This window comes from Lynx canadensis, chromosome A2 (genome assembly GCF_007474595.2).
Source record: "Lynx canadensis isolate LIC74 chromosome A2, mLynCan4.pri.v2, whole genome shotgun sequence".
Classification (NCBI taxonomy): domain Eukaryota; kingdom Metazoa; phylum Chordata; class Mammalia; order Carnivora; family Felidae; genus Lynx; species Lynx canadensis.
In genome coordinates, this window is record NC_044304.2 from 157,146,319 (window position 1) to 157,290,497 (window position 144,179).

Genomic DNA, 144,179 nt, shown 5'->3' on the forward strand with positions numbered 1-144,179 from the left:
AAAAAAAGCAGCTCCTGACCTCAGGAGCCTGTCTGATACAGCTAGGCGCTGTTTTTCCCCTTTGTACATAAACCATTCCATGGAACATCCACGTCAAACAAGATCACTCTGAGATCATGATAAGGCAACAAGAGCAAGATCTCTGGGCAACCACAAAATACCAAATATCCGTCTCTCTTACCTAAAATGAGGACCTGCTACTTTTTCAGAGACCAGTTCTGGCTCTATGGCCACTTTAGGCATCCCTTTACCAATAGATGAGATTTCCTGAGACAATCATAGAATTGCCCCTGCGTCTTGACAGCATCCAATCCAGAACGAAGCCTTGCTTCCTTAGACCCTCCCCAAAATGATTCACCCAAAGCCAAATTCTCTAGTCATTTCTTTTAAACACCTTTTACTGAGATGCCCAGTTCCCTGCAGTGTGTGCTTTTCCCTAGCCGCAGTGAGTTACCCAGCTTGTTCAGCTAGAGGGGTGCTCCTGGTGGTCTTTGGCTGGAGGGTGTCAATACCATCATCTGTTAGACCTGAGGATATTCACCCCTCCCCATCCCATCCATCCCACTAAATTCTCTTCTTCATCCAGTACCAGAGACTCTGTAGGTGTTATCCAAAGGTCACTCTGACACTACTGATGTGAGTCACTGTTCGCCTTTTTATAGTTTAATCTCCATTTCCTACGAGGATTTGAGATTTGTCTGCTCTAGATTTTGACTGTTACCAATGGACCAGCTCACAGTGCCAAATGTCTTGTGAATAAGTATCAGAAACCTTGATTACGACTTACTGTTGCTTCCTTTGTGTGGCCCCCAAGCTGCTCTGACAGTAAGAACCACAGGAGAAACTTAAAAAATAAAACAAAAAATTGGAGTTGGCATCTCCCACTCGTTACTACAAGGAGAGCTCATGACCTTTTCCAGGTACTTGGCTCTTACTTAAAGCAAACACTTCACAGATAACAGGACTTGGCATAGGTATAGCCAGTTATATATACTTGGGCCCAGAATTACAGGTTGTGTTGGGGAATGGGGGGGATGTCTCGGTCTGTGGGGCCTCTCCTAGACTCCTTGATTTGGTTGTCTTTATGTTTTACATTTGATCATTTTGCCCTCCTGGCTCCCACCCTCAACATTCTCCCACCCACCCACCTGTACTATCTCTGAACTCAAATTATGCTAAATAATTTTGGCAGTCTGTGACAGTGAATTTTATGCCAAATTTAAGGCAGTTCATGCAAAGAAATTTTTAGTACCCACACGTACATATTTCTTAATTATGTATATTTGAGTTCCTTTATAGTTCAGATGAACAGAAGTAACATTTTAATGACCTTCATGTACACATACTTGTGTTAACATAGTCCTTGGCTCCTGATAACTGTCATCACTGATCAATGCTTATTTTGTTTCTAATTTACTCATTTATTCTATTTTTTTCCTAATATAATGAACACCTATAAAACTAAGCACCCAGCATGAGAACATTGCCAATAACAGTGTACACAACCTTTCCTCTCAAAGAAATGCTTCTTTATAGCATTCAAATGTGTAAGAATCCAAATGAATCAGTAGCATTTCTATAGCTCTCTTGAATTAGATGTGGAGTGTGTGTGTGTGTGTGTGTGTGTGTGTAGTTAGAAGATGCTTGAAAAGTAGAGGATCACCCCCCCCCCCACACACACACACACCTTCTCTACCACACTTCTGACTCTAATGATGAGGGTCAAAGAAAGAAATCCTTTTCAAAATAGAAGCTAAGTAGGGGTCCAAAAGCATTGAAGGAATAAAGAACCTAGAAGTGATGTCATCTTGAAAGAAGGCATAGAATGTGTTACTTTTGCCAGCAAAACCAGTCAACATCTAATGCCATATCTACTTATCTAGTGGCTTGCTAGCATATACCTTAGGTGAGGTTGCGACTCACCAATGTGAGGACATTGGTTTAGGGACTAAATATAGCAGCCTAATGTGTAAGGCCAATATATATGGCTGTAAGGCCAATGTTCCTTAGAGAGCTCCACCTGGCCTTGGGAGTTGGACAACAGAAGAAAGTAAACTAGTGGGGAAGGAAGAGCCACCAAGAGATGAGGAATAGCAAAACACAAGAAATTTGGGAGCCTGAAGATTTCTCCTACATAGTTGACTGCCTCTCCAAAATACGGGGGTGGGAGGCAGAGGGAGAATTGGAGAAAACAGATTATGATGTTCAAGCAAAGTGGCAAAGAACATAACAAGGAGACTGACAGATGGATAGAAATCTTCTGACATGACCTGGTCTCATCTAAGACTAAAACTTACCCAAATCGTCAAATGAATAGGAATGCAGGAAGACTTACAGCCCCATTATGATCTTGAAATGTTCCCTGGAATAGAATAGGGACAAATATCATGCCTTCTTGGGAAAGAACACTGGTTGGCAATCTTCATGCAACACCTGTTGAGTGTTCCTTCACTCAATGAATATTAAAAATCTGCTAGAGAGTAAGCTTAATCTCAGTTACATGGTGAGATCAGGGACAAGCTTTGTTTTTTGTGGAACACCTGCAGAAACAAGGGAAGGTGAAGTGTGAATAATTGGAAGAGATTTAGTGTGGCCGGACCTAGAGAGTAATGGGAAGAACAGGGAACCTGGATACACTGGGTGGATCCAAATATCTGAGGGCCTCATAAGCCATTGTAAGGGTTTGGTTTGGAGCATATCTTAGTCAATATGAAGTCACTGGAGAATTTTTATTTGAGTTTATTAAAAATTTTTCAAAGTAATACATGCACAAGGTAAAAAATTAAATAGTACAGAAGGACTTAAAATGAAAAACACGGTTTCCCACCCCACCCTCTTTAACCCTAGCCCCGTTCCCTAGAGGCAATGCATTTAACATTTTCTATTTTTAGATCTTCTGTTAACTAACTTGCTAACATTAAATAATATGTCTGAACAATAATTCTTGACTTATTAACTTTAGACAATCTTTAATAATTCCCCATTACAAAAGATAAGGATTTAACTTACACTATCCCCACCTTTCCTTTGCCTGTCCTTTCCCAAGCTTTCGATAGATAATGCCATTTTTAAGACTTCTGTTGATTTCATTTATAACTTTGGACAGTATACTGCCCTCTAGTTCTTGTTCCATTAACTGCAGACTTCATCTTCTCATTCTCGCTGTGAATGCAGAAGTGCCCATCTCTTCCTTCCACCCCTCCTCCCCCAACCAATTCTCAACCTCTTTCTGTTCTCTTGTTTCTTAGCTTGTCAGGATTCGTTATATTCCATTTCAGTTCTGAATAAAAAATTAAGCTTCTCATGTTTTGTCTCTAGGCTGATCAGAACACTGAATACCAACAGACAGCATCTACATTATTTTGTCTAGGTAAATAGTGTTTACTGAGAGCCGAGTAGATGCGAGGGCATTTTTTTGCCATTCAAAACCCAGTGTTCATGATTCCTATGCCACTTGTAAGGAAAGGTACCTACCGCCAATGTCAAATTGCATCTCTTCGTACATTCCACGAGTTTTTGTTTCACAGTTGGACCTGAATGTCTCGACATACTTCCGTTTTCTTTTTGCCGACTGAAGCATGTATGTCTTCCATATTTTCAAACATTCCAGCTTCTCAATGATACGATCTGTGGAACAGAATGTATATTCTTCCCAAAGAGCCTGAGACTGTGTGCTCTCATCTGAAATGGGTCTGCTAGAGTGAGGCATCCTGCTGGGACAGCTGTCACTCTAGAGTGACACATCTTGCTGGACTGTCACTCTAGAGTGAGACATCCTGTTGGACAACTGTCACTCTAGAGGGAGACATCCTAGGTGAGGTCCATTGTTTCCTGGATTCCATTTCTTCTTCTTTCCTGGTCTTCTTCCTCATTTTCTTGGAGAACTTCCTCAAGGTACTTTCTTAGTAAGGGTGCAAAGTAGGTAGACTTTCTGAAAACTTGCCTGTCAGAAAATGTCTTTATTTTGACGTCACTCTTGACAGTTTGGCTTGCTAGGTTATCCGGGATCCAAATATTTTCCATAAGGGAAGAAACTGCTCCATTGGCTTCCAGCACTCAGTGTTGCTGATGAAAAATCTGCTGCCAGTCTATTTCTCATCCCTTTTTAGTTGAGCTAATTATGATGACTTTGTTTTCTCTTTGGGCACTTGTAATATCTTCCCTCTTTCCTTAATATTCCAAAATTTCACAAGATCGTGTCTAGATATAGGTGGTATCAGGGTCCCTCCATCTGGAGACTTAGTTCTTTCTGTTCTTCAATTTTTAAAAAACTTCTTCACCTAGATTTTGTATGTTCTCTTTTCCAAAATGCTTTTCTAAGCATTTCCTAATGCTTAGATATTGATTGACTAGATCTCTTTCCTTCATTTTTTTCTACTGCTTCTTTTTGTTGTGTATCTAGGGAGTTGCCCTCAACTTTATTTTCCAGCCTGTCTACTGAATATTTTGGGTAGTTTTATTTCATTTTCAAAGGGCTCTTTTTATTCAGTTTTTCTTTCCTTTGTAGCCTTCTGTTTTCATGTTCACTTTGTTCACCATGTTCACTTTGTTTCCTCTAGAGTTGGTTGTATTTTTCAAGTCTCCCAATTCTAACTGGTTATTTTTCTTACATGCTTCTCCCCTGGTCCTCCCCCTCCACCTCCTAATGCCCAAACTACTGGGCTGACCGTTTGCATTTAAGAATCAATATAACTGTTAACTTCTATAGGAATTGGCGTGGGTATCCTCTGCCATTGTATGGCTGGGTCTGTTTCTCTAGTTAAGCCTCTTCTGGAACTAGAAGCACTTGGGCATTTGCAGAGGGATTTTGACAGAGAATTAGCTGATAGGCTGGGGGGGGGGGTCACTTATTTCCAAAAAAGAGAAATCTTATTCTGGGGCACCAACTTCTACCTCTCCTCAGGCAGCTTAATCAACTTCTGTACAAACAACAACAACAACAAGAACAACAGATTTTTAATGGGTACCAATCGCAATACTGCCTGTGTTCTGCACAATGGTTGGGGTAGGATAGGACGGGGTTCAGATTTACAATGGGTATAAGGTATAACTCTATAGACTCTTCAGGTGCTCATGTTTCTTTGGGATTAGGTTGTTCAGATCAGCTTCTATTCTGTCTGAAAGACACCTTCACTCTTTCATTCATTATCATGCTTCATCCACCTTCTCTCTTCCAGAAATGTGTTGAGATCTTCTTCAGTTATAATCAAATCTGTTCCGTTTTCTTTGCTGAGATGTGTCAATTCTCTTTTGCATTTCTTGACTTCAATTTCAGTGGGGCCTGGGGAGGGAGGGGAAGTAAACTTATATGCTTAGTTCATCATCTTAAATTCAAAGTCCCACTGGAAGCTTTTAGACACAAGAGTGACATCAATAGCTTTATATATTTAAGAGGTCCCCGGGGCCGCAATGCTAAAAATGAACTAAAGAGGGCCAGAATGCATACAAATATTATTCTAGAGGACTAAGAATCTGATTTCCTCACTGAGAACATGCAATGTCTGAGACTTCTGGGAGTCAGGCACTTTACCAAAATAACCCATCATTCAAAACCCAGTAAGCTACTAGAATGCGTTCATGGTGCCCTAGAGATAATGCGTGAAACCTGAATAAACTGAACCTGAAAGACCCACACTGTCTTTGGGAAACACTTTAGGAGCCTACCGTAGATTCTTCCTTTGAACTGGCATTTGGGGTAAACAAAGGGACTTTCTGTTCTGATAAAATTGGATGGGGGGTGAGCACAGGCAGCCAAAAAGCTGGCAAGAAGGACATAAAGGTCCTTCTGTTTGCTGGCTGGTTTCATTTACTCACTGATTTGCTTATTCAAAGCACTTTCGTTACTAACACCCATTCGGTAATCAGAGGGCCCTGGTTCGAATCCCAGGTCTACCACCTGTTAGCAATGTAGCCTCAGGCACTTTACTTGATCTCCATAAAATTCAGCTCACTTATTCCTGAAATGGGAGCGATACATTTCCACTTCATCAGATTATTGTGACGATTAATCTATATTAAAAACAAAAAACAAGTATGTTATTTGGCACACACTCAAAAACCCTCTAATTGGCAGGATTTTTTCAAATGTTGAATGAACGTCCAACCTCTGCGTTTAAAGCATCTAGAGGAAGACATTCATGAAATAGAGGAAAATAATTCTAGGACTGAGAAATGACATAATAAAGGAATCCACAGAAGAATACTCTGTGGGTCCAATCTTGTTGCCTATGCCTCCACTCAGTTCCTAACAAAGCGAATAAAATAGTGTATTAAAACAACTAAATGAATAGAAGTGATCTAAAGGAAACTGGCTGGGTGTACGAATTAATTAATCCCAGAGCCTCAACTCTAGTTAAAATTACACAGAAAATGGGAGGTTGTGAATAAGATCAGAAGAAAACTTAAGAAAGTCTTTGCATTGTAATTAAATGAAATTTGGGTCAGTCATATCCAGTTAGCTGGTTCTGAAGTAAAGATTTCTCTGTGTGTGTGGACTTCATTTGCCAAACTGGTAAGGAACTCTGGGCAGCGATAGGAATCTGTGCCACTCTGGAAATATAGACACCATCACTAAGCCGGGTGCCCATTGTTTGCTAGACAAACACCCTCATGGATTTGTTCTAGTTTTTCAAGTGACTTCCACTCTTGATCTAATCAAGGAAGGGCTTTTACCTGAAAGGTAGGACTGAATGAAGAGACCAAACCCCAAGTAGCTATTAAAACCCCACTGTGGATTTAGAGCCTGTGGATCCTGTAGATGCTAAAGCAAGATTCCACAATGCTTTCAGAGGCTGGTGTATAAAGTGTAGGATGGGATGGGATAGATCACACTGCCATCTGTAAATGCCATCTAAAAGGGCGGTCTAGCTCTACAATGATACCGAATTCATTAGACAGTAACAACAGAAGCTGACACTTTCTCAGTACCTGCCAACTGCCTGGTACTGTCCCAATTCCTTTTAGAGGTGCTAAAATTTAATCCTCACAATAATTCTATGAAATAGATCCCATTTTATAAGCAGTTTGCCCAGAGTCACGTGACTAACAGGTGGAAGAACCAGGCTTTGGATGCAAGGAGTCTGCTGTGAGAGATGACGGTCTTAACCTCCAGGCTGTGGCGAGAAAAGAGGACGAACTAAGCTCACTACTCCGTGGGCCAGCAGAACGCGGAGCAGTCTCTGAGACGTGCAAGTACTGTATTCGCAGGCCTCTTCAGAGCTATTTGTCTGAGTTTTCATGACCACCCTGTGAGGCAGGGATTTTTGTCCTCACCTCACACTCGTAGAGCTACAGTGACTTTCCCAAGAGCTAACCCCAGCTATGGGCTCTTTCTGGTACACTAGATCGCGTCTCACGCTCTTGGAAAACGACCTAAGACACAGAATATCAAGGAACTGTCTGGTTATCCTGGTAAATTTGTGCTGCAGTAGATTCTAGGGTCAGGTTTTTGGAGCAGCTGGTCAAAACATACAAGACCAGAGAGTCCTCAGGATGTCAGAATGAGGACCACCCCCTAAGGGCCATGGCCCCCAATGGTGAGCCAAGGGCTGGCATGAAGGCAGAGTGTCAAAGCTCTCAGAACCAGGCCAGTATAGGGCCAGGAGGGAATCTGACAGCTGAGAGCAGAGGAACGAGACTCACAAACAGAAGGCCTTGCTCCTGAGAAATTAGGATTCCCCTTTTTGCTGTGTTCTTAACCCACTTTCTAGGGATGGAGCCAGGCAGTCAGGTACAGGGGCAGGGAGCTGAGAGGGCAAGGCTAGGACCCTAAGAGACAGAGGTCGAGGACTGAATCCCCATCTCTGCCTACCTCCCCAAACCTCTCTACCTGCCACCTCGCTGGGCACTCCTTACATCTGTGTGAGGAGGTATAATTTCATAATATTTTCCTTCCATTCAGGCAGATAGGCCAGGCTGGTAGCCACTTCCTTCTGGATAGGCCAGGCCCAGGCCTCAAAGAACGGAGCCAGATTCTTCTGCACTTGGTGGGAGAACATCTTCACCCACAGATTCATTTTGTCAACATTGTCTGTGGGCAAGTTGGTCTGGTTTCTGTACTCAGTGAAGAGACGGATGAACGGCTCCCACCCAAAGGCCTCCTGTAGCTGGGAAGAGAAAGCAGCAGCAAGGTGAGACATTTAATCCACGGAAAGAAGGCCCAGCAGACACTACAGTAAATTAATGTATTTAACCTCTGAAACACAAGTTTCATCTCTGTCACTGACCCTGTCTCCCATTGTGGCTGCTGGCCTCATGGGCCATCCTTGATCTTATCTTCGGAAGGGCCTCTGAGCTAGCACGGTGCTCAGCACCGAGCAGACACTCAATAAATGATGGCTGTGGTAATAACTGTAAAGGTTATTATCAGTATTTACCACCAGTATCGTTATTCATGTAGCTCACTAGATCGTGAAAGCGACCACAGGATATCGCACGAGGATTCAAAACAGGCTGACGTGAAAAAATCCTTGTATCTTCAACAGTTGCAAAGTTAAACCCCGATAGTTGGGGAACCTCCACCCTTACCCTGACATTAGCCTGCATCGGCCACAGGCCTATGTCAATCTGCAAGGCTAGGAACATGGCCTTTAGGGAAAAGAAGGTGAGTCCTATAGACACAGAAGATTATGTACAGTCTAGGTGGCTAGAATTAAGTTACGTAAGACATAGTTTTAGGAAAAGGCAGCTGTCCTGAGGCCATTGGCAATAGCCCACGTGAGGCTGGGTTATGGCGCTTTACAGTTGGGACGGACATTAGCCATTCTCTGGAACAGCGTCAGCTGGATTTCACACATGAGCACCTTTTGTCCCTGGGGTGAAAGCGGCCCAACGACAAGGTTAAGGTCTGCAGGCACTTTCACTGTTGTTCTCAGGGCAGCGGATTCGAACAGAGGAAGAACCAGAATAGAGTGTGCCTGGCTGGAGACCGAGTTCCAGAATCCCAGGTGGTGAGACGCTGCCCGGTGAGCTGGGAGCTGCCGCAGCGACCACGGGGAGGGAACTGGCATGTTGAACAGTAGTTCAAAGGCAGGGGCAACCTCGTGTCCAGGCCAGTGAGGAATCTGGACTGCCTAAGAGGGAGAAACTGAGGCAGGGAGAAGATCTGCCTCCTGTAAGGAAACAACAGGTCCCATCCCATATCTTGTGTATGGGGGGCAGGGCGGGGGGGGTGGTGTTTGGTTTTAGAGGGCTATTCTGTGGCACGGCTTGGCTTCAGTCTCAGGTATGTCTGGGTTTAAAGCCAGAGATGATAACTGTATTTAAGTACTCTTTTCGCCTCTACCAAGTTTAAGCTTTCGTGGTGCTTTCTATCCACTCTACTGAACCTCCTCAGAATCATGGTGTGAGGGTGGGGCTGAGGCAGTCATGTCCACTGGGAGGCTTCATCAAATAGCACTGTCACACTTGGGCTCCGTCAGGTCTCCTGGGTGACTAGAACGTCACCAAACAAGGTTGCGCTGCCGGTCCCCTGAGTGGGAGGTTCCCATCCCCCTCCACTGCTGCCCAGTACCTGGAGATATGTTTCCAGGGCGGTCCACGCATTCCAGTTTTTCACATTGGGACCCTTGCCCAGGTAGATTCGGACCCTCTTCTCCCGAACCGGAGGCCACAGAGCAATATTGGCGCGGCCTCGAGGGATGCCCAGGACCGTCTCGTGCACATAAACACACCACAGGTTGCAGGTGGCCTCCGTGGTGTGCGGGGGGAACTCCCACTCCTGCCGTTGCTGGTTACGGCCGAGCTCGTGGACGGGGCCCCACAGCCCCTTGGTTCTGATGAGCTTCTCATTGATGAGCTCCTGCACAGACTCCAGATGGCACATGATGGGGTACCCTGCGTGCATCCAGCCTGGGCCGCAGGAGGGAGGAAGAGGGGTTAGGATGCTCCCCACGCATCTGTACCAGGACTCCCAGAAACCGTAATGCTCAGAAGGACGATCCACACAAGACCCACCTGGGCTTCCCCCCTCCTCTCATGGTGGATGGGTGCCCCCACCCCTCTCCCACCCGAGAGGGTGTGGCTGCAGGACTGATGCACGTTACAGACAGCCCTTCGTGTTCCTCTTCAATTTCTATTTTTGTGAGAGTGTCCTGTCCATGTGAACCTGTCTCATTATACCCTTCTCTCAAAACTGAAAAACTCCTGATGGTGGTTTCCCCTTCTCAATATTTAGATGTGGAGTTGCCCACATTGACACTACTTTATAGGGATCATCTCCGGAGGGGCAAGAAAACTGGGGTCCAGAGAAATTCCCATCGTTCTTTAATGTCCACACCCCCCCTGGTTTTCTAGGCTTCTTGACCCCCTGGCACAGATCTCTTCATTCAGTGTCTTCTCAAAGTTGTTCAGTTCCTTCTCCCAACAACTGTGACCTAGGTCCAGACCCTCTGCCACTTTTAGTTTCTCCTTGACATTCCCTGCTGGGGCTGCTGTGAAAGCCTGGCACTATTCTCTGAATGGTTCCCGCTGTTGAAGACCTCTCTTGACATGCTGACTTCGACTGTTACATACTTTTATGTTTTACTTTATTTTTATTTTTGAGAGAGGAAGAGAGAGAGTGGGAGAGTGGGAGTGGGGCAGAGAGAGAGAGAGAGAGAGAGAGAGAGAGAATCCCAAGTGGGCTCCGGGCTGGGAATGAAAAGCCTCATGGGGGCTCGAACTCATGAACTGTGAGATCATGACCTGAGCTGAAGTCTGACGCTTAACCAATGGAGCCACCCAAGCGCCTGTCAACTGTTACATATTTTAATGTGCTGCTCATATAGTTCTGTAGCCTGCTTTTCTTGTGTCACATAATCCCATCATATTTCTTTCTGCCATCAAAATATCACTTTAAATATCTTCCTCAATGACTATTGAAGGTACACACCATATATCACTTAACCATTCCATACTTTTGGACATTTAGGTAGTTTCCCATTTTTTGTTGGGGGATATGTCTGTGTCTATTTTTCTTAGATCCATTTTCCCCCTTTTCATCTAGATGGCAAGACTTACATCTTATATGTCTTGCGAGAAAAACATTTTTAACCTGCTGGCCACCCAGTGGATAGCTGTTGGAAAAAAAAAAAAAAGGAGAGGGCCCGAGGGGAGCACGCACAGAGGGCTGGTTCGCCCAGGGCACCCACCAACTGAGATCTGCACGTCGGCGACGATCCTCTGGGGCAGACGCAAAGGGAAGGGCTCGGCCCCCAGCCGCGCCACAGCCTGCATCACCTCATCCCAGAGGCGAAGCAATGGCTCAGGGTTCTCCAGGGTACGGAGATTGGCGGTTGGCACGGTCAGGATGATGTTGTCCGTAGCCAGCTCTCCCCAGGGACCTGGATTCTCCTGGATACGCCTCTTCCACTCCTCCTGCGAGGTCTCCCCTGGGAAGAGAGGCCGTGGGGCTTGAAACTCACTTTCCCAAATCCCTTAACGTGAAAAGATACAACCTGAGCCCAGGCGGAGAACAGCAAGGTCATGAACAACCACATCCCCTCTCTCTCCTTCTGTGAAGTCCCTCCCCATGAATGTGGTTTGGTCCTTCTCTCCTTCCCTCTACCAACCCACGTGTCTCTCTTCCTACACCGAACAACCCCAGACGACCCATTCCTGCAGGCATGCACCCCACGGCTTCCACTCACCTAACTTGTAGTACGGGGCATGCACAGCCCCCTTCACAGTGATGGGCACGGAGCCCAGTTTGCTGCTCTGAGGCACGATGATGTAGAGGAGGCCGCCCCAGAGGCAGGTGATGGACTTTGTGGGCTTGTCCAAGCAGCACCGGTTGATCACGAGCGGGCCTCGGAACAGCTTGCTGGCTCTGGTCAGGTCATCCGTGTGGCAGCCAATCTGTATCTGGAGCAGAAGATCCCCCCCGCCCAGAGTCACTTCGGGGAGTGTGCAGGTGGAAAGGGAAGGCTCCCAGGAGGTAGGGACAGTCAGGATCACTGGGCCATGACCCCATGCAAGCCCACTTTTTCCACCATTCGTGAACCATGTGTGCCAAACCCATGCAATTCCATCATTCCTCAGGGCCGCGTGGACTGAACCGCGTGTAATGTCCTCCCAGGGACGCTGAAGTGAGGGGCACCGGGTGGAACCCACACGCTAATGCTGAGGAGGGCCGACTCCCGGGCCCCTGGGTGTCTCTGAAACCCACAGGATACTGGGTTGCCTATTTCACTGTGGCCATTCTGGCATTGGTAATAGGGCAGAGGGGATCTTGCGGACTCCTGCGTTTTGTTGACTAGAGAGGAGGCCCGGTGAAGGGCAGGGTGACCGGCTGATGGCCTGGAGGATGGACTCAGTTCCTCCTGTTCTCCAGGGCCCCCCTCCTGGGCCAGTGGAGCAGTCCCTGTACTTCGCAGAGCCCTGGGATGGTTCTCCCAGGCTGATGCTAGAGAGTTCCAGGAGAGGTACAGGCACAGAACAGACCCTACCTGTCACAACTCTCAAGGGGGCTGAGCAGGATGGCTACTTAATTTGTGATATGTGTGTGTGACAGTGGCAGAGCTGAAGGTGGAACAGGGAAGCAGGAACAGTCTTTGGTGTCACAGGGAAGAGGCAGAAAGACCTTGGGCTCCAGTGGGAGGTTAGATGGGCATGGAAAGGGAACTGAGGTTGACTGCACATTGCTGCATGCCGGGGTCCCTCCATGTGGTGCCTTATTTTATTTTACTTTAATGGAAACATTTTATTTTTTAAGTTATTATTATTATTATTTTTAAGTAGGCTCTGTGCCCAATGTGGGGCTTGAACTCACGACTCTGAGATTGAGAGTCGCTTGCGTACCGAGTGAGCCAGCCAGGCACTCCTGTTTGCTGCCCTTCTTATTCCCCACTGCAGGACATGAGTGAAAGGCACAGAACTTGAGAGCTAGCAGTTGGTGAGCTTTGAGTCCTGGGCTCCGCAATGCATCAGATCTACTGATCGACCCAAGTATAGTTGACACACAGTGTCACATTAGTTCCAGGTGTACTAGATTGATATTTTCAATCCACCTGCCCCCTCAGTTGTCTTACCCTTAAAATGGGGTAAGTCCTTGCCTCACATGGCCAGTAGGGTTTTTAACTGGCAACCAGGACAGCAAGGACCTCTGGCTTCTGCATCACACGGGAGATGGGGCCCGGCCTTACCTTCAGATCAGCAGAGGCAGCAGCTTCAGGCAGCGAGACCTCTATGATCTGCCTTCCAGGAATGTAGAGCCCGGTGCTCATCCAGCAGTATCTGGTGCCTGCCGACGCACAGAAGGGCAGACTTTATCCCTCCTCCGTGACGCCATCTCCGTCCAGCACATCCACAGCCCCTTGGGGAGCTCCGCCCGCCTCCCTCCCTTCATGCCGCCCTGATTCAGGTGCTTAAATGTCACTTAAATCCCCAACCCCCATCTCCTGGAAAGTGCACGGCCAAGGGTGGCGATGGCCTTCTGAGGCCATCGGCCCCGTCCCCACGGCCCCCATGCTGAGTTCTCCTTCTCCCTGCCCCCATTCCTTACCTGGATTGTTGCAGTTGACATCAACGGTGATAGGAGATTCCGAGGGGCGCAGATAGGGGCTGCTGTACATGTCTTCGATTTCTGGCACTAACAGAGAGAGGTCGCTTCCCGAGTGGGCCAGACCAGTGGCCAGGGAGAGCATAGCACCCCTGCAGCAATCATTGATAACGGGGTTCTCTCGCGTTGCTACCGGGAGCCGATAGCGACTCAGCAGTTTCCTCAGGAGCCGGTGCACAGACATATAGGCAGGGATTTCCTCTGCGGGGATCTGGAGGAAAGCAGCCCCGTCCGGCCCCAGCTTTGCCAGCCAGCCCTTCTCCACATTCCCTCTCTTCCGGCCCATTATGACCTGGAACTCAGCCAGAGTGGAGCGGAAGTGATAGGTCCTGATCCCTGCTTTAGGAGTACGGAAGGGCCCCGGATTGAGGCTCTGGCTTGTGATGCTGATGCCAAAGGGGTTGAGGAGGAGGTTTCCTGGGAACCGCGCCAAAGGGGACACTCCAGGGTTCTTGAAGGCCCACCACCAGGCTTGGGCTCCAACGAACAGTCCCCCGCCCTCTGCTACGAACTCCTGCAGCTCTTTGACCCCCACATCGCTCACGGGTTCAAAGCAATAGACACTCGCGTCGCTGGTCAGATGGGGCTCGATGCTGGTGTCTATGCCCCCCACTGCGAGCAGGCCGCTCAGTGTCCTCAGTTCTGTCTGCACCACGATCTTGCCTCTGCGGCCCCCGTCCAGCCAGCGCACGGCATTGAGCAGAAAGGGGCCCAGTTTGCCAACGGTGAATAATACCTTGTGGCCGGTCACGACCACCCGGCCCCGGCCGTAGCGGGCAGCCGCTATGACACAGCCATGGTAGGAGTCTAACCCCAGGGGAAAGGCCAGAGCCCCGTGCACCAGCAGCTGGGATGGGAAGCAGTCTGAGTTGCTGATGTCCAGCTCTGAAATCCCGTGCAGGAGCTCGTCTCTGTCCTCGGAGAGGTCATCCTCACAGCTGCAAAGACACACAAGTGTTCTCCATTCAAGGAGCAGCCACAGAAAGCCCCGGGGACAGCACCCAGCATACAGCAGGCAGCAGCTTTCCTAATATGACCACTTTTGTCTCTCACAGGGCAGCTGGGAGAACAAGGTGGGCATATCTGACCTCCCTGGGTACGGAGGCTGGTCAGAGGGAAGACAGGGGGACGTTGATTCTGGTCTGCTCATTCTTGGAAGACACACTCTCCAAAGCAGGGGCGCCTGGGTGGCTCTGTCGGTTAAGGGCCCTACTCTTGATTTCAGCTCCGGTCGTGATCTCCCGGTTGATGGGATCAAGCCCCACGTTGGGCTCTGCACTAAGAGCTCAGAGCTTGCTTGGGATTCTCTCTCTGACCTCTCTCTCTGTACTCCCCCCCCCCCACTTGCAAGTGTGTGCTGTCTCTCTTTCTCTCTCTCTCTCTCTCTCTCTCTCTCTCTCTCTCTCTCTCTCTCAAAATAAATAAATAAACAGGGGCTCCTGGGTGGCTCAGTCAGTTAAGCGTCCAACTTCGGCTCAGGTCACGATCTCGCAGTCAGTGAGTTCGAGTCCCGCATCAGGCTCTGTGCTGACAGCTCAGAGCCTGGGGCTTGCTTCAGGTTCTGTGTCTCCCTCTCTCTCTGCTCCTCCCCCACTCATGCTCTGTCTCTTTCTGTCTCTCAAAGATGAATAAATGCAACACAAATTTATTTAAAAAAAAAAAACCCCAAATTCTCCAAAGGAAATCTCAAAGGAAGGCTTGCTGTGTTTACCTAATATTATATCTTAAATATTCCAGATTTAAGTGTTTATTTCAGCCTTTTGCACATTATATAAATAACTGAATGGTGAATCATGTTTTCATTCTCATAAAGAACCTTATTTATAAGTTCTGTGCAGCCAATTTTCTGCAAATAAAGTCAATGGAGAGCTGACTTGGTGGCACCAGTATTATCTCAAAAGGTGGGGCAGGGGAGCTGAGTGGCTTCAACTCTAGTGAGACCCTCCTGGTAACTTGAACCTAAAAGGATTGACTGCTGACACCCAGCACTCCACGCACTCATTGCCGGCTCGCTGGAGTGACATCCACACTGTAAGGTCTTTCTCAGCACCATCTGTACCCGTCTCTGGGTAACGGACCCCTATCACCTCAGGACACCTGTAACCCCAAAACAGGAGATGCAGCCCTGGCCACCTAGTGGGATCCTCAGGGGGTAAGAGGTGGAGTGACCTCCATAAGTTCGAGATCCCAGAACTGGCTGTGCCACTTTTGTAAAGATGTGGTAACTGCAGAAGGCAGCTGCCAGGATACAATGGAAAACAGGAACCAGGCGGACAGCAGAGCTGAGTCGTGTCCTCTGGATGGGAGGACTCCAGTTAACCGACGGGGAGACTGCGGTGCTCTCAGTGGGCACGAGCCTCTCCTGGAAACAAGGTATCACCCTAGTGACTCTCCAGCTCCTTCAGGTAGTAACCTCCGAAGTTATTCAGCTCGCTGTTCCTGCTCTGATTCTCAGTTTACCCAGCCACCTTGTGATTATCATCTTGCTTCTGATTCTGACGATCACCTGCCCCAACAGGCCAGGCCACGCAGAATGTTCTAGTTTTGTGACATGTCTATTTCTCAAGCAATATCTTGGACAGTCTGTCTTTAATTTGGTGATTCTAAAATTAAAAATATTAATTTAAAAAAATTTTTATGACTTTATACCTGCATATAAAATTAAATGCAAAATGTGTTTAAATTCTTATAAGAAGCAGTTTTGTGTATAAATTTCACGCAGTTGTTTTACAGGTGAAATCAGTGAAGAGGTAGGTCACTGTGTTTTATTTATTTTATTTTTTTTAAGTTTATTTATTTATTTTGAGAAAGACAAAAACTAGACAAGTAGGGGAGGGGCAGAGAGAGAGGGAGACAGAGAATCCCAAACAGGCTCCACTGCCAGCACAGAGCCCGACACGGGACTTGAACCCAAGAAACTGTGAGATCGTGACCTGAGCCAAACCCAAGAGTCAGACGCTTAACTGACTGAGCCACCCAGGCACCCCTGTGTTTTAGATAAATACACTGGCATCAAGGTTTATACACTATTTGGACAAGGGGGGTGATACTGAATGTGCAAACTTGAGGTCCAGACACTGAGTCGCTAGAACCTCATCTAGACAATGAGCCTGGGTGAGGTCTTGCTCATGCTAAGCTGGGGGGCACCCTCAGAGTGTCTTTTATATCTAATAGCCATGACTTCTATGCAGGGGGAGAAAAATTTTTCTTTCATAAACTGAAAAAAATCTGAACTGGATTTTTATTTCTCTTTCCCATTCTCTTCTGAAATGAAACATTAAGTTTTAAAATCAGAATAAATCCATGATAGCACTGGGTTTGGAGAAGGGCACAATCAATAAACTGGGCCAGTGAGAAATTTATAGAAAATGGAAATCAAATGGAATCAGACTGATCAGAAACCCTTGAAAACAGAAGAATCTGTAACTGCATCTATGTGAAAGAAAAAGACCAAGAAAACAGGAAGAGTAGGGATTATCATTTGTCCTGAGAAAATACACCTCAGTAACCAGTAATGACCAATCTAGAATTTCAATGCCACTTAATATTTAAATAAACAAGAATCACTGAATATGCGATGAAAAGTAACACCGTGAAAGAGAAGCACGAAACTAACCAGAGAAAACCAACACTCTAGTAACAGTGATAAATGAAGAAGAAAGTCCTACATAAATATTGTAGATTATTGGAGTTTTGAGATGACATACTTTGTCTCCAAAAAAAAAAAAAAAAAAAAAAAAAAAAGAACAGGCTGCTATAATAAGTTACTCATTAGAATAAAAGTATAATTGCCAGGGAATCTCAATTTTAATACATGGCAGAAAGTAAATCTTGATGGGGATGAACACTATGAATAAGTCAACAGGGAAACTGAGTCAAGTGATCGTTCCAGAGGGCAGTGCTGAAAGGCACAATGCTAAACAGAAAAAAGAGAATGAAGGACAAAGGAGAAGATCTAGCAAGCGGGAGTTAAGAAAGCAAAGAAAGAGAAAAAAAGTAGCAAGAAACCTACAATTACATGCAATTTCCTTGCACTGAAAAACCGATTTCAGTTCTCAGAAAGACAGGACTACCCGAATGCAAAGCAGGGTAAATGAGAAGTTCAGGATCCAGCTGGTTACTGACAAGCTAATGAACTTCAAACATGAAGAAAAAGCCTTGAAGGCCGCCAGAAAGAAAACAAAGCCAAAGAGAACAAATTACCTACAAAGAAGTGAAACAAGTTCCCTAAAAACAAAGTATTTGAGGGCAGTGAAGGCACTCTGTATGGCACACACAGCCGCCTAAAACTCTTCGTTGGCACGTGGAAATACTGACACCACATCAAGGGTTTAGAAAATGTACCACTCATGAAAGTTTTCCCCAAAATGTACCTAAGGTTACCCTGTAGGTCTAGAAAAAGAAAAACAAGTACAACAGACAAACAGATTGGCTTCACGAAACAGTGGCGGGCACGAATACCAGTGTAATTTATAAGTAATGCTGAGAAAGGTCTTCTGATACTTGCTACAGTTGCTAAGAAAGAATCCCGAATTAGCAGGACCATGACGTTAAACTAAACTGAGGCAAAACCAAACTGGAACCAAGGTGCCGCTGTTTTGGGAGGTAGAGGGTGAGCGTGCAAAAGTGCGAGAAAGAGACAAATGGCGTTCTTAATTTGGAGATGTAGATTATAAAAACTAGTTAATTCGCAACTCAGATCTAAAAATATAAAGCTTACTAAAACAATAAGGGCAACACAGTAAATATGGCTATTAGTGTATAATAAAGGTGGCATCTTGTATTACTGGGAAAAGATACTTTCATAAATATAATTTCAAATAACCTATATTATAAATTATATAATAACTTAAATATTTATGTAATAATATATAATGCATAATATTATATAATGTATTATATAATAAAATGTAAATAATAAATATATTATAAATTATAAATATACTTTCATAAATGTTGGGATGACTGGATAGGCATTTGGGAAAAGATAAAATGGATACCCTCTGTCACACAACACACAAGACAAGATTCCAAATGCATCCGAGCAGTAAATTTTAAAAGGGAAACCACCCAAGTACTGGAAGAAACCAAGAGTGAAATCTCATAATCTAGGTGTGAGGAAAGGCTTCCTAACTATGACCCCAAATCAAATGTGCTAAGAGAAAAGATTGATAAAATTAGCTACATATGCATTTTTGAATGGCAGAAATACTAAGTACATTCAAAAAACAAACATGCTGTAATCACAGATAAAAGATGAATATTTCTTTTTTTTTTCTAATTTTTAATTTTTTTTTCAACGTTTATTTTTATTTTTGGGACAGAGAGACAGAGCATGAACGGGGGAGGGGCAGAGAGAGAGGGAGACACAGAATCGGAAACAGGCTCCAGGCTCTGAGCCATCAGCCCAGAGCCTGACGCGGGGCTCGAACTCACGGACCGCGAGATCGTGACCTGGCTGAAGTCGGACGCTTAACCGACTGTGCCACCCAGGCGCCCCAAAAGATGAATATTTCTAATCTGTGAAGAACTCTTAAAATGAGAACACGAAAAACATATCTGAAAATGGGCAAAACATGTAAAAGGACAGTTTGCAACCAAAAAAACCTAAATGACCCTTAACACACACTGATTTACTTCTAGAAAAAAGAATGAAGGGGTGCCTGGGTGGCTCAGTCAGTTAAGTGTCCGACTCTTAGATTTGGCTCAAATCATGACCTCATGGTCCCTGGGTTCAAGCCCCTCTTTGGGCTCTGTGCTGACAGTGCAGAGCCTACTTGGGATTCTCTCTCTCTTTCCATCTCTCTGCCCCTCCCCTGCTCATGCTCTCTCTCCCTCTCTCTAAAAATAAATAAACTTAAAACAGAAAAAAGAATACAAGTTACAACTATATTGGAATATCATTTCCCAGCTATCAGGCTAACAAAGCTTCAGAAGTCTGATAACTATTCTGTTAGAATTGTGTGGGGGAAACAGGCATCGTCTCTCCACTGCTGGTGAGAATGCTAAGTGGTACAACCCAACATGGAGATGAACTTGGCAATTTCTAACAAAAGTATACATACATTTATCCTTGGACCTAGCAATTTTATCTCTAGAAAGTTAGCCAAAAGGCACAATTTCAATAAAATGAAAACACTTGAAACAAAGTTATCCATTGCAACTTTATGATAGCAAAAACATGAAAGCAACACAAATGCCCGTACATTAGAGGTTGGTTGAATCAACTATGGTATACTCATAGAAACAAACAGAATGCCACTATGGAAAAAAAAATAAGGGAGATTTCTAAATATTGTCAAAGCATAATTATCAAGATATATTCATTGAAAAAAGCAAGGTGTAAAAGAGTATTCATAGCATGCTTCCTTTAATTTGTGAAATACTGGGCACAATATGTATCCACACACACACTGTTGTAAAAAGAAACAGGAAGGAATAATCAAGAAACTAATGAAATTGGTTATCATACAGGGGTGAGAACAGATTACAAACAGAGGGAAAGAGAATGAGAAGGTTTTTTCTTTTTTTCCAGGCTTTAACATGCCAATTAAAAAAAAAACTACGCTTTATTTTTTTTAAGTAGGCTCCATGCTCAATATGGGCTTGAACTTATGACCCTGACATCGAGAGTCTCAAGCTGTACTGACTGAGCCAGCCAAAGGCCCCTAAGAGTACTTTTAGGCTCACAGCACTATTGAGGGGAGAGCACACAGAAGTCCCACATAATACCCCCCCCCCCCCAACACACACACACACACACACACACACACACACACACACACATGCATAGCCTCCCGTTACCAACATCCCCATCAGGGTAGTACATCTGTTACACTCAAACCTACATTAGCACATTATTATCACCCAAAGCCCATGGTTCTCATTAGGGTTCACTCTTGTTGTACATCCTGTGGGTTTGGACAAAGGTATAATGACATGTATCCCTAATTATGGTATCATCAAGTATTTTCACTGCCCCCAAAATACTCTGTGTCCTGCCTATTCATCCTCTCATCTTGCCCCTGGCATCCACAGATCTTTTTACTGTCTCCAGCGTTTTTCCTTTTCCAGATGTCATCCAGTCGCAATCATACATTAATCATGCATTTAAATTTCCTCCATGTCTGTTCATGGCTTATTAGCTCATTTATTTTTAGCACTGAATAATACCCCACTTCTGAATGTACCACAATTTACTTACTTATTCACCCCCTGAAGAACATCTTGGTTGCTTCTACATTTGGCAATTATGAACACAGCTGCTACTAATATCCACTTGCATGTTTTTGTGTGGATATAACTCCTTTGGGTAGACAGCAAGGAGTGTGATTGCAAGATCATATGGTAAGAGTAGTTTAGTCTGTAAGAAACTGTGAAACTGTCTTCGAAGGTGGCTGTACCATGTTGCATTCCCATCAGCAGTGAACGAGAGTTCCTGTTGCTCCACATGCTCATCAGCATTTGGTGGTGTCAATGTCTTGGATTTTCAGTGTAGTGACAGCTCATTGTTTTACTTTGCATTTCCCCGATGATATGTGATATGAAGTGTCTTTTTTTTTTTAATTTTTTTTCAACGTTTATTTATTTTTGGGACAGAGAGAGACAGAGCATGAACGGGGGAGGGGCAGAGAGAGAGGGAGACACAGAATCGGAAACAGGCTCCAGGCTCTGAGCCATCAGCCCAGAGCCTGACGCGGGGCTCGAACTCACGGACCGCGAGATCGTGACCTGGCTGAAGTCGGACGCTTAACCGACTGCGCCACCCAGGTGCCCCTGAAGTGTCTTTTTATAGGATTATCTTACATCTGTACATCTTATTGTGAGGTGTCTATTAAGGTCATTGGACCATTTTATTATATTGTTTTCTTATTGTTATTTTAAGAGCTCATTATATATTTTGGATGATAATGCTTTATATGATGTGCCTTTTGCAGATATATGTTCCCAGTCTGTGGCCTGTCTTATCATTCTCTTGACATTGACTTTTGCAGAGAAGAAGTTTTCAATTTTAATGAAGCCCAGCCTACCCATGATCATGTTCATGTTTCCTTGGTATTATAGCTAAAAAGTCATAGCCATAGTCAAGATCATCTAGGATTATTTCCTATGTTATCTACTAGGAGTTTTACAGTTCTGTGTTTTACCTTCAGGTCTGTGATCTGTTTTGAGTTATTTTATGAAAGCTATAAGGTCTGTGCCTAGGTTTCATTTTTTTGCCTGTGGATGTGCAGTTCCAGCATCATTTTTGAAGACTTTCTTTGCTCCACTGTATGGCCTTTGTTCCTCTATCAAAGATCAGATGACCAGATTTATGTGGGTCTCTTTCTGGGCTCTCTATTCCATTCAGTTTGTCTGTTCTTTCACGAATACCACACTCTTTTCTCTTTTGATTACTGTGAGTCTCAAGTATAGTGAGTCCCACTTTGTTCTCCTTTGATATTGTGTTGAATATGCCAACTTTGAAAAAATCAACCTCGCAGACATGTGTTAAAATCCATCCATTTAAAGTGTACATCTTGATGAGATTTTGTTACATTTATACACTGGTATAATCACAATAAAAATACATAACATTTCCATCACCACATAAAGCTATCTTTTGCCCTATTTTGGTCACTTCAGTCCCCGGGCAACCACTGACATGCTGGCTTTCAGTGTAGATTAGGTCTGCCTTTTCTGAAACTTCATATAAATGGAATCACAAAGTAGATACTCTTGCATTTGGCTTCTTCCACTTAGAGTACATTTTTGAGAGCCACCTATATTATTAAGCCTGTCAGTAATCTATCCCCCCCCTTTTTTTTAACTGCTGAGTAGTATGTCCCTGGGTGGATATGTCACATTTTGTTTATCTGTTCATCTGTTGATGAACATTTGGGTAGCTTCCAGTTTGGGGCTTGCTGCCATGAACAATGATGTGCAGAATTTTTGTGTGGACGTGTTTTCCGTTCTTCTGGATAAATACTTAGGAATGAGATGTCTGAGTGGTATGGGAAGAGTAGGTTTAAGTTGATAAGAAATTGCCAAACTGTTTTCCAACTGTACATTCCCAACAGTAATGTATGAGAGCTCCAGTCGCTCCACATTATTACCAACACTTCTTGTCAGTCTTTTTAGGAGCAGTTCTAGTGGGGTGTATGGTATCTAATTGTGACATTAATTTGCATTTCTCTGATCACTAACAATACTGAGAATCTTTTCATGGGCTTACTGGCCTTTCATAGCTTATCTTCCATGAAGTATGTTGAAATACTTTGTCCTTTTATTTTTTTTATTGGATCGTTTGTCTTCTTATTGAGATGTAAGAGTTCTCTATGTATCCTGAATGCAAATCCATTGTCAGATACAAATACAGCAAATAATTTTTCTAGTCTATAGCCTGCCTTTTTGTTTTCTTTCTCCCTTTTTTTTTCTTTCTTTCTCTTTCTTTCTTTCTTTCTTTCTTTCTTTCTTTCTTTCTTTCTTTTTCTCTTTCCTTTTTGTTTTCTTAATATTATCTACTGAACTTCAGAAGTTATTAAAATTTTATGAAGCTCAATTTATCAATCATTTCCTCTTATGGCTCATGTACTTTTTGTGTCCTATCTAGTCCATCTTTGCCTAACCCAGGGTCACAGATAATCTCTCCTGTGCATTCATTTAGAAGTTTTTGACATAAAAAAGGAAAAAGAAAAAAGAAAAGGAAGGGAGGGAGGGAGGGAGGGAGGAAGGAAGGAAGGAAGGAAGGAAGGAAGGAAGGAAGGAAGGAAAAGAAAAGATGGTTTTGAATCTTAGCCTCGGCTTTTAGGGCCAGATCTTTTTAGTTATTTGTTTTGTATGGAGCAGGATAAATGTCAGGACTCACCTTTTCTCCATAAGGGTATCCATTTACTCCAGAATCGTATGTTGAAAAGATTGAGCATGGATCTGTGAGCCTATTTCTGAACCACGTGTAGTCATTTCACTGATCTGTATGGCTGTCCTTATGCCAGCACCACAGTATCTTGATTACTTTAGCTTTCTAGTAAGTCTTGAACTTAGGTTGTATTAGTTCCTTTCATTTGCATTAATTTTAGAGTCCATTTGAACTTTGGTTGGGATTGCATTGAATCTTTATGTCATTTGGGGGAAAACTGACATCTTAAAATTACTGAGTGTTCTGATTCATCAATCTGGTGTATTTCTCTCTTTAGGCTTTATTTAATTTCAGTGATGTTTTATACTTTCAGGATATAGGTCTTATAACATTTTGTTAACTTTATTCATTAGTATTTCATGATTTGGGGTCCTATCTTTATTGGATTATTTTAAATTTCAATTGTCAATTTTTGGCTGCTAGTATATAAGAATGTAATTGATTTTTATTGACCTTGTATCTTGCAACCTTACTAACTTCAATTATTATAGTGCTTTTTTTGTAGTTTTAAAGAGTGTTTTTTTACATAGATCTCATGTTTTCTGCTAATAAACATAGGTTTACTTCTTAATTTTTCATCTCTGCGCCTTCTTTTACTGGCCTTGCTGAACTGGCTATGATCGTTAGTGCAGTGTTGAATAAAAGCAGTGACAGCAGATATCCTTCCTTGCCTTGTTTTCAATTTTAGGGTATTTCCCTATTAAGCACATTCTTAGCTATAGCTTTTTCAAAGATGATTCTCACAATGTTGGAGAAGTTCCTTTTTATTTCTAGTTGGCTAAAATATTGTCATGATTTGGTACTGAATTTTGTCAAATGCTTTTGTGTGTGTGTGTGTGTGTGTGTGTGTGTGTGTGTGTACACATGTGTACTGAATTATATGGTTTTCTCATTCATTTTGCTCATATGGTGAATTACTGGGGTGCTCAGATGGCTCAGTCGGTTACGTGTCCAACTTCCGCTCAGGTCATGATCTCACGGTTCGTGGGTTCAAGGCCCACATCCGGCTCCGTGCTGACAGCTCAGCCTGCTTCGGATTCTGTGTCTCTCTCTTTCTCTCTCTGCCCTTCCCCTGCTCATGCTTGGTCTCTCTCTGTTTCCAAAGTAAGTAAACATTAAAAAAAAAGTATGATGAATTACTTCCATGGTAGAGTGTTAAACCAGCCATGCATTCCCAGGATAAGCCATACTTGGTCACGATGTAGTATCCTTCTTATATATTACTTTTATTCTTTTTACAATATTTTATTAAGAATTTTTGCATCTGCATGAGGGACATTGTTCTGTAGTTTTCTTGTGATGTCTTTCTCCGGTTTTGGTATCAGAGAAATACTAGTTAATAAATTAAGTTGCAGAAAGTTTCCTCCTCTTCTACTTTCTTGAAGAGTTTATGTAGGGTTAGTATCTTTTGTTCTTTGAATGTTTGATAAAATTCATCAGTGAAGCTATCTCCTTATTGGTTTTTTTTTTTGCATTGTTGTTTATTTTAAATAAAATTTTTATTTTAAAATAAAAAACCATAAAAGTTGCAAATAGTACCAAGTTCCAATATACCCTTCACTCAGTTTTCCAAATGTTAACATGTTACACAGTTATGGTACGTTTGCCAAAACTAGTAAGTTAAAATTAGTAAAATGCTCTTAACTCCAGACTTTACACAAATTTCACCTTTTCCCACTGATATTTTCTAGGATCCAATCCAGGATACCATATTGCATTTAGTATCGGGATGTTTTAAATTAGAATTCAACTCCTTTAACATACATTTTCTGTTTCTTCTTGTGTCAATTCTAGCAGTTTGTCTCTCTGTGGAAAGCTGTCAAATGCATTGACATACAGTTGTAATATTCCCTTATATCTTAATGTCTGTAGGATCTATATTAATCATCTGTATTCCATCCCTGGAATTTATCATTTGTATTCCTCTCTTGTTTTTGTGATCAATGTATCTAGAGATTTATCACTTTATTTTTTTCCAACTAACCAACTTCTGTTTTTACTGATTTTCCCTATTGTTTTTCTACTTCCTGTTTCATTGATTTCTGCTCTCATCTTTATTATCTTCTTATTCCTTCCACATATTTTGGGTCAGGTTTTTCTTTTTTCTTTTCTTTTCTTTTTTTTTTTTTAGCTTCTTGATGTGGAAATTCAGGCCACTGAATTTAAGCCTTTCATTTTTTCTAATAAAAGCATTTAAAAGTATGCCTTTCTTTCTCTGCACTACTTTAACTACATTACACAAATTTTGGCATGTTGTGTTTTCATTTTTATTCAGTTCAAAACATTTCCTAATTTCCTTGGCAGTTTCTTTTTTGACTTGTAGGATATTCATGTATTTTTTAACTTACAAATAGTTAGATATTCCAGATATGTTTATCCCACTGATTTCTAGTGCAGTACCACTGTGATCAGAACATACTATGTATAGAGGCGCCTGGTGGCTGTTAAGAGTCTGACACTTGATTTCAGCTCAGGACATGATCTCATGGAGGTTAATCAAGCCCTACATTTGTCAGGCTCCGCACCTGGCATAGAGCCTGCTTAAGGTCGTCTCTCTCTGCCCCTCCCCCACTCGTGCATGCTCTCTCTCTCTCAAAATAAATAAGTAAACTTAAAAAAAAAATAAAGAAGTGTACTTTGCTGTTACAACCATGTCAGTACTTAATACATTCAAAAAATAAAATTAAATAAGCAAATATAGGCAAAAACCCACATTAAATAAAAGTAGGACCAAATGAAAACAAACAATCCAAGTACCTTCTGAACACAGTACTCGGACATTCTACGCTCAGTGAAGTATATTCTGAGTATAAAAATAAATACAAAGAAATCTTTAAAACTTACTATTTATGCCCTTGGCTATACTGTGGGAATAGTAATCATGAAATTATTTTGTGCGCACTGTAGGACTGAGCTAATGAGTAAATACTGAAGTTGTGGAAACCAGTATTCGCATTATGGGAGATGGAAGATACAAACAGGGAATCTTCCCTGTGGTTTTGGATTAAAACTGGGGGTATCAGTTTGAACTTATGATTATGAGATCAGTATTTCCTGGCTGTCTTCTGAGGAGCCCAGGAATGAGGACAGTCCAACAGCAGTGAGTACACCGTGATGACCATAGTTTCTTTTTTTTTTTAATTTTTTTTTTTTCAACGTTTATTTATTTTGGGACAGAGAGAGACAGAGCATGAACGGGGGAGGGACAGAGAGAGAGGGAAACACAGAATCGGAAACAGGCTCCAGGCTCTGAGCCATCAGCCCAGAGCCTGACGCGGGGCTCGAACTCACGGACCGCGAGATCGTGACCTGGCTGAAGTCGGACGCTTAACCGACTGCGCCACCCAGGCGCCCCATGACCATAATTTCTAAATACCATTCACCACCAAAAGGAACTAAGAATTCTTGAAGAAATGGCTGAATCTGGTTTTGGACTAGAAAAGGACAACATGAACCTGCAACGTCTTGTTGTACCAGACACTGAGTAAATACAAGAAAACTGATGGGGCGTGTCAAATGATTTAGGAGTCAGCTTAATAGGGCTTTGCACTTGCCAAATTTGAGACAGTATGACCTTCCAAAAACACGCACTATAAATGATTTATATTTGATTTTTTTTTTAAAAGTGTCCATGTGTGGGGCGCCTAGGTGGCTCAGTTGGTTAAGCATCTGACTCCTGGTCTCCGCCGAGGTCATGATCTCATGGTTCATGAGTTCCAGCCCCACATCCGGCTCTGCACTGTCAGCACAGAGCCTACGTGGAGTTCTCTCTCTCCCTCTCTCTCCCCCCCCCCCCCCGCTCGCACTCTCTCTCTCTCTCTCAAAATAAATAAACTTAAAAAAAAATAAAAGGGTCCATGAGTACAGAGTGATACTCAAGCAAAATTTTAAAACCACCACAAAATCAACAACAAATGTTGTAGGGGTAGGGAGGGATCCCAACCAATTCTGGCAGAAATCTACAAGTAAACCTACACTCAGCTAGAAGGTCAGGTTGCTACAGGTGCTCAGAAGAGAGACATCCATGTCAGAATGGGAGAGGGTGGGAGAGGTTTTCTGGAAGAGGTGATGTTTGACATGAATCTTTAAGAAAGGGGCAGGAAGTACCCGTGTGCAGTAGAAGTAATCACTTTTGTAAATATTGACCCGGGCACAGATCATCAACTAGTGCTAAAACCACTGGGTGGAAGGTTGCTGGTGAACAGGACATTAATACTCTCACATTGTCACACCATAGGTTAAACTGGTTAAAAGGGGGGAAAGGCACTATTACACTAGGAAAATCTGGCAAACTCCAATTTAAATAGCCAATTCTGTCCTCACCAGTAACAATAAAACTGATGTCATATGCCTCCCAGTTTGATACCTTGTAACGAGCCCAATGTCACCTATGTAGTATTCTTGCCAAAAAATGTTTGGACTGAGTATAATCATGAGAAAATAATTAGACAAATCCAAACTGAGGGGCATTCCACAAAATGGCTGGGCTAGATGCTTCAAAAACACCAGTGTCCTGAAAGATAAGAAAAGCTGGCAAATGTTTTGGTTGGATCCTATATTAAAAAAAAATCTAAAAAAGATGTTGTTGGGGTAATTGCAGACATTTGAACATGGATATTAAATAATAGTGTTGTATCAATGGCACCATTTGGTTTTTTTTTTTTAGATCATTGTATTATGGTTATACTGGAAAATGCCCTTGTCTCTAGGAGATATATACTGAAGTATTTAGATGTGATGTGTTACTCCGTCTATAGGTTTCTCTCGAATGGTTAGGCAAAGTAATCTGTTTCTGTGTGTTTATACAGTATATGTGACAAAATCTAGTCACTGACATATCTAGGTGAAGGGTATGGTTATCATTACATTATTCTTGCAATGTTCCCATAAGTGTGGAAAATTTTTACATAAAGATGTGGGAAAAAATTAAGGATAGCTACAAGAATAGAAAAATCCTGTGTAATTTCCAAATAGTGAGAAGAGAAAAAGAAACTCAACCAATGGAGCAAAAGGCTGTAAAGGAAAATTTTAAAAGAAGCAATGAGAAAGTGTAACAAAATATTGAGCAAGATTATAGTATCTAGAACATCAATTTTTTGATTATATAAATGGATTATTTACCTTGTAAACCGCAGAGGCACTATGATTAGGTTAAAAAATCAGATTTACACTAAGAGACAAACCTTTTAGAAAAAAACATAGAAAGAGTAACAAAACAAAAAGAGAAGCAAAACAAAAAAAATAGGAATAGTAACTACATACTAGACAAAATAGAATTCAAGGTGAAAAACACCAGTTGCTAGAAAGGGTACATTCTGACAAAACGTACACACCATGAAAAAAACTCAGGAGTTTTCAGGATACCAAAATATAGCTTTAAAATATGGGAAATAAAAGCCAAGTTCAGTTTTAAAATCTCAGTGGGAGTTTGGAACAGTTGTCTTAGAGATCTCTTTTAGATCAAGTATGCAAAAATTAAGTAATTTATGGAGAATATGAATAAACCTGTTTCTCTAAGGGATAAATTTAGACATGTGTACGTAAGAGAGAGTACTTACAGAATGCTCTCAAAAAACGATATTGTTACTGATATTTTGCTAGGTCAGAAAAAGTAATGCTATTTAAAATATGTGATAACAGTAGTGTGGTTATATTTAAAGATCAGTCCTTGTCTTTTAGAGATACACTATTTTATGGACAGAATGATGCAATGTCAGAGACTTGCTCAAAACTGGAAGAGAGAGGAAAGGGGTAGGAAGGTGGTGAGTGGAGACAGTTAGCTGGTAGTTGAGAATTGCACTGGCTGGGTGACGGATACGTGTTTGTTCACTGCTCTTATTTCTATTTCTATGAATATATACGTTTGAAGATTTCCAAAATAAGAAATTTCTAAAAGGAAACTGCCAAGCACTTAAAATGAATAAGTGTATATCCAACCTGTGTGGCTTTCAGTAAAAGGATATTCATTATATCTATATTTACAGGAGAAGAATTAGAAAGTAACTTTACTGTGTGCTAACAGGCGTATAGTTAAATGACTCATGGAACAATCCAACGCAAAACGCTATTCAGCCATTCTGAAGGATGATGCACATTATCAGAAAGATGCACGTGGAAAATGTTCAAGATAATTAAGTGGAAAACCACATTGCAGGTTTCTCTGTCTCTGTCTCTGTCTCTCTGTTCCCCCAGCTCTTCCACACCGTCCTCCCACACAAATGGGGGAAAAGTCAGAAAAAAGATAGAGTCCAAACTCTGGAGGAATAAATCAGCAGGGGCAGAGGGACAGGCAGAGATGAAGATCTTTCCCTTTTTACTTTGCCTACTTCTGGATTATTTCTGTTATTTTCCAGCAAGCATGTATTTTGAAACTGGAAGAAAATGTTCATAAAAAGGGAAAGCAGGGGTGCCTGGGTGGGTCAGTCGGTTGAGCGGCCGACTTCAGCTCAGGTCATGATCTCGCGGTCCGTGAGTTCGAGCCCCGCATCGGGCTCTGTGCTGACAGCTCAGAGCCTGGAGCCTGTTTCAGATTCTGTCTCCCTCTCTCTGACCCTCCCCCGTTCATGCTCTGTCTCTCTCTGTCTCAAAAATAAATAAACATTAAAAAAAAAAAAGGGAAAGCAATCTAAATTGTGATTTAGCAATTCCTCTTTTTTTTATTTAAAAATTTTTTAAATGTTTATTTAGTTTTGAGAGAGAGACAGAGTATGAGTGGGGGAGGGACAGAGAGAGGGAGACACAGAATGCGAAGCAGGCTCCAGGCTCTGAGCTGTCAGCACAGAGCCCGACGCGGGGCTCAAACTCACGGACCGCAAGATCATGACCTGAGCAGAAGTCAGAAGCTCAACCGAGCCCCCAGGAGCCCCTAGCAATTACTCTTCTAACGTGGCCTGTCTTTCCACTTGGATTCGCTCTCTGAAATGTCTTGTTTATTTTTTGAGAGCCAGTTTATGCCATTTTAGCCTACATAACTAAGCATGCCGTGAGGACAGAGTAGGAGTTAGGTGAGGCTATTTACCCCCACCACGCCCCGCCATGATCCTGACATAAAATTCTATAGTTAGCATTCTGAATATTCCTAACATGTAACAAGCAATGACCTCCAACGATTTGTGGATCCTTGTTATAAGTAAGCTTATTAATTAATATCTGCATAAGGTTCGTCAATTCAGGTTTCACAGGGCCAAGGAATTTGGAGTATGCAGACATTGGAGAGCACGACCGTTGGTATAACATTCTTTTCTATGCATCTCTGATGACTGAATATATATGGGGATCACCGTAGACAGAAAACCAGTCTCAATGGAGTAATAGCTAAAAGGAGGACAAGGATGTTCTACTCCAGCACTTTCCATTTAGAGGGAAGAAGAGGTGAAACTGCATGCCAAGCATGTCTTGCTGCATATACTGGCAGGAAGATCACAGGTTTCAAGGTTCCAGTGAAACTCAGTATCACAGCCCTCTTCCTAACACAGTTATTTGTTTTTTGTAAATTCTTCCAGGTCTTGTTACTGAAGGTTTCTGTTTTTAATTACTAGATCTTTGGAAATCATTGTCTTGACATACAAAATACTCCCTGGGATATAGAATATATTCAGTAAATTGCTGGCTATAAAATGAACGAACAACATTCCTTAATAGAACTCTGTAATAGAAGCCTGAGATTTTGGTAAAAGTGAGATAAGGGACTTCTTATCCAAAAGAGGGACTAGACAAACTATTCTGGTTTGTCTCCCTAACCTCCTCCTCTCCTAAACCTCCCTAGATTCATCATCTAATGATGCATTTAATTTACATCACATCTCTTATTGGCGGAGCCAATTCGGTCCCTAGTACCTGTTGTATTAAATGTATAAAGAGGATAAAATGTGGCAATTGATTATGATGATGCAGCTTCAGTTTGGTAGAGGAAGTAGGTGGAAACATGAGTAAAAATGCCAATATTTGCGGTGCCTGGGTAGCTCAGTCGGTTAAGCGTCCAACTCTTGATCTCAGCGCAGGTCATGGTCTCAAGGTTGGTGGGATGGAGCCTCGTGTCAGGCTCTGTGCTGACCACCTGGAGCCTGCTTGGGATTCTCTCTCTCCCTCTCTCTCTGCCCCTCTCCTCTTGCATGCGAACATATGCACATGCTCTCTCTCTCTCTCTCTCAAAATAAATAAATAATTTCCTAAAAGGCCGATACTTTACACAACTCGGAGAACACACATGACCTGGGGTAAAGCAGCATAATGATGGATGCTAGGTAATCATCAGTGGTTGGGGATGATATTCATGGCATCCTACAACTTACATACCATAGTGTGGAGGCTGGATGTCAGAATAATTAAAGTGCCTTAGGTATTTGAGCATGTTTTCTTCATTCATTTAATCCTCACAACCACCCTGAAAGGTAGTCATTGTTAATCCCACTTTGAAGATGAGGCTTAGAGAGGGTGGCTCCAACACCAGGTTATAGCACATGCACCAGACAGAGCTTGGGAACTTACTGAAGTCTGCCTACTCTAAAATCTGGGCCTTTTCCAGGTTATATGAATACTGAGTCCTGCAATGGGACCAGGTAGTTTATGACAATGGACCCAGTGTTTTTCAAATGAAATAATAGAAGGTGAGGCTTCTTTTGCACATAAAGTGCAGTGCCACTGGCCTCAGAGCCAAGGCACAATTGAGGCACTGAATGAAGCTGGTAGGAGAGTAGAAATCGCTCAGGGAACAGCCTACATGTGGCTTGGTCTTACGGGGCACGTGGAGGCTAGTGTTTTTCTTAAAATAAAATTTTTTTTTAATGTTTATTCATTTCTGAGAGAGAGAGAACACAAACGGGAGAGGAGCAGAGACAGAGAATGGAGACACAGAATCCAAAGCACACTCCAGGCTCTGAGCTGTCAGCACAGAGCCCGACGTGGGGCTTGAACTCACAAACCATGAGATGGTGACCTGAGCCGAAGTTGGAAGCTTAACCGACTGAACCACCCAGGCGGCCCATGGAGGCTAGTGTTCTAAATGCAGATGATGACGCTTTGCTTTCCGGGCAGGAAACCAGGGCAGTGACTAGGAGGCTCATGTCCTGACAACTGTGGGTATTCTCACCCGGCTAAAAGTAGATCATCTGGTTTTATTACTTAGGGATATTATTTTTCTGATCATAAATTAGACTCTTCCTCTGATAAAAATGTGATTCATCTTGATAACAACCTGCGGACAGTTTACTCTTTTAGAAGGCTAAGAGGATCCCAGGATCGTATGTAGAATTTAATTTAGTAAGAAATATGCAAGTAATAAGATTAAGGTTAGCTTAATTCACGCTCTTATGTTTAAATGAGGGTTTAAAAATAAATAAGATACTTTGGCAGAGTAACTAAATCCATAGGGGCTTTCCATCTGAACCTCACTCAGCCGGTGATGGAAATAATCTCCCTTGAATTCTAATAGAATCATCTTGGTGTCTTGTATTGTCTAATACTTCTAAAATGTTTTGAAGATATTCTCTGCAGTACTACCTATAAGAACAAGAGTAGAGAAAGATCCAGATGCTCAACAGCAGGCAAATGATTAAATAAATATGGTGTATGCACTGCATTCTCATGAAGTGAATCAAATATAACTTTAAAGACTATATGGAATGAAAAATATTCGTGAGTAGAATTCAAACTAGCATGTATACTAAGAGGACAATGATGTAAAATTATGGATGAATGGGGAAAAATATATGAAGATGAAAAGAGTTGTATTGTGAGTTTATGACATTACTTTTTAAAATGAAAATTTGGGGCGCCTGCGTGGCTCAGTCGGTTAAGCATCTAACTCTTAATTTTGGCTCAGGTCATGATCTCCTGGTTTGTGAGATCAAGCCCTGCACTGGGCTCCACAATGACAGCGGGGAGCTTGCTTGGGATTCTCTGTCTCCCTCTCTCTCTTCCCCTCCCTTGCTCATGCACGTGCTGTATCTCTTTCAAAATAAATCAATACACGTAAAAAAAAATTTTTTAAATAAAATGAAAATTAAAAAAATAATAGATCCCACAATATTGAAAAAGTGGTTTAAAAGACCATCCATGAAGAAGAAACATAATTCAAAAGTATTGGCAATTGGCAATACACACACACACACACACACACACACACACACACACACATTTATATGTATATCAGAGATGTCAAAAAAATTGAACTAAGAGACTTAAATTCGGTTTTATGTTTTTTGTTTATGTCATAGAATGGTGCATTGATAGATGTGGAAGATCTTTAACAGGACTTCTAAATTATTTTTCTTGTCTTTAATGTTCTTGTATGTGAAGTGATATTATGGCCTTCTCCTTTGATAATATTTTCTACACATAGTTATATTTTTTGAACAGAAGTGGGAACATACTGAACAACAGGTTAGTATCCTACTTTATTTCATTTCATAGTACCCCCTGAGAGGTTTTTTCCATGCCCTTTTCCCCATGCCTAAAACTATATTCTTGGAAGTAGTTTTAATGGTTGGTTAATAATTCTATAATTTATTTAGCTATACTACTCTTCCTTATTACAAATAGTGCTGCATTGCATATCCTTGGACATGAATCTGATTGTCTCTGATTATTTTTTTTAAAGTCCTATTAAAAAATCTATTTTTTCTCCTGAAACCAATACCACACTGTATGTTAACTAACTTAAATTTATTTTATTGTATTTTTTTATATTTATTTTGAGAGAGAGAGAGAGATAAAGAGAGAGAGATCATGAACGGGGGAGCAGGGGGCAGAGAGAGAGACAGAGATAAGCACAAGCAGGCTCCACACTGTCAGCGCAGAGCCCAGTGCAGGGCTTGAACCCACAAACTGTGAGATCATGACCAGAGCTGAAATCAATAGTCAAATGTTCAATGGGCTGAGCCACCCAGGCACCCATTAACTAACTTGAATTTAAATTAAAAAATAAAAATAAATAAAAATAAAAATGCTAGTTTTAAAGGTTTATTAAGGTCTAATTTACATAAAGTAAAATTCACTCAATTTAGGTTTATAATTAAAAAAATTTTTTAATGTTTATTTTTGAGAGAGAGAGACAGAGAGGGAGAGAACGAGCAAGGGAGGGGCAGAGACAGAGGGAGACAGAATCTGAAGCAGACTCCAGGCTCTGAGCTGTCAGCACAGAGCCTGATGCGGGGATGGAACTCACGAACTGCGAGATCATGACCTGAGCCTAAGTTGGATGCTCAACTGACTGAGCCACCCAGGGGCCCCAGATTTAGGTTTATAATTAATGAATGTGGATAAATATATAGTTTAGCAACCGCAACAACATCAGGTGGGAGAAATATCCCTCAACGTCTACTTTTCAGCCTTGGCTACAAGAGAGTGAATATTAAAACTATGGGGAGAGGAGGAGAGGGTTCTTGTTTTCTCTTTTCCCATACTAATCTCAACGTATGCATTTAATCAGTATTTCACGCCTCTCTCTCTCTCCCTCACACACACACATGCTCAGCTCAGGAAAATCAGTATTGCCATTTTCAATCCATCTACACGTCTAAAATGACCCACTTAACATATGAGCAATGCTTTGCTATAGCTACCTGTAGAAGTAAAGACAGTCAATGATTGTGATGCCGTCTCACCTAGTTAACAACCAAAACTAAAAACCCACAATCTCCACAACAGAGTCTGCATACTTGCCTTATTAACTCTGATTTTCCCTCAAGCATCAGTCTTCCAGTTGATTTTACACGTGTGCATACACATATATGAGTGCACACACACACACAACCGAGCTCCACCCGCAATTGAGAATCACTGATGATGAGAAATGATTTAGGTAGAGCCAAAGAAAAAAGAAGTATGGTTTTGATAGAGAAAAACATCTGTGAAGGCAAGTAAGGGGGGTTAGGTAGTTAAGAAAGAGAATTATGGCCAAGCCTTCCCTCCCTATTCCTTAGGATGAAGGTCATCGGTAAACTGAAATTTGATCAGTTTGATCAATCACTATGCCCCAGAATAACCGTGTCTTTCCTCCTTGCACATATGGGGTTTTGTTTCAAATGTTCCATGCCAAGGAGAGGCCACAGCCCATGATCTGTATGTCTGTTCTAACCCTGCTGTGCCTTCCTCACCCAACCCTACTTTACCATGCTCCTACCAGTCAGAAATACCAGTGCTTTTTGCTCCAAGGATGCTGTGAGTTTTAATGTACAACAGGGTGTGGCCTGGTACACTTCTTCTACTCCTGGAACTACACCCGCCTCTACTCTCCCTCATTCATCCATCCAGTCACCAGCCAACACATGTTTACTGAGCATCTACAAACCTGCTTACGTCCAGCACTGTATGAGATGCTGGAGCATAGTGTGCACAGAACAGCCTGGTTAGTGCTCTTAAAGAACCTTCCATGTAGCCTGTCTCTGTACCCATCATCGGTGTCCCTCATTCTCCATCATCAGGTCTTTTGCCTGCAGACATAAAATCCTCCCCTAACTCTTAGACTTAGCATAAATAACATATTTCAAGCTAGACGTCAGGGAACATCATGGTCACTAAGAAGTTTCTCTGCTCAAAGAGCCAAGTGGTCTGGTCTTGGGAGGCAACAGCAATGGTCTGGTCTGAGTGCCTGGTCTGAGAAGGCAGGAACCCTCCTGTGCCTCAGGGTATTTTTAAAATCTGGTTGATTTAGGGTGAATCAATGCCTAAGTGCCAAGTTCTCTTCTGTTAGCCTGGGAGCAACCTAAAGACAAGAACCATGTCTGTTTTTGAACCTGCAACCAAATCCCCACCGGGGTAAATGCACTTACCTAACTAAGACTGGGATCTTGGGCATCTTCTTGGAGACTTTAAAGAAACTTGTGTCCCCTTTGTTGTCAGTGAAGTACACGCCGGCCACACTGGTCACGAGGTTGCCAGGGAACGTGAAAAGCACCCTTTCGTCATCGCCCTGGTTGGCCCAGTCCCAGGCCTGGCCTCCAATGAGCAAGCCCCCTCCACGTTTCATAAACTTGACCAACTTTTCTGTCATGGTTTCATTGTAGGCATCAATGCAGTAAACCCCCAGGGAGTCTTTCACTTCGGGCTCAATCTTCGCCTCTACCCCAGAACCCTCAAGGATTTTGGCCAGGGGTGCCAGGGACGGGTGTATGCCAATGGGAGCCCCAGGGGAAGAACAAAGCCAACCCACTGCATTGAGAAGAAAGGGAGTGAGCTGGGCTTCTACCAAGTAGTCCTCGTGGGACACCACCACCAGGCGGCCTCGGCCATAGGAGGAGGCAGCAATGAGGACCTGGCCCATGTCATTCACCATGACCGGAAAGGAGGCCTCTCCAATGAGAAGCAGTTCACATGGGATGGCATCTTCGGGGACATCCCAGCTGGTCACTCCATTCATAAGGGCCTCAAAGGCAGCAGAGGGAGTCGCCATGGCTGGATCGGCTTCTGTAGAGAGAAAATCAAAGACTCAGTTTGGGGAAGGACAGATAAACAAATAAATAAACAAGCCAAACAGTTCACTGCTCCCCCAGCTGGGGCAATTCTTCTGTCTATGCAGACGAGACTGACTCTATGACATGACTCAGGGACTCACCAAGGGGGGTCAAGGTATCCAATCCAGGAGAATGCATCGCACCCTGACCAGTCCTCCTAAACTCCTGTGGTTAAACTAAAAGAGCCCGGCACTTTTCTACCGCAGAAGGAAACAAACAGAAATGAAGGCAGAATTGTGTCCCCAAAGAGATACATTCAAGTCCTAACTCCCGGTACCTGTGAATGTGACCTTCTTTGGAAATAGGGTCTTTGCAGGTACAATCCAGTTAAGATGAGGCCATACTGGATTTGAGCGGGCCCTAATTCAATGAGTCACGTCCTTTAAGAAGAAATCCGGATGCAGACAAGACACACAGGGGAGAATGCTAAGAGATGGGAGTGATACATCTACACCAAGGGCGGCCAAAGGTTGCTGGTGAGGACTAGAAGCCAAGAGAGGGAGGCGAGGAGCAGATTTTCCTTCAGAACCTGCAGACCGAACCACCGTGCCAGTACCTTGACTTCAAACTTCTGTGCCCCCAGGACCGGGAGAGAATAGATTTCTGCCGTTTGAAGTCCCCCAGTTCATGGGAATGTCTTACAGCAGCCACCGGAAACACACACACTGGTGCAGCATGCTGTCCCCACCCCACTCAGCTCCCACACCGATCTCACTAAGTGCAGCTCGGGGACCCCAGAGTTTCAGTCTGGAAAGCCTGCGTCCTCTGAGAAGTGTCCTTGGTCACAGTCACAGCTGGAGAAGAGGAAAGCGGAAGTCCTCTGTGGCTTGAATCCAGAAGCGGAATGTATGCAACACATTATGAAACGATGGCCGATTCTCACTTGTGCCCAGACACCGTGGAGACGGGTGTGTATATCTGTGGCCGTGGCCTCGCATAAATCTTCTGCTGCTTCCCCGTGAGCTCCCTGCTCGGGATGCACTACAGTCTGACCTCCACTGTGGGCACGGCACTGGAGCGATCCCCTCAAGAGCAGATGTGTTTTCATCATCAGGACACCGAGGGCTTGCCGTTCTCACTGCCCACCCGGTGGCACCGGACAGGGCCGGTCCCCGAGGCTGTCACCACCAGTAACGTTACTGCCTGGGCCAAGCGCAACATCTTCAACCTGCTGACCCATTTACTTTCCAGCCTTCTCTTACCCCTTCTGAAAAGTCCCAGGTTTTTAGTCTTGGGCCTGTAACCTCTTTACTTTCTGTTTCCCTTGTCAGAGAATATTCTCTCTGAAGGCAATATGGCAAAGCGGCTCCAAGCCCGGACTCTGGAGGTAGGCTACCAGGGCTTGAATCTCAGCTGTTCGCTTACTGACTGTGAGATGGGCAGCACATTTCCGTCCTCATTTCCTCATTCATTAAGAAGGGATAAGAGGGGCGCCTGGGTGGCGCAGTCGGTTGGGCGTCCGACTTCAGCCAGGTCACGATCTCGCGGTCTGGGAGTTCGAGCCTCGCGTCAGGCTCTGGGCTGATGGCTCAGAGCCTGGAGCCTGTTTCTGATTCCGTGTCTCCCTCTCTCTCTGCCCCTTCCCTGTTCATGCTCTGTCTCTCTCTCTGTCCCAAAAATAAATAAACGTTAAAAAAAAAAAAAAAAAAAAAAAAAGAAGGGATAAGAGTATCTACCACATCAGGTTGTCCCAAGGATTAAAGGAAGTAACAGGTTAAGTGCCTTTCAATTACTTGTTTCATATATATATATACATATATATATACCTGTATATATACACACTCATATATATATATATATACCTATATATATATATATATACATATATACACTTATATGTGTATATACACACATACACATGTATGTTTGCTTATAATTATTTGGTTAAGGGTAAGCTATTTAACTTGCCAACGTGCATAAGAGAGAATTCTTACAAAGTGAACAACAAGCAAACCTAATGTTAGAATTTACAAATACTGGACTAAGCATTTAATGATTTTTTTTAAGTTTATTTATTTTGAGAGAGAGATGATGGGGGGAGGAGCAGAGACAGAGGGAGAGAGAGACAATTCCAAGCAGGCTCCATGCTGTCAGAGCACAGAGTCCGACGCGGGGCTGGGTCTCACGAACCATGAGATTGTGACGTGCGCCGATGCCAAGGGTCGGATGCGTAACCGACTGGGACACCCAGGTGCCCCTAATGATTCTGATTTTATAGTTTTCACATTTTGGAGCCAATGCTGACACTAAAACTAACAATGACTACATTTGGTTCTCAAATATTTCCACGGGCCTTTGAAAAGGTCCAAGGCACAGACAAAAAGGCCCTGGTTCTGAGGTAACGAATAAACCCAAGATCCCTCCTGAAGGAGCACGTTCTACCATTTGCAGAGGCCTCTAAAACTAAAGAAGTACTAAATTTATTCTTTTCCCTTTAAACTAGCTCCTCTTAGGCAAATTATGCGAGCTTAGTGGCCCTAGTTGTTAAGGAGACATCTACCTCAGAGAAGCTTTGAGACCACAGAATCAGCAAGTGATTGGTTGCCAAGGGCTTGTGCCTTCTCCGTTCTTCCTGGTGTCCACAAATAGCCAGGATGGCAAACCACACAGGCACGGTTGTGTCCCTTCTCTCTCCTGTCCCGTATCCAGCTGGTCACAGGCCTGTCAAGGTCATCGTTCATGGTTTCCAACCACACTGCCAGTAACCTACTTCGGGTGCTCGGTAATTCATTCCTCGACTGAAGTGATCCAGTTTCTAAGTCACCAGGGTCTTGATGATCTGGCCTCTGTTCTCCTAAGCCACAAATCACATTAGTTCCCAGAAGAGAACCCCCGCCTGGAGCTTCGCCTTTTCCTACAGGGTTAAATCTGACACCTTTATCCTGGGGTTTAAGGTCTCCGGGGCGGGCTGCTCCTTCCATTTTCCAGCCATGTCTCCGGCCATTCTGCAGTTTCCAGAACACTTGGCATCCCTGGACATACCCTGCTGTCATTTTAGATTCTCTTTCCTTCCTGTTCCCTCTCCCACATCTTTCTATCTGCTGAAATCCTATCCTTTTAAGAGAAGATATTCACAGAAGAGGACATTTAAATGGCCAATTAGTCTATGAAAATATGCTCAATCTCACTTTCAGGCAATTCACGATAGGATGCATGATGCTGCCCACAAGATTGTCAAAAAAGGGAGATGGTGAGGGAGAAAGGGAGGGAGGAGGAGGAGAAGGCGGAAAAGGTGAAGGCAGACAATAATGCCCAATGTCCAAAAGGTTAAGCGGACACTACTGCAATTTGCCGGACGGGCCGAGAAGCTGAGAGCGATCTGACAGATTGCTTTGTCAACAGAGTGGCAGCTCCGTTTCAGAGCCGAGCCTGTCCCCAGACCAGCAATCCCTCTTCTGATTACCCTGCTTACAGAAATAAGAGCAGCATTACAGATATATGTACAAGGATGCTCGCTGCCATACGAAACTATGAATGGAGACGGATAAATGCAAACCTAGGAGATAAATGATGAAGGATGTTTTCTGGAACCATCTGTGACTCTGTGGGTGCAGCTCTCTACCCTAAAGCACACCTATCCCACTTCCACAAACTGTGGCACCCCACAGCCCATTATGGCAACGTAAGACCCCAGGGCGCAGCCCCCAGGCAGCCACCCCACCTGGAAAGAGCCTCCCGTCAGATCCCTCCTCTGGGGGCCCTTGTCGCTGTCAGTGCAGATCCTCCAAAAATGCTCAGAGCAGGGAACTCACATTTTTCTCTCACTAGCTGTTTTTCCAGCTAGTTCATGGGAGAAGAACTATCTGTGGAAAAGTGACAAAGACACAGGCAGATGGCCTCGACACCTGAAAAGGAGGGGACCAGAATAAAGAGGGCTCTTCATGTGGAGTTGCCTCCTTCTACCTGTCTCCTGGGCTGGATTAGTGGCCCGAGGTGAGTGGGGTTTGGTGGGGACACTCAAGCTCACCTCCTCTCCGTCCTGCATCATGAGTGGGGACTTGAGTGCAGCCTCAGCTTTATACCAACACTGTGTGTGTGGCAAGCCAGCTTTTGAGACGGAGAATGTCTGAATAAAGTATGATCATCTATATTGTAGAATATCCCATCACTGTTACAAAGAATGCGTTAAATTTTGCACGTACGTAGAACACCTTAGGTGTGTTTTAAATGAAACTTTCAAATCACTGTACACAGGACACACACCCGTTTTTGTATGAATGAAAATAGTAATCGTTTTAGTAGTAGTAATGACACTACAGTGCTTCCCAGGCTCCAGACGTTACTGGAAGTGCTTTACATCAGTTCCTTGATCCTAACAATACACCTGTGAGGTATGTATTATCACTATCTCCATTTTATAGGTGGTCAAAAACAAAAAATGTGATGGTTAGAGAATGTGTTACTTGCTGAAGTCACACAGGTGTGAGCGGTGGGACCCAGGATTCAAACCTGGGGAATCTTATACTGGAGTCCACACTTGTAAATACCGGAAATAGATAAGCCTCTTAAGTACCAGGATTTTATATACGATAAAAAAAAAATCTATGGAGGCCACATTTCAGCATGCGAACGTTCACTGCATCAGGAAGAGACGAGGCGCACAAGTCTGCATCCTTTGAACTGCTGTGTGTATCACAGTGAAAAATAACACAGATAATAGAACTTCAAGCAAACATTAAATGAATGAGTATACACATCATTGGCCTGCTCAACCGATCATCTCTCACTCATTCTAAAATGTCTTTGTTCATCTCCCAATCGGTTGAGCATTTACCCACCAAGAAATCTGATTTCCTCCTCTGTGGGGGTCCTTGAACTTTGCAGCTGGTTCTGTTCCCACTTTAACCAGTTATATCCAGGACTGCAGCACTTGACTGTTAAACGAAATGCTTCCTGTTTATGCCCAAATCCCTGTTTGCTCTCCTAGCTTGGGGAACGCAGATGGACACGGCCTGGGGGAATCCCTTTTATTTCTCTAAGTTCTTCATCCTCCATTCTCCTTCCATGGCTCCTGCTTTCTCTCCTTTGGGCCAACTCTGGCCTCTGAGCTTGCTGGAACCCAAGGCACCCATAAAGCAGAAAGTACCTCAAGCACAACTTGTAACTCTACAAATCCCTCCCCCTACCACAAAGAGGCCTCATGCTACCTAAATGGTGTTTTCCTGTAAGAGCTGTATTTGGAAGGGAAGGAGGGTAGTGGGCTGGTCTTGGATAATGTGCCACATCCGGCATTATGGTTTGATTTCAAATCCCCAAAGCAGGATACGTGTCTGAAATCAGGGGATATGTTTGATTCTTTGGATTCCCCAGGAGAATGAAGACGTACTCCATGGATGGGTGACTGGGAGATGGATGTGGGTATCAAGGGCAGGCCTAGGATCACTTCTCCAGCAAATAGCTACCTTGGCCTTGATGAATGAATAATACCACAGACATCCAGTCCTATAGGTCTTCCCTTCTCCATGCCATTTTCTTCCACGAGCGCCTGTTTCTTTTTCCCTGTATACATCCAATATCCTTTCCAGTGTCCATCAACTAAACTAGAGTTTGGGTGGGTTCCCCCTTCTTTTGCATTCTGTCCTACGTACTTACAGATCAGTCTTACTTGTTTTTCACTTAAAAATGGTTTCATTGGGGCACCTGAGTGGCTCAGTAGGCTGAGCATTTGACTTCGGCTCAGGTCATGATCTCATGATTCATGAGTTCAAGCCTCACACCTGGAGCCTGCTTCAGATTCTGTGTCTCCCTCCCTCTCTCGCTGCCCCTCCCCCACACTCACTCTCTCTCAAAAAAAAAAAAACATTAAAATTTTTTTAATGGTAAGGAATATGTAATGTGTGTGGAAGGACACAGATGGTAAAACAAGTTAAAAAATTAAACATTCCTACGTAGCTACTACCCAACCTAAAAAACAGACCATTACCAATGTTTTTGAAGGCCTCCTCGTGGCCCTGTCCCATCCCTCCCCCATTCCCTAAAAAGCACGATTCAAAATGCTGTTTTCTGTTCCCCTGTTCCTATCTCACTACATTCCCTTAATTCCTGAGTTCCCCTGGGGCTCTCTTTCCCTCACTCATATTTGCTCAGTTCTCTCACCAGGAAACTCCCAGGAGAAGGCATCACGCAGGAGCCCCGGAGTGGTGACCGGCCTGCCTCCGAGAGCAGAGCGTTCTATCAAAGGGACAACGTGCAAGACAGGTCATTCTCAACCTCAAGGGGTTGTTGATAACCTTCTTCTGGTGTGGGATCCTCTCCGTTAACCTCCAGGCTCCCACCCCAGCCAGACTATCCTACGCAGGCTCAGAACCAGTAGGCAAAGAGCTTGGCGGTGACGTCAAGGGAGGAAGGGAGAGGGGCTGGGATCGGGGGAGGTACACGGGTGGGGGGCGGGGGAGGACAGCATGGGGAGGAGGGGAGCGAAGCGGAAAAGCTCTGCCTGGCAGGGAATGGCTCCAGACCCGCTGGCACGGTTGGGGTGAGGTAGGGGTACACAGACAGACCACTGGCCCTTCCTGCACTTACACGCTCCCGCGCGCGCGTGTACACACACACACACACACACACACACACACACACACACCAGCCTCCAGCGGGCCGGTGAGAGTGGGCAAGGGAGCTCAGTCCCCGCGCCGGTGTTTGCAAAGATCAAAGGGCAGTAAGACAGAAGTGATGCTCTGTCACCAGCCACCTGTGTGACCCCGCGCGAGCCCTGCCTCCTCCCTGGGCTGCGGCATTCTCCTCCGACGCAGCTGCGGACGAGATGCTGTGCTCCCGCTCGGGCCTGCGCGTCTCGACGACACAAAGCACGCAAACACAAACATCAGATGTCAGAGCCCAGAGAGGGGCAGCACTGCGGCAGCGGCGACGCGGCGCCCAGGCCAGAGAACATCACCAGCAGGGGCGCGGACACGGTCAGCGAGAGGCCCGTCCCCGGCCTGGGAGCCCCCCGGCCCCGCGGCGCGCCGCTGCCGCAGGTCCGCCCGCGCCCCCATCGCGCCCCCTCGGCCTCCGGCACCGCCCTCCCCGGAGCCGGGCCGAGGCCACCGCCGGCCGCCCCTCCTGCGCTTTCGCAGAGGGCCACTCACCAGGTCGCCCTGCGACTTCCACGGGGACAGCCGGAGGGGGCAGGGCTGGGCGCAGAGGGGACGCGCGGTGCTGCGGGGAAGGGGCTTCCCTGCGGGCGGCGCCGGGCAGGCTGGCGAGCGGGCACCGGGAGGAGGGGTTCCCGAGGAGTCTCCTCCTCCCCACTTCCTCCCGGGCGCGACCGCCAGCCCGAGGGGCGGCGCTTGGCAGGGGACAGCGCTTCTTTGTGTCGCCGGCCCAGTGGGCTCGGCGCTGCGACGGCCCCCACCCTGGCAGAGTGGACGGGATTAGGGACATAAACTCTACTCGTTACCCAGGGCAAGGCTGAATAAATGATAGGGTATCAGTTCTTAGGAGGAGCTTAGATCTCCATTTGGTTGGGGGGAATGTACTTGACGCACTGCCAAGGGGAAAATAAAAACTGTAGGAAGCTGTTGACAATGCTTTCGTTTTTATAGTAAAAACTAGCCCTTTACGTATTCGTATTGCGGTGGGAGAAGGCCCGCTGCGTCTCTACCTGTTAATACCGTTTGCCCTGAGGAACAGCAGAGGGCAACTTTCCTAGAGCTCTGCATTGTTACATACGTTACTTCTGTAAGTGAAAAATGAGATGATATTGCAGACAGACAATAGGCAGCCAGAGTTTATGCATCTGGGTCCATTTCCGTTCCTATTTCTACCTCGAACTCGCTTCCAGTAACCAGCTGACTGTCGCTCCTCACTTCGTCTGGAGCCTTCACCTCCCTCAGGTGCTAGCTAGTTCCAGCATGTGAAGTGCAGGGTGGCGCAGCGGTTAGAAACTCAAGGCTGTCACCAGATGCCCTGGATTCAGATCGCGGTGCTACACTTGACAGGCTGAGTGGCTTCCCCAGAGTTACTCTGCACTTCAGTTTTACCTGTACACCGGGGATGCTGAAATTAGTACCTATATTACAGATCTCTTACAAGGCTTAAATTAGGTGAGTGAATACTTACAACGTTCTTAGATCAGTAAGACTGTACCAGTGCTTCTTAAGTAAAATAAATATTCCAGTTGTGCTAAGATTCAATTCTTCGTGTTTCAGGAAAATGCATCCAAGTCATGTTTCCTTTCGGCACCTCCCTTCAACCCCCTTTCCAATTTCCTTTCTTCTTTAAATCCTTCCCCAAACCGAATCATATCAGCAAGAGCCAACAGGGGGATGTGGGTAGGTGAGCTCAGTGGCATAAAACATGGAACGCAGGGAGCAGAAACCAAGAGAACCTCAGTTCAGGCTCCTGCCCAGTGAAGGACCACCTGTGTGAAAGTGAGCAGGCAGGCAGATCCTTTACCTCCCACAGGGCTCAGGGCTCCCAGATGACGGAGGAGGAGGGCTGGAAACTTGCCAAGTCCCTTTCCAGTCTGAAATGCCACGCAAGGCAAAACCCCCAAATACTGAGTTTCACGAAAAATGTTAAGGGGCAAAACAAAAACGCACATATTGCTTACATAAAGATAAATACAATAAAAGTACAAAAACATACATGAGAAGGACAGAATATAACTTAACATCTGAGGATGGACACGAGATTTGGTGGAGTAGGGATTTTCACTGTCAGGTTTTGTTTCTTAGAAGGAGGGGACACACACACACACACACACACACACACACACACACACACGGCGGAGTGGGGGAGACCAAGTGCGCTGAAGCGAAGGTAATAAAAAAATGTTCGCATCTGATAATTCTGTTACGTTATTGTCTGTACCTATCTGCAGTTTTGGAACATTTCATTATGAGAAGTGTTTTTAAAAGGCATAAATTCCTGGAGAACAAGAATGAAGCACGAAAGAAATAAGACCCAGAGTGGTAGAAAAGGAGCAGAACCAGACACAGGGATGGAGAGACCGCAGGGAACCCTCTTTGGAAGCCATCCGCCTCCTTAGGCCCAAGCGGTCTCAGGCCCAAAGCCCGACTACCTTCGCAGGCGCCCCCTCCCCCGCGCTCCCCCGGACCCCGGGGCGGGTCCGTCCTTCTCCCCCCCCCCCCCGTCCCCCGCCCCCCTGGGCGTGCGGGCTTGATAGGTGGGCCTGATCGGTGCGCCGGGGGGGGGGGGGGGGGGGGGGGGGGGGGGGGGGGGGGGCTGCCCCGGTTCTACCGGTTCTAGAAACGTCTTTGGACGAGACTCACCCGTTATCCAGCAGTTTGCACACCGGGCTACTTCGGAGGGGGAAGGGACTCCTCTGCAGAGACGCAGAGACGTGACAAGGAGACAGGGCAATCAGCCTGCGGATTTGGTAATTGGTGGAGGTGGGGGCGGGAGGCCTGTGGGGGGAGACTGGCTTCAGTGCGGAGAGGGGCTGGGGGGGGCGTGCATTCCGGGAGCTGATTGGCGGCTGCAGCGGTGGGGGGGGGGCGGAGCCTGGCCGGCCGCCCCCAGACCTCAGAGGCCCTGCTTTGTGTCGGGTTCTGGGAGAGGTTGCAGCCACGAATTCTGGACGGTGTCCCGGCAGGGCTCCGGGAGTGCGGCAGGGCGATTAAAAAAAAAATAATAAATCCGTGGGACTATTTACTAACAAGGGAGGGGTTGGTAAATATAGATTTGTATGTAAGACAAGGATGAGTTAAATCTACATATATGTGCCAGGAGTTGGGCTGTAGCTATATTCATATTTTTAATGAACATTTAACATGGTAGTAAGAATGGAGAGCTTGCATTTTTGTGCGAAAAACTTTTAAAATATATGTGCTTATATAAACACAGGAATTACATGGAAAACACATGAAAATATTAGAATCAGTTCAGACAGTTAAGAGTAGATTACTTTTAAGTATCTTTACTTCACACCCCTCTTTAACATTTCAATGGTGATATGTGTCATTTTGTGATAAAAAAACGATACATTTAATCAACTAAAATAGATAAAAAGATCCTTGCTCAAGTAGCTGGTAGCCTCTATAAATATGATTTCTCCCTGTGTGGGGGATTCTTGAACTTTGTTCTTCGTCCTGTCTCATTTCAGTCGAGAAAGAGTGGGCTATAACAGGTGACTTCTGAGTGGGGACTGGACTATATGGCCCTGTCTTGAGTCCATGTCTGCTCATCTAGCTTGGTGAGCTCAACATGAGAAGCTGGGGGAAAACCACCTGTCCCTTTTATGGCTGCCGGTCCCAAAGACCTGAAAGGTTCCTGTGGCCTCTGCACATTCGCCTGTTTCCTCACCCTTCACCCCTCACTGCGCTGGCCCCTGTTCTCTGGGTGCCTAAGGAGAAGGTGTCCCTGGCCAAACTTCTCAGGAAGCGACCATGAAACAGCTTTCTCCCCTCCTGCAAAGCAGTGTCCAGGCTGGACCTTCCACAGGAATGCGGACTCGGTGGTAAAGGGGATAGATGACCTCATCCTGTATGACTTCACGGTTTCATTACCACTCACCACACTAGAGGAAACGTAAGTCTAGACCTATGTTTTCTTCTTCTTCTTCTTCTTCTTCTTCTTCTTCTTCTTCTTCTTCTTCAGATTCTCCACTTCATGTGGCCATAAACCGGCACTTCCTAATGTCCACTTGACGGATGGATGGACAAGAGACGTGAACGTGAGGTCAGCCTATCATTTTCTTTCTATATCTGCTGAAACTTCAGCTAGTTCTAGCCTCTCTCTCTTTCAGACTGCACATTACTAGCTCGGTTTTAAATCCTATATCCTTCCTTATTTATACTTTCTCTAGCGTTTCTGTTTTTCTTTCCAGTTTCTACCTCGAGTAACAGAAATTGCCAGGAAATCCTGAAAGTACTGAAATAAATTTGGAGATGTTACGTTCTGTAAATACTCGGCTACATTGGGATGAATAAACAATTTGTTAAAAATCCATACTGTAAAATATTATGGAGTTCTAAAAAGGATGAGCTCAAGTTATACCTTGAATGCTCCCAATATATACTTTCAGTGAAAATCTTGTAATGCTCCTTTTGTGTATTTATGTTTATCTAGCAGGAAAAATAAGGACATATTTGGCTACCTCAAGAAGTGGGGCGGGTTGGCCAGTAATTTTTTTCTTTAGACATTTTGTATTTTTAAAATGTTACAAAAATAATTTTGAAAAAAAATAGGACTACTCAGTAATACCACTCTTAGGTATATACATATACCCAAGATGTATATATACATCACCAAAAGACATGCACTAGAATATTCAAAGCAGCACCATCCATAATAATCTAAAACTGGTGGCTAGTCAAATGCTACCCTCCCTGCTTTCTGACCCCTAGTGCTCTCCTGGCATTATCTTCTATTATAAGTGTCTTAAAAATGACCAGCAAATACTGAGGATTTATTTTCAAAAGCTCTTTAAAGGAAATTCTAAAGGATGTATCTCAAGAAGAAATAAAATAATATTACATAAATTATCTAAACTGTAAGACAAAATGGTAAGAGACTTCTAAATCTGGCGTTGAGGGGATACCTTATTTGGAACAATACTTCCACTGAAAATTCACAGCAATAGATGTTGGACAAAATATAGGAAACAATGGAAGACTTTGAAGAGCAAACAACACAGGGAGAACTTGAGAAGCTACAGTCCCAAGGGAAGAAAAACACAGGACATGAGTTCCACATCTGCTGTGGCTTTTCGCTTTAGGACAGTTTCCAGTTCACAATGCATTTCACGAGCTGAAAGTGTCAATCTTACTGGTTCAGGATTCTCAAACCAACTGAACCCAAAGGGCAACATTTCAGACAAGAAGAAGTCCCTGAGAAGTGAATGTAAAAATCTATGTACAAGTTCCCCTTAATTTGTCCCTGGCTGACTGACTTTCAAGCTCTGTGCACACAGGGATAGACCCCCCACCTTCCCCCCCAAAAAAACTTGTTGAAAATAGACGCTAACATGCTAAATAGTTGAGCTATCAATTCAGTAATTGTACTGCTCTGGGAACAAAGCAGTAGAGGACAAGTCCCACAGAAGTAAGTGATTCTTATCAACACTGCTTTCAGTTGAGAAAATCCATGGCGTATCAATAAGAATGACACCTTAGGAGTAAGCATTAAGGGTGGGTAAAGGAAAAACTTCAAATGTACCAGTTTTAAGAAAGCTTAAAACTCAACTTTGATAGTATGAAAGTAATCTTCTGGTACTTTTCTGTTCCCCATCCCCCCAAAAGTCCTCTTTATAATTTTTCATTCATGATGTCCTGCACCCCATCAAAAATTTAGAGGGAGGCTAAAAATCAGAAGACATGGCCAAGAACTCAAAAGAAACAACAAATAATAGAAATAGACTCACAGGTGGCTTGGACATTTGCATTCTTAGGGACTTACTTTAAAACAACTGTGATCCAATGGAGTACTACGTGGCAATGAGAAAGAATGAAATATGGCCTTTTGTAGCAACGTGGATGGAACTGGAGAGTGTGACGCTAAGTGAAATAAGCCATACAGAGAAAGACAGATACCATATGTTTTCACTCTTATGTGGATCCTGAGAAACTTAACAGAAACCCATGAGGGAGGGGAAGGAAAAAAAAAAAAAAGAGGTTAGAGTGGGAGAGAGCCAAAGCATAAGAGACTCTTAAAAACTGAGAACAAACTGAGGGTTGATGGGGGGTTGGAGGGAGGGGAGGGTAGGTGATTGGGCATTGAAAAGGGCATATTTTGGGATGAGCACTGGATGTTGTATGGAAACCAATTTGACAATAAATTTCATATATTAAAAAATAAATAAATAAATAAATAAATAAAATAACTGTGATCAGTATGTTAAAAAATTACAGAAGCCAGGTTGGAGGATTTCAGTATAGAATTAGAACTCATATATAGAAAACTATAAAAGCTCCATCAAAAAGCTGTTAGAACTAATAAATGAATTCAGCATATTCAGTATGGTTTCGGGAAACATAATCAACATATAAAAATTAGTTATGTTTTGGGGCGCCTGGGTGGCGCAGTCGGTTAAGCGTCTGACTTCAGCCAGGTCACGATCTCACGGTCCGTGAGTTCGAGCCCCGCGTCAGGCTCTGGGCTGATGGCTCAGAGCCTGGAGCCTGCTTCCCATTCTGTGTCTCCCTCTCTCTCTGCCCCTCCCCCGTTCATGCTCTGTCTCTCTCTGTCCCAAAAATAAATAAACGTTGAAAAAAAAAAATTAAAAAAAAAAAATTAGTTATGTTTTTCTATACTAACAGTGAAGTACCTGTAAAGGAAAGTAAGAAAACAACCCTATTTACAATAGCATTAAAAACAATAAGATACTTAACCAATTTAACCAAGGAGGTAAAAGATCTGTACACTGATAACTATAAAACGTTGAAGAAAAAAGTTGAAGACACAAATAAATGAAACGATATTCCATGTTCATAGATTGGAAGAATTAAGGTTAAAATGTCCATACCAACCAAAATTATCTATTAATTTAATATAATCCCTATCAAAATTCCAATGGCATTTTTTCACAAAAATAGAAAAAAATTCCAAAATTCGTATGAACCATAAAAGAACTCAAGTTTCTAAAGCCATCTTCAGCAAGAAGAATAAAATTTGAGGCATAAAATGCCCGATTTCAAACTATACTACAAAGCTACAGTAATCAAAATACTATGGTACTTGCATAAAAACATATAGGCCAATGGAAAAAAGTAGAGAGCCCAGAAATAGGCCCATACATTTGTATCCAACTCATTGTCAACAAAAGTACAAAGAACACACAATGGGGAAAGAATAGACTCTTCAATAAATGGTATTGAAATAACTGTATACCCACATGCAAAAAAATGAAATTAGGCTATTATCTCATACCATATACGAAAATCAACTCAAAATGCATTAAAGACTTAAAATTGTAAAGCTACTAGAAGTAAACATAGGGAAGAAGGTTCTTGACATTGATCTGGGCAATACATTTTTATATGACCCCAAAAGGGATCCAGAGCAACAGGCAACAAGAGCAAAAATAAACAAGTGGGACTACTTCAAACTGAAAAGCATCTCCACAGCAAAGGAAACAATCAGCAGAGTGAAGGGACAACTTATGGAATCGGAGAAAATATTTGTAAACCATACATCCCCAACAAGGGGTTAATATCCAAAATATGTAAGGAATTCAAGCCACTAAATAGTAAATGGTCCAATTAAAAAATGAGCACAGGACACAAGTGGACATTTCTCAAAGGAAGACATACAAATGGCCAATAGGTATATGAAAAGGCACACAAGTCCACTAATCATCAGGGAAATACACATCTAAACCATGACATATCACCTCATAACCTGTTAGAAGAGCTACTATCAAAAAGATAAAAAGTGTTGGTGAGGATATGGAGAAAAGGAAAGACTTGTGCGCTGTTGGTGTGAATGCATATTGGTATAGCCATTATGGGAAATAGCATGGATGTTCCTTCTGAAATTAAAAGCAGAACTACCTGCGTGCTTGGATGGCTCAGTCAGTTAAGGGTCCAGCTCTTGATTTTGGCACAGGTCATGATCTCATGGTTGTGAGATTGAGCCCTGCATCAATCAGGCTCTCAGCTGGGCATAGAGCCTGCTTAAAATTATTTCTCTCTCCTTCTCCCTTTGTCCCGCTTCCATGCTCTCTCTCTCTCTCTAAAAAAAAAAAAAATAGAACTACCATATTATCCAGGAATCCAGCTTTTAGGTATATATTCAAAGGAAATGAAATCAATATCTAGAAGTGATATTTGCACGTCCATGTTCACTGCAGCATTATTCGCAGTAACCGAGGTATGGAAAAAACTTAAGTGTCTAGCAAATGAATGAATGGATAAATAAATTGTTGTATGAATATACAGTGGAATTTATTTAGCCATAAAAAAGAAGAAAATCTGCTTCCGATTCTGTGTCTCCCTCTCTCTCTGCCCCTCCCCCGTTCATGCTCTGTCTCTCTCTGTCCCAAAAATAAATAAATGTTCAAAAAAAAAAAATTTAAAAAAAAAAAAAAAGAAAAAAAAAAAAAAAAGGGGCGCCTGGGTGGCGCAGTCGGCTAAGCGTCCGACTTCAGCCAGGTCACGATCTCGCGGTCCGTGAGTTCGAGCCCCGCGTCGGGCTCTGGGCTGATGGCTCAGAGCCTGGAGCTTGCTTCCGATTCTGTGTCTCCCTCTCTCTCTGCCCCTCCCCCGTTCATGCTCTGTCTCTCTCTGTCCCAAAAATAAATAAATGTTGAAAAAAAAAAATTTAAAAAAAAAAAAAAAAAAGAAAAAAAAAAAGAAGAAAATCTGGCCATTTGTGGCAACACGGATGAAACTTGAATGCATTATGTTAAGTTTTGAAATAATTCAAGGCAAATACTGTATGATCTCGTATGTGGAATCTAAAATAGTCGAACTCAGAAGCAGAAAGTAGCATAGTGGTTACTAGAATGTGGGAGGTGGGGGAAATGGGGAGATATATAGGTTAAAGGTTGCAAAGTTTCAGATATGTAAGATAAATAAGTTCTGGAGATCTAATGTATAGTACAGTGTCTATAGTTAATAATATTGTATATATACTTGAAATTTGCTAAAAAAAATAGATCTCAGTTGTTCTCATACACACAAAAAAGGTAAACTATGTGTGGTGATCAGTGTATTAATTAGCATGTGTGGTAATCATTTAATAATTATACATATCACATTGTACATCTTTTATATATGCAAATTTTATCTCTCAGTTCTACCTCAATAAATGTTATGAATTAAATGTATCATACAACTAAGTTATAAAATTTAGGAATTTTGGAGTATTCCTAAAACATTCAAACTAAAATGTTACAACATGTAATTTCCAAATAAGAGGAGCAGTAAAATGGGGACACAAAGGAGTAAAAGAGGGGAGAGGAATAAAAGAGACAAAGCATAAAAAATAATAAGCAAATAAAATTACAGAAATAAATCTATTTGCACTACTAATCACAATAAATATAACTGGAATAAATTATTCAGTGGTAAGTTATAAATTGTCAAACAATTTTATTTTACTTATTTTTTTAAATGTTTATTCATTTTTGAGAGCGAGAACGTGAGCAGGGGAGGGGCAGAGGGAGATGGGGACAGAGGATCTGAAGCAGGCTCTGTGCTGACAGCAGTGGGCCTGATGCAGGGCTTGAACTCATGAACCATGAAATCATGACCTGAGGTGAAGTTGGAAGCTCAACCAACTGAGCCACCCAAATGCCCTGTCAAACAATAATTTTAAAACCCAGCATTTAAAAAATACAAATAAGTTCACGATATATATCCTTGAAACATAGATTCAGAAATATTTAAAGCCACAGGATGAAAGAAAGATAAATCTTCCTTGGAAGTAAACACCAATCAGGGTAAACACTAATCAGAGAAACCTTGATTGATTGATTTAAATCTTTATTTATTTTTGAGACAAAGACAGCGTGTGAGCAGGGGAGGAGCAGAGAGAGAGAGGGAGACACAGAATCTGAACCAGGCTCCAGGCTCTGAGCTGTCAGCACAGAGTCCGATGTGGGGCTCGAACTCACGAACCGTGAGATCATAACCTGAGCCGAAGTCGGACACTCAACCAACTGAGCCACCCAGGCGCCCCAGAGAAATCTTGATTTGATACCTGAGCAAATTAAGAATTTAAAACAAAAAGCATTAATAGGTAGCCACAATATTGAATCCCTACATTATGATAAAATTTTCAATTTACTCCAATTCACTAGTAACATAGCCTCAAAATATATAAAGTAAAAATATACAGATCTATAATGATAAATTTCAAAATCTACCATTAGAGTGAGAGATTTTAACATACGTATTTTTGTAATTGATAATTCAAACAGATAAAAATTGGTAACGATATGGAAGATCTGGATTGCATAATTAATGCACTTGTTTTAAAGGTATATATAGGACATTATATAATTAGAAACTACACATTATTTTCAAGCACACAGATGAAACTCACTGTGTGGTAGGTTATAAAACTAGCTTCAAGAAATCAAAAGCACTTGATATTGTACATTCTCTGACTACATTATGAATTAGGCAACATTTACTGCAAAATAAAGAATCTTCATGTGAATAACTGAAAATTAAAGTACACTGTCCAAAAAATTGCACGGCTTAAATAAGAAACCATAATCAAAATTATAGATACTTAAAGCTACATGATAGCAAAATATTCATATCAAAGCTTGTGAGAGACAGCTAAGCAGTGACAAAATTTTATAGTTTTAAGAGCTTAACAAGCTAAGCATATACCTTAAAAGCTTAGAAAATAAGGGGTTCCTGGATGACTCAGTTGGTTAAGTGACCAACTTTTGATTTTGGCTCTGGTCATGATCTCACTTTTCGTGGGATCACACCCTGTGTAGGGCTCTGTGCTGACAGCATGGAGCCTGCTTGGGATTCTCTCTCTGCCCCTCCCCCAATCACATGCATATTCTCTCTCTCTCAAAAGTAAATAAATAAATATATTTTTTAAAAGCTTAGAAAATAAATAAAAATTCAAAGAATCAAGAAGTACTAATAAAATAATTTATGAAAAAAAACCCCTAAGGGGTGTGTGTGTGTGTGTGTGTGTGTGTGTGTGAGCGTGTGTGTAAGTATGTGAAAGAGCTAATAAAGTAGTCCAAATTCTGACAAAATTAGTCAAAATAAAATGAGAAAATATATACACACATTAATAATGAAAAAATGGGTCAAATAGGTGATGAAACTGTTTAAACAGATAATGAGAGAATATTATAAAACCATTTTATTCTATTAAGTTTGAATAATACACATATGTAATGGTAAAATATCTTAGAAAACAAGTTTAATGAAAATTGATTCCATAAGAAGACCTAAATAATCCTAAAATCCTTAAAGTAACTGAAACAACAAGTTTAATACATTCTGATAAAGTGAACTTCACTCCCTAAAGGTTTTGCTGGTGATTCGAGGAAATACTCAAGGACCAGATAATTACAACCTAGACCAAATTCTTCCAAATTCCACAGAATTCTTCTACAGAATAGAAATAGTGAGAATACTACTCATCTTATTTTATGAGATGATATCAATAACAGATAAAGTTAGAACCAAACAGGATAATTACATGTCAATCTCAATTCACATATACAAATGCAGATATCTAATGCTTATCTTTGTATCTTTACATAAAAGTTATTGCATATTTACCATCGGCCATTTGTTCCAGGAATGCAAAGTTGAATTAATATTAAAGATTGAATACTACACTTCATCATATTAACATATTTAAATGGAAAAAATATATGAGAAAATCAATAGCTCCAGAAGAAGCATTCAATAAAACATCTCCTCATAATAAAAGTGCTTACCAGAAGAAGAATCAAACTTTCTTATGGGACAAGGCAATTGCAAAATAATCATTGCAAATGCAGTATTTAAAGTTGACCTAATGAAATCTTTTCTCTTTATTATGTTAAGGATAAAACAAGATGCCCTTCTCTGCTTTTATTCTTTATACTGGCAATACAGTAAGACAGGAAAAAGAAATTAAAGGTATAAGGATTGGAAAGGAAGGAACAAAACCGTCATTATTTTCAGGTGATATGATTGCCTATGTAGCAAATCTGAAAGACTCTATAGGTAATTTTTGAACTATTAATGGAGTTTATCAAGCTTGATACAGTTAATATATAAAAGGCAAATGAATGATACAGAAGCAGCAATAAGCTACACAATATAAACTTATAAAAGAAAACATTTACAATAGCGGTAAAAATATAATGTACTTAGAAATAAATTTAATAAAAGTAAGCAAAAGGAAAGCAATAAAAATATTACAAAATATTGAAAAACATTAAAGATGAACTAAATAAATAGCATTATATACCAAGTTCATAGATGAAGAGGTGAAACATCTTTTTTTTTACTGCTTATTTATTTTGGGAGACACAGAGAGAGAGAGAGAGAGACAGAGAGAATCCAAGCAGGCTCCATGCTGTCAGCACAGAGCCCACACAGGGCTTGATCTCACCCGCAGGGCTCAATCTCACGAACCGTGAGATCATGACCTGAGCTGAAATCGAGTCAGACGCTTAACCAGCTGAGCCACCCAGGCACCCCAGGCACAAATCTTAAAGAGGCCTTTTCTCCACAGATTGATATATAAAGTTAATGCAATATCAATCAAAATTCTAGTGGGTATGTTTGTTTGCTTGTTTGTTTCTTGTTTTGGAGAACTTGACAAGTTTATTTAAATATTTATATGGAAGGTCAAAGATCCAAGAATTGTTAAAACACTTCTGAAGAAGAATAAAATAAATAGCAGGATCTTTATTACCATATTTCAAGACTTATTCTAAAAATAGAGTAGTGAGGGAAATAGATAACTATAGGATTAGGGAGCTTATAACAAATTCATGCATATATGAAAAACCAAATTTATTCAGATCACTAGTGTTGAGACAATTGATTATCCCTGTGCAATAAACAATATAACAATGAGTTTCCAGGTGGATTAAGACTAATTGCCAAATGCAAAACTATAAATGCTTTTAGAGGTAAATATAGTAAAATTAACGTATTATCTTGAGAAAACAATTTTCTCAAACAAGACAAAGTATAAAAGAAAATCTTGGTAACTTGATATTAAAATTCAAAACTTAGTTCTTTAAGAGCAATGGACATACAGAGAAAGAAAAGCTAAGCACCAAACTGAAAGCAAGTATTTGTGGCATATACAGCTGACAAAGGATTGACTATCCTCCACATTATATAAGGAAAGCATTCCAATGAGTCAATAAGAAAAAGACAAACAACCCACTATGAAAATGAGGAAAAGACAGGAACCAGGATTTCAGAGAGGATGCACAAGAGTTCACAGATATATGAAAAGATGGACACTTCATTAGTTAGAAGAGAAATGCTAATTAAAATCACAATGGAACACTATTTCATGCCCACCAGACTGGTTAAAAATGAAATTTGATAATACCAAGTTATAACAAGTATGTGGAGGAACAGAAACGCTCATCCATTGCTGGAAGGAGTAAAAACTGGCTCAATACTTTGGAAACGGGTTGGAAATAACCTAATGAAGTTGAACATACACCAATCTTATAGCCCAGTAATTCTAGGTATACAATCCAGGGAACCAGAGTGAGCCTGTGCATGAGAAACAGAAGACATGTACATGAGTGTTGAAGAACAACATTATTTGTTAATATCCCCTGTAGTAGGCAGCCTTTATAATGGCCCCCAATGATTCCTGCCTCCTGATATTCATGGTCTTGTGTAAGCCCTTTCCCTGGAGTGTGGGCTGCAAATAGTGACTCACTTCTAATAGAAGATCGCATGTCGCTTTTGAGATTAGGTTACAAAAAGAATCTGGCCTTCGTCTTTCTCTCTCTCTTTCTCTCAGGGAGCCTTTACCCTGGGGGGAGCAAGTTTCCATGTTTTGACTAACTCCTAAATAGAGGCCCATTTGGCAAGGAACTGATGTGTCCAACCCAAGCCAGTGAGGCCAAGAGGCCTGCCAAGAGTCACCTGAGGGAGTTTGAAAGGGGTTCCCCTCTACCCTCAGCCTTCAGATGATTGTAGTCTCGACACCTTGCTTAGAGCCCAGCCCATGAGAGGTACTGAGTCAGAGATTTCCAGATGGATTCCTGACCCACAGAAACCGAGCTAATAGGTTTTTGTTTTGTTTTGTGTTAAGCCAAGTCTTGAGGTAATTTGTTACATAGCACTAGATAGCTAATACCTTTTCCAAACTAGCAACAGCCTAAATGGAGAAGGGATAAACTATAGTATACTCATACCATAAACAATGAAAATGAAGGAACCATCAACAACGGTGAATCTCAAAAACTTGAGTATGTACAGTATACTGCCGTTAATATGAAAATTTAAAAGGGAAAGCAAATATGTACATATATGTTTCTGGAATGCACACACAAATCACAAAGCTATAAAGAAAAGCAAAGAAATAATTAATACAAACTTCAGGAGAGATGTCACCTCTTGGGGGAGGGAGAAGGGGGCTTCTAAGGTACTGCAATATCTTATTTTTTCGATCTAGGTGGTGGTCAGGCATTTTATTCATTATTCTCTAGACCATTCTTTGATGTTTTATAATGCCTCTTAATGATTAAAAAAAATCAAACCAAAGCAAAAAAGAAAGCAAGGTATTGAAATGAAGTCAATGGACAAATAGTTTGGAATATGAAAGGATGGATGGATGGATGGATGGATGGATGGATGGATGGATGGTTGGATGGATGGATGGTTGGATGGATGGATGGGTGGATGGATGGATGGATGGATGGATGGATGGGTGGATGGGTGGATGGATGGTTGGATGGTTGAATGGACGGACAGACGGACGGACGGACGGTTGGACGGATGGATGGACGGATGGACGGATGGATGGACGGATGGATGGATGGTTGGATGGATGGATGGATGGATGGTTGGATGGATGGGTGGATGGGTGGATGGTCTGCTAGATACATTTGGTCCTTTATGTCTAATTTGACTTGCACGTGTTCCAAGAAGTTTCATGATTATGTGATTCATAAATCCTTCCTTTCTATAGGTAAGGCATTCACAGTCCATTGCAGGTTGACTCAGCTCATTCATTGGCCAGCTTGGGCTGTTTCCCTGGGGAACTGTTTATAATCCGGCACTTACTGCTAAGGCCAAAGGCATTCCAGACTAAACGTTCAGCCTGCTTCTCCACACCTACTCTCACCGCCACCCCTCCGGCACCCTGCACCTCCCTCCCACAGAGCTGACACGCTCAGAGCCTTTGGGTGCCTAGAACACTGGAGTAGGTGAGGACATTACCTTTCGAGGGGTGGGGTGGGGTGGGGTGGGGTGGGAGTGTTCCCGTAAAGGCAAGCAACACCCAAATAATTCAAAAGCAAGGCCGCAGGAGATGAGGTAACATCACCTCCAGGGCTCCCTTTTAGCTCAAATCTCCGTAGCTCCTTGCAGAGCACACACACACAAAAGCGCAAGAAAATGGGGAAGGGGAAGTTCGTCCATCGCCTCCTGACAAGCAAGGGTGAAAAACAATGCGGCAAGAAGAAAAGAGAGACGGAGCTGCAGAGACTGCAGAGAAGGATCCGAGAGGTAAACAGCAAGAAGTCCTCTCTATTCGACACGTCTGCCACCCTCCCCTTGGGGCCCCGCAGAGGCCCACACCAGTCCCCATCCTTCCCTACCCCACACCACGCACAGTCTCCCTGGGCATCCCTCTGTCCCCGGTCTCCCCTCCCGGGCCACCGCACTTCAAGCAGTGGCCTGTGTCACTAGCAGGCCTCTTTGGGCCACTCACCGTTTGCCCCGCTCTTCCCTGCGGCGCGGGTTGGGGCAGAGAAGACCTGCTCGCAGGGGGCAGCGTCAGTTCCCTAAGGGAAGGCGCCTCTCAGGTGAGAAGGGACTGGGCGGCCGGCGACGCTGGGGACGTGGAAAGTCGCAGGCAGACCGGGTGGGAGGGGGGAGGCGGGGGGAGTGGGGGCGTCCCGGGAGCTGATTGGTGGCCGCAGCGCTGGGGCGGAGCCTGGCCCGCAGCCCCTGGACCGCAGAGGCCTCGCTTTGTATCAGTTTCTGCAGGAAGATGCGGCCCCAAATCCGGGGCGGAGACCCCAGCACCCGTCCAGAGAGTGCGGCTGGGCAATTTGTGGAAAGATAAATCTGAGAGTATTCATGAACAAGTGAGCAGTTGACATATTATAATATATTTATCTGTAAACAGTGCACACTTATTTCTAAGGACGAATTTAATCTATGGGTCCTAGATACATTTTTTAATTAAAAGCATCAAGTTGCATTAGAATGGAGCATACGATTACAAGAAAATCTTGCATCGCTTATATGAAGGGCGGGGATAAGAGTGAAGAAGTTGGCAATTGATATCTTCATAACCATTGAATTATTTTAAAGTAGCCCATGTTTTGTTTTATAAGTCACATAGTGCTCTTACTGCCACTTAAAGCTGGTGCTTTTCAGGGTTGTTGAAACACATATGATAACGTGTGAGACACGACGTTTTTGTTTTTTTAATGTTTATTCATTTTTGAGAGAGAGGTGGGGAGGGGCAGAGAGAGAGGGAGACACAGAATCCCAAGCAGGCTCCAGGCTCCAAGCTGTCAGCATAGAGCTGTCAGCACAGAGCCCCATGAGGGGCTCAAACTCACCAACCAGGAGATCATGAGCTGAGCTGAAGTCTGAGGCTTAACCCGCTGAGCCACCCAGGCGTCCCTCGAGATATGAGATTCTTAACTGATGGCTGTCTGTACTAGTTCCCGGTCTCTCTCCCCTCCTCTCCAGACCCTCACCCCAGGCTGAACTTTCCTTCCCAGGCCCAATGCGGGTCCTCAAAGAGCATATCGGTGATTTCAGAGGAGGAGGGCCTAGGGGGCTGGCGTGTGGGGAGGCAGCTGTGGGAGGAGAGGAGCTGAGTGGAACAGCCGGGCCCCCCATTGGCAGGGGATTAGCTGGCTGAGGTCCGTGCTGTCTTGGGTGGAGGAGATTTGCAGGCTGCACTTGCCCTGTCTCTTGCCAGCCGCCCCCCCCCCCCCCCCACCAGGAGCAAAGCCTAGAGGGCTGGCCCAGGGATCTCTGCCAGGGGGATTTTGTACTGAAAGCACTGGCCTCAGTGGGTATTGAAATGTCAAGGTCATGCTTTCTTGCTACCTATGCTAACTCTTTCTGCTGTCTGCATTCAGTATTTCTTTTTTTCCATAAAGGAGGTTGGGTGAGATGTTTTCACTCTCAAAGTCTGTGACCAAATGCTCAGGAAAAACAACTGAAAATGGTGGGTTTTGTGAGTGTGTCAGGGGAGAGAGTGGGGGCAGGCAGGCATGTGTCCTGCTGACTCTCAGTGTCTGGGAGGAGGAATATGGCAAGAGAGAAACGCAGCTGCCTTGGCAGAGAGAATGAGTGAGAGACAGAGAAAACTCAACGCCAAAGAAGCCCAGGTCTTTCAGGAACACTCTGTCTGCCTCCACAGAAACCCGCTCCCCAAGCACCCCTCTCAGCTGCACAAACATGCCCCGACATTGGCTTTGCCTTTCACCCTCAGAGGACTTTCTAGTCAGAGACGGCCCCTCTGTGTCTGGGAAGCTGGTTGCTCATTTCTAGAAACCCCTGAGAACTGAACCCCCATGTCTGCCTCCACTCTGTGGCCAGGCCTGGTGGGGCCGTTCTGAGGGAGACGAGGCTTTGGCAGGGAGGCGAGGAGAGAGGACAGGCGGCTTGCAGATTTCCAGAGAGCAGGAGACGGTGGTTGTACCAGTGAACAGAAAGGCTGATCTCTCCTGAGTAAGAGGATTCTTCCTGTCCTTTCTCCCTGGATGTTGAGCCCGTTGGCCTTGGGACTGGAGTTTCACCGGTGAGTCCTCAGTGTGCTGACTGTAGAGTTGGCCTCCACAATCGCCCAAGTCAACTCGATATAAATCTGTGTGTGATGTACTATCCGCACAGATACACCGAGTGTATCTGTCCCGGTAGGTCTGTTCCTCTGGAGAGCGCTGACTGTGGCAGGCCCCTTTCCACACCCCCGTCCCCCCAGGGTTATTCATTTGGAATTTGCTGCTGTTTCAGCTGCTTCCGGTCTCCACTGGGGCTTTGCCTGTGGCCACTACTGACAACTCCCTGGGGCTTTTCTTTATTTACAGAGATGGAGGGTGAACACTGGGTGGGCCTCACTCCCTGAGTGTTTGCCTGAGCCTTTTTTCCTCCTCCATACCCCTAAGAGCTCTATGTTGCATAACGAAGGGACTTGTAGGGTGAGAGGCGGACACTTACCTACACGGAATGTAACTCTTCACTGTATAGTCTGTGATAAAGGCCTCCAGGAAGAGAAATTGGCTACTGGAGGGCCCTTCTGGTTGATTCCTTCTCTCCCCATTTTTTTCCCTCACTTCCTCCTATGTCCCTCCCTGTGGGTTTTAATAGGGACTGAAATTGATTTGTAAAATGGAATTAATACAAACACAAGTACAAAGAAGAACATTTGTAAAGCTTATCTTGGAACATTTTGTATTTAGAAATCAAGTTTGCTCAGAGTCTTAGGAACTTCACTGAGCAATAAATATAATCAAAATAGGAACAGTGGAAGGATGGGGGAGAAATGAGGGAAGACTGGTGGGAAAATTATTGTTATTATTATTTCTAAGTTTACTTACTTACTTTGTGAGAGAGAGCCTGTGTGTGGGAGCACAAGTTGGAGAGGGGCGGGGCAGGGGGGGGCGGCGCAGAGTCCCAGCAGAGCCTGACGTGGGCTCGATCTCACAAGCCTGAGATCATGACCTGAGCTAAAATCAAGAGTCCGAGGCTTAACCAACTGGAGCCACTCAGGCACCCCCATTTTTCTTTTTAAAGAATGGTTAAGTGCTATCTTCTGTTTTTAGGACGACAAATTCCTTATTTTTATGAAAGCAATACAGTTCATCAATAGATGGAAATAAAAGAAAAAAGAAAGAGGATTATACTGCACCTGCTATTTTTAATTTAAAAGGTATTTAACTAGTCCCAGCCGCTTTGGGCTGCTATAACGAAACTTTCGTAGCCAGATGGCTTGAAAACAAATACTTTTCTCACAATTTGCTGGAGTGTCATGTTGTTGTGGTCGTTGTTGTTGTTGTTGTTGTTAATTTATTTAATTTGACAGACAGAGAGAGCATTGAGGGAGCAGAGAGAGGAGAGAGAGAGTCCCAAATGGGCTCTGCACTGTCAGCGTGGAGCCTGATGCAGGGCTCAAACTCACGAACTTGAGCCGATTATCAAGAGTCAGACCCTTAACCAACTAAGCCACCCAGGGCCCCCCTGGTACCTAGCAGTGTCACTTTTAAGTGAACTTGAATTCAACTAAGAAGCCAAAGAATTGCTCAGCTAAATGTGTCTCTACAGCAAGGATGTCTGAAATACTGCAAAGTGTTCTGAACCAAAGTTTTCTGCACTTGAATGGATATGTCTTCTTGGGGTGCAGCACTTTTGAACCCTAGGAAACTGCGAGTGCTAAAGGTTTCTTTGGGCTCTGTGAAGCCTATGTTGGATGTAGAGAGATGATTCTACCTTGAAAGATTTTACTGTCTTTTTCCAGAGCTACGTGCCTCACCAGTCCACTATCTCAGGATTGGCCAATAACAGCAAGAATTCCTAGCATTTTGTCAACTCACCTTCAGTATAATTTCTCAGGCTCTGGGGGAGCTCTTGGCAGAATGAGTAGGGGAGAGTGTTTAAATATCATTCAAAGATGAACCAGAATCGTGTTTTTTGTTTGTTTTTGCAGAGGATTTGGAGCCAAACATCCTGGCCTCAAATATCCATTCTTACATAAGACATCTTTGAAGAGAGCCTCGTACATAGAAGGGCTCAGTAAATGTCATGCATTTTTTAAATTATATTCACGTTTAGGCTTCATGGAATGATGTTGTGCCCCATTCCTTCTTTGCTTTATACTAAGAAATGTATTTTTTATGCTTGTACACCTTTCTTTACCTTAATTTCATTATATATTGATGGAAGGGATTCTGTGACCTAGCCTCCTGCCATCTTTACATGGAATTTCCTGTTTCTGCCTCCTAACAGAAGAAGCATTTAGGCTAACCAGCATGTTCCTGGAAGGATTTTACCTATTTCCCTTTATAGATTTCTCAAATGTTCAGTTTTTACATTGACTTGAAAAAATACCTTGGCCTTTTTTCTCCTGGTCACTGAAATAGATAGCCTCCCCACCCTAAATCTGTGGTCTCTTTCTCTCTCGGTCTGTCTCTCTTTAAATCCCATGTAGGAAATTCAAATAGGGTGGTTTGGAGAAAGAAAAACAAAATACACTAACATCCTTCTAAAAGAAGAAAAATAACCTACTCGAAAGGATCCAGAAACAAGTCTTTACAGATATGACGCGGGCCTGGACACTCTTAGGGGGCACTCATGGACACTTCTTGGCTTACGGATGTTCCTCGGTGACAACACTAACAGAGCCTGGGGGCAAGGGAGCCTCCAAGGCCACCCAATTCTTTCAGCTAGCCTCCTCCTAGGGCCCCAGTCCCTCAGATCCAGGGCCTGGATTTCAGGTGTATAACCCTTGGGCAAGTTGGATTTAGGTTGGCCATTCATGGAGGAAATTCCCATTTCCTGAAGACACTAGGGGGCGGCTCCAACAGACCCAGGGGCAGCAGAAGCCTCCCAACCCATCCACACCTCCTGAGCCAGACAGATGTCGTGCCCTCATCACCACCCCCCCCCCCCCCCCCGCCTTTTTTTTCTTCCAGGGTCTTGCTGCTAGGCTGGAAGTCCTGGAAGAGGCTGGAAGCTGACCAAGGTTCATGCGTTCTGAAAGGCAAGAGACTCCAACTGACCCTTGGGTGTGAGGAAAGTCCCTTTTCTCAACCCACCGCACCCCTTGAGCTAACTGCCAGTTCTGCCCCTAACCCACTAGGACCTCCATCTGACCTGGAAGCCCCCGGGGGGGGGGGGTCTAGCGATGGCCAGGCGATGCTCATAGCAATCTCTCTCTATCTACAAGGTAGATAGGTGGGGTCTGTCCTCACCCTCGGCTACTGCCAAAAAGAAACAAAAACCCACCACCCCTGTTTTATTTGCTGTGGATAGAAAACTACACATCCCCATTAGGTTGGATGCCCATTGGATTGCCGAGAAAGATCCCTCACAGATGGTGCAGGTTCCCAATAGGACTGATGTACTTTCAATGGCAAGTGCAGAGGGGCTGAAGAAGTCAAACGAAAAGCCAGGTATGTAACCACTGTGATTCTGTGAGGTTTTGACTTTAGACACTGATGTAAATCCTATTTATGGCCTGTTTATTTTGTTCACCTAAAATATCATTTTTTTGTCACTACATTTTCCAACTGGCCATTGCTGTTCTGAAGGAATGCTACTGATATTTTGTTTTAAAGAATCTATTGAGATGTTAGCTATTGATTTAAAGTGGAGAGATAATACTTAATCATGTTAAAGAAATATACTTTTATTTCTAGTGTGCCAAAATATATAAAATATGGAGTGAACAAAGCATCTTACTAAATTTCTTCCTTTTTTTTATTGATCCAGGAGATTTTCAGGTTTAACTTCTTACATTCATAGAATATATGCACTTAATTATGGTAAATTATGTTTTCATTAAGTTGTTAAAATTACTAATCCTTCCTTTTTTAGGAGTTTTGATCTATTTTTTTTTTAATGAACTTCATCTAATCAGCAGTTTTAGATTTTTATTCTGTGGAACAGTGGTCAGGAACATATTAGTAAGTGAACTACTTAAATAACTTTAAGAAATGCCATGTTTACATGTTTTTGCAAATTCAAAGTCATGTTAGCGTATTGAAGGCTCTGAGCAATCCTGTAGTAAATAATACTCCTTAAATTTATTTAATGCAACACTATATATTTACTTAAAAATGAAAGGAAACCTTTCCTATTTATTAAAATATCTGGGTCAGACTTCTGTAGAATACCAACTTTGGGACACATTGATCTGTGGGGTTTTTTTTCCTTATACTGACTTTGCCAGGTTTTGTACCATAGCTATATTAGCTTTATAAGATCTAGGCATGGACAGACTTTTGCCAATATTTTCACTTATTTATATTAAAATAACATTTTTATGATGATAAAAGTACTGTATGTTTATTATAAAAAGTGAAGAGAGGCACCTGGGCGGCTTGGTCAGTTGAGTGTTCAACTCTTGTTCTCAGCTCTGGTCAAGATCCCAGGGTTGTGGGATCAAGCCCCATGTCAGGCTCCATGCTAAGGCACTGAGCACAGAGCCTGCTTAAGATTCTCTCTCTCTGTCTGCCCTTCACCCCCACTCTCATGAACATGTTCTGTCTCTCTGAAGTAAATATTTAAAAAAATGAGGAGGGGCTCCTGGGTGGCTCAGTAGGTTAAGTGCCTGACTCTTGATTTCGGCTGAGATCATGATCTTACTGTTCATGAGTCTGAGCCCCTGTTTGGGCTCTGTGCCGACAGTGAGGAGCCTGCTTGGGATTCTCTCTCTACCTCTCTCTTTGCCCCCACTTGTGCTCGCTCACTCTCTCTCTCAAAAATAAGTAAATTAAAAAAGAGAAAATGAGGAAATACCAAAAATAATAGAAAAAAAATCACCTATATATAATCCCAATATTAGAAATAACCCTAGTTAACATTCCAATCGATTATTATACATCTGTATCTATAAAGTATCTATCTATATAGAATCTATATATGTACATATATTTAGGTATTTATAAAATTGGGATTATTTTGTATATTGTATACAATTCCATGTTGTATTCTTTTACCCATGATTTACATCTTGAATGTTTTACCATACATACATACATTTAAACATAGTTTTTTAATGGCTGTATAACAACCCAACTGTTTTACTGAAATTGCATTTGGTCATTTTCCATTTTGGAAATTAAATTGTTCCAGAACTGTGGTAGTCACAATAATTGTGTTAAAAATATCTGCTTTACTTACCTTTTTTTTTTAAATGTTTATTTATTTTGAAAGAGAGAGACAGCGTATGAGTGGGGGAGGGGCAGAGAGAGATGGAGACACAGAATCCCAGCAGGCTCTGGCTCTGAGCTGTCAGCACAGAGCCTGACACAGGGCTCAAACTCATGAACTATGAGATCATGACCTGAGCTGAAGTCAGACGCTCAATCAACTGAGCCACCTAGGCGCCCCTGTATTATTTACCTCTTGATCTGCATTTCTGATTATAAGATGGATTCCTAGAAGGAGAATTGAAACAAGCCAAAAGATTAGCATTTAGAGGGTTTTTGATACATAGTGACAAATTATCCTGTAGAAATGTTTTTATACATTTATACGTCCATCCCTGGATAGGCATGTACCCATCTGAACTTCTGATGCACTCAGTATCTTCTTTTCCAAACATTATGGAGGCTCTCTACATGTTGACTGAAATCCTTTTCAGTACAGATTACAGCATGTGTGAAAGAATGGGTTTTGCTCTCCTTTCTTTCCTTCCTGGAGCCTGATCCATTTAGAGCCTACAATGAGAAAGGGGCATATTTTCAAAATATGAACTAGGGTGTGGGGGAGTTTAGGAAGATTTACCAGCTTAAATTTAGTACCTGCAGTTTATAAGCCCATATATCTTCTAGACAATCCTTGCAGAGGCCAGTCTGGTAAGGACCTTGCCACCTCTCCTTTGCCATCTCATTCCCCCTTCCCAACTCAGCCTCGGAATAAGTAGGGAAGCTGAACGGAGCAAGAAAAATGGCTAGACCAGGCACAGAGCATTTGCCAAAGGGCTGGCAAAGAAAAGGGAGAAGACCCAGGAAGAAAGGTTGCTGCTGGTTGCAGACACATGCTTAGGATAAACGTTGAGAATATAGGACTAAAGCCCTGTGCTCATGGATGGAGTTTGGAAACAGGTAGAATATAAAAAAGAAGCTGCTCCAAAATCTCTGCATGGATTAGAATCTATCACACACACTTGCGATAAGACATGATTGGTCTTTCTCTGGGATTCTGATTGTGTGTCGGATTGGGCAGCATGAAGCCTGCTTTGTTGCTGTGCGTTGCCCTCCAGTGTTTCAATGCCATCAGGTTATAGAACTGAGCCAAGGGCATTGCTTAGCCATGGCTGCTAAACCGTTAGAAAAATAGTTTCAAGAAGCTGAAGTAGACCCTGAGAAAGTGGTAATGGTACCTAAGATGTGTTTTGAGGAGAAAAGAAGATGCTGTGGCCTCATTTCCTTAAAAAAATTTTTTTAATGTTTATTTATTTTTGAGAGAGAGGGACAGAAGGCAAGCAGGGGAGGGGCAGAGAGAGAGGGAGACACAGAACCCAAAGCAGGCTCCAGGCTCTGAACTGTCAGTACAGAGCCCTACATGGGGCTTGAACCCATGAACTGAGAGATCATGACCTGAGCTGAAGTCGGACACATAACCGACTGAGCCACTCAGGTGCCCCATGGTCTCATTTCTAAAAATGAAGCATATGCTTTAAAACTGATGGTTCAATTGCAGAGTCAGGGTTATTCGGTGTTGTGAAAGATGCCAGGTAGCTCATAGCAGGGTGGGGGATGTGTGCTGGTGAGAACAAGTCCATATCAATTAACATATTTGGGGGGGAAAAGTAGATTATTTTTGGAGGACAACATTAGATTGACAGGTGATATGAAAAATCCAAACAGAATGGGACTTTCTGGTTTCATTTCTAGGATCCCGGGCTTTGGGGCTCTGTTGGGAAACAGGACAAGCCACACATCCATGTGGGATCATATTCATGTCTTTCTACCAAGTCCAGAAAGTCACGGGTATTCATATGGTGCAGAAAAGGCAGGGCCGAAGTAGGGAGGAGCTCAAACTATGGAACAGATCCATTAGGAGGCTGAGAGAAAGGACTCTTATGGCAGATGGAATGCAAAGGCGATGGATGAATTGGAAGCTATGAAAGCAGTAACTCAGTGCATTATTGTGTGCTGGTCTTCGAGCCTTTGGAAAGGAAGAGAGGGCTGAGAAAATGCATGCCAGATTTCTGGCTGTCAGGGAATGAGCAAAACATTTCAATTATGTAATGAGGTTACAAAAAGTTTTCTATAAGGCAATAATAAAGACCCTGAAAAAATGGGGCCGGTTCAGCCAAGCACAGGGTAAAGCTTGACTCCTGGCCCTTCTTGTAGAAGCAGCCTGAGAGCCGCCTGGAGCTCTGTTTGCTAGTGTAACTGCAGTGGTGGCAGGGGAAGGCAGGGCCACGAGCATTAGGAGACTCAGGACAGAGCAGCTGAGGCTGCATGCTGGACCCTCGCTGGCGTCTTGGCGGATGACGCACAAAGTGACAGGTTGAACTGACGGTGGCTCTTCTCTTCTAAAGGCAGAGAGCCCTGAGGCGGCAAACCCCACCTTGGCCCCGGGAGGGTGAGGTGGAAAGGATGCCTCAACTTTCATTATTTATGAAAACTCGATGGGCCTGAGATCACAAACTTTACTCTCCTGGAGGGACTTCACTTCCGTGTTGAGGTTAAACAACGTGTCTTAATGGCCAGTTGGATGATTTTGATAGAAACACGTTGGACATTTGAGTCAGAGTCTTGCCCGACTCATTACGGATCCCCCGACCTCCCTGACCTTTGGAAACCACGTGCTCCCCCTGAAGGAGCTGGCAGTGTCCGCTCCAAGGAGTTACACGCGTTACATTTGATTGTCATTGTTTGAGTCTTCTTCAGTCTTTCCTTCACCTTATGACCTTGACACCTTTGACGACTACAGCCAGTGTCTTTGTATATCCTCAATCTGAATTTCTCTTGCTATTTCCTCGTCATTAGTTTTAGGTTATGCATTTGGGCCAGAGTATCACAGAAGTTGACGCTGGGTTCTTCATGCTATCAGATGTCACGTGATTTCCACTTACCCCATTACAAATGATGTTCATGCTCATTACTTGACTAAGGTGATGTCTGCCAAGCAGTTTCTTTAGCAAAAATCTCTCATGTAGCTCCCCTGTAATACAGTCCTCCGATGCTATTTTAATTTAGTGGATTCATTTCACAACCGCATGAACTCACTTTTCCCAAATGTGGTAGCCATGGTATATACCTAAGGCCACTGACCTGGCTTTATCTCTTTTGGCAGCATTCTTGTTTCACATTAGCCTTTTTTCTTTGATTATTTGAAACATCTCTCTTAGCTTTTTAAAAAGGTTTATTTATTTTGAGAGAGAGAGAGAGAGAGAGAGAGAGCGCTCATGCATGAGAGGGGAAGGGGCGAGAGAGAATCCCAAGCAGGCTCCTCCCTGTCAGCACAGAGCCCGATGTGGGGCTCTGACTCAAGAACCGTGAGATCATGACCTGAGCCGAAATCGAGAGTCAGATGCTTAACTGACGGAGCCACCCAGGCGCCCCTCTCTTAGCTGTTTTTGATGGGAGGGTCAGGAGGGGGAGACGGCAAAAGGGGATGGGAGAGGAAGGGCTGTGTCTGCCTCTGCCATCATGAATCAAGGCTGCACCCCAGCCTGGGTGCCGAGTGTGTGAGTGCTGGCTGGTGGATCGCCCTTGCCTGTGCCCCCAACATGTGGAACCGGTGTGAGTGTGCTCAGCTCCAGGGGTCGTGCAATGGAAAGAACAGATGGAAGGTAGAGAACCGGGGATGGGGGGGTGGCGGGGGGGGGGCTGTGCTCTGGGGTTGATTCCTTGTGTGATGCTGAGTAACCCTTGTTCTTCTCTGCACCTCAGTTTTCAGGTCATGGCAATGGAGAGAGTTCCCTTTCCACATAGCTAAAGAAAAAAAGGAATACATCAGGACTGTGAAATTTTGAGATGAGAAAGAAGGCACAACAGTAACACAGGTGGAGTAAAATGGAAACAGATGCTCCTCAAGGAAGCTTTGTCCCCCTCTGGGCTCACAGAGAGTCTTTAGCTCCTGGATGCACCTTCCTATGCCTCACGGGTTCATGAAGATCCACCATTCCAGCTGCTCGCACTGCTTGCGACCTTGCCCGAGAAAAGGTCCTCCCGCCCTCTCATCTGGAACTTGTATATTCCAGAAACTCTTAGAGGTAAAACCCCCCTCATCTGTGCTACTATTTCAGCTCAAAACACGTTTAAAAGGAGGTTATCTCAGAGAAGTGATAAGGAGATAGATAAACATCCTGGAGTTTGTAAGGTAGGAAAAGAGACTGAAAAGGAGAATTATTGTCCATAGAAGCCTCCTTCCTTCCTTCTGGGCCCCACTGGAGGCCCGAGGGGCTGGAGCTTTGTGGTGGAGATGCTCCTGATTCAATAAGATTCATAGATGGCAACTTGTGGGGCTCCCACACTTTGGCAATTCACAGGGCTGGGTGAAAAGAAATGACAAAACCACTTAAAAATCTTTTAGTCTTGATAAATGTGCTTTTTTCCCTTTTCTTTTTTCCTTTTAAAGGATCAAATTCTTTCTTAGCTCTTGGTTCTGACACAGCTTTCTCACTGGAGTGCTATCAGCGACATTTTGCACGATTGGAGGCTGCTAGTTCCAAAAACCTTCTGAAAATTATTGCCAAGGGCCTATCGGGTAGAGGAGCAGAAAGGAGAAGGAAGGAGGTTGTTTTGCATTAAAATAAATAAGCGTCTGAGGGTTATATGTAAGAATCACTAAATTCTATTCCTGAAATTATTATTACACTCTACGTTAACTAACTTGGATTTAAATTTTAAAAAACTAGAAAATTGAGCCCCCCCCCCCCCAAATAAATAAATAGGTTCAATTTGTAAAGCTGAGCTGCCTTCTAGGAATGGAAAGAATGAGTCACGGGCATGGCTTTCCAATGGCATTAGGAGCACAATGCCCTTATATGCCCACGAAACTTCTCTTTCTATTTCAGGTGGGAGGGGCAGGGGGAAAATATTTCCTTTAGGCAAACTACCTAAAACCCACAAACCACATCTGTTCTTTCCAATGAGCTTGTCCAGTGCTAGGCAAGACAAATCAGCTCTCCAGTGGTGGAAGACATCAAGCAGTTTTCAGAGGCTGGCTGGAGAGAGACCACTGGTATCTACAGCCCATAGCAGCTTCGCCAGGCAACCACGTGGTTTACTAGGTTCCGGGGACGTGTTCTCACCTTAGGGCAAACTGGGGGCTCGGCTTAGGGGGCTGGGTTGATATCTTTACATTTCAAGGATTATTTGAAAGCCTCTTTCTTTGGCAAGAGACTCGAAGAATATCTAAAGGACCAAAAAAGCCCCCCAAAAAACAAAAAAACAAAAAACAAAACAAAAGGAAACCCAAACCAAAACAAAAGTGAAAGTCTAAAGTTACATTCTTTTCCATGAGGAATTTAAACATCTAGATAGACAAAAATAAATCTGCCATCAGTACGAGATCCAAAGAAAGCTACTCTGAACACTATTAAATATTATCTTCCTTTTGAAGTTCTTATTTTTAAAAACATACCTGAATATTGTGCTTAATGAATTAATTAAATCATTCAACAGTTTGAAAAACTATTTAGTTTGAAATAGTTATAGATTAACAGGGAGATGTAAAAAAAAAATGAACAGGGGTTTCTTGTGCACCCTTTACCTAGTTTTCCATAATGGTGACATCTTGCGTAATTATAGTGCAATGTCACAGGCAGGAAACAGACATTGGGACAAGTCACAGAGCTGGCTCAGATTTCATCAGTTTTATATGTACTCGTGTGTGTGTGTGTGTGTGTGTGTGTGTAGTTCTATGCTGTTGTATCACATGTGTAGATTTGTGTAAGCACCAATCAAGATACAGAATTGCTCTCCCACCACAAAGCTCCCCTGAGGCTACCCCTTTATAGCCACATGCACCCTAACTGAACGGCATATCCTTATAATTCTGTACACTTTCTTTAAAAAAAAAATTTTTTTTTTTACATTTATCTGTTTTTGAGAGACAGAGCACAAGTGGGGGAGGGGCAGAGAGAGAGGGAGACACAGAATCGGAAGCCGGCCCCAGGCTCTGAGCTGTCAGCACAGAACCTGACGTGGGGCTCAAACTCATGAGCTGTGAGATCATGACCTGAGCTGAAGTCGGACACCTAACCGACTGAGCCACCCAGGTGCCCCAATTCTGTACACTTTCTATGTGCAAGTCCCTGCTCTGGGTACCAGGAATACATCATTGAACAAACACAAGTCCCTGCAGTATTGAGAAGAGACAGGAAAGAAACATCTTTTAAAAATAAACATCTGTGTTAGGTGATGAGTGCAGTTAAGTGAGACCCAAAAGAATAGATACTGAAGATTCCATTTTAATGAATTGCAGGAATAGGAAGACTAATATCTATGGGGATAAAGATCAGAAATTGGCTGTTGTTGTGGGCGTGTATTGGCTACAATGGGGCACGAGGCCCAAATGGAGGGAGAGTATAGGGCATATATGTCAAAACTCACAGCTCTGAACACTCAATTCTATACATTTTATTGTATAAGAGTTATGTCTCAATTAAAAAAAAGTGAGGTAGGGGTGCCTGGGTGGCTCAGTCCATTAAGTGTCTGACTTTGGCTCAGGTCATGATCTCACAATTTGTGGGTTCGAGCCCCTTGTGGGGCTCTGCTCTGACAGTGTAGATCCTGCTTGGGACTCACTCTCTCGCTCTGCCCCTCCCCCACTTTCACTTTCTCTCTCAAAATAAATAAATGAACTTAAAAAAAACAAAAAAGTAATAATATACAGTGACAGAAAGTATTTAGCTAATATTAATTCTCAAGCCACTGAGCATATTCAGTTAAAATGTTCAAGAGAGTCAGTTAAAGGCAAACGACGAGTAGTTTGGTCAATATTTATCTTCTAGATTCCAGAGACTACAACTTTCAAATGTGTCTTCTTTTTGACCATGAAAACCAAGATGATGTAGTTATTGCAATGTAGTACCTAAGCATATGCATATTTATTTATTTATTTTAATTTTTTTTCAACGTTTATTTATTTTTGAGACAGAGAGAGACAGAGCATGAACAGGGGAGGGGCAGAGAGAGAGGGAGACACAGAATCTGAAACAGGCTGCAGGCTCTGAGCGGTCAGCACAGAGCCCTACGCGGGGCTCGAACTCATGGGCCGGGCCCGTGAGATCATGACCTGAGCCGAAGTGGAAGTCAGAGGTTTAACCGACCAAGCCACCCAGGCGCCCCAGCATATGCATATTTAAAGTGATAATTTGGATGACTTAACTCATGAATGGACTTACATTTTGACCTTAATTCTCTTTATAGGATGTTCTTTATTACCACGTTTCTCAAGCTGTGGATTTGACAAGCTGCAGAATTTGAGTTCATTTTATTTTCATTCAGAAAACATAGGCACCTGGTTTTGATATGTATAAAAATCAGCAACATAGAAACAAGCATACCAGGCAAAGTTCAGATGAGACATGAAGGTAAAGAAAGATTTCTTTGGTATTTGGTGGGTCTCCTCACCAGGACAACTGTGATAATTAAGATATTCCTTCTTCCTTTATTTATTCATTCCTTCATCAACTACTCAGTGTGCATTTACGCATCCTATGCATTTTCTAGGAGCTGGTGATAGATCAGTGAGCAAAACAGACTAAAATCTTTTTCCTCGTGGTGATTATACCCTACTGGGAAGATACATAATAAACACAATAATAAGAAAAGGATATATTCATTTTAGGGGTGTTCGAAGATGATTAGTCTATAGGAAAATATAAAATAGGAAGATCAGTTGTGTGGAGGGAAGGAAGGTCTCGGTTGTCCCAGTGAGAATACAGTATTTGGGCAGAACTTTGAAGGAGATGTGGAATGAGCCATATGGGTATTTGGAGAAGAGGGTCTTGCTCCAGAGAGCAGCCCAGACAAAGATCTGAGGTAGAAAAGTGCTGAGCATGGTCAGGGAATAGCAGGAACTGAGAGAGAGAGGGAGATGAGGTCAAGTCATGAGGGTGGCAGTGTGTGTGGACAACCATCCAAGAGAAGAACCAGGAACTCAAAGAATTTGCCGCAGGCTTCAAGTCAATGCACAGTTAAGCAACGTCAGTTTCACCTCCTGGATTTCAGATTCCTTTCCTCGTCTCCATTCCCACTGCCTTGCCCTCCTTCAGCCTGCTGTCGGTTCTCCCCAGGGCGGCCTCACCTCTGACCCGGTTGGCCCCATGTCTATTCCTGTATTCAAGAACCCTTTCCCCACACTGCAGCCAGGCACCTATAATCAGCTCCCTTTTGGTCACGAGAGGCTAAAATTTTTTATGGCCTCTAAGTTTTGATTTTACCCACCTATCCAGGCTCCTCTGGTAGCACACAGCTCTGTGATACCTCCCATCACCGGAGCTGTACAGAGATGCTTCTCTTTCCCAGAAATCAAGGTCTTGTTCACTTCCCCACTCTCCAGGGCACCCTCCCCACATACATCATATTAACTGCTGCCTGTATTTTCTCTATCAGCTCACAGGTCCATTTTTCAGGAAAAACTGACCTGCTGCCCGTGCCATGTATGTGCATTTTCATATTATGGTCATTTTGCTGACTGTAATTGTGCTAGATCATCAACTTAAGGTTTATAGATGCACTTCTGGGAGTTTCTGTTCTTAGAAGATTTGGGGAGCTAAAAGTGAATCTGCTCATTAAAAAATAGTATTTGAGAGGCACGCGGGTGGCCCAGCAGGTCAAGCGTCTGACTTCAGCTCAGGTCATGACCTCACGGGTCATGGATTCCAGCCCCACCTCAGGCTCTGTGCTGACAGCTCAGAGCCTGGAGCCTGCTTTAGATTCTGTGTCTCCCACTGCCCCCCTGCCCTCCCCAACTCGCACTCTGTCTCTGTCTCTGTCTCTATCTCTCTAAAATAAAATTTAAAAAAATATTTTTAAATAGTATTAGAATGTTATGCTAAAATGTTTCGTTTTTGGAGGGATTCAGACTTTTAGACAGATCACTCATGGAAGCACTGTCGTAAAGAATTTGCAGAAGTTGTTGGTTACTGGGGCATCTGGGTGGCTCAGTCAGTTGAGCGTCTGACTTCCGCGCAGGTCATGATCTCATGGTTCGTGAGTTCGAACTCCGCGTTGGCTCTGTGCTGACAGCTCAGGGCCTGGAGCCTGCTTCGGATTCTGTGTCTCCCTCTCTCTGCTTCTCCCCTGCTCACACTCTGTCTCTCTCTCAAAAATAAATAAAGATTAAAAGAAAATTAAAAAAAGAAGTTGTTGGTTACTAATGCCAAAGGTTTTTGAGAAGTATTCTTAGATGCCCATGAACTTTACATCAGGGATAGTCAGAAAACTCCATATGATAAAAGGAAGGGAGTTGCATCTCATTTCTTCAAAAAGGAAATAGAAAACCAAAAGGCTTTACAACTGGACAGAAGTAGTCAGGCTCCTTTCATGATGTGAGGAAGGGCATATGCCTCTACAAACCTAACAGGCTTCCCTCTGGGTTTCTGGTAGGGCAAAAATCCTGAGAGGATTGAGAGAGAAGGAAATAGGAAAGATTTTTCCTGAGAATAAAGGTAGCTAGAAAAGCAAACCAAATACATCTTTTCAATTAGCTCTAAATGCTTAAGCTAGGAAAATTGACCCTGGTGGGGACAGATGGCGGGCTTTGAAAGCTGTCCAGAGAGGCAATTGCTGACAGACAGTTTGAAGTGCTTTTCCTGATTCTCTGTGATGAGTCATCCTTTTATAGGGCAAACCTGTCATCTAGGTGCCAAACAGGTCGCCATAGAGTGAGTTGAGGTTGGTGCCTTGAAGTTTCCAGAGTTAATGTTTGCCACCATTCTTCGGGGGTCTCCTCCCTGTAGTTAGAGTCAGAGCCAAGCTTTCAAAAGAAAAAGCAGATGAACAGACAAAAAAGAAAGCCCATTTTTTCCCCTTCTTCTGTTATGATAGTGAAATAGAAAAGTGGAAAGAAGAAAAAACTCCACTCATTGTACTATTCCTATCATTTACCAAGTTTCTGAATATGATCATACAGTGATTAGTTGCAAGCAGGAGAGGAGAAGTCGTGCTAATGTAAGCAGAAAACACAGGCACTAAATAGCTCACAAAATCTCCGAAATCAGGAGGAGAGTTGACCGCATCATGAAAAATGGTTAAAAAAAATCATTCTGCAGACTGGTCCTTTGCAGACATCCCACGGTCTTTCCTGGACCCAGACAGAGATATCCCTAGTGCGCTGTTAATCACAGCTGATTCTAGAAACTGGATTTGCTTTGCCTCAAGTGCCGGCCTCAGAACATTTAATTCTGGGCAGTTCCTCCCTTTTTTGATTGCAAATCCTTGTCCCAAATCTGGCACGAAAGCACCTGAGTGACAGAGCCTGGGTGTTCTTGCTGCAAGGGATGCTGGGAACATTTTAGCCTCTTTTCAGGGTGGATACCCTACACACAGAAGGAAGGTTCAGACGCTGGTTTAAAAAAAATCATGACAGATAATTGCTTACATTTCACACCTTTGACAGCCCCAAATCAACGTATTTCTTTCTTCCCATGTTTAGTCCATTCTTCCTCTAGAATGTCAAAGTCCTGCGTGGATAGTCTGCTACCTGTGTACTAATGTGAAAAAATAGGACACCATAAACATAGCCTGTAAACAATGGTAAGGGAAAGGACGTGGAAGAAGAAAATTGGTCAAAAATACAAATGCGCTCAGCAACAGCAAGGAGGGGCATATGTGAAGATGCTGTGCCCCATTTGTGTGACTGGTGTGTGGTCCCAGTGTGACTTTTGTCCACCTCCCATCCCATGATCCCTCCCTTCTGCCAGCTTCAGAACTTGTTTCTGTCCTTCACCCAAAGGGTCACCCAGATCTTCCTTCTGAGAAAGCGGAAATGTTGAGAGGGGGCCTTAGGTATGCGAGAACATAATGTCATGTATCTCAGAGTCTATCTGTTAAATTTCCGGTTTTCTCTTCACTGCATAGATTATATTTTTTTCAGGGTGGCATTTTCTTAGCCAGCGCCAATCCATTAAATGCTAGCGGGCCACCTGGAGACTGCAGGCATTCCAATTTAGTAGATGCTTATAAAGAACATTCTGGACCCACAGGAGAGAGGAAAGAGCTGTCAGATGCAGGGCAACAGAAGAGGAAATGCTACACTAAAGCCATTAAGAGGAAACTCATTTTAAAAGTTGGGAACTGAAAAATATTTGAGAATAAAAATCTGATTCAGTATTGAGTAACCACAAATACATCCTTAAGGTTTGTCTGTAAAACAAGCCCTTTGGGAACATTTGCTTACCCAAGGTTGCCTTGTTTCTCTTGTGGACCCCAACATTTCATCTCTGTAGGCCTTTAGGATAATTGGTCACCGTGAATAGTGGCACTTAAATTAATGTGCGTAATCTGAGAACATCTATGAACACACATATCTTTTAATCAAAAAAATCTTGATTTAGCTATTTGTGCATATAAAGGCAAATAAAGGATGTTGGTAGATTCTTAATCTTAAAATGATGCATTTAAGTGATTTTTGATATGACAGGCAACCATGAAAAATGCTCCTCTCAAACTTACCTTTTGGAACCTGGATGTGACTGCTCTGCTGTCTGGAAGAAACAGCACCAGATGCTGGTCATAGGTTAGAGCAGTTTCCTGGTCGTGATGCTGTTGATGTTTGGGGCTGTATTATACTTTGCCATAGGAGACTGTCCAATGTCCATACTTTGCCACAGGAGACTGTCCAATGTCCGTACTTCGTCATAGGAGACTGTCCAATGTAGGGTTTTCAGTAGCATCCTTGGCCTCTACCCACTAGAAAACTAAATGTCCCCTGGAAGACAAAATTCCCCTTCAGTTGAGAGCCCCTGGGTTAGAGCATATATGACAAACACAAGCTGTTGTTTCTCAGTGGGAGACACCTGGACTCTTGAACAGATCATTCTGAGTAATATGTTACATGTTGAGACTTGTGAGTCCTCAAGCATTAGACCATTTCCTTATTTCTTTTTCTCAACAATACAAGTAAAATTGTGAGATCGAGTTCTTACAAGGCAAGACAGGAAGCACTTTCCACAAGTTAACTAATTTATTTTCAGTGTTACCCTTGGGGGAAAGCACTTTTATTAGTCCCTTTCCATAGCAGAGGCACTGGAAGCACAGAGAGGTTAAGAAACATCCTTAAGTCCATAGTGCTGGTGGGGACAAAGAGAAGATTTTGAAAATTGATTTTTCTAATTTTAATTTTAATGTTTTTTAAAAGTAGGCTCCATGCCCAGTGTGGAGCCCAGTGAGGGGTTTGAACTCACGACCCTGAGATCCAGACCTGAGCTGAGATCGAGAGTCAGACGCTTAACCGACTGAGCCACCCAGGTGCTCTGAAAATTGATTTTTAAAACATATTACTTTCTTTTGTGCCTGGCAAAACTTTCCCAACAGTACCAAAGCATGTGTTACAAACTGTAAATCTTTCACACGAGTGCAGTCTTCTCTAAAGGCAAACACAGTACATATTTGTGTATGTTTAGACCTTAAACCTAACTGGTAGTATTCCAGACAAGCTACTTTATGTCTTGCTTTCTTTCCTCTACAACATATCACGGAAACCGTTTTGTGGTTAACATGGAGGGAGCTGCCTCATTATTTTATACATTAAGATGATCAGCTTTTGATAGAATTAAAAAACATTTCTCATATAAAATTACAAAATCCTACAGAAGAGGAGGAAATCTCATGCATACAGTGCTCAATGTCCAAATGATCGAATCATGGCCAGTCTTGTTTTATATATAGCCTCACCATTTCCCCTTCCCTCAATTATCCTGAAACGATTATTTCACTGTGCACTTCTAAGAGACAGAAATTGTTAAATTTATAACCGGAATACTATTACATTTAATTCAATTTAAAAATAATTCCTTAATATCATCAATTATCCGCTAAATGTTCCAATTACTACTTTTCTTTCAATTGCATCCTGATTTTTAAAAATATTCCTTGTACTTTGAAACATTAAAAAAAATTTTTTTTAAGGGGGGGGGTGCCTGGGTGGCTCAGTTGGTTGAGCATCCGACTTCAGCTCAGGTCATGATCTCGTGGTTTGTGAGTTTGAGCCCCGCGTTGGGCTCTGTGCTGACAGCTCAGAACCTGGAGCCTGCTTTGGATTCTGTGTCTCCCCCCTCTCTGCCCCTTCCCTGCTCATGCTCTGTCTCTCTCTCTCAATAATAAAAAACATTAAAAAAATTTTTTTAAATATGCTTTGTACTTCGTTCGTATTTGCTGGATCCAAGAGCAAACCAAATGGAAAGAAAACCAAATTAGAAGCAATTGAATCCCCTGACTGGATCACATTCTGTGGTCTGGTCTGTTGAGGCTCCGGACCACATGCTGGGTCCTTCTTACGAGATGACGCAAAGTAACCTCTGCTTTAGACTATTATCTTGTAGTCTATTAAATCTTTAAAAAATTAAGTTTTATGTTTATCTTCAATTTTACCATTTCTAGCACTTTTCACATCTTTGTGTGTATCCAGATTCTGCCTGGCGTCATGTTCCCTTTGCCTGAAAAACCTCCATGAACATTTTTTGGAGTGTGGATTTTCCGGCAATAAATTCTATTTTTTTTTCATTGCTTGTTTGTCTGGTGAACTCCTCTTTCTCCTTCATCTTTGGAAGATATTTTCTCTGGGTATAGAAACTTGACTTGACAATTTCTCTTTTTTTAGCAGCACTTTATAATTGTCACTCCATTGCCTTCCAGGCTGCATCTTTTTTTTTGTTTTTGTTTTTGTTTTTTGTTTGTTTCTTTGTATCATTTAAGATTTTATCTTAAGTAGCCTCTGCACCCAACTGGGGGCTCCAACTCACAACCCCTAGATCAAGAGCCACGTGCTTCACCACGCAGGCACCCCCAGCGTGCATCGTTTAAAACAATTTTTTTCTTTATTTTTTATTTTAAATGTTTATTCATTTTTGAGAGAGAGGGGATAGAGGGGCAGAGAGAGGAGGAGACTGAGGATCTGAAGTGGGATAGGGGTTGACAGCAGCGAGCCCGATGCTGGGCTCAAACTCAGGAACCGCAAGATCATGACCTGAGCTGAAGTCGGACACTTAACTGACTGAGCCACCCAGGCTCCATAGTTTTAAAGAGAAGTTTTTTAATTCATATCTTTGTTTTTCTTCACATGTCTGTTTTTCTCATTACTTCCAAGATTTTCACCTTTTTTCTTTAAAGCAGTTGGAATATGATATCTCTAGTTGTTTTTATTTGTTTGCTTGTTTTTCTAGTTATCCTCCTTACTGTTCTCTGAACTCATCTGTGCTTTGGTGGATTTCATTATTTATGGAAAGATCTCCTGTCATTATCTTTTCAGATATTTATTCTTTCTTCTTTTATTTCTATTCTTCTGGGATTCCATTTGTGTATATGTTAGTTTGATTTGTACTGTCCTATGAGCAGTCATTTTACTGTTGGCCATCTATCCTAATGAAATGAACGCTCATTCTCACATGAAAACCTACATGTGAGTGTTTACAACGACTTTATTTATAATAATACCATCCAGAAACATTCTGGATGTCCTTCAGAATGTGGGTGATTAAGTAAAAGGTGTACGCATACACAATAGAATGCCCATCGACACTGAGAAGGAATGAATAATTGACAGATAAAACCCGGATGAATCTCCAGAGAATTATGCTGAGTGAACAGCCAGTCATAGAAAGGATATACTATATGATTCCGTTTATATGTAATTCTTGAACTGCCAAAATTATAGATATGGAGAACAGCTAGTGATTACCAGAGGTCCAGGAGAGGGTAAGAGGATGTAGGGGCTGCACAGAAGTGGGCGTGGCTGTGAAAGGACCACATGGAGGATTCTTGTGCTGATGGAACATTCTGTCCCTTGACTACATCAATGCCAATATCTTGTGATATTATAATATCACCTCATATATCATATGATTATAATTTAATATTTATTTAATTCCATCCTGTTACATATTGTGTTATCTGATGGCAAGGCAGTATAACTTTGCAGGGTATTACTTACCATGGGGGACACTGGGCAAAAGGATATTTATGTATTATTTCTTACAACAGCATGTATATCCACATGATCTTAAACTACAATGTCTAATTAAAAATAAAATTTCAATCCTTCCACAATGTACACACATATGAAATCATCATGTTGTGCACTTTAAATATTTTGCAATTTTGTTTGTCAATTTTGTGTTTATAAACCTGAAAAAAAGTTTGAAGAGGGTTAGAAGGTTCACCCTTCTGTGTTAAAGATCTTGGATGATCTTAATTCTTTTTTATTTTTTTCAGTAGTTGCTAATACTTCCTTAATCAGTTTGTTTGTACATGTAGATTTTAAATCTGTCTATGTGAGGCTGTTAATTTTGGAGCTTAGATAATACCACGAGGATGTGCTAGAATGTCCACCACACTGGCAACGCTCACAGAAGCCCGCTGGACTCTGCACATACATCAGGGGAGGGAAGCACATCTCTCCTGTCTCCAGAAGGAGATGTAGGGGCATCTGGAACCAAAAGGGCAGAATTGGTGCTTCCACCAGATTTACATGCAGCTCCAGTCACGGCTTCCTAGATTGGGGCCTTGAAGGCTAAAGTCTGGTTTGGGCTCCAGGAGCACATCATCCAAGCTCAGCAAGCTGGCTTCTCTGGCCTAAGGCTGTAACGAAGATGTGAGAGGCAGAGGGATGGAGGAGAGCCTTCCACAGGGAGAAGGGCAGCAGGGAGGCCCTGGCCTGTGCATTGGGAGTGGTGGCAGCCATTAGCATTGTCATGCAGGAAGCTCCTGGGGGGTTGGGTCAGCCTCCCCTGCCAATGCAGCTGCTGCCAAAGCTCATTAGGCCTGTGTGTGTGAGCTGTTGTTGAGCCCTTGTCAACGTCCTCCCAGTAGTGTCCCTCGCAATGGCAACTGGTCCCTGGTGACTGAGGAGTACTGGGGCCCGAGGAATTTGGGATGTCTCTTCACTATGGTCCATCCCTAGCTGGAGGGAGAGCTCTTGAGCAGCTTCAACCTAGAGGAAAGCAGACACATCTCGTTTGTCAGCACTGATTACCATCTGAGAGGCTTCCGCAGCCTGTGGGAGTGTGGCCTTAGCAGGGACAGAGACAGAGACAGAGACAGAGACAGAGACAGAAATGAAGTGACTTGTTAGGAACTTGGATCAGGGACATGAAACATGGCTGGTGAAATCTTCTCAAGTATTGTAGCAAATGTGGTAAAGTAGCTGTGCTTTGCAGGAACATGAGCCTTGGGTATAATTGTACAATAGGCTTCTCCATCCCAAAGCTTTTAGTCCTGACAGAGAGAGAGACACTTAGGAAAGAAGCTCACAAATATGGAGTCTTTTGTTAGGTATTGATAGTGACTAGCAGGTGGTGGTAATATTAATATGTTACATTTCCAGACAAGAAAAGATATATTATCAATTGCCTTATATCCTCCTATCTCAATTATTTCTGGAGAGCTTGATTCTCACAATATTATGATTTTCTATTTTAGTAACAGATGAAGATGTAAGGCAATTAAGGGCTTATTCAAAGACACTTGACACTCAGAGAATGAACTGGAGGCAAGATTCAGGTGTCCTAATTCATCCCAGGGTTGGTTTTTCTGGCATTGGCCGTGGGGATTGCACTGTGGAGACTTGCCGGACGGAGGGAATTATGTTGTCATGAAAACACTAGTCTTAGCTACAGGGACCAAGAAGTAGCAAGAAGAGAAGAATTTACATGAGACCATAATAAAATATGTCACCAAGTGTGTGTCAGGTTTGCATATGTTTGAGAAACTGAGTTTCAAGGATTGGACTCTGATTAAGTGAAAAGTCAGGTTAACCAAATCAGGCTAGAAGAAGTTCACAGGACCACAAAGAGAATAAAGTAACTGTTCTTTCAGGAGACGAAACCAGTCTTGGAGATACCAGCCACCGAAGCCACCCAGGGGTTCTCTGTTTCCATATGTCAGGATGATGCAAATATTCCTGCTCAGGATGGATGCTCTCAGTGCTGACATCAACCAACTCTTCGGTCACAAGTCAGAGAAATCTCTCTCTAAATGAGAGTGTCATTTCTGTGGACAGTTTGACTTGATGAAGGTATGGCCCTGAGTGATTTTGAGCAGCACGAAAGAAACATATCTGCAGGTTGTGGGACTTACCTTCGTGTGTTCTGCTTTTGCATTTGGGACTTTCATACAAGGTCACATAGGTTGCAGGGAACACACAAGGTCAACACAAGGTCACATAGGTTGCAGGGAAATGGACTAATTTCCTGTACTTAAGTTAAAAAAAAAAACCTACAAAAGTGGCTAAAGTTGAACTTTCTAATTTGTTATATTAAGTTAGATAATATGTGTAGTATTGGGAATCTGAAAACTTGTTTTTTGTTTGCATATCTTTGTCATATAGAGAAAACATTTTGCTTCTATTCACTGCTTATGTTAATAACTAGATAATGGGAGAAGGCACCTGGAGGTACTTTAACTGGATCCGAGTCCTGTTTTAACAATGAGGAGTTGACATCTGAGTCCATGCCTCAGACACGATCTTCCCTATAATTTCAGTGTCATTCCTTATCCTTACTCCATCTGTAGGGGTCTCAGTTTTTTGTTACGTGACCTATTTTGAAGTTCACAATAAGGTCAAGTAATTTATGTTTTAAAAATTCCATTTAGAACAATTACATCCAACATAGGCACAAAAAGGATGATTTCCACACAAAAGGAATTAATACAGATGCTATTTCTATTTTCTTAATCTATCAGCTGTCCAAAAATGGACTCTATCATTGTAGAAAGCAAACATATTTGGATATCAATTAATTAAATTTTAAAATCTTAAAAACAAAGGCAACAGACTTGAGAAATATATATGCTGTTTGATGAGTTGAAAGTCATTAGCTGATGTATCCATGAAAATTATTTAAGTATTAGCAGGACTGGGTGCAGGCTGGATCAGTGAGATTCAAAAGGAAGTTTTGTGCTTCCCGGATGGAGGGTGATAACACAGTGGTGGTATTTTATCAGTGTGAATGAAGTCCAAGGGAGAGGTGAGGGATTCATAAATACAGAATGAAAGAAGAGGATTTGTTCTGTGGGGTGTAAGGAAGAAGAAAAAACTAAACATGATGTCCTGGGAGAGAGAGAATTGTAGTGTATTGCTTGAGATAAAAGAGTTTGGATGGTGTACAGGTTGTGGAAAGATGAGCTGAATCATTGGTGGGATATTTAGGAATCATTCATTAAGCTGTTGGAGAAGCATCTGGACTTTGCAGAGATGTCTAGGAGATCATCGTGGGCTTGAGTTGGAAGATCCTGAGTTGAAAACAATGATTATAGTTTTAGACGAGTCCTCCAAGGATGAGCTGTAGAAAGAAAAGCACACATTCTGTGCACATAATCTTGGAAGATTCTCATGGTAATGCAGCAGGAGAATTTAAAATACGTATCCAAGACTACAGACAAAAATGTTAGATGGGGAGAAAATCAGGACAGAAGAGCATCACAGAGTTGAGAGTGTGAAGGAACAAATAGTTCAATTATTTAAACAATAAAGAAGTAACGTAGAATAAATTCCATCAATCTGATGATTAGAAAGCCATGAGTTCCAGTCCTGAAACCAAGACTACATTGCATGTTAACTAAATTAAATTAAAAAAAAAGAAAGAAAGAAAGCTATGAGTGCCCTTCAAGAGGGCAATATCTATGGATTAGTGAAGATGGAAGCCAGATTTCCATGGCTTAAAGGATGAACGTTATGAGGAAATAAACCCTGCAATTAGACACCAATCATTTCAGAACTCTGGATGTGAAAGGAAGAGAGAATCAGAATGGTAATTATGTAGCACAGAGTCTCTCCCCCCCAATTTTTTTTAAATTGTTTAATGTTTATTTATTTTTGAGACAGAGAGAGACAGAGCATGAGTGGAGTAGGGTAGAGAGAGAGAGAGGGAGGGAGACACAGAATCTGAACCAGGCTCCAGGCTCTGAGCTGTCAGCACAGAGCCTGACACGGGGCTTGAACTCACGAGCTGTGAGGTCATGACCTGAGCCGAAGTCGGACACCCACCCAACTGAGCCACCCAGGCTCCCCCAAAATTGGTTTTTTATAATGACGGAAAAGGAATTAACCAGAAGTAAGAGAAACCCTGGTTAGTAGAAAGGGGAATTAGAGCCCAAATGTGATCAATGTGAAATGAAAGGTCGACCAACTGTCCTCATTGACTGCTGGGCCCCTGCCTATCCAGTCACTATTGGACTGACCGTAGATCTTCCAAACATTTGCGTTCACCAATGATCCTTTCAGTTGGCCAAAATTTCCCACATTTTACAAATTAAGAAATATAAAGCTAAGAGAGGTCAGTAGCTTGCTCTAGCCTTCAGGAAGCAGAAGAGAACAGATTTAAGGCAAAAACTTCCGGGCTCTACAGGTCCCACTTTCTCTAGGATCCAACACTGTCATCATTTGTCACAAGACAAGGGCTGTAGTAGAGAGCTGTGCGGGGTGGGCGAGAGGAGCGGAGTGAGTCATGGGCTGGCTTGATGTCCAGGCAGCTCGCACATGCAACAGGGGTACAGTGATGGAAATGACAATCTGTTCTGTGTCTGTTTCTTCCCCTTGAGCATTCGGAGCACAAGGAAGTATAATACTGCCCTTGAATTCCCAGCATCTGGCCAAGATGGCACTTAGAGATATTTGCCAAATTAGTCAAAAACAAATGTCTACTTCCTATGCAGATCTGCTAAAGAGTCACCTAAAGTTAACAGATTTGTTTTCTCTCCCTCTTTTTATACTAGAAAGCTAAAGCAACCATTTCCATACTGTCCTTTTTACTGAGACCATACACAAGGGCCAGAGTTGTAGAAAAATAGGAAGAGTAAGTCAGAACCAGTGGGAAACAAAGGGTAGCAAAATAAAAGGAAAGAATAAGATACAATGACCACTCTTCTCCTTCCAAAGACCAAAGACACCAAATTCTCAAAAGACCCATATTTCCCCACCTGGTAGATTTCAGTCTACTAAAGGTGTTGCTTCCTGTTTTGTCTGAAATCGTGGCTAGGCCAGAAGAGGCGAGCACAGCACTTGTTACTCTGTTTCTCCAGCGTGGAGCTCCTGCTACAACTTATACTGATAAACAGAGTATTGCACTACTCCCAGGGAGAGGTTATGAAGTACTTTCCCCATAGTTATCCACACTTGCGCTTAAACATACTTGTAAGTTACACAACATTGCCCATTTGTATGTAAGAGTTTAAATGCCTAACTCAATCTTCTATCTGGTAAGTCATGAAAACAGGTTTCATATTCAAGTTCTTTAATTCCAGATTTTTCCATGATGCCAGCCTTATTTGCAGTCTGTATCTGCCTCTTCCAAATCTTTTTTCTTTGGTAATTTATTTATACATTTCATCATGTTTTGTGCACCAGATACGTGTAGGGTTGTGCTTGAATGTTGACCCATGCTTACCATCATTGCTTATTTTACTTCCCATGGTCATCTACAGTTCTCCCCTGCCCTGGAAACTTGGGTAAACTGGAGAGATATAGAACTTCCAGAATTGCACTGCTTTCTCTCCAGACTTTACTTGACTCCCTGAGACCACATCACATCCTTATGTTTCCTCTCTTATGTAGAGTAGATACAGGGGATCAAGTCTATCAACTTGGCCCATATGATTGAACATATCTAGCTATGGCATATCATTAGGATTGCATTCTTTTAAGAATAAGTTATTCTTATGGTTCTTTCATTCAACAGTTTCTGTTCTCTCTGGCTCTCTGCAGACTAATAATCTTCACATTTTTTAATGGAAACAAATAACCAGACATGGGTGAGAGAGTTTATTCTCCTCGGCCTGTCCAGTGACTGGGACACACGGGTCTCCCTCTTTGTCCTCTTCTTGATCATGTACTTGGTGACAGTGCTGGGGAACTTCCTCATTGTTCTTCTGATCAGACTGGACAGCCGACTCCACACTCCCATGTACTTCTTTCTCACCAACCTCTCCCTTGTTGATGTCTCTTATGCCACAAGTATTGTTCCTCAGATGCTGGCGCATTTTCTTGCAGAACATAAAGCAATCCCATTTGTGAGCTGTGCAGCCCAGTTGTTTTTCTCCTTGGGCTTGGGTGGGATTGAGTTTGTTCTACTGGCAGTGATGGCCTACGACCGCTATGTGGCTGTGTGCGACCCCCTGCGATACTCGGTCATCATGCATGGAGGGCTCTGTACTAGGTTGGCCATCACATCCTGGGTCAGTGGTTCTCTCAACTCTCTCATGCAGACCATCATCACCTTTCAGCTGCCCATGTGCACAAACAAGTATATTGATCACATATCCTGTGAACTCCTAGCTGTGGTCAGACTGGCCTGTGTGGACACCTCCTCCAATGAGATCGCGATCATGGTTTCTAGCATTGTCTTGCTGATGACACCCTTCTGCCTGGTCCTCTTGTCCTACATCCAGATCATCTCCACCATCCTGAAGATCCAGTCCAGAGAGGGAAGAAAGAAAGCCTTCCACACCTGTGCGTCTCACCTCACAGTGGTCGTCCTGTGCTATGGCATGACCATTTTCACCTACATCCAGCCCCGCTCCAGTCCTTCTATCCTTCAGGAGAAGTTGATTTCTGTCTTCTATGCCATTCTGATGCCCGTGCTGAATCCCATGATTTATAGCATAAGGAATAAGGAGGTGAAGGGGGCCTGGCAGAAACTACTAGGGCAGTTATCTGAATTAACGTCAAAACTGGCAACTTGATGAATCCTGAGCATTAGCTAGAGAAAAGAGCTTTGCCTGTGAATTCTTTCACTTAACTAGATATGGCAGGCATCACCTGCATTGCCCTGGCAACCAGGAAGGGGATGCTGACACATGTACTGGTGATGCTGGGTAGGAGGCTGGAGGGTGGGTTGGGGTGTGGGCTGTGGGTGTATGTTTATGTCACAACATCATGTTCAGTGGAGTTAAGCACTGTGGTAATGGAACTTCCCACCCTTACTCAATCTCCATTCATATGTCCTGGCAGTAATGAACAAAAAGTACAGTTTGCTGTTTTGACGTGTCACACTGTTTGTAATTGTGGACCTATTCATGAATCTTACTTTGGACCATTGGTTCTTATTCATTCAAATTTTATATAAAGTTATTGTGTTTTCATTGGCAACAAGAGCATTTTCACATTTAAGACTCAAATTACTGAGCAGCATTTGTATCTACATTCAGTAATTGTGTGAGTTGTTCTGAAGAGAGAGATGCTCTCAAGGCTGTTCAGATGGCTTTGTGCTGGACCTACTACATGTACTCACAGCATCTCATCTGCCTGATGAAGGTACCTCAGCGGAGGAGCATCAACTGAAGGTCTTGTTTTGCAGTGATAGGAATATAACTAAAGGTATTTCGATGAGGCTACTACTGGCCAAGTATATGCCACATTTGGGGCACCACCTAATACAGTTAGAGAAGAGTTTAACTACATATACGAGGGTGCCATTTAAATGTTAAAACCATCCCATTTCTGAAATAAGTATTAACTCTCTTCCTAGACTTTAACCATAGAATTAGCACACAAAATTTGAGATAATGTATAAATATAAAAGATGTAGTCAATCTTAGAAAGGACAGATTCCTCAGCCAAAGCCAATGAAAGATAAGAGAACTTTATATGCATTCGTTGAATCCGGATACCTGTGCAGTGTTTTCCTCTAGTCTCTGTTTTGAACACTTTCTCCCATTCCTCCTCCCCCACACGGCAGGACCCCTACTTGGTCTTCGTAAACTAATGAGGTGGAATAGTCAAGGAGAGTAAGACTTTGGGGTGAGTCCAGAAGTCTTCCTACATGAAAGGACAAGAAATGTTCCTTGTTTAGATGAGGAAAGTGAGTACAAGTTACTGAAATGATAACAACCCAAACAGAGGGCAACCAGTGAAAAATACAGAGCTTGACAAGAGCACAGAGTTCAAAAATTCCCTGGAGCCGTGCTTGCAGGACTGAGAAGATGAGGAAATGGTGAGGATGAAGCAGGCATGTGAAGAAGGTTCAGATCACAGAGGGCATTGAATGCCATATTATATTTTAGATTTACTCAATAGCAATGTGGAGCTGGCAAATATTTTTAAGCAGGGATATGACCTGATAAAATTTACATTTTAGAATTATCGCCATGGCAATGATTCAGCGGAAGAAGAGCTTAGAGGCCAGGGGACCAGCTGGCTGACCTCTCTAGCAGTACTATTGAGACATTAGAGGAATCTGAACGAAGGAGAAAAGTCAAGCCAAGTTACATGATTTAAAAGAGATTTTAGAGAGACATTACATCTTCTCCCAGATTGCAATTCCTACATGGACCTCATACCTCCTCTAAAATGTCATTATCTTGGTCTAAATATTATGTAAACCATGGAGTAAAGTGTAACATTTACCACCATGGGCAGCCCTATATAAAGTGGTAGGAAAAGAGTTGAAGGAGAAGAAAATTAGTCAAAAATACGAATATACACATGACACGCAAAGGAGGAAAGTATGTGGAGATGCTGTATCCAGATGCTGAAATGTTCGGGATGCTTCACTGTCCACCGCAGGATCCCTGCGCCTTCCCCCTGCCTCCATGCCTTTGCTGTCCCTCCCTCCACCTTCAAGGGCAGCACACAGGTGACTTCTCTGAATCTGCCTTTCTGCCTCCAGACTCACTGGTGGTTCCTCAGCTCAGCTGAGTCAGCTCATAAGTGGTCTTTATATAAATATATATAAATATATGTAATATAATATATATAATATATTCAGAGCATTTCATCCTAAAGCAGCAGAATACGTATTCTTTTTGAGTGCACATGGAACATTCTCCACAATAGATCACATACTGGGTCATAGATCAGGCCTCAACAAGTATAAAAAGACTGAGATCATACCATGCATATTTTCAGACCACAGTGTTATGAAACTTGAAGTCAACCATAAGAAAAAATTTGGAAAAGCCACAAATACATGGAGGTTAAAGAACATCCTACTAAAGAATGAATGGGTTAACCAGGAAATTAAAGAAGAAATTAAAAAATATGTGGAAGCAAGTGAAAGTGAAAACACAACAGTCCAAAACCTTTGGGATGCGGCAAAGGCGGTAAGAAGATGGAAGTATATAGCAACACAAGCCTACCTCAAGAAGTCAGAAAAGTCTTAAATACCCACTCTAACCTTACACTTAAAGGAGCTAGAAAAGGAACATCAAATAAAATCTAACACCAGCAGAGGAAGGGAAATTACAAAGATTAGAACAGAAATAAATGATATAGAAAAAAACAAACAAACAAAAAACAGTAGAAAAGATCAGTAAAACTAAGAGCTGATTCTTTGAATGCATTAATAAAATTTTTCTAAAAATATTTTATTTCTAAGTAATCTCCACACCCAATGTGGGCTCATAATCACAACCCTGAGGTCAAGAGCTGCATGCTTCACTGACTGAGCCAGCCAGGTGCCCCACGAATAATAAGACTGATAACTCCCTAGCTGGACTTATCAAAAAGAAAAGAGAAAGAACCCAAATAAATAAAATCACAAATGAAAGAGCAGAGATCATAACCAACATCATGGAAATACAAACAATTATAAGAAAATGTTATGAAAAATTATATGCCAACGAACTAGGCAATCTGGAAGAAATGGATACATTCCTAGAAACATACAAACTACCAAAACTGAAACAAGAAGAAATACAAAATTTGAATAGACTGATAACCAGTAAAGAAATTGAATCAGTAACCGAAAATCTCCCAACAAACAAAAGTCCAGGTCCAGATGACTTCCCAGGGGAATTTTACTAGACATTTAAAGAATAGTTGGGTCACGTGGGTGGCTGAGTTGGGTAAGCATCCAACTCTTGATTTTGTCTCAGGTAGTGATCCCAGGGTCGTGGGATCAGGCTCTGCCTCAGGCTCTATGCTGAGCGTGGAGCCTGCTTGAGATTCTCTCTCTCTCTTTCTCTCCCTCTGTCCCTCTCCCCTGTTGTCTCTAAAATAAAAAAAAACACACACACACAAAACAGAGTTAATACCTATTCTTCTTACACTGTTCCAAAAAATAGAAATGGAAGGAAAACTTCCAAATTTGTTCTATGAGGTCAGCATTACCTTAATTCAAAAAAACCAAATGAAGACCCCACTGAAGAAGAGAATTACAGGCCTTATCCCTGATGAACATGGATGAAAAAATTCTCAATAAGACACTAGCAAATCAAGGGGCGCCTGGGTGCCTCAGTCAGTTAAACGTCTGACTTCGGCTCAGGTCATGATGTCAGGGTTGGTGGGTTCGAGTCCTGCGTTGGGCTCTGTGCTGACAGCTCAGAGCCTGGAGCCTGCTTCAGATTCTGTCTTCATCTCTCTGCCTCTGCCCTGCTCGTGCTCTCTCTCTCAAATATAAAAATAAAAAATTAAAAAAAGATACTAGCAAATCAAATCCAACAGTACATTAAAAGATTTATTCACCATGATCCAGTGGGATTTACTCCTAGGCTGTAGGGCTGGTTCAGTATTCACAAATCAATCAACATGATATACCACATTAATAAAAGAAAGGATAAGAACCACATGATCCCATCGATAGATGCAGAAAAAGCATTTGACAAAATACAGCATTCATTCTTGATAGAAACCCTCAACAAAGTAGGGATAGAGGGAACATACATCAACATCATAATGGTCATATATGAAAGACCCACAGCTAATAACATCTTAAATGGAGAAAAACTGAGAGCTTTCCTCTAAGGTCAGGAATAAGACAGGGATGTCCACTCTTACCATTTAACATAGTACTAGAAGTCCTAGCCTCAGCAATCAGACAACAAAAAGAAAGAAAAGGCATCCAAATTGGCAAGGAAGAAGTCAAGCTTTCACTATTCGCAGACGACATGATAATCTATGTAGAAAACTCAAAAGACTCCACCAGAAAATTACTGGAACACAAATTCAACAAAGTTGTAGGATATAATATCAATGTACAGAAATCTGTTGCATTTCTGTATACCATAATGAAGCTGCAGAAAGAAAAATCAGGGAATTGATCCCATTTACAACTGTGTCAAAAATCATAAGATACCTAGGAATAAACCTGATCAAAGAGGTAAAAGAACTGTATTCTGAAAAGTAACACTTATGAAAGAAGTTGGAGATGACACAACATAATGGAAAAACATTCCATTTTCAAGGATTAGAAGGATAAATATTGTTAAAATGTCTACACTGTGCAAAGCAATCTACCCATTTAATGCAATCCCTGTCAAAATACCACCAGCATTTTTTTACAGAGCTAGAACAAACAATCCTGAAATTTGTATGAAACCACAAAAAACCCTGAATTGCTAACACAATCCTGAAAAAGAACAGTGAAGCTGGAAGCATCATAATTCTGTACTTCAAACTATATTATGAGGCTGAAGTCATTTTCACTTACTTTTAAAGGCATGTTTTAAAAGACAAAGTATAAGTGGGAGATGGGAGTAATAATTTACAGGTAAGCAAAATATTCAATGGCAAATAATGATTTTTAAGGCCAGGAATTTAAGTCAAATAAACTGCTCCTCTGAAAGCAGCTTACCCAAATTATATGCATAACGTTTGGAGCAAATACTTTGTTATATTCATGTTTACCTTGCAAACCAAGCCTATACATTGATAGTATATATTATTATGTCTGTCACAAATGCTTCTTGAAAGAACTATTTCAATTCCTAAGCTGACCCTAGAGATGACCTTTCTGGGCAAAGGAGAGCATTTCCTGTTTGGGGAACAGCAGGAATTGTAGGATGAGTGGGGGCTCACAGGGGAGAGAAGTGGGGAAAATTGAAATTCTGGTTGACATTGAACCTCTTCTCTCTCAGTTGGTTGAGATGTGGCATTCAAGTCACTGGAGATTATAGACCAAATGTTTGTGAAGTGGGTAATGGTAAAATAAAGTGTTATAATGAAGGATTAACAAGACACTGGTTTACAGAATAAATTGTTCCAGGCATTTTCAAACTTATTATATTAGAAACACCTGAAAGGCTCATTAAGCCACAGTTTGCTGACCTTCCTGTGTAGTTTCTGATTCAGTGAGCCTGGGTCGAATGAAGGCTATCACTTTGAAATGCACTGAATTACTTGGCTTTGGTACAAATACTAAGACAATAGCAGTCAGCAACATTAAGAATGGAAAGAGGGGCGCCTGGGTGGCTCAGTCGGTTAAGCGTCCAACTTCGGCTCAGGTTATGATCTCACGGTCCGTGAGTTCGAGCCCCATATTGGGCTCCGTGCTGACAGCTCAGGGCCTAGAGCCTGCTTCAGATTCTGTGTCTCCCTCTCTCTCTGCCCCTCCCCTATTCATGCTCTGTCTTTCTCTGTCTCAAAATAAATGAACGTTAAAAAAAATTTAAAAAAAAGAATGGAAAGGAAGGCACCATACCACAATTTTTTTTTAAGTTTTATTTATTTTGAGAGAGAGAGAGAGAAAGGGAGAGAGAGAGAGTATGAGCTGGGGAGGGGCAGAGAGAGAGGGAGAATCCCAAGCAGGGTCTGCACCAGCATGGCAGAGCCCAATTCAGGTCTTGAACTCACAAACTGTGAGATCATCACTTGAGCTGAAACCAAGAGTTGGATGCTTAACCAACTGAGCCACCTAGGTGCCTCCACGCCACAAATGTTTGGAGTCCGAGTTGGTATAACTTGCTGAGTGATAGAGGTTGAATGGCTAGGAAGGTCCCCCAGGTTAGGAGCAGGAGTGACTGAGAGTGCTGTTGGGTCCTTACAACGCTTGGAATTTGAGAGTTTCCTTTGTTGTCTACAGATGAGTGGAGAAAAACAGCAGTGATGTGAACGTCTGGGTTCGGTGACTACAGCTCTCCCAACCATGGAATGTTTCCAGCTTTCCTCAAAGTATCCCACCAATTCTGTCAGTTCTGTGGGAGTGCTGAAACTCAGGTGAGGAAAGAGAAGCATCTCTACTTTCCCTTTCTATTGCTTGGATGATCACAGCAGCATTGTCAAAGTCATGGGTGCTGTGGTGTCAGGCGTTAGATAACATGGCAGAATGAGTGGACAAGCAGGATGACACCCACATGGATGAGAAGAGAGGATGCCTGGGAGATAACTCCTGGATGTTAGGGAAGTAGGTGAGGTGGCATGTAGATGCTGAGGGGATGCCTAGGTGGGTGGCTGAGCAGACAAGCAGATGGCTGAGTGAGCATCGGTGGGGGGGGTGGTTGTGGACAGCAGGTAAGTGTGTGGATATGTAAATGGTGGTGCTGAGAGGGACTGGGTATTTGACTGGGAGAGGAAGGGACAAAGGATTCGCTGACAGGGAGATTGATTATTAATGACTTTGGATCCCCACCCTTTTTTTTTTCCTGGAGACCATAAGACTCTATGTTTGTAGATCCTATTTGGAGCATTAAATCTGTTTCTACAGCGCTATTATTTTTGGAACTTGAATAGTACCGTGAGAGATGTACTTGGGTGTGCGTCCCTCCCTGCAAAGCTTGCCACAGGCCCAGGGGGCTCTTCGCACACATGTCAGGGGAGTGAGGACAATGCTCCTGTGTTCAGAAGGAGAAACGAGGGTATCTTGGAGCCCAAGGGGATAACCAATTTTTTCCTCACCAGGTGTGGTTGCAGACCTAGTCACTGCCCAGTAAAAAGGGGGCATGAGTGCTAAATGTCAGGTTGGGGCTACAGGAGACTATTCTGAACCCTCAGTAAGCTGTCATCTTTGGCTTTTTAGAATGACCTTTGGCTTTAGGGGATTGTTAGAGTTTGAAGAGGATGGAGAAGAACAGGCTTTATGGGGAGAAGAAGGGCAACATGGAGGCCCTGACCTTGAGAAGTGGGAGTGCTGTCAGCCATGGACACTCTAATGAATGAAGCTCCTGAGGGGAGTCTGTCCGCCCCATGTTGCTAGTTCAAACACTGCTGCACCTCATTAGCTTTGCATTGGAGCCGATTGTGGGACCCCTGTGAATTTCTAGTAGCTGTTTCCCTCACAATTGAAACTAGTCCCAGGTGAGACCTTAGCCAGGAGCCCGAGGAGTCTGGGACTCTTCATCGGTCTGGCCCATGGCTTTGTTGGAGGGAAGCATTCTGTAGAAACCAACATAAACTTGGACGAAAGTGGACACGCCTGTGTGTTAGGCACTAATCAACGCTTGAGAGTGCTAACGGAGGCACCAGCAGAGGGTGGGTGTGTGCAGAGGTGTCTAGAGGGGCAGAAGTAGAACAGCTCTGACTTGTTAGGGTCTTTGGATCAGGGATGTGACCCACGGATACTCCAATCTTCTCACCATGAATAAGATGGCAAATGTAGTAAAATGTTTCTGCCTTCCTGATGCTGGGCTCAGGTACATTTCTATTCCAAGGGTTTTCTCTTCTGCACGATGTAGTGACAACAAGAAAGAGTGTAATGGTGGGGATGCAGAAGAGAATGATTCATATTTAAAACTGAAGAGGCTAGTGATGAATTCTGCATCATATTTGGGGAGGACCTAAGGGAAAAGCCCAGATTTGTAAAATGATAAGTATTACATTCATGAAAATGTAGTAGGTGTTTATTACATTTCCAAAAAGATAAATTATTAATAATATAAAGTCTCTTTTCTCAATCTTCCCAAAGTATATGTATACCAAGTAATTTTATTTTCCTTTCAGTGTTAGAAAATGGAAATGTAAGATAGTTAAGTGGATTGTTCCAAGTCCTACAACACTCTGAATGTGAACTGGGACTAGAACTGAGGTCTCCTGACTCTCATTTTTGGGGTTAGTTCCTCTAGATTGGGCTGTAGGGATTGCACTGTGGGGACACAGCAGACTGAGGGAATTGTACTGCCATAGACTCCCCACTGGGGACAAGACCTACAAAGAAGCTGAGCATTTACCGAGTGAAATCATGATAAAATATGTCATCAAGGTGGTTTGAGGATCGCACATATTGGAGAAACTGAGGGTCAATAATTGCTTATTATGTGAAATGCCAGGCACCAAATCCAGATGGGAAGTAGAAAACTTGTTGACTTCTGCGGATATAAAACCATTAACAGAAAACGTTGGGTTGGTGCCAGTATTCCTGCCCATGATGGGTACATTTAGTATATACAACAGCTAAATACTCAGCCACAGCTCAGGTGAATCCTCCTATAAATGAAAGTGCCGTCTCCATTGATAATCAAGTTTGTGAATTTATGGTTCTTGTGTATTTGGCCTAGTCATAGATAAAACATATCTGTAGGTTGTAGGACTCACCCTCATGTCCTCTGCTCTTGTATTCAGGACTTTATTCGTCTAAGACTGTAGAGGATTCCAAATAGGAATCCAATATGACTGAGACTTGATGGACGATTGCAAAGATATGCATAGACTTTCAGAGGAGAAAAAGCTTTCAGCATTTTTATGCCTTAGGTACAGGGCATCGTCTCTATAATGAGTAGGGGGAAATATGGGTAGTGGGCTCACCTTCAAGGTTCACTATATTTCACATTGGATTTTGGGGGCCAGTCCAAGGTTTTGTCCATCTCTGCAGTCTTTGAATTCGCATGAAAAGTGGAAAGAATTATTATTCTGAAATATAATTCTGGAAAGTGAGATACTGGGGAAAACTTCTATAGTGTGCATACCTCTTGAGTCTGTTTGAACTAACAATTCTTTCCTAATGGAGATAAAAAAGACAATTTATTGAAGAAGCCAGCCAAAAGAAGTGGAAAAAGATAGTTTTAAATGAATAAATCACTGACTGGGGTAGGAAACTAAGATGTGGCAATGAATGTTGCAAATAGAAAAAGTACCCTTGTGTTAAGCCCTGAACACTCTCATGTTTGCAAGTTTATTTGAATATGGAGTGTTTGTCCATAGAGTAACAATGGAAACTAAAAGCAATTAAAAATGATTTTAGGGGCGCCTGAGTGTCTCAGTTGGTTGAGTGTCTGATTTTGGCCCAGGTCATGATCTCACGGTCCCTGAGTTCGAGCCCCATATGGGGCTCTGTACTGACAACTCAGAGCCTGGAGCCTGCTTCAGATTCTGTGCCTCCCTCTTTCTCTGCTCCTCTCCCACTTGTGCTATGTCTCTCTGTCAAAAATAAATAACATTTAAAAAATTAAAAAAAAAGGTTCTAGGGGAGCCTTGGTGGCTCAGTGGGTTAAGCATCTGACTTCAGCTCAGGTCATGATCTTGTGGTTAGTGAGTTAGAGCTCCACGCCTGACTGTGCTGACAGCTCGGAACCTGAAGCCTGCTTTGGATTCTGTGTCTCCCTCTCTCTCTCTCTCTCTCTGTCCCTCCCCTCTCGTGCTCTGTCTGTCTCTCATAAATTAATAAGCATTAAAATAGATTTTTTAAAATGACTTTAAAATGGGAAAGACAGCAACTGAAGACATTTCCAGAGAACCGTTAAGTAATAATCTTCTCTATGTGGCACCAATATAGTGAAAATTCTGTCAGTGCTTGTTTGATTTTCTGTGGGTCAGGTTTCTGGTCTTACTTGATGAGTAGTTGCTCATAGTTCTTTGAGACCTTATCAGTTCTATTAGAGCAGGAATATGGGGAGGATGTGGCAAAAGGCCAAGAGGGCACTTTACCACATTGCAAAGCCATGTTACTTGGGGGCCATCCCCTTCCTCTCAGGCATCCCGCAGAGTTGTAGGGAACTCATGGAAGGAGCTCCCATCTGGGAGGTCCACTGGTCAGAGTTTAGGTAAATTTTGACAGATGAGTTGGAGACACCTCATTTCCATGACTCCAAAATACCATGTGTTCACAAATGTTACCAAAAATTACTGCCTCAGAATTTATCATTAGAAATCTATTTAACTTGACTTAAGATCTTGACTTTGCTGAGGTTCTTTTTAAGATGGGCAGAGGAAAGGGCAGTCAGTTTTAGAGCATGGACCATTTTACTCCCTTGGTGTAGGGAGTTACAGAGATGGCATGAAAGTATTTTATTCATAGAGGAGGTGTTGAAGACAGCCATAGATAAATGGAGGCAGGAATAAACCAAGGCTAAAATTTATCTACCCCATTGACATAAAAACCAGTCCTGGTTTTAATATCAGCCGACAGCGTTGTCTGAATTTTTCAGTTCATCTTCTTGTTCAGGCGACATATACTTCCACCTGAAAATGTTATCAGGTGGTAGGTTGGATTGATAAAAGTAGAACATGTTGAAAAATAATGTTTCACTTGTTATAGTTTACATCAGTTTATAATCCAGAAACTATATCCATGGAATCAGTGAATACATTTCCTTTTTTAAAAAAAAAATTCAATGTTTATTTATTTTTGAGAGAGAGAGTGCATGTGAGTGGGGAAGCGGCAGAGAGAGGAGGAGACAGAGAATCCCAAGCAGGGTCTGTGCTATCTGCACAGAGCCCGGTGCAGGGCTTGAACTCACGAACTGCGAGATCATGATCTGAGGTGAAACCAAGAGTCAGAGGGTTAACCAACTGAACCATGCAAGGGCCCCACATTTCCTTTTTTAAAAAGTAGTTTATAAAGGTTGACCAATATTAACTTTAAATTAGGTCATGTTAGTGCTCATACCCATACTATTATACCAGTACTGTCACTAATATTTCACAAGGACATTCCTCATACATTTCCTACATTTCAGCTTAAATGTGCTTGTGAGTCATGCAATATTATCTGCTTCATACATAAAATTTGTCACTGAACCAAACAACAGGGTTGCTGAATAAAATCAGATTTAATTTTTTTAATAATGTTTATTTATTATTGAGAGACAGAGAGACGGAGCATGAGCATGGGAGGGGCAGAGAGAGGGGGAGACACAGAATCTGAAGCAGGCTTCAGGCTCTAAGCTGTCAGCACAAGCCCGAAGCGGGGCTCGAACTCACAAACCACGAGATCATGACCTGAGCCGAAGTTGGATGCTTAACCGACTGAGCCCCTTAGGTGCCCCAATAAAATCAAAATTTAAATCTAGGTTCTCTGATTCCAGATCTTTCTCCAAGGACCTGACTTTTCCCAATGGTTGCTTTTGTAATAAGTTCACCCATTTTATCCAGATGGGTCTAGTTGATATATGCAAGGTAGTTTTTAAAAACTCTCCAACCAAGTTTTCTTCATCGTTTATCATTGTACCTATGATTGTCACCTACCATCCTCTCCTTGCCCTGGAATCTGAGGTTAAGTTTGTAAGATGTGAGCTCGTGGAATTGTAATGCATTATCTTCAGACTTTCATTGGGTCTCCCTGAGACCACCCTATGTTCTTAATGAAGGTACTGTCCTGACTCTGATGCAGAGTGGATATAGTGCCTGTTAGGATCACACCTGCCATTTTGGATCATGAATGGTATGAAACCTCAGAATAAGCCTAGTCAGAGGTGTACAACATGTATTCACAAGAAGTTATTTTTATGGTTCTTTCATTCAGCAGCTTCTGTTATATCTGGCTCTCTCTACAGATTAATAATTATCACAATTTTTAATGGAATGGAAAACCAGAAGTGCGTGATAGAGTTTATTCTCCTTGGCCTGTCCAGTGCTTGGGACATAGGCGTCTTCTTCTTATAAATTTTTTAAAAAATGTTTATTTTTGAGAGAGAGAGAGAGAGAGAGAGCGAACGAACAGGGGAGGGGCAGAGAAAGAGGGAGACACAGAATTCGAAGCAGGTTCCAGGCTCCGAGCTGTCAGTACAGAGCCTGATGTGGGGCTCGAACTCACAAACTCAGATCATGACCCGAGCCGAAGTCAGACACTTAACTGACTGAGCCACCCAGGCGCCCCATGGTTCTCCCTCTTTGTTGTCTTCTTGATCATGTACATGGTGAAGTGCTGGGGAACTTCCTCATTGTCCTTCTGGTCAAACTGGACAGCTGACTCCACACTCCCATGTACTTCTTTCTCACCAACCTCTCCCTTGTTGATGTCTCTTATGCCACAAGCATCGTCCCCCAGATGTTGGTGCATCTTCTAATAGAACATAAAGCAATCCCATTTGTGAGCTGTGCAGCCCAGGTATTTTTCTCCTTGGGCTTGGGTGGGTTTGAGTTTGTTCTACTGATAGTGATGGCCTATGACTGCTATGTGGCTATGTGTGACCCCCTGTGATACTTGGTCATCATGCATGGAGGGCTCTGTACTAAGTTGGCCATCACATCCTGGGTCAGTGTCTCCATGAACGCACAATGCAAAAACTCAAAAATAAGATAACTTTGTGCAAAGTTAACAAAACATGTATAAAATCTGTATATCAAGAATAGCTTCTTCTCACACATTATGAAACAGTTACCCCCCCAGAGCATTATAGACTTATAAAATATAAGACTATAAATTTTTTAAAAACATAGGAGAATAACGCGATCTAGGGATTGGAAAAGTTTTCTTAGATGTGACATAAGCCTGTGTTACAATGTGAAAAATGATAAATTGAATTTCACCAAGCTTATAAAATTCTACCCTGAGAAAGACTCTATTGAGAAGATAAAAGGTTAAGGTACAGGCTGAAGAAAATATTTGCAAACCACATATTCAGCTGTGGACTAGTATCTAGAATACACAAGGAATTCTCAAAGTTTAACAGTAGAAAAACAAACAATCCAGTGACATAAAAATCCATTTTACTGAAGTAGATAAACAGATGGCAAATAAGCACATAGAAAGATGTTCAACATTTATAAACATTAGGAAAATGCAAACTAAATGAAAATAGTGATAAATGTTTTCTTTTTGTTTGTTTTATTTTTTATTTTTTAAAATTTACATCCAAATTAGCATATAGTGCAACAATGATTTCAGGAGTAGATTCCTTAATTCCCCTTACCCATTTAGCCCATCCCCCCTCCCACAACCCCTCCAGTAACCCTGTGTTTGTTCTCCATATTTATGAGTCTCTTCTGTTTTGTCCCCCTCCCTGTTTTTATATTCTTTTTGTTTCCCTTCCCTTATGTTCATCTGTTTTGTCTCTTAAAGTCCTCATATGAGTGAAGTCATATGATTTTTGTCTTTCTCTGACTGACTAATTTCACTTAGCATAATACCTCCAGTTCCATCCACGTAGTTGCAAATGGCAAGATTTCACTCTTTTTGATCGCCGAGTAATCCTCCACTGTGTGTGTGTGTGTGTGTGTGTGTGTGTGTGTGTGTGTATACTATATATATAGCATCTGTTCTCCACATCTATTGAGAGGATCATATGGTTCTTGTCCTTTCTTTTATTGATGTGATGAATCACGTTGATTGTTTTTGTGGATTGAACCAGTCCTGCATCCCAGGTACAAATATATATATACACCACATCTTCTTTATCCATTCATCCATGAATGGACATTTGGGCTCTTTCCATACTTTGGCTATTGCTGATAGTGCTGCTATAAACATGGGAGTGCATGTGTCCCTTCAAAACAGCACACCTGTATCCCTTGGATAAATGCCTAGTAGTGCAATTTCTGGGTCGTAGGGTAGTTCTATTTTTGTTTTTTTTCAGGAACCTCCATATTGTTTTCCAGAGTGGCTGCACCAGCTTGCATTCCCACCAACAATGCAAAAGAGATCCTCTTTTGGAGGATAAAGAGCTGTGCAGAAGCTTTTTATTTTGATGAGGTCCCAGTAGTTCATTTTTGCTTTTGTTTCCCTTGCCTCCAGAGACGTGTTGAGTAAGAAGTTGCTGTGGCCAAGATCAAAGAGGGTTTTGCCTGCTTTCTCCTCGAGGATTTTGATGGCTTCGTGTCTTAAATTTAGGTCTTTCACCCATTTTGAGTTTATTTTTGTGTATGATGTAAGAAAGTGGTCCAGGTTCATTCTTCTGCATGTCGTTGTCCAGTTTTCCCAGCACCACTTGCTGAAGAGACTGTCTTTATTGCATTGGATATTCTTTCCTGCTTTGTCAAAGATTAGTTGGCCACACGTTTGTGAGTCCATTTCTGGGTTCTCTGTTCTGTCGCATTGATCTGAGTATCTGTTCTCCGCATCTATTGAGAGGATCATATAGTTCTTGTCCTTTCTTTTATTGATGTGATGAATCACGTTGATTGTTTTTGTGGATTGAACCAGCCCTGCATCCTAGGTATAAATTCCACTTGGTTGTGGTGAATAATTTTTTTAATGTATTGTTGGATCTGGTTGGCTAATATCTTGTTGAGGATTTTGCATCCATGTTCATCAGGGAAATTGGTCTATAGTTCTCCTTTTTAGTGGGGTCTCTGTCTGGGTTTGGAATCAAGGTAATGCTGGTTTCATAGAAAGAGTTTGGAAGTTTTCCTTCCATGTCTATTTTTTGGAACAGTTTCAAGAGAATAGGTGTTAACTCTTCCTTAAATGTTTGGTAGAATTCCCCTGGAAAGCCATCTGGCCCTGGACTCTTGTTTTTTGGCAGGTTTTTGATTACCAATTCGATTTCCTTACTGGTTATGGGTCTGTTCAAATTTTCTATTTCTTCCTGTTTCAGTTTTGGTGGGAACTTGGAAGTTGTCCATTCCTAGGAAGTTGTCCATTTCTTCCAGATTGCCCATTTTGTTGGCATATAATTGCTCATAATATTCTCTTATTATTGTTTTTATTTCTGCTGTGCTGGTTGTGATCTCTCCTCTTTCATTCTTGATTTTATTTAGTTGGGTCTTTTCCTTTTTCTTTTTGAGCAAACTGGCTAGAGGTTTATCCATTGTGTTAATTCTTTCAAAGAACCAGCTTCTGGTTTCATTGATCTGTTCTACTGTTTTTCTTGGTTTCGATAGCATTAATTTCTGCTCTACTCTTTATTATTTCCTGTCTTCTGTTGGTTTTGGGTTTTATTTGCTGTGCTTTTTCTAGCTCCTTAAGGTGTAAGGTTAGGTTGTGTATCTGAGATCTTTCTTCCTTCTTTAGGAAGGCCTGGATTGCTATATACTTTCCTCTTATGACCGCCTTTGCTGCGTCCCAGAGGTTTTGGGTTGTGGTGTTATCATTTTCATTGACTTCCATATACTTTTAAATTTCCTCTTTAACTGCTTGGTTGGCCCATTCATCCTTTAGTAGGATGTTCTTCTGTCTCCAAGTAGTTGTTACCTTTCCAAATTTTTTCTTGTGGTTGATTTCGAGTTTCATAGCATTGTGGTCTGAGAATATGCATGGTATGATCTCGATCTTTTTGTACTTACTTAGGGCTGACTTGTGTCCCAGTATATGGTCTATTCTGGAGAACGTTCCATGTGCACTGGAGAAGAATGTATATTCTGCTGCTTTAGAATGAAATGTTCTGAATATATCTGTTAAGTCCATCTAGCCCAGTGTGTCATTCAAAGGCATTGCTTCCTTGTTGATTTTTTGATTAGATGATCTGTCCATTGCTGTGAGTGGGGTGTTGAAGCCTCCTACTATTATGGTATTATTATCGATGAGTTTCTTTATGTTTGTGATTAATTGATTTACATATTTGGGTGCTCTCACATTTGGCGCCTAAATGTTTACAGTTGTTAGGTCTTCTTGGTGGACAGACCCCTTGATTATGATATAATGCCCTTCTGCATCTCTTGATACAGTCTTTATTTTAAAGTCTAGATTGTCTGATATAAGTATGGCCACTCCAGCTTGCTTTTGTTGACCACCAGCATGATAGATGGTTCTCCATCCCCTTATTTTCAATCTGAAGGTGTCTTTAGGTCTAAAGTGGGTCTCTTGTAAACAGTATATAGATGGATCTTGTTTTCTTATCCATTCTGTTACCCTATGTCTTTTTTTTTTTACGTTTGTTTAGTTTTGAGAAACAGAGTGAGACAAAGCATGAGTGGGGGAGGGGCAGAGAGAGGAGGAGACACAGAATCTGAAGCAGGCTCCAGGCTCTGAGCAAGTGGTCAGCACAGAGCCTGATGTGGGGCTTGAACCCATGAACTGGGAGATCATGACCTGAGCCGAAGTTGGATGCTCAACCGACTGAGCCACCCAGGCGCCCCTACCCTATGTCTTTTGATTGGAGCGTTGAATCCACTGACGTTTAGAGTGAGTCCTGAAAGATGTGAATTTTTTGCCATTATGATGCTTGTAGAGTTGGAGGTTCTGGTGTTCTCTGGTCCTTTCTAATCTTTGTTGCTTTTGGTATATATATATATATATATATATATATATACACACACACACACACACACACACATATATATGTGTGTGTGTGTGTGTATGTGTGTGTACACATGTATATATGTATATATTCATCTTTTCTCCCCTCAGAGAGTCCCCCTTAAAATTTCTCTTGCAGGGCTGGTTTAGTGGTCACAAACTCCTTTTATTTTTGTTTGTCTGGGAAACTTTTTATTTCTCCTTCTATTTTGAATGGCAGTCTTCCTGGATAAAGAATTCTTGGCTGCTTATTTTTCTGATTCAGCACACTGAATATATCCTGCCACTCCTTTCTGGCCTGCCAAGTTTCTGTGGATAGGTCTGCTGCAAACCTGATCTGTCTTCCCTTGTAGGTTAGAGACTTTTTTCCCTTTCTGTTTTCATGATTCTCTCCTTGCCTGAGTGTTTTGTGAATTTGACTATGATATGCCTTGTTGATGGTCGGTTTTTGTCGAATCTAATGGGGGTCCTCTGTGCTTTCTGGATTTTGATGTCTCTGTCTTTCTCCAGGTTAGGAAAGTTTTCTGCTATGATTTGCTCACATAACCCTTCTACCCCTATTTCTCTCTCTTCCTCTTCTGGGACCCCTATGATTTTGATGTTGTTCCTTTTTAATGAGTCACTGATTTCTCTAATTCTTAAATTGTGCACTTTTGCCTTAATCTCTCCCCTTTTTTTACTGCTTCATTATTCTCTATAAGTTTGTCCTCTATATCGCTGATTCTCTGTTCTGCTGCATCCATTCTTGCTGCCGCTGCATCCATCCATGATTGCAGCTCAGTTATAGCATTTTTAATTTCATTCAGCCTATTTTTTACTTCTTTTATTTCTGCAGAAAAGGATTCCAATCTATTTTCAACTCCAGCTAGTATTCTTATTATCGTGATTCTAAATTCTGGTTCAGACATCTTACTTGTATTGTGTTGGTTAAGTCACTGGCTGTTGTTTCTTCGTGCTCTTTCTTTTGGGGGTGAATTCCTTAGTTTTGTCATTTGGAAGGGAGAAAAGGAATTAATGAGGTAGAAAAATTAAAATTAAAAAATTAAAATTAAAAAAATATTAAAATTAAAAAATTAAACACACACACACAAGTTGAATAAATGATGCTAGATCCTAGGTGTGTTGTGGTCTGGGTGTTGAAAGTGGTTTGAGATTAGAGAAAAAAAGGGGAAGGGGAGAAAAAAAGGGAAATATTTTGAGAATTTGATAAAATGAATACACTGAAGTAGACTAAAATGAGATGATGGGAGTAAAATAGAATTTGAAAAAATATACACACAAGTAAAGAATATAGTAGAAACAAATCAAAGAAAAATATTTTTAAAGGAAATTGAAAGTAAAAATGAATTTTTCCTCTTTCTGCATCCAAGAAAAAGAAACGAAATGAAAAAGAGAAAAAAAGAAAAAGAAAAAAAAAGAAATCGTTTGAAGATTTGAAAAGGTGAATACACTGAAGTAGACTAAAATAAAATGATGGGAGTAAAATAGAATTTGAAAAAATTTACACAAAAGTAAAAAATATAGTAATAAAGATTAAAGAAAAATGTTTTTAATAAAAATTGAAAATAAAAATGAATTTTTTTCCTTTTGTATTCAAGAAAAAGAAAAGAAGTGTAAAAAAGAAAAAAAAGTAAGAAAATTGAATAGATGGACTTGCTAACAGATTGAAGTATGACTGAAATTATTTCACTTTCCCCTAGAAGTCAGTCTATGTAGTGCTTTTTAGTCCATAAACTAAGCCGGCGGTAAGACTTGTATTCTTGAAGAGGGAAGTTGACCCAGTTGGGCGGGGCTCAGTGTAATGGCTCCGCTCTCCACCAGATGGCACTGCTAGCTTACTGGGGCGGTGTGTTGTGGCGCTTGTAGGTGCATATGCGCATGTGTGGGAGCGGTGAAAATGGCGCCACCCAGCTACCCAGTCTGTTCTCCCTGATCGGCAATCGTGTACCCGTCCTCTGTCTTCAGCTTTTGTCCACTCACTGCTTTTTCACTCTCTGTGGCCAGGCCCCAGGCAGTACCTCTCTCTCGAATTTTGTCTCAGATGCGGCTGTTTTCCCTGGCCCCTTACTTCCGAAGGACTGCAGGTTTGACCCATTCCTCCCCTCTGTGGGAGGGTCTCACTGAGCAATGGCCGAGTGAGCAATGGCCGAATGTTGGCTGCACCCAGGAACGCCCACTGGACCCTGCTGCTGCCAGTGCTCTGAGACTGTGACCAGGTGCCAGCCCACTCCAGAAAAAGTTTGCAAGATAGTGTAGCAGCAGCTTTTCAGGGATTATGGAAAATCACAACACACATCTGGCACCAGGCTTCACCCTTAATGACCTTGATCCAGCACCAGCGAATGTGGCCATTTTCTGGGGTCTGCTGGGACCGGGTGGCTTCAACAGCCTCTACCAAATGTCCTTCCAGCAGTGGAACTGCTTTTCCCCGTGTGGCCTGAGACCCTCCTGGACCTCACTCTGTTCCTGGGCATTTGCCCTTCCCACCAGAGCACCACCAGGTATTGAGCTGCAGAGTTGCAGGCTTTGCACTCCCCTTGTTTACAGTCTTAATGGAATTTAAACCCTCTCCTTTCTCCTTTCTCCCTTTTTAGTTTAGTCCCTGTGGCTGTTTCCAATTTTCCACTTTCTCTCCAGCTGCTTTTTGGGAGGGGTGCTTTTCCTGTATTATCCCCCCAACCCCCACCCCAGTGTCCATCCTCTCTCCGGTCACAAAAGCACCTCCCTTCCTGCACCTTCTCGCTCCCCAAGTTCACCTCTCCATGCCGCGTACCTGCTGAATTCTGTGGTTCACATTGTGCAGATTGTTGTGTTAATCCTCCAGTTTTCTAGGTGTGTAGGATGGTTTAGTGTTGGTCTGGCTGTATTTCATGGACACAAGACATACAAATAACTTCCATGCTGTTCCCCCATCTTGGCTCCTCCCCATGATAATACCAAATGTTGATGAGGATGAGGACAAACTGGACATCCATATGTTGATGATAGGAATGTAAAATGATGCAGACACTTTGGAAAATGGATTGGTGGTTTCATAAAAAACAGAATAAAACAAAAAGCCCAAACACCTAAATTTACAACTAGCATGGAACCCTGCCATTGTACTCCTGGGGATTTTTCCTATTCAAATGAACATTACACTCATCCGAAAACCTAAACATGAGTGCTTATAACAGCCTTGTTGATAATAGTTCCAGACCAGAAACAATCTGGATGTCTTTCAACCTGTGAATGGTTAAGCAAAAGGTGGTATGTACATACCATAGAATAGTCATCAACAATAAAAGGGATTGAACTGTTGATATATACAACAACGTGCGTGAATCTCTAGAGAATTACACTGAGTGAAAAAGCCCCAGTCCCAGAAGCAATATTCTGTTCGATTCTATTAACATCTAACTCTTCAATCGCCAAAATTATGGAGAACAGGTAGTGATTACCAGAGGTCCAGGAGAGGGTAGGGGCTGCATAGAAGTGGGCGTGGCTATGAAAGGACAAGATGATGGATTCTTGTGGGGATAGAACATTAGGTATTTTGACTATATCAATGCCAGTATCTTGTGATATTGTAATATCACAGTATCACAGTATATCATATGACAATTTCTTTATGTAATTATAGCCTGTTAAAAACCATGTTATCTTATGATATTGCACTATAGCTTTGTAAGTTGTTACCATTGGGGAAACCCCAAAAAAGGGCACAAGAGTCACTTTTGTATTATTTCATTCAACAGCATATAGGTCCACAATCTCTATAAGCACAAAATTAAACTAAAACAAAAGTTTGAAGAGAGGTAGAAAGTTCACCTTTTTGTGTTAAGGATCTTGGATGATCTTAATTCTTTTCCATTTTGTTGCTAATACTTCCTTCATCAACTTTTTCTACGTTTAGTTTTTTTTTAATGATTATTTATTTTTGAGAGAGAGAGAAACAGAGCATGAACACGGGCAGGGGACAGAGAGAGACGGAGATACAGAATCTGAAACAGGCTCCAGGCTCTGATCTTCAGCACAGACCCTGATGTGAGGCTCCAACTCACAAACCGTGAGATCATGACCTGAGCTGAAGTCTGATGCTTAACCTACTGAGCCACCCAGGAGCCCCTATAAATTTAGATTTTTAAATCTGTTTATGTGAGGCTGTTAATTTTGGAGCTTAGATAATACCACGAGGATGTCCTAGAATGTCCACTACACTGGCAATGCTCACAGAAGCCCGCTGGACTCTGCACATACATCAGGGGAGGGAAGCATATCTCTCCTGTCTCCAGAAGGAGATGTAGGGGCATCTGGAACCAAAAGGGCAGAATTGGTGCTTCCACCAGATTTACATGCAGCTCCAGTCACGGCTTCCTAGATTGGGGCCTTGAAGGCTAAAGTCTGGTTTGGGCTCCAGGAGCACATCATCCAAGCTCAGCAAGCTGGCTTCTCTGGCCTAAGGCTGTAACGAAGATGTGAGAGGCAGAGGGATGGAGGAGAGCCTTCCACAGGGAGAAGGGCAGCAGGGAGGCCCTGGCCTGTGCATTGGGAGTGGTGGCAGCCATTAGCATTGTCATGCAGGAAGCTCCTGGGGGGTTGGGTCAGCCTCCCCTGCCAATGCAGCTGCTGCCAAAGCTCATTAGGCCTGTGTGTGTGAGCTGTTGTTGAGCCCTTGTCAACGTCCTCCCAGTAGTGTCCCTCGCAATGGCAACTGGTCCCTGGTGACTGAGGAGTACTGGGGCCCGAGGAATTTGGGATGTCTCTTCACTATGGTCCATCCCTAGCTGGAGGGAGAGCTCTTGAGCAGCTTCAACCTAGAGGAAAGCAGACACATCTCGTTTGTCAGCACTGATTACCATCTGAGAGGCTTCCGCAGCCTGTGGGAGTGTGGCCTTAGCAGGGACAGAGACAGAGACAGAGACAGAGACAGAGACAGAGACAGAAATGAAGTGACTTGTTAGGAACTTGGATCAGGGACATGAAACATGGCTGGTGAAATCTTCTCAAGTATTGTAGCAAATGTGGTAAAGTAGCTGTGCTTTGCAGGAACATGAGCCTTGGGTATAATTGTACAATAGGCTTCTCCATCCCAAAGCTTAGTCCTGACAGAGAGAGAGACACTTAGGAAAGAAGCTCACAAGTATGGAGTCTTTTGTTAGGTACTGATAGTGACTAGCAGGTGGTGGTAATATTAATATGTTACATTTCCAGACAAGAAAAGATATATTATCAATTGCCTTATATCCTCCTATCTCAATTATTTCTGGAGAGCTTGATTCTCACAATATTATGATTTTCTATTTTAGTAACAGATGAAGATGTAAGGCAATTAAGGGCTTATTCAAAGACACTTGACACTCAGAGAATGAACTGGAGGCAAGATTCAGGTGTCCTAATTCATCCCAGGGTTGGTTTTTCTGGCATTGGCCGTGGGGATTGCACTGTGGAGACTTGCCGGACGGAGGGAATTATATTGTCATGAAAACACTAGTCTTAGCTACAGGGACCAAGAAGTAGCAAGAAGAGAAGAATTTACATGAGACCATAATAAAATATGTCACCAAGTGTGTGTCAGGTTTGCATATGTTTGAGAAACTGAGTTTCAAGGATTGGACTCTGATTAAGTGAAAAGTCAGGTTAACCAAATCAGGCTAGAAGAAGTTCACAGGACCACAAAGAGAATAAAGTAACTGTTCTTTCAGGAGACGAAACCAGTCTTGGAGATACCAGCCACCGAAGCCACCCAGGGGTTCTCTGTTTCCATATGTCAGGATGATGCAAATATTCCTGCTCAGGATGGATGCTCTCAGTGCTGACATCAACCAACTCTTCGGTCACAAGTCAGAGAAATCTCTCTCTAAATGAGAGTGTCATTTCTGTGGACAGTTTGACTTGATGAAGGTATGGCCCTGAGTGATTTTGAGCAGCACGAAAGAAACATATCTGCAGGTTGTGGGACTTACCTTCGTGTGTTCTGCTTTTGCATTTGGGACTTTCATTAGTCCCAGCCAAGATTGTTTAGCTCCCCAACATACAAGGTCACATAGGTTTCAAGGAAATGGACAGATTTTCTTTATTTAAATTTAAAAAAATACATGCCTGGCTAAAACTTAACTTTCTAAATACTTGTTTTAGATAGATAATATTGGGGCACCTGGGTGGCTCAGTTCATTAAGTGTCTAATTTCAGCTCAGGTCATGATCTCACAGTTTGTGAGTTCTAGCCCCACATTGGGCTCTCTGCTGTCAGCAAGGAGCCTGCTTAGGATCCTCTGTCTCCCTCTTTCTCTGCCCTTTACCTGCTCATGCTCTACATCTCTCTCTCTCAAAATAAATAAAAAAACATTAAAAATTATTTGAAAAGATAGATAAGTGTGTTTTATTAGGAATCTGAACACTAATGTTTTTTTGTTTTTGTTTTTCGTTTTTTGTTTTTTGGTTTTTTTTGCATATCTCTGTCCTGTAGAGAAAGAATTTTGGTTCTACTTGCTATTTATATTAATAATTGGTTATTGGGAGAATACCTTAACTGGGGTCAAAGTTCTATTTTAACAATGAAGAGGTGATGTCTGTATCCATGCCTCAGATCTGATCTTCCATATATTATCAGTGTCATTCCTGATCTCTCCTCCATCTCTAAGGCTTTTGGTGTTCTATATGATCTAGTTCAAGATCACAATAAGGTTAGGTCATTCATGTTTTAAAAATCCCATTTCGAATAATTACATCTACAAAATTGACAAAGAACAATTTCATCATAAAAGGGATAACGAGCTATTTTTGGAGTTTCAAAGCTTTGTGATGGGGCAACAAGGAGAAAATTTGTAAAATATTTCAATGGCACCTTCCTATGATATTGCTTTGTGTTCTATTTGTTATAGTCCCAGTAATTGTCCTACCCTGCACAATTCATAGAACAAAAGAATCCGAAAATGTTTCCTGCATAGTGCTCCTGTCTAAGGAGATGAACTACACTATTACATCATGTTTTGATGCCATGTCTGAGCAGGCAGCATAAATTGTTCAGTTTTGGGTTAACAAATCTCCAAACATACATAGGTGTGGTTGGAGGATTGATGAGTATGAGGAAGATATGATCCAAAGGATGTGAAACAGGATTTTGCTATTATTTATTTATTAATTATTATTTATTAAAGGAACAGTAAGTATCTACAGAAAAAGCAGCTAGAGATGAGGTGAACAGTGAGAAGAAAACACAAAATGGTCTTGTACAGGAGGAGGAGCTAACCAGAATGGTTCCTAACTGTGTTCGTTTTTCACACCTGACTTTAAGTAAGAGCTGTGTCCCTAGTCCTGTATGACAAGGATGTGGGCATTTCATTTTTATTGAGAAAAAGGGAACAAATAATCTCAAAAGTCTGTCTTACTTATTGACGTTAATGAATAGCACAGTTTGAGGATAGCATGAAATCCCCAAATCCATTAGAGTTGAGAAGACTAAGCTGTATTTTTCTAACACAAAATGTTTAGATGTGCAGCACACTGTCTACCAATTATTTCATTGTGCATCTGAGGGCAGACTAGGAATCCAGCTCTATTTAGCTGAAAGCTGATCCAAAGGAATGTGGGAATGGTTTCATTGCAGGTGTTAAAATCACCTGACCAACCCATATTTCCTCCTTCATTTGGCTTTTAAAATATAGATACTATTTGGGGGTGCCCGGGTGGCTCCATCAGTTGAGCATCCAATTCCTGATTTCAGCTCAGGTTGTGATTCTTGGGGTCATGTGATTGAGCCCCATGTTGGATGTGGAGCCTGTTTGACATTCTGTCTTTCCCTTTGCCCCCCACCCACATGCATACACATGTGCACACAGACTCTCTCTTTCTCTAAAAACAAACAAACAAACAAAAATAAGTATAGATGATATTTCTAGTTTCTTAATCTACCAGGAGTCTAAACGGAGACTTTATGACTATGGAAAACAGGCATATTTGGATATCAATTATTTTGAATTTAAATTATTTTAAAATCAAGGCAATTGACTTTAGAAATAAATATACTTCTGATGGGTTAAAAATAGTTAGCTGACATATCCATGCAAAGTATTTAAGCATTTGCAGGATACTTTAGTAAAACACTTGGCTCTAAAGCACCCAGATAATAATAAATGCTAAAATTAATAAAAGCAACAATAGAGTAGGTCCTCCTTAATGAGTGTTTGAATACTCCCCCATCTGTAATGTTCTTAATTCTGTAGGCAGTTAGATATCCCAAATATATATGTGTATGGAAGTGGTGTGATTAAATTTGTGTTTTAGGATGATTATTCTAGCATTGAGTGTAGGGTGGAGGGGATGTGAAGGAAAGTACATTTGTTCCTCTGTCTCTTCTGGGGAAGAGCTCATGTTGTGATACCTAGTGCTGAATCCTGCTGTAGTCCAACTACCAATAACAGTTTATAAGTTCCTCATAAGTTATCTACATTTGGCCTTAAATCTACTTGTGAGTTATGCAGTGTTATCACATTTCATATGTAAAAGCTTAAGTCTCTAACCCGAATCACATATTTGGTATGTCATAAGAGAAGATTCATATCCAGCTTCTCAAATTCCAGATCTGTGCATGAGATACTAGCCATGTTTGTACTATACATCTGCCACTTCTGAATCTCTGTCTCTCTCTCTCTCTTGTTGTTGTTTATTCCTTTTATCATGTTTATTGTAGTAGATAATGTAAGGTTGTTCTTGACTTTGAATCATGTTGATCTTTGTTGTCTATCACTTCATCCCCCCATTGTAACCTATAATCCTCTGTTGCCCTGGAAACTATGGTAAGTTGAAATGATACATAGCCCCTAAAATTGTACTGCATTATCTCTAGGCCTCCAAGAAATTCCTAAGACTATCTGCTCATTTTGAAGGAATGACTTGTCTCTCTTATGGAGAATGCATATTAGGATCAAACCTATCATTGTGATGCACACATGATCAGAAACATCTGGTTAAGGCTGACAGGTTGTATTCAATATGCATTCTTTTAAGAAGTTATTTTTACGGTTCTTGAATTCAGTAGTTTCTGCTATTTCTGTCTCCTTCTGCAGATTAATAATCCTATGTTTTTTAATGGACACAGATAACCAGACGTGGGTGAAAGAGTTCATTCTCCTTGGTCTGTCCAGTGACTGGGACACACAGGTCTCACTCTTTGTCCTCTTCTTGATCATGTACTTGGTGACAGTGCTGGGGAACTTCCTCATTGCTCTTCTGATCAGACTGGACAGCCGACTCCACACTCCCATGTACTTCTTTCTCACCAACCTCTCCCTTGTTGATGTCTCTTATGCCACAAGTATTGTTCCTCAGATGCTGGCGCATTTTCTTGCAGAACATAAAGCAATCCCATTTGTGAGCTGTGCAGCCCAGTTATTTTTCTCCTTGGGCTTGGGTGGGATTGAGTTTGTTCTACTGGCAGTGATGGCCTACGACCGCTATGTGGCTGTGTGCGACCCCCTGCGATACTCGGTCATCATGCATGGAGGGCTCTGTACTAGGTTGGCCATCACATCCTGGGTCAGTGGTTCTCTCAACTCTCTCATGCAGACCATCATCACCTTTCAGCTGCCCATGTGCGCAAACAAGTATATTGATCACATATCCTGTGAAATCCTAGCTGTGGTCAGACTGGCCTGTGTGGACACCTCCTCCAATGAGATCGCGATCATGGTTTCTAGCATTGTCTTGCTGATGACACCCTTCTGCCTGGTCCTCTTGTCTTACACTCAGATCATCTCTACCATCCTGAAGATCCAGTCCAGAGAGGGAAGAAAGAAAGCCTTCCACACCTGTGCGTCTCACCTCACAGTGGTCGTCCTGTGCTATGGCATGACCATTTTCACCTACATCCAGCCCCGCTCCAGCCCTTCTGTCCTTCAGGAGAAGTTGATTTCTGTCTTCTATGCCATTCTGATGCCCGTGCTGAACCCCATGATTTATAGCATAAGGAATAAGGAGGTGAAGGGTGCCTGGCAGAAACTATTAGGACAGTTATCTGGATTAACATCAAAACTGGCAACTTGATGAATCCTGAGCATTAGCTAGAGAAAAGAGCTTTGCCTGTGTTTTCTCCCACTTAATTCAGATATGGCAGGCATCACCTGCATTGCCCTGGCAACCAGGAAGGGGATGCTGACACATGTACTCGTGATGCTGGGTAGGAGGCTGGAGGGTGGGTTTGGGTGTGGGCTGTGAGTGTATTTTTATGTCACAGCAGCATGTTCAGTGGAGTTCAGCACTGTGGTAATGGAACTTCCCGCCCTTACTCAATCTCCTTTCATAAGTCCTGGGACATATACATAAATTTGTCCTGGGACAAAGTACATAAATTTGTCCTTTGAACAAAAAGTACAATTTGCTGTTTTGATGTGTCACGCTATTTGTATTCATGGACCTAATTGTGGATCTTATTTTGGGCCCCTAATTCTTAATCATCCAAATTTTATAAAAGGTTTTTATGTTTCCATTGAGAACTAAAGCGGTTTTTATTTTTTAGTCTCAAAATAGTACACAGCAGGTATATCCTTCTCCAGTATTGTGTGAGTTGCTGTTCTGAGAAGAGAGATGTTCTCAAGGCTGTTAAGATGTTTTTGTGCTGGAGCTGCTACATGTGCTCACAGCATCTCATCTGTCTGATGAAAGTACCTCAGTGGAGGAGCATCAACTGAAGGTCTTGTTTTACAGTGACTGGCATGTAACCAAAGGTGTGTGTACACGACTAGTGCCAGTCAAGGAAAAGCCATGTTTAGATTACTACTGGATAGCATACAAAGAGTTTGAGAGGAATTTTACTGCACATATAAGGAGTACCATAAATGTTAAAACTGTCCAATCTCTGAAAAATCCATAACCTCTTTTTTGAGACTTCAGGAACAATAAGTACATAAAATATTAATTAATGCATAAAATATAAAAAATACAGTTAATCTTAGAAAGGACAGATTGCTGAGCCAAAGCCAGTGAAAGGCAAGACAATTTCAATATGTATTTTGGGAATCAGCATAGTTGAGTCAGCTGTGCAGTGTCTTCCTTTATTCTCCGTATTGAACATCTTCTCCCATACCTCCTCCCAGGGCCCTATCTGATCTTTGTAAACTAGGAAGTGGAATATATGAGACTGGATTTCCTAAATAAGGAAAAAGAAGGTGGAAGAAATATTCTACAATGGATAAGGAAAGGGAAAGAGGAGAAAGAATGTGATAGTAGCTCATCTTCTCACTCCCTTGAAGAAGTCTCAAAGTCCTTTCTTCCTGCTGTGTCTTCTGTAAGTCAGTAAATTTGTAGTTCTCCCATTTGTGAACACATTATCACACAATTTCAGTGTTCAGAAGGTTGAAGTCTCATGTAATCCACAGCCCATTTGATATTTTAATTTACTCTAAAACAATTTGGTCCTACAATGTGTGATATAGGCAGATTGTCAAAAGATGTCAATACTAGTGGGCTAAATATCTCTTGGTGTTAATTCAAGAAATATTAATGGAGAATCTACTATGTGTTTGTAACCTTGAATGGCTTTTGAGACACAATAATCAATATGAATCATTCCTGACCATGATATAACTACAGAGCAGGGATGATAGATGGTGAAGCAATTAAAATGCAATGTGATAAGTTTCTCAGTGAGTAAGCCTTTGGGGGTGATTGCTGAAGTCTTCCTGTATGAAAGGATCAGAAATGGTACTTGTACCAGGAAAGTGAGAACAAGGTATTGAGATGACAACAACTCAAGCAAAGTAACAACTGTGAAAGGTGCAGAGCTGGAAGAAAGCACAAGAATTAAAAAAATGTCCTTAAGCTGGATTACAGGTCAGAGAAGTTGAGGAAGCAGTGAGGATGAAGCAGGCAGGGAAAGAAGGCATCACTGAGGGCACCGAATACCAAACTGTCTTTTAACTTTAACAGCATTATGGATGTAGTAAAGATTTTTAAACAGGATTAGAGCTTGATAAAGCTTACATTTTAGAGTTATCACTCTTGGAAATGATTCAGAGGAAGAGGATATTAGAGGCAAGGAGTCCAGCTGGCTGTCTTCTCCAACAGTACTACAGAGACACTAGAAGAATATGAACTAAACTAGTGGCAGTGGGGAAAGAGAAAAGTCAAGTCAAATCGCATGATTTAACAATTTTCAAAATTGGTTTAAAATGTGTTCAAAGTTAATTGACTATCAGCTAAAAATAGACTGATTGTATACACACTCATACATACGTATATACATACAGATGTATATATCTCACGGTAGCCACAAACCCAAAACCTATAATAGGTACATGTACACGAAAGGAGAAAGGAACAAAAACATATCACTTAATAAAACCATCAAACCACAAGGAAACAGACAAACAGAAGACCAAAAGAGCAGAAAAGAACTATGTAAACAACCAGAAAATAATTAACAAAATGGCAAGACATACATATCTGTCAATAATTACTTTAAATGCAAATGGACTAAATGCTCCAATCAAAGGACATAGGGAGGCTGAATGGATAAAAAACAAGATCCATCTATACACTGTCTACAAGAGACTGATCTCAGATCTAAGGGCACATAAAGACTGAAGATGATGGGATAGGAAAAGAGATTCCATGCAAATGGAATGAAAAGAAAGCTGTAGTAATAGTCACATTAAAAAAATAGGTTTTAAAACAAAGACTGTAACAAAAGACAAAGCAGGGCATTAAATAATAATAACGATGTTGATCCAAGAAGACACTATAACATCTGTAAATATTTATGCTCCCAACATAGAAGCACTTAAATATATAAAGCAAATATTAATAGACATAAAAGGAGAAATCAAAACATTTATATAATAATAGTAGGGGATATTAATGCCCACTTATATCAATGGATAGATCATCCAGACAGAAAATCAGTAAGGATGCATTGACCTTAAACAATATATTAGGCCAGATGAACTTAATAGATGCATACAGAATATTCTACTCACAAGCAGCAGAATATACATTCTTCTCAAGTACACATGGAACATTCTCCAGTATAGGTCACATGTTAGGTCATATAACAAGCCTCAATAGGAGGGCCTGGGAGGCTCAGTCAGAAATCCAATTCTTGATTTCAGCTCAGGTCTTGATCTCAGGGTCATGAGTTCAGACCATGTTGGGCTTGTGCTGGGCGTGGAGCCTATTTAAAAAGTAAAAATTTTAAAAATTAATTAAAAAACAAGTCTTATTAAATTCAATCATGTCAAACATTTTTTTCTGATTATAATGTGAAATTAGATATCAGTTATAAGAAAACTGGAGAAACACAAACATGTGGACACTAAACAGCATCCTCGTAAACAACTAATGGATCAATGAGGAAATCATAGTGGAAAACAAAAAATTTCTTGCAAAAAATAAAAATGGGAACACAACTTTCTAAAATTGCTGAGATGCAGCAAAACCTGTTCTAAGAGGGAAATTTATAGCAATACAGGCCTACCATAAGAAACAAGAAAAATCCCCCCCCACCCCCCAATCTAAATTTGCACTAAAGGAACTAGAAAAATGAGAAGAAGAACAACAACAAAGCCCAAAGTTAGTAGAAGAAAGGAAATAATATAGGTCAGAAGAGAAAAAATAAAATAGAAACAAAAGTCAATTAAAAATATCAACGAAGGGGCACCTGGATGACTCAGTCCGTTAAATGTGTGACTTTGGCCCAGGTCATGATCTCACAGTTCATGAGTTTGAGCCCCATATTGGGTTCTGTGCTGTCAGTACAGACCACTTTGGATCCTCTATTCCCCCTCTGTCTCCCCCTCCCTTGCTCTCCCTCTCTCAAAAATAAATAAGCATTAAAAAATCAATGAAACCAAAATCTGATTATTTGAAAAGATAAACAAAATTGATAAACCTCTAGCCAGACTCATCAAGAAAAAAGAGGACTCAAATAAATTAAATCAGAATTGAAAGATCTAAACATCAATGGACTCAGTGCTCCAATCAAAAGACATATGGTAACAGAATGGATAAGAAAACAAGATCCATCTACATACTGTTTACAAGAGACCCACTTTAGACCTAAAGACACCTTCAGATTGAAAGTAAGGGGATGGAGAACCATCTATCATGCTAGTGGTCAACAAAAGCAAGCTGGAATGGCCATACTTATATCAGACAATCTAGACTTTAAAATAAAGACTGTACCAAGAGATGCAGAAGGGCATTATATCATAATCAAGGGGTCTGTCCACCAAGAAGACCTAACAATTGTAAACATTTAGGCGCCAAATGTGAGAGCACCCAAATATGTAAATCAATTAATCACAAACATAAAGAAACTCATCGATAATAATACCATAATAGTAGGAGGCTTCAACACCCCACTCACAGCAATGGACAGATCATCTAATCAAAAAATCAACAAGGAAGCAATGCCTTTGAATGACACACTGGGCTAGATGGACTTAACAGATATATTCAGAACATTTCATTCTAAAGCAGCAGAATATACATTCTTCTCCAGTGCACATGGAACGTTCTCCAGAATAGACCATATACTGGGACACAAGTCAGCCCTAAGTAAGTACAAAAAGATCGAGATCATACCATGCATATTCTCAGACCACAATGCTATGAAACTCGAAATCAACCACAAGAAAAAATTTGGAAAGGTAACAACTACTTGGAGACAGAAGAACATCCTACTAAAGGATGAATGGGCCAACCAAGCAGTTAAAGAGGAAATTTAAAAGTATATGGAAGTCAATGAAAATGATAACACCACAACCCAAAACCTCTGGGACGCAGCAAAGGCGGTCATAAGAGGAAAGTATATAGCAATCCAGGCCTTCCTAAAGAAGGAAGAAAGATCTCAGATACACAACCTAACCTTACACCTTAAGGAGCTAGAAAAAGCACAGCAAATAAAACCCAAAACCAACAGAAGACAGGAAATAATAAAGAGTAGAGCAGAAATTAATGCTATCGAAACCAAGAAAAACAGTAGAACAGATCAATGAAACCAGAAGCTGGTTCTTTGAAAGAATTAACACAATGGATAAACCTCTAGCCAGTTTGCTCAAAAAGAAAAAGGAAAAGACCCAACTAAATAAAATCAAGAATGAAAGAGGAGAGATCACAACCAGCACAGCAGAAATAAAAACAATAATAAGAGAATATTATGAGCAATTATATGCCAACAAAATGGGCAATCTGGAAGAAATGGACAACTTCCTAGGAATGGACAACTTCCAAGTTCCCACCAAAACTGAAACAGGAAGAAATAGAAAATTTGAACAGACCCATAACCAGTAAGGAAATCGAATTGGTAATCAAAAACCTGCCAAAAAACAAGAGTCCAGGGCCAGATGGCTTTCCAGGGGAATTCTACCAAACATTTAAGGAAGAGTTAACACCTATTCTCTTGAAACTGTTCCAAAAAATAGACATGGAAGGAAAACTTCCAAACTCTTTCTATGAAACCAGCATTACCTTGATTCCAAACCCAGACAGAGACCCCACTAAAAAGGAGAACTATAGACCAATTTCCCTGATGAACATGGATGCAAAATCCTCAACAAGATATTAGCCAACCAGATCCAACAATACATTAAAAAAATTATTCACCACAACCAAGTGGAATTTATACCTGGGATGCAGGGCTGGTTCAATCCACAAAAACAATCAACGTGATTCATCACATCAATAAAAGAAAGGACAAGAACCATATGATCCTCTCAATAGATGCAGAGAAAGCATTTGACAAAATACAGCATCCTTTCTTGATAAAAATCTTCAAGAAAGTAGGATAGAAGGAACATACCTCGAGATCATAAAACCCATATATGAACGACCCAACGCTAATATCATTGTCAATGGGGAAAAACTGAGAGCTTTCCCCCAAACATCAGGAACAAGACAGGGAAGTCCACTCTCACCACTGTTATTCAACATAGTATTGGAAGCCTTAGCCTCTGCATTCAGACAACACAAAGAAATAAAAGGCATCCAAATCAGCCAGGAGGGGGTCAAACTTTCACTCTCTGTAGATGACATGATACTCTATATGGAAAACCCAAAAGATTCCACCAAAAAACTGCTAGAACTGATTCATGAATTCAGCAAAGCTGCAGGATATAAAATCAAAGCACAGAAATCAGTTGCATTCCTATACACCAACCATGAAGCAACAGAAAGAGAAATAAAGGAATCGATCCCATTTACAGTTGCACAAAAAAACCATAAAATACCTAGGAATAAATCTAACCAGAGAGGTGAAAAATCTATACACTGAAAACTATAGAAAGCTTATGAAAGAAATTGAAGAAGACACAAAGAAATGGAAAAAGATTCCATGCTCCTGGATAGGAAGAACAAATATTGTTAAAATGTCGATACTACCCAAAGCAATCTACATATTCAATGCAATCCCTATCAAAGTAACACCAGCATTCTTCACAGAGCTAGAACAAATAATCCTAAAATTTGTATGGAGCCAGAAAAGACCCCGAATAGCCAAAGCAATCTTAAAAAAGAAAACCAAAGCAGGAGGCATCACAATCCCAGACTTCAAGCTATACTACAAAGCTGTAGTCATCAAGACAGTATGGTACTGGCACAAGAACAGACACTCAGATCAATGGGACAGAATAGAGAACCCAGAAATGGACTCATAAACGTGTGGCCAACTAATCTTTGACAAAGCAGGAAAGAATATCCAATGCAATAAAGACAGTCTCTTCAGCAAGTGGTGCTGGGAAAACTGGACAATGACATGCAGAAGAATGAACCTGGACCACTTTCTTACATCATACACAAAAATAAACTCAAAATGGGTGAAAGACCTAAATTTAAGACACGAAGCCATCAAAATCCTCGAGGAGAAAGCAGGCAAAACCCTCTTTGATCTTGGCCACAGCAACTTCTTACTCAACACGTCTCTGGAGGCAAGGGAAACAAAAGCAAAAATGAACTACTGGAACCTCATCAAAATAAAAAGCTTCTGCGCAGCTCTTTATCCTCCAAAAGAGGATCTCTTTTGCATTGTTGGTGGGAATGCAAGCTGGTGCAGCCCTCTGGAAAACAGTATGCAGGTTCCTCAAAGAACTAAAAATAGAACTACCCTACGACCCAGAAATTGCACTACTAGGCATTTATCCACGGGATGCAGGTGTGCTGTTTCCAAGGGACACACGCACCCCCATGTTTATAGCAACATTATCAGCAATAGCCAAAGTATGGAAAGAGCCCAAACGTCCATTGATGGATGAATGGATAAAGAGCATGTGGTATATATATATATCCACACACATACATACATACATACATACAATGGAGTATTACTCGGGGATCAAAAAGAGTGAAATCTTGCCATTTGCAACTACGTGGATGGAACTGGAGGTATTATGCTAAGTGAAATTAGTCAGAGAAAGACAAAAATCACATGACTTCACTCATATGAGGACTGTAAGAGACAAAACAGATGAACATAAGGGAAGGGAAACAAAAAGAATATAAAAACAGGGAGGGGGACAAAACAGAAGAGACTCATAAATATGGAGAACAAACAGGGTTACTGGAGGGGTTGTGGGAGGGTGGATGGGCTAAATGGGTAAGGGGAATTAAGGAATCTACTCCTGAAATCATTGTTTCACTATATGCTAACTAATTTGGATATAAATTTTAAAAAATAAAAAATAAAAAAAAGATGCCTAATAAAGTGGGTATCAAGGAAGCAGAGGAAATAAACCCAAATTTAAAACTTCAAAAAAAAAAAAAAGAATTGAAAGACTAGTTACAACTGACACCACAGAAATACAAAGGATCCTGAAAGACTACTACAAACAATTATATGCTAACAAATTGGAAAACCTAGAAGAAACTGATAATTCCTAGAAACACAACCTTCTAAGACTGAATCAAAAAGAAATAAGCAATCTGAATAGACCAATTACAAGTAATTAAAATTAGTGTTATTAAAAAACCAGCAAACAAAAGTCCAGAACCAGACAGCTTCACAGGTGCATTCTACCAAATATGTAAAAAAGAGTTAATACTTATTCTACTCAAAATATCCCCAAAACATTGAAGTGGGAGGAATGCTTCCAAACTCATTAAGCTCTTTTATATTAGTCTTGGCAATATTTTTTTGTGGATTAGTCTCCTCAGGCAAGTGCAATAATAGCAAAAAATTTGTAAAATGGGATTACATCAAACTAAAAAGCTTTTGTACAGAAAGAGAACCCATCAACAAAACAAACAGGCAACCTACTTAATGGGAAAAAATATTTTCAATCATACATCTGATAAGGGTTTAATATCCAAAATATATAAATTTATCCAACTTAATATCAAAAAACAAACAACCCATATAAAAAATGGGCAGAAAATTTGAATGGACATTTTTTCAAAGAAGATAAAAAGATGTCAAATGGGCACATGAAAAGATGTTCAACGTCACTAATCATCAGGGAAATGCAAATCAAAACCACAATAAGATATCACCTCACAATGGTCAGATTGGCTATTATCAAAAAGACAAAAAATAACAAGTGCTGGAAAAGATGTGGAAAAAAAGGAACCCTCATACAACTATTGGTGGGAATATAAATTGGTGCAGCCACTATGAAAGACAGTATGGAGACTATTAAAAAAATTAAAAATAGAAATATCGTATGACCCAACAATTCCACTTCTGGGTATTTATCCTAAGAAATAAAAATAAATTGAAGAGATATATGCACCCCTATGTCACTGCAGCAGTATTTATAATGGCCAAGATATGGAGGCTACCTACATGTTCATGGATAGATGAATGGATAAAGAAGATATGGTGTATATACTCTATGAGATATTAGTCAACCATAAAAAAGAATGAAATCTTGCCATCTGTGACAACATGGATGGAACTAGAGGGTATCGTGCTAGGTGAAATAAGTCAGGGAAAGACAAATACCACGATTTCACTTACATTTGGAATCTAAAAACCATAGCATATGGGGCGCCTGGGTGGCTCAGTCGGTTAAGCGTCCGACTTCGGCTCAGGTCATGATCTCGCGGTCTGTGAGTTCAAGCCCCGCGTCGGGCTCTGTGCTGACAGCTCAGAGCCTGGAGCCTGTTTCAGATTCTGTGTCTCCTTCTCTCTCTGGCCCTCCCCCATTCATGCTCTGTCTCTCTCTGTCTCAAAAATAAATAAACGTTAAAAAAAAATTAAAAAAAATAAAAAATAAAAATAAAAACCATAGCATATGAACAAAATAGAAACAGACTCATACAGGGAACAAACTGATGGTTACCAAAGTGGGGAATGGTTGGGGGGGTAGGTGAAGGGGATTAAGAGGTACAAACTTTCAACATAAAATAACTCATAAAGGTGTAATGTTTGGCATAGGGAATAAAATCAACAATAGTATAATAAATTTGTCTGATGACAGATGGTAACTGGATCTATTGTGTGGATCATTTCATATTATATAAAAATATTGATTCACTATGATGTATGGTTGAAACGAATTGGATATTGTATGTCAATTATACTTCAATTAAAAAAAAAACTATAAGAGATTTCAGAGTAACACTTGATCTCCCAAATGGCAATTCCTATACGGAGTCACCATCTTCTTTAAAATGTCATAATCCTGTCTGAATGTTCTGTACATGGTGGAATAAACTATAAAATTTACCACCATGGACAGCCCTATATAAAATAGTAGGAAAAGAGTTGAAGGAGAAGAAAATTATTCAAAAATACGAATATACACATGACACACAAAGAAGGAAAGTATGTGGAGATGCTGTATCCTCATTTCTGCATCCAGCTGAAATGTTCGGGACTCTTCACTGTCCACCGCAGGATCCCTGTGCCTTCCCCCTGCCTCCATGCCTTTGCTGTCCCTTCCCCCACCTTCAAGGGCAGCGCACAGGTGACCTCTCTGAATCTGCCTTTCTGCTTGCAGACTCACTGATGGTTCCTCAGCTCAGCTGAGTTAGCTCATAAGCGGTCTTTACTTCTGTTTCTGTGTTCTTCGTGTCAGCACTTTTATTTAATGCCTCCATGTAGTTTTCAATTCTTTATTGACATTCCTCAAGCATTTGTGACACTGTCCATTTTTTCCAGTAGATTCTTAATGTATGAGAGTTATTTAAACCTTTTACCAAGTACATCTTTAACCAAGTACATCGGATTCTGGTTCTGTTAATTTCTTTGTTCAATGACACTGAACTTTGTCTTGCCTTTTCCTCTTAATTTTGACTGACAACTGAACATTTTGCATGCAGGATAATAAACTAAGATAAATAGCATTATGTGTTGGAATGGGCACATCTCTTCTGACTGACCTGGGTCTTGTTTGCTGAGGAGAGTGTGGCAATCAGTGCAGTCATGGGTTGAGCTGGGTTTGAGTTCTGTATTTGTGTCCCTATCTACCAGCAAATTAACGTTCTCTCTCCCTTGTGCTGAGGGTGGGGTGTTCAGGGGTTGGAGGGCTTTCCCTGGTGTTGTGAGCCACCCTGAGTTTTAGGCTCTGGCCGTGAGGCTGCATGTGGACAGTGTGTTGGTCCGCAGGTTTCCCCTATGCCCTGGTAACAGCTGTGACTTGTTCCTCAGTTCCTGCTGGCCTGGTGATGGAGCGTGAGGCTTTCTTCCCCTTCTCCTGGGTCTTTCTCAGTCTCAGGCACATCCTTTAGTGCTGTGCCTCATGTTGGGGCCTTCTTAGTGGTCTTTCCACCCCTGCAGCCTGGTGAGATGGTTCCCTGTCTGAACAGAGTGGTCTCCTGCCCCAAGGACCCTCGAGAAAGAATGAAAGAATGTTGTTGTTGTTGTTTTTCCCCCTGCTCTGTTCTCTTCCCTCAGTAATGAGTCTTCATCGTCTCTGAGGGAACAGAGTTTGCTGCTCTCCCCCCAGTGGCTCAGGCTTTTGTTCCAAAACGGAGACGGAGCCTGTGCCCAGGGCCTGCCTTCCGCAGCTGCGTGGCTGTGGTGCCTTCACCAAACCTGGACCACGGAGGAGGCTTTCTCTGGTTTTCTACTCTTCCCTGACATCCTCGCCAGGACCGTTCCAAGTGTGTGGAGAAAATCCCAGGAGCTGGTGGGCCTCTTTTTGCTGTGGCTTCAGCCATTCTGTGCTTCTAGTAACCCACTGCCCAACGTGAGCCCTTTGTGAAAGCAACTCTCCCAGGCTTGTCTTCCTCCCAGGCTCTGGCCCAGGTGAGTGAGACCTCACGTCCTATCTCTGCCTGCATGTGCTGGTCTTTCCTGAGATTTCATGCTGTTGGGTTGCCCTGCATCTCAGCTTTCTGATGATTTCAGGACTAGTTATGACTGCAGCTTACCCTCTCTTCGTTTAGGATGGAACCGATGTTCTTTCCAGCCTTTTGCAGCCTAGAACTGCAAAACTTTTGAGTTAGAACAACCTGAAAAACTTTATATTATTTCCTTTAAAGGAGACTGTGGTTTTTTAAAATAATAGCAATTTCTTTATTTTAATTTTTTTTTTTTTGAGAGAAAGAGCATGAGCAGGGGTGGGGGGAAGGGCAGAGAGAGAGAGAAGGAGACAGGATCCAAATCCAAAGCAGGCTCTGTGCTGAAAGCAGGGAGTGTGAGGCAGGGCTCGAACTCACAAAGAGTGAGATCATGATCTGAGCTGAAGCCGTGTGCTTAACCGACTGAGCCACCCAGGTACCCTTAGGAGACTGTGTTTTTTGGAGCAGTTTTAGATTCATAGCACAACTGAGCAGGAAGTACAGAGAGTTCCCATGTATTCCCTGTCTCCCTCCTCACTTTGCCCCTAGAAACATCCTGTACAAGAGTGATATATTTTCACTTTTAAAGGCGTGTTTTAAAAGACAAAGTATAAATGGGAGATGGGAGTGATAATTTACAGTTAAGTAAAATTTAAAATGGCAAATTATGATTTTTAAGGCCAGGAATTTAAGTCAAATAAACTGCTCCTCTGAAAGCAGCTTACCCAAATTATATGCATAGCGTTTGGAGCAAATACTTTGTTATATTCATGTTTACCTTGCAAACCAAGCCTACACATTGATAGTATATATTATTATGTTTGTCACAAATGCTTCTTGAAAGAACTATTTCAATTCCTAGGCAGACCCTAGAGATGACCTTCCTGGGCAGAAGAGAGTATTTACTGTTTGTGGAAAAGCAGGAATTGTAGGATGAGTGGGGGCTCACAGGGGAGAGAAGTGGGAAAAATTGAAATTCTGGTTGAATTTGAACCTATTCTCTCTCAGTTGGTTGAGATGTGGCATTCAGGTCACTGGAGACTATAGACCAAATACTTGTGAAGTGGGTAATGGTAAAATAAAGTGTTATAATGAAGGATTAATGGGTCGGTGGTTTACAAATAAATTGTTCCAGGCATTCTCAAATTTATTCTATTAGAAACACTTGAAGGACTCATTAAGACACAGTTTGCTGACCTTCCTGCGTAGTTTCTGATTCAGTGAGCCTGGGTCCAATGAAGGCTATCACTTTGAAATGCACTGAATTACTTGGCACTTTGGTACAAATACTAAAACAGTAGTAGTCAGTAGCATTAACAATGGAAAGGGAGGATCCATGCTACACATATTTGGAGTCCAAGTTGGTATAACTTCCTGAGTGATGGAGGTTGAATGACAAAGAAGGCCCTCCAAGTTTGGAGCAGAAGTTACTGAGTGCTGTGGGGTCCTTATCAAAGCTTGGAATTTGGGAGTTTCCTTTGTTGTCTACAGATGAGTGGAGAAAAACAGCAGTGATGTGAACGTCTGGGTTCGGTAACTACAGCTCTTCCAACCATGGAATGTTTCCAGCTTTCCTCAAAGTATCCCACCAATTCTGTCAGTTCTGTGGGAGTGCTGAAACTCAGGTGAGGAAAGAGAAGCATCTCTACTTTCCCTTTCTATTGCTTGGATGATCACAGCAGCATTGTCAAAGTCACGGGTGCTGTGGTGTCAGGCGTTAGATAACATGGCAGAATGAGTGGACAAGCAGGATGACACCCACATGGATGAGAAGAAAGGATGCCTGGGAGATAACTCCTGGACGTTAGGGAAGTAGGTGAGGTGGCATGTAGATGCTGAGGGGATGCCTAGGTGGGTGGCTGAGCAGACAAGCAGATGGCTGAGTGAGCATCGAGGGGGGAGGTGTGGACAGCGGGTAAGTGCGTGGATATGTAAATGGTGGTGCTGAGAGGGACTGGGTATTTGACTGGGAGAGGAAGGGACAAAGGATTCGCTGACAGGGAGATTGATTATTAACGACTTTGGATCCCCACCCTTTTTTTTTTCCTGGAGACCATAAGACTCTATGTTTGTAGATCCTATTTGGAGCATTAAATCTGTTTCTACAGCGCTATTATTTTTGGAACTTGAATAGTACCGTGAGAGATGTACTTGGGTGTGCGTCCCTCCTTGCAAAGCTTGCCGCAGGCCCAGGGGGCTCTTCGCACACATGTCAGGGGAGTGAGGACAATGCTCCTGTGTTCAGAAGGAGAAACGAGGGTATCTTGGAGCCCAAGGGGATAACCGATTTTTTCCTCACCAGGTGTGGTTGCAGACCTAGTCACTGCCCAGTAAAAAGGGGGCATGAGTGCTAAATGTCAGGTTGGGGCTACAGGAGACTATTCTGAACCCTCAGTAAGCTGTCATCTTTGGCTTTTTAGAATGACCTTTGGCTTTAGGGGATTGTTAGAGTTTGAAGAGGATGGAGAAGAACAGGCTTTATGGGGAGAAGAAGGGCAACATGGAGGCCCTGACCTTGAGAAGTGGGAGTGCTGTCAGCCATGGACACTCTAATGAATGAAGCTCCTGAGGGGAGTCTGTCCGCCCCATGTTGCTAGTTCAAACACTGCTGCACCTCATTAGCTTTGCATTGAAGCCGATTGTGGGACCCCTGTGAATTTCGAGTCGCTGTTTCCCTCACAGTCGAAACTAGTCCCAGGTGAGACCTTAGCCAGGAGCCCGAGGAGTCTGGGACTCTTCATCGGTCTGGCCCATGGCTTTGTTGGAGGGAAGCATTCTGTAGAAACCAACATAAACTTGGACGAAAGTGGACACGCCTGTGTGTTAGGCACTAATCAACGCTTGAGAGCGCTAACGGAGGCACCAGCAGAGGGTGGGTGTGTGCAGAGGTGTCTAGAGGGGCAGAAGTAGAACAGCTCTGACTTGTTAGGGTCTTTGGATCAGGGATGTGACCCACGGATGTTCCAATCTTTTCATCGTAAATAGTATGGCAAATGCAGTAAATTGGGTGGGTGCCTGGGTGGCTCAACTGGTCAAGTGTCTGACTCTTGATTTCTGCTCAGGTCATGATCTCATGGTTTTTGGGATCGAGCCATACATCAGGCTCCTTGCTGACAGCCTGGAGCCTGCTTGGGATTCTCTCTCTCCTGCTCTGTCTCTGCCCCTCCCCTGCTCGTGCTCACTCTCTCTTTTTCTCTCTCTCTTTCTGTCTCTCAAAATAAATAAATATACATTAAACAATTTAGTAAAGTGGCTCTGCCTTCCTGAAGCTATGGGCTCAGATACATTTCTGTTCCAAAGGTTCTTGGTTCTGAACATACATAGTGACAGAGAGAGAAAGCGTGTAATGGTGGGGATGCAGAAGAGAATGATTCATATATAGAAACTGAAGATACCAAGGATGAGCTCTGCGTCATATTTGGGGAGGACCTAAGGGAAAAGCCCAGATCTATAAAATGATAGTTATGTCTTACATTCATGAACATGTGGTAGGAGCTTATTACATTTCCAAATAAGATAAATTATTAATAACTACGAAGTCTCTTTCCTCAATCTTCCCAAAGTGTATGTATATCAAGTAATTTGACTTTCCTTTCAGTGTTAGAAAATGGAAATGTAAGATAGTTAAGTGGATTGTTCCAAGTCCTACAACACTCTGAATGTGAACTGGGACTAGAACTGAGGTCTCCTGACTCTCATTTTTGGGGTTAGTTCCTCTAGATTGGACTGGAGGGATTGTACTGTGGGGACACAGCAGACTGAGGGAATTGTACTGCTATAGACTCCCCACTGGGGACAAGACCTACAAAGAAGCTGAGCATTTACTGAGTGAAATCACGATAAAATATGTCATCAAGGTGGTTTGAGGATCGCACATATTGGAGAAACTGAGGGTCAATAATTGTTGTTTATGTGAAATTCCAGGTGCCAAATCCAGATGGGAAGTAGAAAACTGGTTGCCTTCTGAGGATATAAAACCTTTTTGGGACCCTCCCAAGTAGTCCTTGGGTTTTCTGTTCCAAACATTAAGTTGTTGCAAATATTTCTGCCCATTATGGATGCATTAAATGTACACAATATCTAAGTGTCTAGCCTTAGGTCTGATGAATCTTTCTCTAAATTAAAGTGCTACTTCTATTGATGATTCAAGTATGTAAATGTATGATTTTGGCTTATTTTGATCAGCATGAGACAAAACATGTCTGTAGGTTGTGGGATTTACCTTCATGTGCTTGTTTCTGTGTTCAGGATTTCTGTCACAGCAAAATTGTAGAGAACTCCAATAAAAAGGCAAGAAAGATTAAGACTCAATGGAGTGTTAAAAAAGATGATGCATAAAAAGCTTCCAGAGGAGATAAAGCTTATTTATGACTTTTTCCCCTTTTCTGTGGGGTATTATTGCTGTAATGAATGTGCAATATGGATACCTGGGCTTACCCATAAGCCTCACTGTGTTTCAGATTGTTTTTTTGAGGCTGATTCAATGTTTTGTCCATCCATGCACTCTTTGAATAGGCAATGAATGGTGGGAAGAAATATTGTTCTGAAATATAATTCTGGAAAGAAGTGAGATCCCGAGGAATACTTCTATAGTGTACATATACCTCCTGAGTCTGTTCAAATCAATAATTCACCCTTCCTAATGTACGGGGAGAGGGAGAAGATAATTTACTGAAGCAGCCAGCCAAAAGAACTGGAAAACATTGTTGGTTTTAAATGTTTACACATGACAGGAGGAAGGTAAATTTGTCGATGAATGTTGTAAGCAGAAAAGGTATGTGAAACTTTTCACCCATTTGTGAAACTCTGAATATTTCCATCCTTACAAAATGTAATCAAGTATTTTAGAGGCAATGGAAAATAAGTGCAATTAGAAGGGATTTTAAAATGTGAGCAGCAGCAACTGAAGACCTCTCCGGAGAACCACAAGAAATAATCCTGTCTGTGTGGCACCAGCATAGTAAAAATTCTCTTAGTGCTTGTTAGATTTTCTCAGTGGGCCAGGTTCCTCATTTTTCTTGATGAGTAGTTGTTCATAGTTCTTCAAGGCCTTATCAGTTCTATTAGAGCAGGAATCTGGGGAGGACATAGTAAAAGGCCAATGGGGCACTTTATGTTGAGAAGCCACACATGGTTACAAGGGACGAGGCATAATATCCTTCTTCTCAGGCCTCTTGCAGAGCTGTAGGGAGGTGAACGTGGAAGGAGCTCCCATCTGGGAGGTCGGTCAGATTTTAAATTATGACAGATGAGTTGGAGATGCCTCACTTCCGTGACTCCCAAATGTGTTTACAAATTTTACCAAAAATTACTTCCTGAGAATTTACCATTAGAAATGTATTTAACTTGACTTAAGATCTTGACTTTGCTGACATTCTTTTTAAGATGGGGAGAGGAAAGGGCAGTTTAGAGCATGGACCATTTTATTGGAAGGCAGACCTTGGTGTAGGGAGTTACAGAGATGGCATGAAACTTTTTCGCTTGTAAATGAAGGGAGGCAGCCAAATTTTATCTGCCCCGTGGAGACAAAGACCAATCCTGGTTTTAACACTGGTAAGCATCACTGTCTGAATTGTTCACTGTTCATCTTCTTGCTCAGATGACATATACTTTCAGCCAAAGATGTCACCAGATAGTAGGGGATTGAAACAATAAGAAAAAGGAGCGCCTAGGTGGCTTAGTCGGTTAAGCTTCCGACTTCGGCTCAGGTCATGATCTCACGGTTCATGGGTTGGAGCCCCATGTTGAGCTCTGTGCTGACAGCTCAGAGCCTGGAGCCTGCTTCAGATTCTGTGTCTCCCTGTCTCTCTGCCCCTCCCCCTGTTCATACTCTGTCTCTCTCTCTCTCTCAAAAATAAATAAACATTAAAAATTTTTTTTGAAAAAGATAAGAAAAAGAATTGTGGTTGAATTTAAGGAGGTAGAAGTGGAATAGGATTGAAAAATAACATTTAACTTGTTAGAATTTACATGAAATTTATAACAGAAAAAAATAACCGTTTCCATGGAATCAATGAATAGATTTGATTTTTAAAAAGATCATAATGGTTGACTAAAATTTAACTTTTAAATTAGGTGTATTGTGTCACATAAAAGGTGTTGTGTGAGAAATTTGTTCACCTGCTCTGTGTCTTTATTTCTTTGTCATGGAGAGAACATTTTAGTCCTGATATTTGTGCAACTAATAATTACTGGATAATGGGAGGAGGCACTTGGAGCTAATTTTAGTGGAGGTCTATAAAGGTAATATTTTAACTGGGAAAATTTGAGGTTGCTGTCTACATTTCACCCTGACTTTTTCTGCAGTGTCAGGGTCATTCATATACCAGTTCACAAAAAGATCAGTTGCTTTATATTTTAAACCTTCCATTTAATGTTTTCCAGATTTAAATATGTCATCAAAAGGAGATGTTACACATAAAAATAACAGATTTCAGGCATTAGTAATGAGATTTTTCATAGAGGATTTCTATGGCATCTTTCATACTAAGTCACATAGCGTGCTCTGTTTCTTATGGCCACAGTAGTTACCCTACATCCACCATAATTCATAAAACAGAGGCATGAAGTTCTTCCTTCCTGGTGCTCAGGTCCAAGGAGATGAACCAAGGATGAATCAGGTCCAAGGAGATGTCATTCCTCAGTACTATTTCTGAGCAGACAGCATGGATTACTCATTTGTGAATAGACCATGATAGCTCAAAACATAGAATGGTTTGAGATTTGTCGAGAAAATATGTAAAATAGGATTCTGTTGTTTATTGACAGAATATTGTTAATATTCTGGAAAAAAGGCAAAGTATCCAGAGGTAGGACAGATTCTCAGAAAAGAACGCAAAACACACTGTGCGGGAGGAAGAACTAAATAGATGTGGCTCTTAACTGTGGTCATTTTGGTTCAATACTGCTTTTGGACATCAGCTGCCTGCCTAACCTTATACCAAAAGGTTTCCGTTGACTTATTTATACAGACAAATGGAATAAATATTCCCACATTTCCCCTTTGTTTTTTGACTTAAGTGAAAAGCACACATTTAGGGAGAGCTAGAGAGCCTATAAATTAGTTAGATCTGAGAAGACCAAGCTCCGGCCTCTTGACAGGAGTCATGAGATCCAAAGTCCCTCATCCTGCACTGAGTTCATTTTCCTATCCTAGGCCAGGATAGAAACCCAGCTGTATTTAAGTGGAACTGACCCCAAAATAACATGGGGTCATGTTAATTCAGCATCTGATGAACACTTGTTTCCTCCTGCATTTGCCTTTCCAAAGGCTGGTCTGTTTAAGTTTTCTTTGTTTACCATGAGTCCCCAGAAGGACTATATGAATGTGGACAAAAGGTGTATTTGGATATTAATGATTTTGAAATAAGGCCATGGTCTTTGGAAATGAATAGCAGCCTTGGTGGGTTAAAAATAACCAGCTAACCTATCAGTATTTCAGTAAGCTATTTCAGTATCACTTAAAATTCTTTTAATGTTTATTTTTGAGAGAGAGAGAGACAGAGACAGAGACAGAGACAGAGTGTGAGCAGGGGAGGGGCAGAGAGGGAGGGAGACACAGAATATGAAGCAGCTCCAGGCTCTGAGCTGTCAGCCCAGAGCCCGACGCGGGGCTCGAACTCACGGACCGCGAGATCATGACCTGAGCTGAAGTCGGACACTCAGTCGACTGAGCCACTCAGGTGCCACTATTTCAGTATTATTTTAATCAGCTTATTTTAATAAAATACTTTGTTGTAAAATACAGAGTATGATGATAAATGCTAGAGATAGTAAAATAAAAGAAATAGAACAGGACCAGATTGAGGATTGTGTGGAAATTCCCCTGTCCAGGAAAAACTTAATTCTGTGGACACATAGACATCACAATCTGTTTGTGCAAGGAAGTGATGGGGAAACATTTGTATCTCCTGAGGGATTTGGAGGGAGTGGGTAGGAGGGTGGAGCTGTAGAGGTGGAGTCAGGAAAATTCACAAGGACGCCCTGTACTCCATGACATGGGTGATGAGGGCAAGTGTCAGTGTGAATGACACTGGGAAGATAGAGGATATGTAATAAAGGAAACAAAGAAAGAGGATTTCTCTCATGGAGTGGGGAGGAGGAGGGAAAAGTCCAGCAAGAATGTGTTTGGGGAGTGGGAGAACTTTTGCTGCACTGACAGAAATGAGGGCATCAGGAGGGATCCTGTGTAGGGGGAGATGAGTGGAGGCCTTGGTGAGACATTTATAAGATGTGCATTATGCCGTTGGGGAAAGCATCTGGACCTTCCAGAGGGGAGTCCAGGAGATAAATGTAGAACTGAGGCTGAACTGCACACAGTTGATCACAATTATTTTAGTTAGAAATTACAATCCCTTCAGGGGGAAAAAACAGAACAGTGCAGTTGGTGAGCACAGAACTGACCAGACTCTCCCAGCAGTGGAGTGGGAAAGTTTGGAGAAATCCCCCAAGAATGCAGATGAGAGATAACAGATCAGAGGCAAGTCAGGGCAGGGCGGAAGCACAGGATAGAGTCAAGAGTTTGAAGGAGCAAAATAGTTGACGCTGTTACAAGTTAAACAGCGAAAATCACATGAAAGCCCATGTATTTGGCCACCAGTGGTTTTTAAGAGTATAATTTCTATGGCTTAGTAAAGGTGAAAACCACATTTTGATGGCTTAAAGGATGAATGTTATGAGGAAATAGTGACAGCAAGTGGATAGCAATCGTTTGAGAACTCTGGATGTGAAAGAGGAAATAATTAGAATAAATAGCAAAGGTTTCTCTCCCCATATTGAGAGGCTGTATGTTTTTTTTAATGAGGGAAAAGTGGTCAATGAGGAGCAAGAGAAACCCCTGGCTGGCAAAGAGAGGGGATAAATGAAGGAATAAGATCTTCTTTGAAAGAGATAGATGAAAGAGATACAGAGTATAAAATCAAAGGTTAGATCCACTATTAAAACCAAATAATGGATACCTGCCCTGATTCAGTCATTAGTATAGGAATATTGGATCTTCAGCTCCTTTTAGTTGGCCGATATTATCCACATTGTGCCATTGAAGAACCATGAGGCTCAGGGGTATCCGGGTGGCTTGCTTCAGGTCCCAGGAAGCAAAAGAGAATGGATTCGGAGCAGATCACTCATTGGTCACGAGACAAGGACTGTAGTAGAGAGATGTGCAGGGTGGGCGAGAGCAGCAGAGTGAGCCATGGGCTGGCTTGTTCTCCAGGCAGCTTGTAATTGCAATGGTGGGAGGGCAGTGATGTGATGACCATCTGTTCCATGTCTTTTTCATCCACATGAGCTCTAAGTGTAGGGAAACATACTATTCACTTTGAAATCCCAACATCTAGCAGCAATGGCACTTCACAAATGTTTGCCAGATGAATGGAAAAAGAAATGTCTACTTTCTGTTGCAGGTTTGTTCAAATTCAACATTAGTGAACAGATTTTTCTCTTGAGGTTTTAGAATTAAATCTGAAAGTCACCTTTGAGGTAAGTAGATGTTGTTTTGGTCTGACCATGATGGAAGGAAAGTAAAGTGAGGGGTGGTGGTGGAAGGATCATGATAGAGGAGTTGAAAGGCAGATCAGGGTTAGAGGAAGATGCCAGCAGAGTTTATAAAAATGTATGTGGCTGAACCATGAAAGAGATGGGCATTTGGAGAACTGCTTATTTTGTTTCGTCCTTTATCAGGTAAGAGTAGAGGCATAGAAAGTCTTGCCTTTCTCCTCTCTGCTCACAGACCCTGGCAAGATGCTTATGGGTTCTGTTTCTGCCTTCATGTCCTCTTACTGCCCTTATCCTTTACTTTCTCTTATTTTGTATACCACAAGGAAAGGGAAAGTTAGGGAATGGACAGACATGGAGTCATAATGAGCATGAATCCATCCTATAAGAAACTTTAAAAAAATTTGAACAGTTTCTGTTTAATGTTCAAAGTTGATATTGTAACATGTAGTTCTACTTAAAGAACCCTTCTGGGACGAAAGAAAACACGAAAGAAACTCCATTCCAGCATACATCTATGTATATTTGTGCATATATTCTACTCTGCCCTGGTCAATGATGAACATTTGCTTCCCTTTCTGCCTTGTAAATAGAAAGCCAAATATCCATTCTCTCATTTCCTTTATTTTGAGCCCATATGCAGAGGTAGAATCTTAAGAATATCAAGTTAAAAAGAGAAAAACAAAAAGAACAAGATATGATCACAATTACCTTTCCTTTCTGATCTCACTGAAGACTGAACAGATCAAGGGTATAAAAAAGAACAAAGTGTTCCCAGATCCTCAGGGAGACCAATCATCCCAAAGCCCTCAGTTCTATTAAAGAATGCCTCCAATTTCATTTATATCTGAGTTTGTGGAGGTTATACATGGGAAAATCCTGTTTGCTATTCTATCTACTCCAAGGCAGAGGTTATGTTACTACTAATATTCAGACTACTATCGAACTACTATTATCAGTACAGTCCATAAAGTACTTTCTCCAAAGTTACCTACATTTCAGCTTGAAAGTACTTGAGGGTTGCATAATATTATCCTTTTTTTGTATATAAAATTTTGTTCCTAAGCCACAATAACAAAGCTGCTAAATAAAACCATATTACAAACCTGGTTTCTCTAGTTCTAGATCTTTCCACATTCCCTGCTTCTTCCCAAAGAGTGAGTTCCTGCCTCTTGTAATAGATTTATCCATTTTATCATGATGAGCCTAGTTGACATATTTAAGGTAGTGTTTGTAAGTTTTCAACCAGATTTTTTTTTCATTATCATTTTACCTACTACTATCGCCTACCAAACTCCCCTCACTCTCAATCTGAGGTAAGTTGGCAAACATGTGAGCTCCTAAAATTGCAGTGCATTATCTCCAGGATTTAACTGGGTCTTCCTGAGACCGCCTCATGTCCTTTTAAGGTGCTGGGCTGCCTCTGGTACAGAATAGATATATGTTGGAATAAAGCCTATCATCTTGGCCCACAAATGGTCTCAAACATCTGATTAAGGCTAGCCAATTGTATATAAAATGAACTCATAAAAAGTTATTTTTATAATTCTTTGATTCAACCACTTCTCTTGTTTCTGACTCTCTTTGCAGATTAACAATCTTCACATTTTTAAATGGGAACGGGTAACCAGACTTATGTGAGAGAGTTCATACTCCTTGGCCTGTCCAGTGACTGGGACACACGGGTCTCCCTCTTTGTCCTCTTCTTGATCACATACATGGTGACAGTGCTGGGGAACTTTTTCATTGTTCTTCTGATCAGACTGGACAGCCGACTCCACACTCCCATGTACTTCTTTCTCACCAACCTCTCCCTTGTTGATGTCTCTTATGCCACAAGCATCGTCCCCCAGATGTTGGTGCATCTTCTAATAGAACATAAAGCAATCCCATTTGTGAGCTGTGCAGCCCAATTATTTTTCTCCTTGGGCTTGGGTGGGATTGAGTTTGTTCTACTGGCAGTGATGGCCTACGACCGCTATGTGGCTGTGTGCGACCCCCTGCGATACTCGGTCATCATGCATGGAGGGCTCTGTACCAGGTTGGCCATCACATCCTGGGTCAGTGGTTCTCTCAACTCTCTCATGCAGACCATCATCACCTTTCAGCTGCCCATGTGCGCAAACAAGTATATTGATCACATATCCTGTGAACTCCTAGCTGTGGTCAGACTGGCCTGTGTGGACACCTCCTCCAATGAGATAGCGATCATGGTTTCTAGCATTGTCTTATTGATGACACCCTTCTGCCTGGTCCTCTTGTCCTACATCCAGATCATCTCTACCATCCTGAAGATCCAGTCCAGAGAGGGAAGAAAGAAAGCCTTCCACACCTGTGCATCTCACCTCACAGTGGTCGTCTTGTGCTATGGCATGGCCATTTTCACTTACATCCAGCCCCGCTCCAGCCCCTCTATTCTTCAGGAGAAGTTGACCTCTCTCTTCTATGCCATTTTGACACCTATGTTGAACCCTATGATTTATAGTGTAAGGAATAAGGAGGTGAAGGGGGCCTGGCAGAAACTACTAGGGCAGTTATCTGGATTAACGTCAAAACTGGCAATTTGATGAATCCTGAGCATTAGCTAGAGAAAAGAGCTTTGCCTGTGTTTTCTCCCACTTAATTCAGATATGGCAGGCATCACCTGCATTGCCCTGGCAACCAGGAAGGAGATGCTGACACATGTACTGGTGATGCTGGGTAGGAGGCTGGAGGTTGGGTTGGGGTGTGGGTTGTGGGTATATTTTTATGTCACAGCAGCATGTTCAGTGGAGTTAAGCACTGTTGTAATAGAACTTCCCACACTCTCTCAGTCTCCATTCATATGGCCTGAGGGTAATAAGAAGAAAAACATTTACTGTTTTGATTTGTCATATTGTTTGTAATCATGGGCCTAATCATGGATCTTACTTTGGACCAGTGGTTCTTATTTATCCAAATTTTGTACAAGGTAATTGTGTTTCTACTGGGAACTAAAACGTTTTCATATTTTAGACTCACTTAACAATAATGTGTGACGTATAAAGCCACATCCAGTAACTGTGAGTCACTGTTCTGAGAAGAGAGATGCTCTCAAGGCTGTTAAGATGGCTTTGTGCTGGACCTGCTACATGTGCTCACAGCATCTCGTCTGCCTGATGAAGGTACCTCAGTGGAGGAGCATCAACTGAACGTCTTGTTTCACTCCACAATCACTATGGAAACATTAGACAGGGGTGGGGGGTTGCCTGGGTGGCTCAGTTGATTAGGAACCCCACTGTTGATTTCAGCTCAGTCATGACCTCATGGTTCGTGGGTTCAAGCCCCGCGAAGAGCCAAGAGCCCTTTGCTCTCTTCAGCAACTTAGCTTGTTTGGGACCACCTAAAGGGTTTTCCAGATCTTCATTTTTCAGGAAGAAGAAATGTTAAGAACGGGCTTCTCAGATATGTAGAAACAGATGAGTATAGTTTTATATTCCATGTGTTAAGTTTTACTTTTCTTTTTCATTTTATAGACTTTTTTCCCCTCAAGATTGTCTTTTCTCAGAAATTTAAATTCTCATTAATTAATATAAGTGAATGCCTTGAGACAACAGACATTCCTCATTAGTAGCTGTTTGTGAATGGCATTCTCAGTATAAGGGAGGAGAGTACTGTTGATTCAGGGGCAAAATAAAATGATGTTCTAAATAATAAGGCCATTAAATAAAACTTTTTTAAAAATTTGGATCCTAAAAAATATCTGAGAATTAAAGTCTTATTCATTATTTAATAACCATAAAAACATCACTGAGGTATTTTGTAAAAAACAAGCAAATCCCTAAATATGTATGAAAATTATAGTTCAAAAAGAATCCAAATAAGATCCGTACGTGGCCATTTTCTACTACGTGTCTGAAGACCCGATTAATCTATCGGTTCGCCCTACATTTCCTTTTTTCCCCTTGGAATTATTTGTTTAATAAAACAATGTTGTTTTTCCCAGGTGGATTTCAATGCAGTTTGGATTTTTTTAAGTGAGGTTTTGCTTGTCCCATTGACCTTGTATCTCCTGTTAGATCTGAAGGCTTGATCAGATTTAAACGTATTTCGTTTTCTGGCTAGATTTCTCAGATGGTGGCATGTACTTCTGTCAAGAAGGGCGCAGTGTTCAGTTTCTCTTTTCTAGGGTTTACTGCAATTATTACATTGCCTAGCTCAGGGTTTTTCAATAGCAGGGTTTCTTAATGTCTATTGACATTTTGGGCTAGATGGTTATTTCTTGTGGGGACGATTCTGTACATTGTAGGGTATTTTTCAAATTCCTGACCTCTACCCACTAAATGGCCATTGTGCCCCCTCCCCACCTACTTCCAGTTTTGACAACAGAAAAATCTCCAGATATTACCAAATGTCCCCTGGGATGGCTAAATCACCCCTAGTAGAAAACTACTCACCTAGCTTCATTAATTTATTAGGTGGTTCAAAGTGGTGGTATTCTATCATCCCTTTCTCTTTATTATTTGTAATACTTATAGATAGAGACTTCCTCCTCATTACTGTTTTATCTTCCTGAGATCTAGTTGGTAGAAGAAAGGAAGGCAGGACACATTTTTTATTTTTTTCCTTTCTTTACCACTTTTTAAAAATACAGCAAAAGAGATGTTTAAAAAATCATGATGAACTCATCAATGTAAACTTATTTGCTGTATTGTTATTTGTTGCAATTATTATCCCTATTGGTGTTCAAATAGTCCCATATTTATTGAGTGGGAGTCCTTCCTTTTGGTAACAAATCACAAGTTTTGCAGCTTAAAACAACACAAAATTATTATCCTAGAGTCCTGGAGGTCAGAAGTCTGAAATGGGCTTCACTAGGCCAAAATCTAGATGTCCAGAGGCTGTATCCTTTCTGGAGGGCTAGAGAAGAATCTGACTTCTTGCTTGTCCCATCTTCCTAAGGGAGCTTCCAGTCCTTGGCTCATGCCCCCTTTTCCCACCCTGAAGGTCGGCACAGCACCTTCAAACCTCTCTCCGACTCTGATTGTACTTCTATCCTCACATGTCTTTCTCCTGACTCTGAGCCTTTCTCCTTGCTCCCATACAGATCCTTGTCTGGGATCACACAGATTATCCAAGATGATCTCCCCATTTGAGGATCCTTAATATAAATGCATCTACTGTTTCCTTTTAACATGTAGGGCAGGTTCTGTATATGAATGTGAATGAATAACATTCACAGGTTCAGAAGGACACGGGCATCTTTAGGGGTCATTATTCTGGCTACCAAAGAATCTATTCAAATTGGCTACCTAGTTTTTTCCCCACATGACACTAGTGTCTTCAACAGCTTCCTTATTTCTGGTGTGATACAATTTCACAGGCCCATCTTTTACCTTTCTTGCATTATAATTGGAATTATTTCTCCAGGAAGCACTGGCTCCTTTTGATGGGATATGGAATTTAGAGAGCACAGTCTGAGAACTGTGTTCTTCCAGAGGTTTATGGTTGGTTCTGCTATAGGCAAGATGGATGGTCCGTGATGATTGTAATTGAACTAGTCTTGGCTAAATAAAATCCAGTATGTTTAACCCATAGATAGTCATCGTTGTTGTCACCATGAGCACTGGTGTGCTTGGGAAATAAAGCTGACTGACTCCTGAGGTGTGCCTGTATTCTTGTCCACATGGAAACAGAGAACTTCCTTTGTCATGAGAAATCCTACGGAACACATATACGTTTATTCCTATTTCTTCCTTAAAGCTCTGTGTCCGGGTCCTCCAAATGTTGTCTTTTATTTTGAGGTAGAAGATTATGCATGGCCTTTAAATCAGTGTGTATCCTGGCTTCTGATTACCTTCCTGCCATGCAAATTTATGGTGAAATGTACCGTATAAAATCCTCCGCATTAAGAACTCTTTTTTCCCTGGTCTTTCAGGGCCACACCTTCTCAGTTAAATAGTTACAGGGATTATGTAGAAAGGCCATATTATGGGTTGACGGCTCAGTGGCAGGGTGACAGGAACAGGCACAATGGGAGTATAAGTCAGCTGTTTATAACGGTTGTTGTAGTCTTCAGGGTCTGCTCAGGCTAGTCTCACATATACTGCTTTAGGATTTGTTCCTCAAAGCCAGTGTTGATGGACAGCTCCAGGTGCATGGTGACCTGGTTTCTCATAGCCAGGCATTCCTGTGGTCTGTTAGGTCCCAACAGCAAGTAAGAATTGTTTCTCAAAAGAACAGCTAACTTGAAGCACTCGACTGGCTCAGTCAGAAGAGCATGCAACTCTTGATCTTGGGATCATGAGTTTGAGCCCCATGTTGGGTGTGGAGATTTCTTAAAAATAAAATCTTTTTTTTTTTTTTTTTACAAAAAAGAACAGATAACTTGACAAAGAGACATTTCCTCCCCAAACCTTATAGACCAGCACTTTGATTCTCCAATCAAGCCATCCCACAGTCTGTATTCAGCATTTCAATCTGCCATAGATATTTCAAGGATCAGTGGAAACATGGGGTCATAAGGACCAAGTAGAAGATTGTTTACACTGCAGACAAACCATCTGGAGAGTTTCTCTTGCACTGCTCTTGAAATTGGCATTTGTGACACCCTAATCTGATTGGCCTTCTAATGGTAAGCCCAAAATGGACAAATATGGAAAACACTGAGTCTTGAGGAATAACAGGTACAGATAAAGAGTAGATTGCACTGGTGTTCTCACAATAGAAGCTTCAAGACTGGATACCCAGGCATTAGGCCTTGATGACATAGTTCATTGATTAGAGAAGTTCTTTCTTTATATGACATAATATTGTGGATATTGACTTGATATCCCACTACATGGGCTGCAGTGAAATGAGTGTTTATATGAAATATAATGTGTTCTCCACCTGTGTCTGAAAATATTCTTTGTACTATTTATTTCTTGGATAAGAAGCAAACTGGTTTTAGAAGCAGACTGGACCTCCAATCTGGGTCAGATTCTTTGGTCTGGTCTGTTGAGACCGAAGACCACATGGCTGGCTATGGGGTCCTTCACCTGAGAGACACTGAGAGGAGGAAACGATCAAGCTAAATGACCCTCACTGTGTAGTCATTTGCATGATTTCAGACTTCTTACTATCAAGGGCTTCTATGGGGTTTGAATATTCTAAATATCCCTTTTAAAATATAGAGGTCTGAAATAAAACATGAACTCAAATGTAGTCTAATCAAGTCAGAATCCAATGCATGTGGCAGAAACTCGCTATTTGCTCCTAAACTCATTTCCTCTACTTCACGGTGAGTTCTAACTTCTGAAATGTAGATGCAAAGAAAGAAAATATACCATTTCCAGGCCTGACCTGTTGAAATCTCCCAACCGCCAGCCTCCATTCTTCACTGTTTTGCTCTGAAGTCACCCCCATACAGGGGTCTGGCACAGGACTCTGGGGGCTCAGAGGGCAGAGGAGGCCTGGATCCTGAGTCATTGACCAGATGAGATCTAGCCATACCAGTGTCACCCACATGAGAATTTGTATAATAAGAAATAAATTTTATTGTGTTATGCCATGGTTATTGGGAACTGTTTGTTTCAGCATCTAGCCCACTTTGAATAGTATAATGAGGTTTTTATTTTAATATCACAAATCCCTGTGTACATCTAATTAGTACCCTGCTACTTAAAAGTAACAAATGATCTTTGCCTTCAACCAGCTCACAATCCAATCAAATTCTAGAAATTTGGACTTCTTCGTAATTATTCCTAATGTGTTTAAGATTGCTTTGGCTTTTTAACTTTTAAGCAGATACCAAGTATTGAAATATGATAATTGAAAACTTCACGTCTTTATCATATAAACTGATGTTGAGCCAACACTCCAAATTCCTTACTATTTGATTTTTTTTGTGCCTAAGTGCTATGCTAGGATTAATAAATAACGAAGACTAATTCCTTGTTTTGTTATTGAGGTATAATTTACCTACAGTAAAATGCATTCTTTTTTGTATAGAGTTCTGTGAGTTTTAAAAAATTTACACAATCATGTAAGCACCACCACAATCAAGACAGAAATTTTCATCATTCAAACATATTATTTGCCCCTTTTAGTCAGTCTATTTTCTGAACATCATTTCCGGCCAACCACCAATCAGATTTCTTTGTCTATTGCAAAATATCATGTAAATGGAATCAGGACACAGTCTTTGAGTCTGACTTCTTTTCCTTAGCATAAAGCATTTGAGATACATTCATATTTTTCATGTTATGGTGGTACATTCTTTTTATTTGTAGAGTAATAGTTTAATTGTATGGATATACCATAGTTTTTTGTTTACTTTTTATTTTATTTTTTCAATTTTTGTAATTTTTTTAAAATTTATTTTTGAGAGAGAGCGAGCGAGCATGAGCAGGGGACCGGCAGACAGAGAGGGAGAGAAAGAATCCCAAGCAGTCTCTGCAGGGTCAGCACAGAGCCCCATGTGGGGTTCAAACTCACAAAACCGTGAGATCATGACCTGAGCCGAAATCAAGAGTTGGACCCTTAACTGACTGAGCCACGCAGGTGCCCTGATTTACTTTTTATTTATTTTTTTTTCTTTATTTTTTTTTTTATGAAATTTATTGACAAATTGGTTTCCATACAACACCCAGTGCTCATCCCAAAAGGTGCCCTCCTCAATACCCATCACCCACCCTCCCCTCCCTCCCACCCCCCATCAACCCTCAGTTTGTTCTCAGTTTTTAACAGTCTCTTATGCTTTGGCTCTCTCCCACTCTAACCTCTTTTTTTTTTTTTTTCCTTCCCCTCCCCCATGGGTTCCTGTTAAGTTTCTCAGGATCCACATAAGAGTGAAACCATATGGTATCTGTCTTTCTCTGTATGGCTTATTTCACTTAGCATTACACTCTCCAGTTCCATCCACGTTGCTACAAAGGGCCATATTTCATTTTTTCTCATTGCCACATAGTATTCCATTGTGTATATAAACCACAATTTCTTTATCCATTCATCAGTTGATGGACATTTAGGCTCTTTCCATAATTTGGCTATTGTTGAGAGTGCTGCTATGAACATTGGGGTACAAGTGCCCCTATGCATCAGTACTCCTGTATCCCTTGGATAAATTCCTAGCAGTGCTATTGCTGGGTCATAGGGTAGGTCTATTTTTAATTTTCTGAGGAACCTCCACACTGCTTTCCAGAGCGGCTGCACCAATTTGCATTCCCACCAACAGT

The 144,179-nt window shown here is 42.0% G+C and overlaps 4 protein-coding genes across 7 annotated transcripts; 3 read left to right on the forward strand and 1 right to left on the reverse strand.

Annotated features, from left to right (window-relative positions):
* Positions 1 to 4,938: 4,938 nt before the first annotated feature.
* TCAF1 (TRPM8 channel associated factor 1) lies at positions 4,939 to 59,319 on the reverse strand. 4 transcript variants are annotated; one of them, XM_030308666.2, is made up of 9 exons: positions 59,180 to 59,319; positions 36,206 to 36,839; positions 13,481 to 14,475; positions 13,122 to 13,219; positions 11,628 to 11,841; positions 11,130 to 11,369; positions 9,512 to 9,849; positions 7,855 to 8,105; positions 4,939 to 5,281 (listed from the first exon to the last, which is right to left on the reverse strand). In XM_030308666.2, exons 2-9 carry the CDS (start codon positions 36,823 to 36,825, stop codon positions 5,272 to 5,274), a joined length of 2,766 nt encoding a protein of 921 aa, XP_030164526.1. In that variant the 5' UTR covers positions 36,826 to 36,839; positions 59,180 to 59,319; the 3' UTR covers positions 4,939 to 5,271. The 4 variants fall into 4 exon arrangements, with proteins under 4 accessions (XP_030164526.1, XP_030164525.1, XP_030164528.1 ...); XM_030308665.2 differs by lacking the exon at positions 59,180 to 59,319 and adding an exon at positions 46,120 to 46,287; XM_030308668.2 differs by lacking the exon at positions 59,180 to 59,319 and adding an exon at positions 46,120 to 46,237 and having other exon boundaries at positions 7,829 to 8,105.
* A 27,749-nt stretch (positions 59,320 to 87,068) lies between these two features.
* Positions 87,069 to 88,022, forward strand: LOC115500950 (olfactory receptor-like protein OLF3). The gene has a single exon (XM_030295739.1). It carries the CDS (start codon positions 87,069 to 87,071, stop codon positions 88,020 to 88,022), a length of 954 nt encoding a protein of 317 aa, XP_030151599.1.
* A 25,366-nt stretch (positions 88,023 to 113,388) lies between these two features.
* On the forward strand, positions 113,389 to 114,342 carry LOC115500953 (olfactory receptor-like protein OLF3). The gene has a single exon (XM_030295753.1). It carries the CDS (start codon positions 113,389 to 113,391, stop codon positions 114,340 to 114,342), a length of 954 nt encoding a protein of 317 aa, XP_030151613.1.
* A 22,274-nt stretch (positions 114,343 to 136,616) lies between these two features.
* LOC115502053 (olfactory receptor-like protein OLF3) lies at positions 136,617 to 137,570 on the forward strand. The gene has a single exon (XM_030297227.1). The coding sequence runs from the start codon at positions 136,617 to 136,619 to the stop codon at positions 137,568 to 137,570; it is 954 nt and encodes a 317-aa protein (XP_030153087.1).
* The last annotated feature ends 6,609 nt before the right edge of the window (positions 137,571 to 144,179 follow it).

Excerpts from the sequence above, each read along its gene's own strand:
- TCAF1 (XM_030308666.2), bottom strand. The coding sequence starts at position 36,825 with ATGGCGACTCCCTCTGCTGCCTTTGAGGCCCTTATGAATGGAGTGACC. Across the intron at positions 11,370-11,627 it reads TGCCCCGTACTACAAGTTAG|GGGAGACCTCGCAGGAGGAG; the intron begins GTGAGTGGAAGC and ends CTCTCTTCCCAG. Across the intron at positions 9,850-11,129 it reads CGACGTGCAGATCTCAGTTG|GCTGGATGCACGCAGGGTAC; the intron begins GTGGGTGCCCTG and ends CCTGCGGCCCAG.
- LOC115500950 (XM_030295739.1), top strand. The coding sequence starts at position 87,069 with ATGGAAACAAATAACCAGACATGGGTGAGAGAGTTTATTCTCCTCGGC.
- LOC115500953 (XM_030295753.1), top strand. The coding sequence starts at position 113,389 with ATGGACACAGATAACCAGACGTGGGTGAAAGAGTTCATTCTCCTTGGT.
- LOC115502053 (XM_030297227.1), top strand. The coding sequence starts at position 136,617 with ATGGGAACGGGTAACCAGACTTATGTGAGAGAGTTCATACTCCTTGGC.